Consider the following 144,179-nt stretch of genomic DNA (forward strand, 5'->3'; position numbering starts at 1 on the left):
AGTGTTGAGAGTTCAGGGAAAGTGTTGAGTGTGCAGGGACTGTGTTGAGTGTGCAGGGAATGTGTTGAGAGTGCAGGGAAAGTGTTGAGAGTGCAGGGAAAGTGTTGAGAGTGCAGGGAAAGTGTTTAGAGTGAGGGAAAGTGGTGAGAGTGCAGGGCAAGTGTTGAGAGTGCAGGGCAAGTGTTGAGAGTGAGGGAAAGTGTTGAGAGTGCAGGGAAAGTGTTGAGAGTGCAGGGAAAGTGTTGAGAGTGCAGGGAAAGTGTTGAGAGTGCAGGGAAAGTGTTGAGAGTGCAGGGAAAGTGTTGAGAGTGCAGGGAAAGTGTTGAGAGTGAGGGAAAGTGTTGAGTGTGCAGGGAAAGTGTTGAGTGTGCAGGGAAAGTGTTGAGAGTGCATGGAAAGTGTTGAGAGTGCAGGGAAAGTGTTGAGTGTGCAGGGAAAGTGTTGAGAGTGCAGGGAAAGTGTTGAGAGTGCAGGGAAAGTGTTGAGAGTGCAGGGAAAGTGTTGAGAGTGAGGGAAAGTGTTGAGTGTGCAGGGAAAGTGTTGAGTGTGCAGGGAAAGTGTTGAGAGTGCATGGAAAGTGTTGAGAGTGCATGGAAAGTGTTGAGAGTGCAGGGAAAGTGTTGAGAGTGCAGGGAAAGTGTTGAGAGTGAAGGAAAGTGTTTAGAGTTCAGGGAAAGTGTTGAGAGTGCAGGGAAAGTGTTGAGAGTTCAGGGAAAGTGTTGAGTGTGCAGGGACTGTGTTGAGTGTGCAGGGAATGTGTTGAGAGTGCAGGGAAAGTGTTGAGAGTGAGGGAAAGTGTTGAGTGTGCAGGGAAAGTGTTGAGTGCAGGGAAAGTGTTGAGAGTGCAGGGAAAGTGTTGAGAGTGCATGGAAAGTGTTGAGAGTGCAGGGAAAGTGTTGAGTGTGCAGGGAAAGTGTTGAGAGTGAGGGAAAGTGTTGAGAGTGCAGGGAAAGTGTTGAGAGTGCAGGGAAAGTGTTGAGAGTGAAGGAAAGTGTTTAGAGTGCAGGGAAAGTGTTGAGAGTGCAGGGAATGTGTTGAGAGTGCAGGGAAAGTGTTTAGAGTGCAGGGCAAGTGTTGAGAGTGCAGGGAAAGTGTTGAGAGTGAAGGAAAGTGTTTAGAGTTCAGGGAAAGTGTTGAGAGTGCAGGGCAAGTGTTGAGAGTGAGGGAAAGTGTTGAGAGTGCAGGGAAAGTGTTGAGAGTGCAGGGAAAGTGTTGAGAGTGCAGGGAAAGTGTTGAGAGTGCAGGGAAAGTGTTGAGAGTGCAGGGAAAGTGTTGAGAGTGCAGGGAAAGTGTTGAGAGTGAGGGAAAGTGTTGAGTGTGCAGGGAAAGTGTTGAGTGTGCAGGGAAAGTGTTGAGAGTGCATGGAAAGTGTTGAGAGTGCAGGGAAAGTGTTGAGTGTGCAGGGAAAGTGTTGAGAGTGCAGGGAAAGTGTTGAGAGTGCAGGGAAAGTGTTGAGAGTGCAGGGAAAGTGTTGAGAGTGAGGGAAAGTGTTGAGTGTGCAGGGAAAGTGTTGAGTGTGCAGGGAAAGTGTTGAGAGTGCATGGAAAGTGTTGAGAGTGCATGGAAAGTGTTGAGAGTGCAGGGAAAGTGTTGAGAGTGCAGGGAAAGTGTTGAGAGTGAAGGAAAGTGTTTAGAGTTCAGGGAAAGTGTTGAGAGTGCAGGGAAAGTGTTGAGAGTTCAGGGAAAGTGTTGAGTGTGCAGGGACTGTGTTGAGTGTGCAGGGAATGTGTTGAGAGTGCAGGGAAAGTGTTGAGAGTGAGGGAAAGTGTTGAGTGTGCAGGGAAAGTGTTGAGTGCAGGGAAAGTGTTGAGAGTGCAGGGAAAGTGTTGAGAGTGCATGGAAAGTGTTGAGAGTGCAGGGAAAGTGTTGAGTGTGCAGGGAAAGTGTTGAGAGTGAGGGAAAGTGTTGAGAGTGCAGGGAAAGTGTTGAGAGTGCAGGGAAAGTGTTGAGAGTGAAGGAAAGTGTTTAGAGTGCAGGGAAAGTGTTGAGAGTGCAGGGAATGTGTTGAGAGTGCAGGGAAAGTGTTTAGAGTGCAGGGCAAGTGTTGAGAGTGCAGGGAAAGTGTTGAGAGTGAAGGAAAGTGTTTAGAGTTCAGGGAAAGTGTTGAGAGTGCAGGGAAAGTGTTTAGAGTTCAGGGAAAGTGTTGAGTGTGCAGGGACTGTGTTGAGTGTGCAGGGAATGTGTTGAGAGTGCAGGGAAAGTGTTGAGAGTGCAGGGAAAGTGTTGAGAGTGCAGGGAAAGTGTTTAGAGTGAGGGAAAGTGTTGAGAGTGCAGGGCAAGTGTTGAGAGTGCAGGGCAAGTGTTGAGAGTGAGGGAAAGTGTTGAGAGTGCAGGGAAAGTGTTGAGAGTGCAGGGAAAGTGTTGAGAGTGCAGGGAAAGTGTTGAGAGTGCAGGGAAAGTGTTGAGAGTGCATGGAAAGTGTTGAGAGTGCAGGGAAAGTGTTGAGAGTGCAGGGAAAGTGTTGAGAGTGAGGGAAAGTGTTGAGTGTGCAGGGAAAGTGTTGAGTGTGCAGGGAAAGTGTTGAGAGTGCATGGAAAGTGTTGAGAGTGCAGGGAAAGTGTTGAGTGTGCAGGGAAAGTGTTGAGAGTGCAGGGAAAGTGTTGAGAGTGCAGGGAAAGTGTTGAGAGTGAGGGAAAGTGTTGAGTGTGCAGGGAAAGTGTTGAGTGTGCAGGGAAAGTGTTGAGAGTGCATGGAAAGTGTTGAGAGTGCATGGAAAGTGTTGAGAGTGCAGGGAAAGTGTTGAGTGTGCAGGGAAAGTGTTGAGAGTGAGGGAAAGTGTTGAGAGTGCAGGGAAAGTGTTGAGAGTGCAGGGAAAGTGTTGAGAGTTCAGGGAAAGTGTTGAGTGTGCAGGGACTGTGTTGAGAGTGCAGGGAAAGTGTTGAGAGTGCAGGGAAAGTGTTGAGAGTGCAGGGAAAGTGTTGAGAGTGCAGGGAAAGTGTTGAGAGTGCAGGGAAAGTGTTGAGAGTGCAGGGAAAGTGTTGAGAGTTCAGGGAAAGTGTTGAGTGTGCAGGGACTGTGTTGAGAGTGCAGGGAAAGTGTTTAGAGTTCAGGGAAAGTGTTGAGAGTGCAGGGAAAGTGTTGAGAGTTCAGGGAAAGTGTTGAGTGTGCAGGGACTGTGTTGAGAGTGCAGGGAAAGTGTTGAGAGTGCAGGGAAAGTGTTGAGAGTGCAGGGAAAGTGTTGAGAGTGCAGGGAAAGTGTTGAGAGTGCAGGGAAAGTGTTGAGAGTGCAGGGAAAGTGTTGCGAGTGCAGGGAAAGTGTTGAGACTGCAGGGAAAGTGTTGAGACTGCAGGGAAAGTGTTGAGAGTGAGGGAAAGTGTTGAGAGTGAGGGAAAGTGTTGTTTGTGCAGGGAAAGTGTTGTTTGTGCAGGGAAAGTGTTTAGAGTGTAGGGAAAGTGTTTAGAGTGTAGGGAAAGTGTTTAGAGTGTAGGGAAAGTGTTTAGAGTGCAGGGAAAGTGTTGTGAGTGCAGGGAAAGTGTTGTGAGTGTAGGGAAAGTGTTTAGAGTGCAGGGAGTGTTGAGAGTGCAGGGAAAGTGTTTAGCGTGCAGGGAAAGTGTTGAGAGTGAAGGAAAGTGTTGAGAGTGCAGGGCAAGTGTTGAGAGTGCAGGGCAAGTGTTGTTTGTGCAGGGCAAGTGTTGTTTGTGCAGGGAAAGTGTTGTTTGTGCAGGGAAAGTGTTGTTTGTGCAGGGAAAGTGTTTAGAGTGTAGGGAAAGTGTTTAGAGTGCAGGGAAAGTGTTGTGAGTGCAGGGAAAGTGTTTAGAGTGCAGGGAGTGTTGAGAGTGCAGGGAGTGTTGAGAGTGCAGGGAAAGTGTTGAGAGTGCAGCGAAAGTGTTGAGAGTGCAGCGAAAGTGTTTAGAGTGTAGGGAAAGGCCTAGCTGCACTTCGTCATGACTATTGTTTGTGCATCTGACTCATTCAAAATATTCGCTTCAAACATATTGTCATTTTCATTCTTCATCTGTATAATCTTTGTCTAGTATCAAAAAGTAAAATAATTCACACTAGCTTTTAAAAACTTAATTTATTGGTTAAAATTTTTGTTATTACAACTCCGGTAGCAATTCACTCACCGGCATTCAAAATGCTCTTCCGGGTCTCGCTTGGGGAAACAGATGGACTGTTCCACTGGGGGGGCAGATGGACTTTTCCACTGGGGGGGCAGATGGACTGTTCCACTGGGGGGGGAAACAGATGGACTGTTCCACTGGGGGGGGAAACAGATGGACTGTTCCACTGGGGGGGCAGATGGACTTTTCCACTGGGGGGGGCAGATGGACTGTTCCACTGGGGGGGGAAACAGATGGAGTGTTCCACTGGGGGGAAACAGATGGACTGTTCCACTGGGGGGGAAACAGATGGACTGTTCCACTGGGGGGAAACAGATGGACTGTTCCACTGGGGGGGGCAGATGGACTGTTCCACTGGGGGGGAAACAGATGGACTGTTCCACTGGGGGGAAACAGATGGACTGTTCCACTGGGGGGGAAACAGATGGACTGTTCCACTGGGGGGAAACAGATGGACTGTTCCACTGGGGGGGGCAGATGGACTGTTCCACTGGGGGGGAAACAGATGGACTGTTCCACGGGGGGGAAACAGATGGACTGTTCCACTGGGGGGGAAACAGATGGACTGTTCCACTGGGGGGGGAATAGAGGGGTTTCCCGGGTTCTTTGTGGGGCAGCCCATTGTGATGGGGTGTTTTAGGGATAATGGGAGTAAGGCTTTACAAAAGTAACAAATTACTGTAATGCATTGCTTTTTGCGGTAATGCGGTAATGTAAGGCATTACAGAAAAAAAATTGGTAATATTTTACTCGGTACAAATGTCAGTAACGCGCGTTACAATGCATTTTTACCCTGGAATGAAGTGGTGGGGTTTTTTTCCTTCATACAAATTCGCCAAAATCACCGCGAGATCAGCAGAGGTGAAACGACCGCGCAATATGTTTCACTTCCTTTTCCTTTAGGCTAGTCAGACAGGAGAGAGAGAGAGATGAGTGAACCTGCAGCTGATCTAACGTCGGATAGCACATTCTCCAGATGGGCACACGCCCATTACTTTAAGTTTGTGAAAAATAAGGATGTGAAGAACATCGTAGTCAAATGCACTTTGTGTACTAAACCTAAAGAACTGTCCACTTCCCTAAATAGCACCAGTAATTTAACTAAGCATTTCCAGAGGTCCCATAGTAACATGAAGTTAGCAAGGAAGCAAGCGGAGGATGAGAGTGGCGATAAAATCACAAAGCAGCCAAAATTAACGTTCTGCCGCTCTGAGATGCTCCTTCAGCCTCAGGAGGTTAGGAGACTTGTGGCGGGTATGTTGTTCAAGATATACTGACAGTTTGTTTACATTTCTGTCCTGTATAACTGAGTTTTTTTTCTGGTCGGAAGTCAGACTAAAGTGATTGAGCTGCCTTTCCTTCAAGGGCTAATATGCCTAAGCACTTCAATATCATTAAAAGCACTTGGATTTTGTTATTTCTAATTCTGTTTTTCGAAATGTGACTGGGTAGCCTCATATAGCTAATAGTCATTGTCTAGCTGTGATTTAAAAGGCTTGTGGGTTTTTTTTCAGGCCAGTTTTATTGTAGGCTACGATTTGCCATAATATGTTCATTTTTGTTAAATTTCTGAAATGGAGTCATATCCCTTAGGGCTAATCTTTTTTTTTCATCTCATCTCATTATCTCTAGCCGCTTTATCCTTCTACAGGGTCGCAGGCAAGCTGGAGCCTATCCCAGCTGACTATGGGCGAAAGGCGGGGTACACCCTGGACAAGTCGCCAGGTCATCACAGGGCTGACACATAGACACAGACAACCATTCACACTCACATTCACACCTACGGTCAATTTAGAGTCACCAGTTAACCTAACCTGCATGTCTTTGGACTGTGGGGGAAACCGGAGCACCCGGAGGAAACCCACGCGGACACGGGGAGAACATGCAAACTCTGCACAGAAAGGCCCTCGCCGGCCCCGGGGCTCGAACCCAGGACCTTCTTGCTGTGAGGCGACAGCGCTAACCACTACACCACCGTGCCGCCCCATCTTTTTTTTTTTATGAATCATAAACTATGCTTAATGCTGTAAACTTGAAAACAATAAAGGCATAGAAATGCTAATTTTGTATTGTGTCATATGTTTAGACATTACAATGCAATACAGTTCAATTAATGTTAATATGAATAGGCCTGGTGCGGCACAGTGGTGTAGTGGTTAGCACTGTCGCCTCACAGCAAGAAGGTCCAGGTTCGAGCCCCGGGGCCGGCGAGGGCCTTTCTGTGTGGAGTTTGCATGTTCTCCCCGTGTCCGCGTGGGTTTCCTCCGGGTGCTCCGGTTTCCCCCACAGTCCAAAGACATGCAGGTTAGGTTAACTGGTGACTCTAAATTGACCGTAGGTGTGAATGTGAGTGTGAATAGTTGTCTGTGTCTATGTGTCAGCCCTGTGATGACCTGGCGACTTGTCCAGGGTGTACCCCGCCTTTCGCCCGTAGTCAGCTGGGATAGGCTCCAGCTTGCCTGCGACCCTGTAGAAGGATAAAGCGGCTAGAGATAATGAGATGAATGATGAGATGAATAGGCCTAAAGTTACAGTATTTCTATCACAATTTGCCAGACTTTCACCTTTTGTCTGTTCTTGTGATGATTGTTCCTTGTATTGTGCCATGAGCCGTCACTGTGGCTATTATATTCTAGTGTTTTTAACCATAAGCCGAGCTCAGTCAGATATCACGTCACCTTCCACTGGATGCGTGATGAGCTAACTGAGCGTCTTGAGCCACATTTAGATTGCCAAATCCATACTTCCAGTTATTTTGGTGAGAGTAACTTAAAAGTAATGCAATAGTAGTGTAATGCCTTACATTTTAAATACAGTAATATTGTAATGTAACCAATTACTTTAAAATGACAGTAACAAGTAATAAATAAAGCAAAACAGTTTTGAAGTAACTTGCCCAACACTGATGACTTAGGGCCCGTCCACACGAGTACGCGGCATCACCCAATACGCTGTCGTTTTGAAAAAAATCTCTGTAAACACGGTGTCGTTTCCAGAAATATCTGCATCCACACGGATTCACTGGAAACGACCTAAAACGCTGTAGTACATATGCCAGGCCTGTATGTGGCGCTGTGATGCCGCCACACCAATACACTAAAACCGGAAGAGAAGCCATGGAGCATGCGTATAAAGGTCACGCGCTGTTTATAAACAAGCTCATAACACGAGAAGTGGACGATCATGGCCAGTGCAAGGCCCAATCCCAATTCTAATTTCTACCCCTACCCCTCCGCCTTCCCCTCCGCCTTCCCCTTGGCCCTTCCCCTTGAAACTGAGCTACAAGGGATAGGGCTTGAAATTCAACCCTTACGTATTGGGATAGCCCTTCAACGATCACATACGTCATCGCGTACCTCCGTCAGCGTTTACGTTAGCAAAACGCGACCAAATGCGTCATTGGCTGCGACCAGCCGCTACAGTCAGAGCCAGAACAGAAATCTCTGCTGGCAGGGTGTGATTTGTTAACTAACACCACTGAATGGGATATCTTTGGCGCTTCGTGCACCACATCCGACAGAATGAGGTGTCAGAACACTCATGTAAACAATAAAAGCGAGAATAACAGAACAAAACGTACGCAGTAAAGCAACCGAAAACAATACTCACTCCCAAAGCTTTTTAGCAGCAGCTTGGATTTCAGAAATCGCTGCTCATTCTCAGCTCGAAAGCGAATCAAGCGGCATGTTTCCTCTGGATAACAACTTAAAACACGTAAATAATGGAGAAAATACATTTATGACAATCTTTTGCCGCGGGAACCGCCATCTTTCTGAAATCCGCATGAAATCTCGCTGAAATCCGCATGGCATTGTGGGAAATCACTCAAACCCCTTCGTTCGGAGTCAGCTCCAGGAAAATCTCCGTTTGGAGGGGTACAGAAGCCCTCCCCCTACCCCTCCGCGTTAACTGGGATTGGGATACCCCTACCCCTTCACGTGAACGCGCAAAATGGAGGGGAAGGGCCAAGGGGTTGGTCCAAGGGGTGAAATGGGAAAAAGGGGTGAAATTCGGCCCAACTCTGAGAGGAAGAGGAGAGTCTTTTGTGTGGACCGACAATGAAGTGGAACTTCTACTTCGTGTCACATTGGACGTTTCTGCAGTACGAGCACAAGCCTGTAGTCCGCTGTTGTTGTTATGACGCGTCTAGCGGCGGTGGCTGAGGTTAAAGGTTAGAGAGGCGGGGCTTATACATCATCGTTTCTGAAAAAATCCGCATTCGCCGTCCAGATGACTCCGGGCTATCCGGCGTTTTAGGATTTTCCCACTCTGGGACCTGTTTTCAAAAAATACCGGTTTCACACCTCGAAAAAGCCAGATCCGTCTGGACGCGAGGCCGAAATGATAAAGTATTTATGCAGATTCAACAAAACCGTACTCGTGTGGACGGGTCCTTAAAAGCCATTTGGATGGTTCAATGAGGTATTTTTGTGCATGTCAGTTATTGTATGTATTTTTGTTATATTTTCTTATTTGATTTATTATTTGGTAATAATTATGTTGTTTAGTTAATTGATTATTTTTGACAGTGGGGCTATCCAGTGGGTGGGGCTACAGTTAGCAATGCTCCATATTAGGCCCAAGAGCCTCAGTAGGTGAGGGTTGGCGGTGAAGTGAACGTGTCTTGTTAATTGAAGTTGCTCTTGATAGTAGTTCAGGGTCTGAGGACTTAGCCTGGCTACTTCTCATCTCTCATCTCATTATCTCTAGCCGCTTTATCCTGTGCAGGGTCGCAGGCAAGCTGGAGCCTATCCCAGCTGACTACGGGCAAAAGGCGGGGTACACCCTGGACAAGTCGCCAGGTCATCACAGGGCTGACACATAGACACAGACAACCATTCACACTCACATTCACACCTACGCTCAATTTAGAGTCACCAGTTAACCTAACCTGCATGTCTTTGGACTGTGGGGGAAACCGGAGCACCCGGAGGAAACCCACGCGGACATGGGGAGAACATGCAAATTCCACACAGAAAGGCCCTCGCCGGCCATGGGGCTCGAACCCAGACTTTCTTGCTGTGAGGTGACAGCGCTAACCACTACACCACCGTGCCACCCCAGCCTGGCTATTTATGCTTGTTTATTTTCGTTTTGTACAGCTTTCGTTTTTGTATATTTTTTCATGCACGCTTGTCATTGTAAATATTTGCACATTGGTTAAAAAAAGAGAAAAAGAAAGAAAAAATAAACGAAGGCTTTTCATTGAAAACTATTTGGTCTCCTCCGTCTTCTCCGCTGCTGGGGCTATCCTGCCACAATCGCGGTAATCACGTTATCAAATTCAATAGCTGTGGCCACATTATCGCCCATTTAAACACGTGTTTTTGTTGTAGTTTACATCTACATCTGCCAAAGCTACGTTGCGATGTGGAATTTTCTGAAAGGTGTACAGAAACCGCCAGAGATGGGGACAAAGCGGCCTCGGTCTGAAGAGGAGAAACGACAAAGGACTTATAAGCAAACGTGGGAGCAGGGTAGGCCTCGGCTGCGATACGATTTTTATGGAATGATGAATTTTTTTCAAGTTGATTCCTAGTCAATATGAAGCTCCTAATGCTTTCTCTCTCATAAATGGTTAAATACAGAAAGCATGTTGGACATATTTTGGGTGCTATAGTCATGATAGTAAGTATATTTGTTTTCAATACTCATACACCAAGTTGCCAAGTTTTCCAATATATTATTATTTGTTGATATTATATTATGGTGCTCTGTGTTGTTCTCATTTATGTATTTAACAACAGTATCAAAATACTCGGGTCTTGAAATAAATGCACATTAGTCATGAACAATGGTAACTACTCTCTTTTGTGTTATTTTTGACAGAAGTAAAATTCATACATGAGCAAATTTTGGCGAGTTGATTTTCTGTTTGGCGAGTTACTTTGGAAGGGAACTAGTCCGGCTGGCTGGTGAAAAAAGATATGAAGTTCTAGGCCTGCCAGGGGTTCTCAACCTTTTCTGCTTTAAGGCCCACCTATTCATACTTGTAACGAGTCGGGGCCCATTCAAAAAGATCACCAATTATTTTGGCTCATCTATTTTATTAGAATTTAATAATCTATTCTAAAGTGTATTAATTGAATGCAACATCACTCCCTGTTACAGATGGGAGCCCAGGAATTAAATAAATGCAATAAAAACAAGCTGTTTTTAATTGTAGGTATTGTATTTAAAACTGTATGGATGGGCCAGAAGCCGACATAAAACCATGCATGCAGGTCATTCTCAGTCAAAAGGGATTAATGATCCAAAAGTGGAGTCTGGTCCATTAACACAAGAACTTATTGCCATGTTTGTGTTCAGAAAACAAGCAAGTTATTAAAACCAAGAAGTTGATATAGAAACCACTCAATGGGATTAGATCCTTACACGGTAACAAAGAAGGATTTTTCCTATGAAAGAGAAATTTACAAGCTAAATCTGACATTAGTAGAATAAATTTTGAGCCTGTTGTAGCCGTAACTTTGTAAATACAAAGATAATAGTTATGCATACTATTAATTAATGTGAAGATAATTAACAGATGATCAACAGATTTAAAGGTTTTTTTTAAAAAGATTGTTAATTTTTAGTCTTTTGTATTTGTAATTATTTGTATCTGTACATGCATGAGCCCCACCAGCTCTGCTGATCAACTTATCGTGTTTAAATAAAGTTATTCATTCATTCATTCATTCATTCATTATGAGCTGGAAAATTATCCATCCGTTGAGTTCCCCGACATCTCAAACTACCTGGTGCTGTAGACATCTTTCTATATGGATACACAGATGAAAACCTGGAAGAGCATGGAGGAGAACAACTTTTTATATGTGGCTGGTTAAAGATCTGGGGATCCGGACACTACAAGATAAATCCTGTATCGTTTTTGCCCGGGTAAGGAGGAGTTTCTAGGCTTTTTGTACGTGTCTTTGCGATGATTGCTAGGACACTAGAAGTTTTAGTATCGGGTGTAAACAAATCACAGCTGTTCGATTCTCAATCCTCCCTGCTCTTCTCTTCCAGCAGTTATCACAGATCTATATAATTTACCCACAAACATGTTTATTTATTCAGCCCGCTGTGCTCTCTCTCTCTCTCTCTCTCTCTCTCTGCACACACAGGTTAAATGTAGAGGAGGAAAGTGACAACATGAAGGCTTGTTCTTCTTAATTTACCCACAAATGTATTTGTTCCACTTGAAAACTGTACAGCAAACCCACTACTGGATTTGGGACACTATGACATCCTGAATTATTTCCTATATGGCTTCAAACTTGAAGAAAATTTGTGGCCCACTAGATGGCCCTTTGTGGCTCACTAATGGGCCGCGGCCCAGTGGTTGAGAAACAATGTACTACATTACACTACACTGCATTATTCTACCCTGCACTATACTATATTATACACTACACTTCACGGCAATACATTACTCTATGGTACTGAGTATAGGACAAAGAAAAACAAACAAACATAGTTACATAAAAGAGACAAAATATTTCCTTTTGGTTACTGAAGATAAGGTTAAATTTCGAGTTAGGTGTAGCATTAATTAGCTGCATTAATAGGCTAGTTATGTCAACACAAGGTCCTCACAAGGATAGTAAGACAAATGCTAAAAAAATGCTAAATAATCTTGACAGAAAACTTCACTTTATATAGACTTTTTTTTTTGGAAAATATATTTATATGGAGTACTGGGTTAAGTAAATATGAATAAAAACAGATAATGTATCCTAAATAAGAATGAATATAGAGCCAAACTGGAAGATGGAGAAGCATCTTTGGGACCAAAAGGTCCCTGGACCAGCAGGAATATGTGTGGGTGGAGGGGAATGAATGAACGTTATCCCCTCCCTCTACATCCAGGACTGAAGTGCCCTTGATCAAGTTGCCCTACATCCAACTGCTCTATGGTCACTGCAGCGCACCTGCCCACTGCTGTGTGTGTGTGCACAGATAGGCAGTAAGTAGTGCATCTCTAATAAGCTGAAATAGGCCAAAAATAATTGCCATTTTATTGCTGAAGGCTAAAAGCACTCACCATTCAATAAAAATACTTTAAAATACCTTAAACCCATTTTATTAACATTAAAATGGCCTATGATTGTTGACAAGTGATAAAAACAATCTCATCTCTCATTATCTGTAGCTGCTTTATCCTGTTCTACAGGGTCGCAGGCAAGCTGGAGCCTATCCCAGCTGACTACGGGCGAGAGGCGGGGTCATCACAGGGCTGACACATAGACACAGACAACCATTCACACTCACATTCACACCTACGGTCAATTTAGAGTCACCAGTTAACCTAACCTGCATGTCTTTGGACTGTGGGGGAAACCGGAGCACCCGGAGGAAATCCACGCGGACATGGGGAGAACATGCAAACTCCGCACAGAAAGGCCCTCGCCGGCCACGGGGCTCAAACCCGGACCTTCTTGCTGTGAGGCGACAGCGCTAGCCACTACACTACCGTGCCACCCCCTAATATGTATCTATAGTAAAGAATCACAGACAGACAGATACGTAGGCAGATGTATGTCAAGGAGGATTAAATGAGAGACATAGGCCCCAGTCCTACACCACTTCACTTCAAGTGTCACTCAAGTTTCCACACTTGTATCATTAAGCACTGAGAGGCTTGGGCTCAACAAGTCCCTGAAGAATTATTTGGCCAGAATGTCACTCAGTCCAGATTGAAATTTTATTCCTGCTCTTTCTTTTCCCCTATTATCCAACTCTTCATCACCAGCATGACTTTATCGATTGGTTCGTCTCTTGTATATTATTTCTAGCATGGTGGTCGTGTTCTCTCGAGGGATGCAATAATGTGCTATTCATCGTTTTACTCACATGGGAACTGGGGTGTTAATAATGTGTATATCATGAGAGGCTACTAAGATTGCTCATTCGGCAGAGTGAATAATAAGGCCGTTAGAATAAAATACAATATAATAAGACTGGAAAATATGTGTGGTGACCTGGGAAACCCCTTTAAATGATTCAGTTCAGAATGGATGAAAATGACAGGCTTTCCTGAACTGAAATGAGTTTCTCTGTTCTCAGTCTGAGTCAGGAGAAAAGTTAGTTGAAAATTGAAAATTATTAGTTTTTATTTATAGTAATATATGTTTTTCTTCTATCCACATTCACTGGATATGAGTAATCATGCACTCTGATTGGCTCCTCTACTACTAGGATACCGTGAGTAGAGAAAAACAAAATGGCGGCTTTGTTAGCAAGTATTTAAAAGAAACAGAAATAGCTAAAAGAATATAGATGTGTGTGTGTGTGTGTGTGTGTGTGTGTGTCCAATATCTCCTGTTCCACACTCCAGCCCAGTTTGCCAACCACCAAAAAACCCTAAAGAAGAAGAACAAAATGGCGGAGCGTGTTGCTGAACCAACTGAGGACGAAATAAAAACTCTACACAAAAACAAAACCCCCAAAAATACAAAAAAAAGCAACAAAATATGGAATAAAAGTATCTGATGATAAGAACGTATCTTTTTTATTTTTCAAGAATTATTATTATTATTATTATTATTATAGCATTTTTCACAAATTGCTCCTGTCTTTTCGCCAGTTTGTTTAGATTCTAAGCAGAAATGATTTTGTCAGACGTTTTGTATTAAGTTTTTATTTATCAAATTTGCAAAAAATAAAAATGCTCTGTTTCTCAAAATCCACTGAATCTGGATAGAATAAATCAGTTATTCCACTCAATCTCATCGTACATGGCTTATAGACAACTTGGTGCTACGCGCCTCGTCGGCTATCAGCTCATGTACAATGAGATTTCGTAAAATAACTGTTAAATACATAGTAATATATACATGTTATTTACCAGCTGGGAGGTCCGTATCATGAAATACCGAGACTGAGGTCTTGAAAGTACTGAGCGAGGCCCTCTGGGCGGAGGTCAGTATTCAAGGCCGAGGTCACGGTATTTCACCATATGGACCGACCTTAAGCTGATAAATAATATATTTATTTTTTTCTTGACCAAATTCTAACAGAAAACGAGAGCGCCCGAAAGGGAAAACCGAGCCGAGCCGCCATTTTGAATCCTCATTCACGGCTGTAATGCAAATGGGTTCCTCCTCGGTATACAAGTGCACTTCCATGGCAGGAAAAAAAATACATTTTGCCGCCTATGTAGTCCCCTATTTATACAAAATTGAGTCATTCAGGATTCAGCCATGTTTTTGCTCGGCGTTAGCAACAGCTACAGGTTTTTAGCTTTCTCCTGAAATGTTTTCTTTTATTTCTTCTTCCTCAGGGTAGTAAAACTCGCTTTCGCTGTGAACACTGTCGTTATCACTATCCATGCTGTAAAATTAATGCTATTCTCCGGAGAAATGCTGGCAAAAATTTATAAGATTTTTGATAATCGTATAAATAAATCTTATAAATAAAAAGATAAATGTTGACAAAAATGCTACTATGTTTGTTGTTGTGAACGAGCGAGTCGCCAGAGGTCCGTAACCGGGGTCCATAACTGGGGTCTGTACCTTAGGATATGGACCTGCTCGCCAGCCAATCAGAGTGCAGGATTTGATGGAAACCGCACCACGAAAAAAATAAATTTCCATAATATACAGTGGAGTCCAAAATTCTGAAACCACATCGGATTTTTTTTTTCATTTAAAACTGGAAAGAAATGAGAAAGTTTTAGAATTTTTTTATTTTTTTAAATTAAGAAAATAGATGATCAAAATCTTGAATATTTAATATTCAAGATTCTGCGCTATTTCTCGGTCCCTATTTAAATTTAAGCAAATTTGTGATATTGAGCATGTTAACACCTTCGTACCAAACGTCATAGTTCCCTCATGTCCAATCTCTTCAGCTGAAGCATGTGTTCACATAACGCTCCAAAGGATTTGCTCTAAAATGGATCATAAGGTTTTGCATAAATTGCTGGGAATCTCCTGGAATTTTCACACACAGCATTTTAGGGAATGGGACATATTACAATTCGTAGCTTCAGTTTCTTCTTCATCATGGACTGCACTGAAAGCCGATCTAGACCTTTGTCGGTCCTGGGATCGAGATGCTGGTCTCTTCTGCTCCTTGGACCTGCCTGGTCCATCCTGGTGCCCTGTGTCTGGTTGGAGTCTCATCGCATTGCTCCTGTGGAGGGCGGCCCCATGTGGACAGTTGGGGGTTGCGCCTGGAGGACGCTCTGGACTCTTGCAGTGGTGTTTTTGTGGCTGGGGACTGCAGTTGACTTGCTGACTTTGGGACTGCGGTTGTCGTGAACGGTTTTGCACTCGGGTTTCCGTTGGTGGGGGGTTTATAGCATCAATGAAGCTGACTTTGTTAGGACTGTTAATGTTATAGTCATGTTGTCTGTTGTTGCCCGGATGGGGATGGGTTCCCTTTTGAGTCTGGTTCCTCTCGAGGTTTCTTCCTCGTGTCATCTGAGGGAGTTTTTCCTTGCCACCGTCGCCACAGGCTTGCTCATTGGGGATAGATTAGGGATAAAATTAGCTCACGTTTTAAGTCGTTCAAATTCCGTAAAGCTGCTTTGCATTAATGTTTATTGTTAAAAGCGCGATACAAATAAACTTGACTTGACTTTGCTGTTGTAGCCTATCTGCCTCATGGTTTGACATTCTGAGATGCTTTTCTGCTCACCACGGTTGTACAGAGTGGTTATTTGGTTATTTCACCTTCTTGTCAGCTTGAACCACTTTGCCCTCTCTCATCAAATAGGCATTTTCACAGTTGATCAGTTCAATGAGTTCTGTTATGTTGGCTACATTTCCTGTATATTATTAAAACGTTTTACATACAATTGTGTCCTCTGCCATCAGCACAGAGTGTGTAAGTGCTCTTCTCAGTGTTAATGACAATGACTATACAAGATTTCCATGCCATTTGGTCAAATATAATATACATTAATAATGGTTTCTTAAAGCAGAATTCTCGAAGGGTATTAAACTCAATTTTGGTTGTTTTCCTCATCATGTTTTCTAGAATTCAGCCATAATGACCTCCGAGAGATTTTCCCAGACCACCACACATATCATGAGTTTAGATTTTAAGCTTCTATCTGGGTTCATAATGAATGCGAAAGAACCTTATAATACTAACATCACAATATCTCCATAGTGTCTGTTCAGATGTGTTGAGATTGTATGTCTATCACTATATATTCTTTCCCCCTTTACATGTTAATGTGCTAAAATATTGGCGATTGTCACACCTTGTACAGTTCCTGGTGGTGACCACTAGGTGGAGACAGTCTTCTGGAACACTCTTAGCTGAGCTTTAACGAGTGGATTCAACTGGTGGTCACATGACTTGTTTGCTGGGGAGTTAAACTGAGCTGAGACAGGCCTCAGTGCTCAGTCACGATCTTCCTGTGCATCTGTGAGTCTCTCCTCAGGCTATCATCCAGAGTCCAATGATCAGACAGAGAGAATCAATCAAGAATTGGAGAAGTACCTGAGGTGCATCGCTGCCGACGATCCATGTACGTGGAGCCAGAACTTAATGTGGGCAGAGATGGCACATAATCAGTTGGTGTCTTCTTCTACAGGGATGTCTCTATTTGAAGTCCAGTATGGGTTTCAGCCTCCCCTCTTTCTTGAACAACAGAAGGCAGTGGCAGTGCCATCGGCAGAAGCAGCAATCACACGTTGCAGACAGGCATGGAAAAAGGCTTGTCAGACCCTGTTAAAGATGTTGACCCATCATCAAAAGCAGGCCAATAGCAAGCGATAGCCGGGACCATCTTTCCGAGTGGGTCAGAAGGTCTGGCTATTCACTAAGGATCTGCCGTTATGGACAGAGTCCAAGAAGTTCACTCCACGGTACATTGGTCCATTTCGCATCATGTGAAGAATTAACGCAGTGGCTTACCAACTGGCCATTCCCAGGGCCCTTCAGGTGAGTCCTGTTTTTCATGTCTCTTTGCTGAAGAGAGTGCATACTTCTCCCTTGTGTCCTCCGGTGTCTCGTCCCCCTCCCCCTTGTATGGTTGCAGGTGGTCCCGTATACACAGTCCATAAGGTATTGGACTCCCACCGGGTTGGATGTGGTTGGCAGTACCTGGTAAATTGGAAGCGCTATGGACCAGAGGAGCGCTCCTGGGTTCCCTCTAGACACATCTTGGACCCTGGCCTCACACGGGACTTCCACATCGCTCACCCTGATTGTCCTGGGCCAATGGGTGCCAGCCATCGGAGGGGGATACTGTCAGACCTCACACAGTTCCTGGTGGTCACCACTAGGTCTTCTGGAACACTCTTAGCTGAGCTTCAATGAGTGGATTCAACTGGTGGTCACATGATTTGTTTGCTGGGGAGTTAAACTGAGCTAAGACAGGCCTCAGTGCTCAGTCACGATCTTCCTGTGCATTGTCAAGCTCCTGCGGTGGAGTCTACTCAGCCAACCTTCCTTATGGATTACTTTGGTTTGATTACTCTTTGTAAGTGTACTTACTTCTCTCTTTGTGGATATTTCTCTCATGGACTGTATTCTCTGAACCCTCTCTGTTTATGGATTAACTGGAAACCCCTGGATCTTTTCTGTTTATGGACTGAACTCTCTTGTTTGGCAACTGTCTCAACTTTTGGATTCTCTCGAGTCATTTCTTCCCTGTGCTGGATGAACTTTGTAAACGCTGAATCTTAATCCTAGCCTCTTATGAACTGCCTACTTATTGGATTAAAAGACTATATTATCTGACTATTCTCTGTCTCTGTGTCTGTGCTCCAAACCAGGGGTTCTCAACCTTTTCTGCTTTTAGGCCCAGCTGTTCATACTTGTAACAAGTCGGGGCCCATTAAAAAAGATCCCCAATTATTTTGGCTCATCTATTCTATGAGAATCTAATAATCTATTGTAACGTGTATTCATGGGATACAATATCACTCCCTGCTATAGATGGGAGCCCAGGAATTAAATAAACTCAATAAAAACAAACTGGTTTTATTGCGTTTATTTAGGGATTAATGATCCAAAAGTGGAGTCTGGTCCATTATAGTCAGGGTTAGTTTTACAAAAAAGTGAACCCTGGAGGCAAATCATGTTAATTTTTGGTATACAACTGTTTTAGGGGTATTCAAGGGTGCTGAATCCAAATCCGCTGTATACCAGGCTCAAAAATGTCCCATAATGCCTCAAACCTGAAAAATCCAAGATGGCCGCCACAACCAGGTCAAAACCTCATAATCACTTATCTTTTTGACTAAACAAGGTATAAAATTGAATCTGACATCATTTTTTATGTTTTCATACATGAGGAACCCAATGCTGTCATCAGATTTAAGATTAAATTAGAGGAAAATGCTTATCTCATTGGCTAGTAGCCATTTTCAAACTAGAAAGCTTCATATCGTCAGCTTTTTCTAGCATTTTGACTGTCTTTTTAAGATGTACAGAAAATAAGGTTCTATGCCTATGTCAACACTAATATTACCAAAATTAACCTTGCACAGTCTTCATTTACCCAAAAAAGAAGTTTGTTTATACCTTTTTCCATTCTTGAGTTATCAGCTGTAGAACATAGGTTGGCGTCACAGGTTTTTGACCAAATAACTGGCTTTATGTGAAAGGCTACATTTCTCTTTGTTGATATTTTTGTTGTAATGTCAAGTGACATTTGGGTGTGGTGATTATTGGTATACACCACTTTTAAAGGTATTGAAGGGTGCTGAATTTAATTTCACTGTATGCCAGGGTCACTAATTTCCCATTAGGCCTCAAAAGGAAGAAATCCAAGATGGCCGCCGTCACCAGACAAAAAGCCATTTATGTGCATGCCTCTTTGATTAAACATGGTGAACTCAGAGATATATGATGTATTTATGTGTTTTCATACATAGAGAATTAATTGCTATGATTACATTTAAGATTAGAAACCATGTAAACCTTCTGTGCATTAATAAATAGAGTAAAAAGGGGCAAGAGACAGATTAATATTATGGTGAAGAATTTACTCAATATACTATATGTTATCTTAAGCCTATTTCTAGTCATCCTCCTCCTCCTCTCCAGTGTTTTGGCAGGAGCTTAGCTTGTGGCAGCTGCATGATTCCATGCACTGCATGCCACTTCTCCTGCAGCTACATCTTTGGCTCAGGCACCCCTTGAGGCAAGCACAAGTTGTTATGTTTTTGCATGCTTTAGGAATAGGTGGGAGAGATAGAAGACGTGGAACTAAAGTCCCATTCAATTCCACCCATCCCATTTCAGTCACTGGTGGGAGAACAGGATGGGGCCTGTGGGCCTGACTCCATATGCTGGCTTGATAATGTGCACGCATAATGTGGAATCGCGCTGCATCTGAAGTAGGTGGCAAAGACTCCTGAGACCGACCACTGCAAAACAATTTCACCCTTGCTTTGTCAAGGGTATGAACTTCAGGAACCCCATATATCCTACAGATGAATGTCTCAGTCAATCTGATTATATTGTCTGTTAAAGGTCCTTTTCCAAGGCCAAGAAGATCCTTATGATGATCAAGGAACACTTTCCAGGCTGTTTTCTTGCTGTGACCACTAAACTGATGATAAAAGATAAGTGATTATGAGGTTTTGACCTGGTTGCGGTGGCCATCTTGGATTTTTCAGGTTTGAGGCATTATGGGACATTTTTGAGCCTGGAATACAGCGGATTTGGATTCAGCACCCTTGAATACCCCCAAAACAGTTGTATACCAAAAATTAACACGATTTGCCTCCAGGACCTTAAATAAGCACTTTTTTAGAAATCCTAACTTATTGCCATGTTTGTGTTCAGCAAACAAGCAAGTTATTAAAACCAAGAAGTGGATATAGAACCCACTCAATGGGATTAGATCCTTACACGCTAACAAAGAAGGATTTTTCCAATGAGTTGGGAAATTATCCATACGTTGAGTTCCCCGACATCTCAAACTACCTGGTGCTGCAGACATCGTTCTACACGGACACACAGATGAAAACCTGGAAGAGCATGGAGGAGAACAACTTTTTATATGTGGCTGGGTTAAAGAACTGGGGATCAGGACACTACAAGATAGACGGCTCTAAGTGCAGGAAGAGTGTTTATTAGCAGGCGTGATATTTACAGTGGTGCTTGAAAGTTTGTGAACCCTTTAGAATTTTCTATATTTCTGCATAAATATGACCTACAACATCATCAGATTTTCACACAAGTCCTAAAAGTAGATAAAGAGAACCCAGTTAAACAAGTGAGATAAAAATATTATACTTGGTCATTTATTTATTGAGGAAAATGATCCAACATTACATATCTGTGAGTGGCAAAAGTATGTGAACCTCTAGGATTAGCAGTTAATTTAAAGGGGAAATTAGCGTCAGGTGTTTTCAATCAATGGGATGACAATCAGGTGTGAGTGGGCACCCTGTTTTATTTAAAGAACAGGGATCTATCAAAGTCTGATCTTCACAACACATGTTTGTGGAAGTGTATCATGGCATGAACAAAGGAGATTTCTGAGGACCTCAGAAAAAGCGTTGTTGATGCTCATCAGGCTGGAAAAGGTTACAAAACCATCTCTAAAGAGTTTGGACTCCACCAATCCACAGTCAGACAGATTGTGTACAAATGGAGGAAGTTCAAGACCATTGTTACCCTCCCCAGGAGTGGTTGACCAACAAAGATCACTCCAAGAGCAAGTTGTGTAATAGTCGGCGAGGTCACAAAGGACACCAGGGTAACTTCTAAACAACTGAAGGCCTCTCTCACATTGGCTAATGTTAATGTTCATGAGTCCACCATCAGGAGAACACTGAACAACAATGGTGTGCATGGCAGGGTTGCAAGGAGAAAGCCACTGCTCTCCAAAAAGAACATTGCTGCTCATCTGCAGTTTGCTAAAGATCATGTGGACAAGCCAGAAGGCTATTGGAAAAATGTTTTGTGGACGGATGAGACCAAAATAGAACTTTTTGGTTTAAATGAGAAGCATTATGTTTGGAGAAAGGAAAATACTGCATTCCAGCATAAGAACCCTATCCCATCTGTGAAACATGGTGGTGGTAGTATCATGGTTTGGGCCTGTTTTGCTGCATCTGGGCCAGGACGGCTTGCCATCATTGATGGAACAATGAATTCTGAATTATACCCGTGAATTCTAAAGGAAAATGTCAGGACATCTGTCTATGAACTGAATCTCAAGAGAAGGTGGGTCATGCAGCAAGACAACGACCCTAAGCACACAAGTCGTTCTACCAAAGAATGGTTAAAGAAGAATAAAGTTAATGTTTTGGAATGGCCAAGTCAAAGTCCTGACCTTAATCCAATGGAAATGTTGTGGAAGGACCTGAAGCGAGCAGGTCATGTGAGGAAACCCACCAACATCCCAGAGTTGAAGCTGTTCTGTACGGAGGAACGGGCTAAAATTCCTCCAAGCCGGTGTGCAGGACTGATCAACATTTTCCGGAAGCGTTTAGTTGCAGTTATTGCTGCACAAGGAGGTCACACCAGATACTGAAAGCAAAGGTTCACATACTTTTGCCACTCACAGATATGTAATATTGGATCATTTTCCTCAATAAATAAATGACCAAGTATAATATTTTTTGTCTCATTTGTTTAACTGGGTTCTCTTTATCTACTTTTAGGACTTGTGTGAAAATCTGATGATGTTTTAGGTCATATTTATGCAGAAATATAGAAAATTCTAAAGGGTTCACAAACTTTCAAGCACCACTGTAAGTGAAGTTTATTTGTATAGCACTTTTAACAATAGACATTGTCACAAAGCAGCTTTACAGAGAATTAAAGACTTTAAACATGAGCTAATTTTATCCCTAATCTATCCCCAATGTGCAAGCCTGTGGCGACGGTGGCAAGGAAAAATTCCCTCAGACGACATGAGGAAGCAACCTCAAGAGGAACCAGACTCCAAAAGGAACCCATCCTCATTTGGGTGATAACAGATAGCATGATTATAAATAACTCTCTTCTATAACAGTGTCCTATAGAGTCACAAAGTATAACTACGTATGTAACCAGAAAATTCATTACAGTTTTAACATGAAGTCTGTTTTGCTGAAGTTATAAACTGTTCATTGATGGAAACCTAAGTGCAAAACTGTTCATGACAACTGCAGTCCTAAAATTAGCAAGTCGACTGTAGTCCTCAGACATAAATGCATTACTGTAAGTGTCCAGAGCGTCTTCTAAGTTTTTTTTTAACAAAAGCAAAACAGAAAGCAGAGTATTTCAACAGCGTTATAAACATGGCTAGAAACAAATGTGACAGTGATAAGTATAACGCTTCGCAAAGCCTCTGTGAAAACAGTGTCCGTATCTGTGCGTGGTGATTGCGCTCAAATCAGTATCAGGTGTTTCCCATAATGACTGGGTCCCAAGCACGTGCACAACGTGCTCAGTGAGTGCGTGTGGCTGCTCATGCTGCGCCAGACTCAAGCGTGCAAAGGTGCGACAGACAAGTGTTGACCTGCTGTGCGACCACAACTTTTAGCTCACATGTACTGTATATCACCACCAAAATGCCTCATTTTCATCAATAACCCATCACAAAGCATCGGGAGCTGTAGTGTGACCGTAGCTTAATGAGGCGGATGAGACGTCAGATGCAACCCAGCAATTGTAATTGCTAATCTATCCCCAATGAGCAAGCCTATGGTGATGGTGGCAAGGAAAAATTCCCTCAGACGACATGAGGAAGAAACCTCGAGAGAAACCAGACTCAAAAGGGAACCCATCCTCATTTGGGTGATAACAGACAACATGATTATAAATAATTACTGATCCAAAAGTGGAGTCTGGTCCATTAACACAAGAACTTATAGCCATGTTTGTGTTCAGCAAACAAGCAAGTTATTAAAACCAAGAAGTGGATATAGAACCCATTCAATGGGATTAGACCCTTCCACACTAACAAAGAAGGATTTTTCCTATGAAAGAAAAATTTACGAGCTAAATTTGACATTAGTAGAATAAATTTTGATCCTATTGTAGCTGTAACTTTGTAAATACAAAGACAATAGTTATGCATACCATTAATTAACTTAATGTGAACATAATTAACAGATAATCAACAGATTTAAGGGTTTTTTTAACGATTGTGTTTATTTTTAGTCTTTTGTATTCGTAATTATTTGTATCTGTACATGCACGACCCCACCAGCTCTGCTGATCAACTTATCGTGTTTAAATAAAGTTATTCATTCATTCTTTCATTATGAGCTGGATAATTATCCATCCATTGAGTTCCCCGACATCTCAAACTACCTGGTGGTGCAGACATTGTTCTACACGGATACACAGACGAAAACCTGGAAGAGCATGGAGGAGAACAACTTTTTATATGTGGCTGCTTAAAGATCTGGGGATCCGGACACTACAAGATAAATCCTATATCGTTTTTGCCAGGGTAAGGAGGAGTTTCTGGGCTTTTTGTCTGTGTCTTTGAGAAGGTTGCTAGGACACTACAAGTTTTAGTATCGGGTGTAAACACACCACAGCCACTCAATTCCCAATCTTCCCTGCTCTTCTCTTCCAGCAGGCATCACAGATCTATAGAATTTACCCACAAACGTATTTATTTATTCAGCCCACTGCTCTGTGTGTGTGTGTGTGTGTGTGTGTGTGTGTGTGTGTGTGTGTGTGTGTGTGTGTGTGTGCACGCGCATGGGTTAAATGTGACAAAATAAAGGCTTGTTCTTAATTTACTCACAAATGTATTTGTTCCACTTGAAAAGTATACGGCAAAGCAGCTACTGGATTTGGAGCACTACGACATCCTGAACTATTTAGTATTTGGCTTCAAACTTGAAAAAATTTTACGGCCCACTAGATGGCCCAGTGGTTGAGAAACACTGCTCTAAACCAGTGTTTCTCAACCACTGGGCCACAGCCCATTAGTGGGCTGCGAACTTTTTTCAAGTGGAAATTAAGTTTTACTCATAGTCAGGTACAATTGTTGGGTTGCATCCGACGTCACATCCGCCTCATTAAGCTACGGTCACACTACAGCTCCCGATGCTTTGTGATGGGTTATTGATGAAAATGAGGCATTTTGGTGGTGATATACAGTACATGTGAGCTAAAAGTTGTGGTCACACAGCAGGTCAACACTTGACTGTCGCGCCTTTGCACGCTTGAGTCTGGCGCAGCATGAGCAGCCACACGCACTCACTGAGCACGTTGTGCACGTGCTTGGGACCCAGTCATTATGGGAAACACCTGATACTGATTTGAGCGCAATCACCACGCACAGATACGGACACTGTTTTCACAGAGGCTTTGCGAAGCGTTATCCTTATCACTGTCACATTTGTTTCTAGCCATGTTTATAACGCTGTTGAAATACTCTGCTTTCTGTTTTGCTTTTGTTAAAAAAAAATCTTAGAAGACGCTCTGGACACTTACAGTAATGCATTTATGTCTGAGGACTACAGTCAACTTGCTAATTTTAGGACTGCAGTTGTCATGAACAGTTTTGCACTCAGGTTTCCATCAATGAACAGTTTATAACTTCAGCAAAACAGACTTCATGTTAAAACTGTAATGAATTTTCTGGTTACATACGTAGTTATACTTTGTGACTCTATAGGACACTGTTATAGAAGAGAGTTATTTATAATCATGCTATCTGTTATCACCCAAATGAGGATGGGTTCCTTTTGGAGTCTGGTTCCTCTTGAGGTTGCTTCCTCATGTCGTCTGAAGGAATTTTTCCTTGCCACCATGCCACAGGCTTGCACATTGGGGATAGATTAGGGATAAAATTAGCTCATGTTTAAAGTCTTTAATTCTCTGTAAAGCTGCTTTGCGACAATGTCTATTGTTAAAAGTGCTATACAAATAAACTTCACTTAAATATCACGCCTGCTAATAAACACTCTTCCTGCACTTAGAGCCGTCTATCTTGTAGTGTCCTCATCACCAGATCTTTAACCCAGCCACATATAAAAAGTTGTTCTCCTCCATGCTCTTCCAGGTTTTCATCTGTGTGTCCATGTAGAACGATGTCTGCAGCACCAGGGAGTTTGAGATGTCGGGGAACTCAACGGATGGATCATTTTCCAACTCATCCTTCTTTGTTAGTGTGTAAGGATCTAATCCCATTGAGTGGTTTCTATACCCACTTCTTGGTTTTAATAACTTGCTTGTTTTCTGGATACAAACATGGCAATATGTTCTTGTGTTAATGGACCAGACTTCACTTTTGGATCATTAATCCCTTTTGACTGAGAATGACCTACATGCATGGTTTAGCTTCTGGGACATGCATACAGTTTCAAATACAATACCTACAATTAAAAACAGTTTGTTTTTATTGCCTTTATTTACAACCCTGATTCCAAAAAAGTTGGGACAAAGTACAAATTGTAAATAAAAACGGAATGCAATAATTTACAAATCTCAAAAACTGATATTGTATTCACAATAGAACATAGACAACATATCAAATGTCAAAAGTGAGACATTTTGAAATTCCATGCCAAATATTGGCTCATTTGAAATTTCATGACAGCAACACATCTCAAAAAAAGTTGGGACAGGGCAATAAGAGGCTGGAAAAGTTAAAGGTACAAAAAAGGAACAGCTGGAGGACCAAATTGCAACTCATTAGGTCAATTGGCAATAGGTCATTAACATGACTGGGTATTAAAAGAGCATCTTGGAGTGGCAGTGGCTCTCAGAAGTAAAGATGGGAAGAGGATCACCAATCCCCCTAATTCTGCGCCGACAAATAGTGGAGCAATATCAGAAAGGAGTTCGACAGTGTAAAATTGCAAAGAGTTTGAACATATCATCATCTACAGTGCATAATATCATCAAAAGATTCAGAGAATCTGGAAGAATCTCTGTGCGTAAGGGTCAAGGCCGGAAAACCATACCGGGTGCCCGTGATCTTCGGACCCTTAGATGGCACTGCATCACATACAGGCATGCTTCTGTATTGGAAATCACAAAATGGGCTCAGGAATATTTCCAGAGAACATTATCTGTGAACACAATTCACCGTGCCATCCGCCGTTGCCAGCTAAAACTCTATAGTTCAAAGAAGAAGCCGTATCTAAACATGATCCAGAAGCGCAGATGTCTTCTCTGGGCCAAGGCTCATTTAAAATGGACTGTGGCAAAGTGGAAAACTGTTCTGTGGTCAGATAAATCAAAATGTGAAGTTCTTTATGGAAATCAGGGACGCCGCGTCATTCGGACTAAAGAGGAGAAGGATGACCCAAGTTGTTGTCAGCGCTCAGTTCAGAAGCCTGCATCTCTGATGGTATGGGGTTGCATTAGTGCGTGTGGCATGGGCAGCTTACACATCTGGAAAGACACCATCAATGCTGAAAGGTATATCCAGGTTCTAGAGCAACATATGCTCCCATCCAGACGACGTCTCTTTCAGGGAAGACCTTGCATTTTCCAACATGACAATGCCAAACCACATACTGCATCAATTACAGCATCATGGCTGCGTAGAAGAAGGGTCCGGGTACTGAACTGGCCAGCCTGCAGTCCAGATCTTTCATCCATAGAAAACATTTGGCGCATTATAAAACGGAAGATACGACAAAAAAGACCAAAGACAGTTGAGCAACTAGAATCCTACATTAGACAAGAATGGGTTAACATTCCTATCCCTAAACTTGAGCAATTTGTTTCCTCAGTCCCCAGACGTTTACAGACTGTTGTAAAGAGAAAAGAGGATGTCTCTACCCTTTTCCACCAAATCAGTTCCAGGGCTGGTTCGGAGCCACTGCTGGTGCTGGTTCACAACTCGTTCAACTTGCGAGCCAGCTGAGAACCAGTTTGCTTTTCCATTGCTCGCGGTGCTAAGTGGAGACATGTCATTACGTCGCTGTATACGTCAGTTACGTCGCTGTATACGTCATTACGTCGCTGATACGTCAGTTACGTCGCTAGGTTTGCATAAACCTTGGCGCGAATATCGAAGCAAAAACAACACGGAAGAAGCAGCAGCAGCAACAACAATAATAATAATAATAATAATAATAATGGATGACTTTGCGTTTGTACAGCTGCTGCTTCTCGTCACTTAAAAATGGCGATCTTTCGCGGTCTTGTTATTGTTGTTGGTCTTAACAACTCCGCCCCCCCGCTGACGTAAGCGGTTCTTTCCTCTGGCCCAGCAGAGAGTTGGTGCGAGCCTGGAACCGGTTTTTCTGGCCCCAGAGCCAGTTCTTTGTCAGTGGAAACAGAAAACCCGGTTCCAAACTAAGCACTGGCCCCGAACCAGCCCTGGAACTGCTTTGGTGGAAAAGGGGCAACAGTGGTAAACATGGCCTTGTCCCAACTTTTTTGAGATGTGTTGTTGTCATGAAATTTAAAATCACCTCATTTTTCTCTTTAAATGGTACATTTTCTCAGTTTAAACATTTGATATGTCATCTATGTTCTATTCTGAATAAAATATGGAATTTTGAAACTTCCACATCATTGCATTCTGTTTTTATTTACAATTTGTACTTTGTCCCAACTTTTTTGGAATCGGGGTTGTAATTCTTGGGTTCCCGTCTGTAACAGGGAGTGATGTCGCATCCCATTAATTCACTTTACAATAGATTATTAGATTCTAATAGAATAGATGAGGCAAAATAATTGGAGATCTTTTTTAATGGGCTCCGACTCATTGCAAGTATGAATAGGTGGGCCTCAAAGTAGAAAAGGTTGAGAACCCCTGCTCTAAACCACATCCTGACAGGTGATATGATACTGACCACAAGATGTAACAGTAAAATACTGTAGTAAGATGAAACAAACCACTTGTCACACTTGCTGATGCTGTATCCAGTTTCCTAAATGCCTTGAGTTTGACTCATCTCATTTCTCATCTCATTATCTCTAGCCGCTTTATCCTGTCCTACAGGGTTGCAGGCAAGCTGGAGCCTATCCCAGCTGACTACGGGTGAAAGGCGGGGTACACCCTGGACAAGTCGCCAGGTCATCACAGGGCTGACACTTAGGCCCAATCCCAATTCTAATTTCTACCCCTACCCCTCCGCCTTCCCCTCCGCCTTCCCCTTGGCCCTTCCCCTTGAAACTGAGCTACAAGGGATAGGGCTTGAAATTCAACCCTTACGTATTGGGATAGCCCTTCAACGATCGCATACGTCATCGCGTACCTCCGTCAGCGTTTACGTTAGCAAAACGCGACGCGTCATTGGCTGCGACCAGCCGCTACAGTCAGAGCCAGAGGCAGAAATCTCTGCTGGCAGGGTGTAATTTGTTAACTAACACCACTGAATGGGATATCTTTGGCGCTTCGTGCACCACATCCGACAGAATGAGGTGTCAGAACACTCATGTAAACAATAAAAGCGAGAATAACAGAACAAAACGTACGCAGTAAAGCAACCGAAAACAATACTCACTCCCAAAGCTTTTTAGCAGCAGCTTGGATTTCAGAAATCGCTGCTCATTCTCAGCTCGAAAGCGAATCAAGCGGCGTGTTTCCTCTGGATAACAACTTAAAACACGTAAATAATGGAGAAAATACATTTATGACAATCTTTCGCCGCGGGAACCGCCATCTTTCTGAAATCCGCATGAAATCTCGCTGAAATCCGCATGGCATTGTGGGAAATCACTCAAACCCCTTCGTTCGGAGTCTGCTCCAGGAAAATCTCCGTTTGGAGGGGTACAGAAGCCCTACGCCTTCCCCTCCCCCTCCGCGTTAACTGGGATTGGGATACCCCTACCCCTTCACGTGAACGCGCAAAATGGAGGGGAAGGGCTAGGTCCAAGGGGTGAAATGGGATTCGGCCATAGACACAGACAACCATTCACACCTACGGTCAATTTAGAGTCACCAGTTAACCTAACCTGCTTGTCTTTGGACTGTGGGGGAAACCGGAGCACCCGGAGGAAACCCACGCGGACACGGGAAGAACATGCAAACTCCGCACAGAAAGACCCTCGCCAGCCACGGGGCTCGAACCCAGACCTTCTTGCTGTGAGGCAACAGCGCTAACCACTACACCACCGTGCCACCCTGAGTTTGACTCACCTGATGAAACTTTTCATTATTAAACTAAATATAATCTCCAGGCTGGTATTGTTACTTTTTTCCCCCCAAAAAAAGGACTCTGTTACATTACAGGCATTTAGCAGACTCTCTTACCCAGAGTGACGTACAATGAACACACACACATACGCAGAACCTGGGGAGCAGTTAGGGGTTAAGTGCCTTGCTCAAGGGCACTTCAGCCATGGACTTTTCTGCCAGTCCAGGGAATCAAGCCAGTGACCTGTTGGGCCCAAGGCTGCTTCGCTTTCGGCCATGACTTCCCCTGAGTTTGTAATGTTGTTTCTATGTGTTTTTTCTCTCTATTAATCTTTTATTGTCTATACATCGTTGAAATGTTGCCTCATTTTTCTATTTTGAGAAATATTTTATGTTACAGACAAGCAAATAACGGCTGAGAAAATGATTATATCACGAGACTGACTAATTCTAATGAAAATGTGAATTTGCAAATCAAGAGCTGAGGATAAACGTCTCCTATTACAAAATAGGTTTTCAAGCCAGACATATTTAAAAATCCTCATTTCAGTTCTGACAAATTTAAAAATTTCACTCGTTAATTCTAAAAGATTTAATAGCTCAAAGAGAATATAATCATAGTCATTTCTGTAAGCAAGTGCAGAGACAGGAACTCACAATTCCTCCCTGTAACTAACTGAATGAATTTTACTTAAATTAATGGAGGAAATTTTTAATTTTCAATAAAAATGTGAGGAAGCAGGATCAGCCAAGAACTAGAACTAATCATGGAAGCTATACTGTATAATCAAGTACATACGTAGCCTACTTAATGTTAAAATAATCTTAAAATCTCTATCTTTTGGGTTATTCTATACAGAAACGTGATTCCACTTAGAGAATGGTCTAAGTAGAACCCTGTTAGGGCAAAGAACGCTTAAAGACACGAGTACACTATATGGTCAAAAGTTTGTGGACACCTGATCATCACACCTGTATATGCATGTTGAACATCCCATTCCAGACTGATTCCCCCTTTGCTGTTATAATAAGCTATTCACTTCTGGGAAGGCTTTCCTTTAGACTTTGCAGTGTGACTGTGGAGATTTGTGTTCATTCAGCCACACAGCATTCGTGAAGTCAGGTACAGATGTTAGGTGAAGAGATGTTAGGCCTGGGGTGTGGTCGGTGTTTAGTGGGGTTGAGTGCAGGACACTCAAGTTCTTCCACTCCAGCGTTTACAAGCCATGTCTTCATGGAGTTAGCTTTCTGCACAGTGGCATTGTCATGCTGGAACAAGGTTTGGGCCTTTTAGTTCTGGACTGTGGTTTCCCCCACAGTCCAAAGACATGCAGGTTAGGCTAATTGGTGACTCTAAATTGACCGTAGGTGTGAACGTGAGTCTGAATGGTTGTGTGTCAGCCCTGTGATGATCTGGCGACTTGTCCAGGGTGTACCCCGCCTTTCGCCCGTAGTCAGCTGGGATAGGCTCCAGCTTGCCTGCGACCCTGCACAGGATAAGCGGTTACAGATAATGGATGAATGGATGGATGGATTTCCCATCTTCCTTATTACTTGACTAGATTAATCAACATAATGAGCAACTGAATCAAAATTCCTTTCAACCAGCTTGACCAACTCGGCCTGTGTTTTGGCAGCTGGTACTGTTTTATAACGGGCTGGCACAGTGGTGTAGTGGTTAGCACTGTTACCTCACAGCAAGAAGGTTCTGGGTTCGAGCCCAGTGGCCAATGGGGACCTTTCTGTGTGGAGTTTGCACATTCTCCCTGTGTCTCCGTGGGTTTTTTCCAGGTGCTCTGGTTTCCCCGACAGTCCAAAGACATGCAGGTTAGGCTAACTGGTGGCTCTAAATTGACCGTAGGTGTGAGTGTGAATGGTTGTCTGTGTCTATGTGTCAGCCCTGTGATGACCTGGCGACTTGTCCAGGGTGTACCCCGCCTTTCGCCCGTAGTCAGCTGGGATAGGCTCCTGCTTGCCTGCGACCCTGTAGAACAGGATAAAGCGGCTAGAGATAATGAGATGAGATGAGCAACTGAATCAAAATTCCTTCCAAGCAGCTTGACCAACTTGGCCTGAGTTTTGGCAGCTGGTACTGTTTTATAACAGAGTGGTGCAGCGGTTAGCACTGTTGCCTCACAGCAAGAAGGTTCTGGGTTCGAGCCCAGTGGCCAACGGGGACCTTCCCGTGTCTGCGTAAGTCTCTAAATTACTCATAGGTGTGTGTGTGTAGAAAGGAACTGGTCACTGTACTTGAGGTGAACCAAACATGGTTCGCCTCAAGCCCAGATCAGGTTCGACGATGACTGTTTTATAGCACAGAATTTTCAGTGTTGTTATTCATATCTGACCGATTGTTTTACAAAATAACAAGAGAAAAAGTTTAACTGACATATATGTCCTTATAAATACATTTCTATCTCAAATATCTTGTCACGTACAGATTTAAGATTAACCCGGAACGTTATTGCTGGTCTTTTTTCCCCACCCGGTTTAAATTGGACGCGGGACCAACTTCCTGAGTCGTTGCACGCGCGTATTAAGCTAGCTAAACAAGACGGCTAGTTAACGGAACGGGTCAGTATTATCTGATCAAGTCCGTTTTATTGTTATTAAGTAAATATTGCTTATTATCACCATGGAGCCTATTTTGGAGCAGCAGCGTCGGTATCATGAGGAGATGGAGAGATTAATGGACGCCAAAACAAAGGAGATGTTGCACAAGAAAACGACGGTATTTATATCTGAGCTAACTGGCTAATGTAGCTGACAGGAATGGAGTCCTTTTGTTGCTATGAGTGACAAATAGTTGGGCGAATATTAATTAGTAGCAGAAGCTTTTTTGGTATGAAGTAGTAGTGATGATAATACTTGGTCATTTATTTATTGAGGAAAATGATCCAATATTACATATCTGCGAGTGGCAAAAGTATGTGAACCTCTAGGATTAGTCAATCAATGGGATGACAATCAGGTGTGAGTGGGCACCCTGTTTTATTTAAAGAACAGGGATCTATCAAAGTCTGATCTTCACAACACGTTTGTGGAAGTGTATCATGGCACGAACAAAGGAGATTTCTGAGGATCTCAGAAAAAGCGTTGTTGATGCTCATCAGGCTGGAAAAGGTTACAAAACCATCTCTAAAGAGTTTGGACTCCACCAATCCACAGTCAGACAGATTGTGTACAAATGGAGGAAATTCAAGACCATTGTTACCCTCCCCAGGAGTGGTCAACCAACAAAGATCACTCCAAGAGCAAGGCGTGTAATAGTCGGCGAGGTCACAAAGGACCCCTGGGTAACTTCTAAGCAACTGAAGGCCTCTCTCACATTGGTTAATGTTCATGAGTCCACCATCAGGAGAACACTGAACAACAATGGTGTGCATGGCAGGGTTGCAAGGAGAAAGCCACTGCTCTCCAAAAAGAACATTGCTGCTCGTTTGCAGTTTGCTAAATATCACGTGGACAAGCTAGAAGGCTATTGGAAAAATGTTTTGTGGACCGATGTAGAGACTCAGATTGTTTTGCAGGTCAAGGGGCCCACAGGGCTCCTCCTGGGAAAAAACAGGGGCCCATTTCTACAATGGGGGGCCCAGTGATTATCCTTCAGTTGAAGCGAACCTAGTGAGCGAAGCGAGCCCAATGAACAGCTGGGGCAGCTCGGGGGCTGTTTTTTTTTCTCTCAATTGTTTTTTTTGTATTAGAAGCCATATGAAGCAATGTAGATGACAAAAATCAATGCTTCAACCAAATATATTGCGATATTGTTTAATCAGTGGCAATATTTTGGAATTCAACCACAGGCCACTATATATCACATCTATATTATCTCCTCCTTGTAAATTATAGCACAAGAATGGGTTTGTTTTTTTGCATGCTGTGACGGTCTAATTCTGCTTGTCTCTAATCATCTCTACTTCTAATTTCATTAATTTATTTTATTAACTTGTTTTCAGTTTGGTGTAGGTCTGTAGTAGTAGTAATCACCAGTGGTGGTGGTAGTAGTAGTGGTTGCTGTTGTAGTAGTTGATGTTGTAAATCTAGTATGACTAATGACCTTGGGTATCAGGGGTATCGTTTTTTTCAGGTGAATGTACTCTCTTTCTGCCGAAGAATGACAAAATGGATGTTTTTTTTTCTTATCCATGTTTTCTTGTCTCTTTTTAATATTCGTACATAGACCTTAAGATTCCCCCTAGCGAAAGACTTGGATCAGGTTTTACTCGCTTGGGACGCTACAAACGGGGCGGCGTAAATACACGAACGGGTCTGACGTATATTTAATATGGCGGCGGTCAAAACAAATTAATCCGATGCTGAAATCTGTTGAATATCCAGATAATTATGTTGGAAGTTGCATATTTGTGCAAGATTTTCGATATTGAGACCATGAAGTCAAGTAATACGCCACGAAATGTTCCAAATAGGGTATAAAATGCTCGCGTCCATATTGGCCCCTGCCCCTCTCAACAATGCATTCATTATTCGAAATAGTGTGTCTTAGACACGGGCGCGCCAACAATCTGAGTCTCTGCGGATGAGACTAAAATAGAACTTTTTGGTTTAAATGAGAAGCGTTATGTTTGGAGAAAGGAAAACACTGCATTCCAGCACAAGAACCTTATCCCATCTGTGAAACATGGTGGTGGTAGTATCATGGTTTGGGCCTGTTTTGCTGCATCTGGGCCAGGACGGCTTGCCATCATTGATGGAACAATGAATTCTGAATTATACCAGCGAATTCTAAAGGAAAATGTCAGGACATCTGTCCATGAACTGAATCTCAAGAGAAGGTGGGTCATGCAGTAAGACAACGACCCTAAGCACACAAGTCGCTCTACCAAAGAATGGTTAAAGAAGAATAAAGTTAATGTTTTGGAACGGCCAAGTCAAAGTCCTGACCTTAATCCAATCAAAATGTTGTGGAAGGACCTGAAGCGAGCAGTTCATGTGAGGAAACCCACCAACATCCCAGAGTTGAAGCTGTTCTGTACGGAGGAACGGGCTAAAATTCCTCCAAGCCGGTGTGCAGGACTGATCAACAGTTACCGCAAACGTTTAGTTGCAGTTATTGCTGCACAAGGGGGTCACACCAGATACTGAAAGCAAAGGTTCATATACTTTTGCCACTCACGGATATGTCATATTGGATCATTTTCCTCAATAAATAAATAACCAAGTATAATATTTTTGTCTCATTTGTTTAACTGGGTTCTCTTTATCTACTTTTAGGACTTGTGTGAAAATCTGATGATGTTTTCGGTCATATTTATGCAGAAATATAGAAAATTCTAAAGGGTTCACAAACTTTCAAGCACCACTGTATATATTTCCACAAAGTTAGAAGCACACAATTTGTCTATAATGTCCTTTCATTTGCTGGAGCGTTACAGTCCCTCTTCCCTGGAACTAAGAGCCCCAAACATGTATCCGGCATGACCGTGCTCCTGTGCATAAAGCTGAGCTCCATGAAGATGTGGTGTCTGAAGGTTGGAGTGGAAGAACTTGGGCACCCTGAACCTCAACCCTACTCAACACCTTTGGGATGAATGAGAGTAAATTGGATATAATAAGAGTAAATCAGGACTAAACAGGGATCGACATTAATGCTAGTCCAACTGTCCAGGACAATCAAATGTTTGGTCCGGACAAATCCAAATCTGCGCCTCTGACGGGACGAGTTGAATTATTCCTAACTCTCGGGAGTTCCCAGAGTGTCTCTCATAGCAGCTCCCTGACACCCGCTACAGTATTCTGGAATCTAGAACGAGTAAGCATGAGCATGCAAGAGTGCGCATCCTGATTGCTCTGTCTTGTTAAGTAAACGAATCGGGGTTCTGTGCTTTGCGTCTTCTCTCCCGGACCAAGAGTCCATCAGGGGTGGGTTTCCCAAAAGCGTCGTAGCGCAACAATCATCGTTAAATGGTAGAGCGAGCATCACAATGAACACTCTCTCTCTCTCTCTCTCTCCTAGTTAAGATGCTCTTAGCATTGAGGCTTTTGGGAAACCCACCTCAGTTCAGTATATTCAGGGGAGTCATGACAAAGTGCCCCAAAAATACAAAACCCACTTCACTTCAGACTACGTGAAAGTTTTCCCGTGCCTAACGTGTAAAATAATGCCGGCGTTGCGCGCTGTACTGTTTGTAACAGTGACTTTAGCATTGTCCATAGCAGGTTAAATGATCATAAAAGACCTGCTGAGGTGAGTTTAACAGTGTCGTGTTCATGTGTAGATTATTTATGCTCGCTGCCAAGGCTACATGATAAGGCCAAATCCTTAAAGACTTGCTTAAAGTTGCAATAAAATATTTAGTTAAATAATTAGTAAGATGCAGTTTACATAAATAGTGTAAGTGGTCGACATATTTTACTGTCATGTTTTGTGTGTGTGTATATATAGGTTAATCTAATTTGGTTTACAGACTAGAGAAGCTTACTCAACGAAGTATTGCATATAGCTGCCCCGGACAATAGAGTAATGATACCTGACGCTTTTATATCTTTTTAGGGATTGTTGAAAATCACCATTTTTTAAAAATAGTAATTATTCCAGCATGACATCAATAAAGTTCCAACAAAACCAGTTCAATCCCCTCAGCGATCCGACCATGTTCTTGTTTACGAAATTCCAGGGAAGCCGAGTGCAGCAGGTGTGTGTGCAAAAATAACCCCGTCGTAATGATCTGTAATTAGATATGAGACTTCATCGGAATCAGAGAAATGGCGATCAAACACCTCAATAAAATAAATATCTGTGGTGAATCTTCATCTCATTCGGACATTCATTGCATTTTTCTTTTGTATGGTTCACTTTAGCCATAGCAATAATTGTAAAATATTCTGCGGGAATTTTATGACTGTGCCAAACTCACCTTCGTTTTGTTTTTTTTTTTCATTCACGACGTGATTCTGTCACCCTGATCATGTCCAACTCATTTTCTTTCAGTTGCATTTCTTTAAAGCTTGACTGCCTTTCAGATTTTTCAAGTGTAGGTCATACAAAGAAGAATTTTCCCCGACGCCCAGTTATTTTTGTTTAGTGGACGGAAAGCTACTGAATTCAAATCAGACTTTTTTTTTTTTTTTTTAAACGGAACAATTTAATTAATTTATCTCCACGTGGCCTTAAATTCTCTGCTGTTTTTTCCTGCTTCACCATGACGCAATACAAGATGCTACATCATGCATGACGTGGTGGGCTTTCCCCGTTCGCACAAAGCATTGTGGGATACAAATTTGAAACAGGAGAGAAAAATGGAGGACGTGAGCGTGCGAATGAAACGTGAAAGACCGACTACAATAATGGAAAGAAAGTGAGAAGAAAAGAAGTTATGTTCTATACGAAGGAAAGGAAACGCAGGAAATATCAAACTAATAAATATCAGCTCTCAGCGAGCACCTCGGTGTGATCAGCTGTTCGTTTAGCGACAGAATGATGGAACTGTCAGTGCACGCTCAAAGGTAAACCTGCGCATGCGCGCACACACACACGGACTTCCTCTGTCTGTTTGACTGCGCGAAGACGCAAGTGATTTCATGTACATTATTTACTTTAATCCCGTCAAATTAAATCACTTCCCAGCCACAGAACAGAATGGCCTGATATTACAGAAAAAAACATGCATCACAATGACCACATTTCAGACGGAACTAAATTTCACTGGTTTTATGAAATCAAAAGGCCGTCTAGCTTTAAATTAGTTTTACTAATTTAAAATTTTACTGGATTAATCAAGATGCAACTTTATTTCCTCCAGAAGCTTTGAATGTGGCTGAGTCTGACTCTTAAAACTGCAGATCAGGTCCTGGGTTCTCACAAACGCACACACCATAATGGGGCACTGGATAGTTTTTCTTTATTGTTAAAGTTTGAGTTTTATTGAAAAATTATAATTCATTCAGGTGTAATGATTATCATCACTATGGCCCACTTTACACGGGGACGGTCTGAAACAAAAACGCAAAAGTCCGTTTTCGTTCTCACTTTTTTCCGCGTCTGCACGACCGTTTTCAAGGAGGAAATCTGCGTCTATACGGTGACGCATAAATGTGTGGAATTCAATTGGATGTGCATGCCAGGCGGCTAGGTGGTGCTGTGAAAGACCTCCGCTATGTCTGCACGCATGCGCAACGTCTTCCGTCTTGTCTGATCTGCACATCTGCGCCGCGAAAACTTTGACTACTCTGGCTATGGTAAGGAAGTAAAAAAGTAAGAGCATGCTATACCCGCCTCTGTTCATTAACGGTATATGTGCAGATTCGGTATAGATGTTCGAAGGACTCCTGGACGTTTATTAAAGCTGCCAGAGCAGCTTGAAGGTCCGTTGGATCGATGTAATCAGACATGCTCTTACTTTTTTACTTACTTTCTTACTTCCCGGGCTGGCACGTACAGTATATGACACATGTATGACGTAAGCGCGTACCCGACGTGAGCAGATCCGAGCAGAGTTTCGCGTATTGGGTAGTTTAGACGGATATGCAACGGGGGCTGTTTTTAACTTATCCACTCTGGAAGGCGTTTTCAATTTTTTTCCGTTTTTCAGCCTCGGAAACGCCGTCCCCGTGTAGACGAAAGGCACTTCCGATAAAATATTTAGTCGTTTTTACCCGACAGCGTCCTCGTGTAAACAGGCCCTATACCTGCTTTTTGATACACTTTTGGCCCTTTTCCACTACCCTTTTTCAGCTCACTTCAGCTCGCTTCAGCTCACTTCAGCCCGACACGGCTCGCGGTTCGACTACCAAAAACCAGCACGACTCGGCTCGCTTCAGCCCTGCTTAGCCCCTAAAACTCGCACGGTTTTGGAGTGGGGCTGAAGCGAGCCAAACCGTGCCGAGTGAGGCTGGGGGCGTGAGCAGACACTCCCCTGTGCACTGATTGGTGAGGAGGAGTGTCCTCACATGCTCACACACGCCCCGCGAGCGCGCTGGGATCTGTAAACACCGCAAACCCGGAAGAAGAAGAATTACGAATTACGAGAATTTCTGAAGCCTTATGCGCCTCGCCTCATCTATACGCTCTTGCCAGTATCTGTCCGCGTTGTCGGTGACAACAAGCCACAGCACCAAGACCAGCAACACTAACGACTCCATGTCCTCCATGTTTATTGTTTACTATTCGGGTCGTGAGACTACCGCTTAAAAGATCACTGATGTCACTGTTTGCGCTGCTTAACGACACGTGACGTCCACCCACTTTCGCTAACTCCACCCAATGTGTCCACCCACTTCCAGCCAGCACGGTTCAGCGCGGTTGTAGTCGAAATGCAACTCCAACAGCCCCACTCAGCACGGCACGGCTCAGCCCGACTCAGCCGCGTTTGTAGTGGAAAAGCGGCATTTGTTAACCGTGTTCCTTTCACTGAACTAGTAAACACATGGTAATAAAAAGGTTATGGTCAGGACGAGTGGGTTACAGTGTTGACGTTGAGCCCTGCTGAATCGTGTATATGATGTTCAACAAACGCCTACGAGTGTGAAGAGGTGTCTACAAACTCTTGGTTGTATCCTATCCAACGGATATAAAATGAGTGGAAGTAAAACAAGTCTGTTAAATATTGGCTTCTACTTGCACTATAGCGCAGAAGACGAAAGGCGGTTTGTCAAAACAAATCATTCCTCATGTGTCTGTTTCATTCCAGTTGCGCGACCAGATTAATTCTGATCATCGTACACGAGCCATGCTGGACGTAAGTATCTCGCTCGTTTTGATGAGATAAATATCTCGTGCTTGGTACTGCATTAAGATAACGGATTTAATTTTTTTTGTTTAATTCTTTCTTGTTGTAGAGGTACATGGAAGTGAGCGCAAACCTGAGAGATGCGTATGAGGACAAGGATGGGTAAGAGTCGATTATTTCTCCTTTCCGCCTCTCAGAAATGTGCAGGTTAAATGGATAAACTGACCCGTGATGTTTGTGTCTGACCGAACCCGAAGGATTAAATGATGTCTAATGTATCTTGGCTAGCGCTGCATTAACTTTTTTTGTTTGTTTGTTTTGCTACAAATTCTCCACACCAGTTTGAGAAAGGAAGAGCTGAGCGCGATATCCGGACCAAACGAGTTTGCTGAATTCTATAACCGGCTGAAACAGATTAAGGAATTCCACAGGAAACATCCGAATGAGGTGAAAGCACCTTCACTCGCTGTTGTGTCCACATCGATTTGATTTTTAAATCGGGCGATTTTGGTCTTCAACACTTGGTGTCGTATGCAGATCTGTGTGCCGATGTCGGTGGAGTTCGAGGAGCTGATGAAGGCGAGAGATAACCTCAGCGAGGAAGCACAGAGTAAGTCACAGCTGCTTTTATATCGACGTACCTGACACTAACTGGATTTAAACGTCTGACTGGAGCACTGGCTGTAACTCAAATCACAAGTTTACTGTACATAAACCGTGCTTTATCGTTTCGATAGTAACGGCTTCACTGCAAAAAATAAAAATCTTAGGAAGTTTATTTGTCTATTTTCGAGTCAAAACATCTAGCCACCCTTATTATAAGACATAATTGCCCAACAAGCAAAACCTCATTTAGCTAGAAAGGCTAGTTTTTAGACAGTCCATCTTGAAAATCTTGTACAGACAAAATGTCTTAAAGTCTTATTTGGAGCACCTTTGAAAATAAAACAAGTGTTTTTTAAAACAAGTAAGTACATTTTGGACATTTGTCAAATGCGGTTCATCTTGTTTCAAGAAAAAAAGTATGCTTGTTTTGGGAATAAATGAACTTTACTGAAATCTTTGAATCTTTCATTACAATTCAACTCCACCTTACAGATCCTAAGTTTACTGCGACTGTTTTCTCAGTCATTCAGAGTGAGCTCCTTCTAGATGCTGTACAGACTCTAGACCAGACAAGTGCCTTCAAAAAGGCTATGAGTGAGTGGAGGGCGTTTTAGTGAGGGCTTTTTGGAACGCTGTGAGTTAAGTTCAGTGGTTTTTTTTTTTTTTTTTTTGTGCCTGGTCTTGTAAACCCCTCGTACACATGAATAGTCAGTGCCCCCAAAATGCACCGTTGCTTTGGCGTGTAGGTATCATGCCGCCATCTTGTGTCAGAACTACAATTCCCAGTCCACTTCCGTGTGACCTACGTCACGCGTGGGCGGGATCATCTACGTCATCATACAAGGAAACATAAAACAATGGGACAACGCTTCCATCTTTGTCTCTCACGTCTGGCTTCCGATGGATCTGGATGTATAAAGAGGCGCGCTCTCCACCCCAAAAAGACGTCTTCTTTCTTGCAAGATCCATCACTCAGCGCGATTTTCCTTCTTACCCTTGGCAAAGGTAAACTCTAGAGTCGCGCGATCTTTAAACTCAACCTGAGTTACAACCGGTTTACTTGCATTAGAAGTGACGTCACGACTGCAGCCCAGGCAGTTAAAAGTTAAGAAGCGATTGAATCCTTTTTAACTCAAAGCGCTGTGCATCTGATTCTGATCAGAGACTTTTCCTCACGAACGCTGAGATTCGGACCAAGAACCCTCTGCTTTTCACGGGAACCACCCAAGTGCTCCGCTGGACCCGGAAGTTTTCTCCGCCTCCATCACGAGCGGCTCACGTGCTCCCACGGCGAGGCCCGAGACTACACCGGCGAATAGTTCTTCATATCTTGCTAAAGGCAGGATTAAGTAAGATTTTGGCATTTGGGCATAATTAGGATAGTCTTAGGAATTTGCTTTTATTTGAAATAGTGTGAATTTAAACCCAGGTTTATTGTTACACTGTTGAACACGCAGCGTGTTGATTTATTTTGGTTCTATGTTCTCTCAATTGTTTAATAGATAGGCTGCGCATGCTTCTCTCTTTTATTCTTTACTACTAACATATAGTTCTCATTATTATACATCTTGATGTCATTAAGATTTCAGTGGATTCAGTATGGTTATGAGCTAGTGGGTTAGCTACAGCTTCGCTTTTGTCTGCTTAGCAACACAAAGCTAATCAAGGCCTACCATGTGCTCAGCAAGCCATCAGGCCTAACAAACACACTTTAGCTAGGCTATAGGGCCTTTCACAAACACATACTAGCAACACAAGGCTAATCTAGGCCTCCACCACGTGTAGTTAGCTACACGAGGCTAAACACAGAGCTAATCCTTTGTTCTGTTTAGATAACATTCTTTTGTTTAGCTACCAACAAGCTAGGCCTCCACCACGTGTAGTTAGCTACACGAGGCTAAACACATGGTCAAGTCCTTCACACTCTCTCTCTCTCTCTCTCACACACACACACACACACACACACACACACACTTCACTGCTTGTATATATTGATTTATCTTTTTATCTTTGTATAATAAATTCATTTATTAAACAAACTGTGTTTATTTGTGTGAACAACATCTGAAGTCCCCAATTTTCTCAAAGAATTCAAAAAGGGTGCAAATGTTATATAATATGGTAAGTGATCTTAATAATTTGGAAATGTACCATAATTTAGCTGTTTGGTAATTTATTATTAAGCACCAGGATTAATGGTATGATTCACTAAATGATTCCCTAAATGATTCATTGAACAATTCCCTAAATGATTCACTAAATGATTCATTGAACGATTCACTGAACGATTCACTTCAAATGAGAGTGATTCTATGGTATGATTCAATTCAAACGAGTCAAATTAAATGATTCAATGGGATTGATTCATTTTAATTATTGACCTTCAAAATTTAATGAGACTGATTTAACGAGATTGATCACTTAATATCAATAATTAACTGATTGCACCCACAGTTAAAATGGTGCCCCGTGTGAGGCGATTGGTTTGTTGACTTCTGGATTGTTGTTCAACAACAAATAAACTATCAGTTTAATTCAGCAACTGCTAAGGTATATCCCCAGGTGTGTTAAAACGGATAACAGTAGTGTGATAACCATATCACCAATACTCATAACCTATTCAACTTAGGATAAGAGAGCATTTCCAAATAAACCTTCATAATTAATTACATAGTTAATTAATAATGATTAAATTAATAATTAACTTGATTAATTATCTAACATCCAGCCTAAGTAAAATGGCATCCCCTCATGTCTCAAAAATGGAAGACAACGCTCAAGACGTGTCTCTCCTTGAGGTCATTGCAGACCTCATTCACTGCTCTGCCTCCGAAAAGGCAAACATTAAGTACATGAGTGAGAGTGAATGCCAAAACAACCTAGACAATTCAAACAAACATATGAGAGATCCAAAAAGAACAACTATTAGTGTCCAAGTGGCACTAGGTAAGCTATTCCTATCATACTTCCAAAATGCTGATTCAGAAATCAGATGCCTTCGCGGAGAGGTTGAAAGGCTGACCACCAGCAACGCCAAGCTGACAGCCGATAATAATGATTTACATAGGGAGTGTGAGCTCTTGAAGACCTCCCTTGATAATTGCACCAAACGGCTAGAGAAAGCCGAAATGGTTGCTAAGAGGGCTGCCCAGGAGCAGACCCCCCATGAGCAGTGCGAGGGGCGTGAAAGACCCCCAACAATGCGCCAAAGCTCAGAGCGGGAAGAGGCGTCCGAACCGGACACCGTAAATGATCTGGTCGAGAACCAGACATCCCGCCAAACTCCATCAACTCGCTACACGACTCCGTCGTCGTCTAGCCAGGATGGAGCTGCCCTGCGCTCATCCCGAGCCCAGGCCCGTAGCACACCTAGGTCAGTGCGCTTCAGTCTCCCTGATCCATCTCCAGACGAATCAGACCACGCATCTCGTGCGAAGCGGGAGCGATTCCAGAGTAGCTCAGACAGTGAGTACTCAGAAGAGCCAAGAAGGTCGCACAAGGACGTGCACCAAACCCTTCGTTTACGGCAAATTGACCTACTTGCCAAAGATGTCGAACAATTCGATCCCGACAATCAAAGAACAAATGTAAATAACTATTTACGAGAAATTGATCGATGCCTGATGGACCTGCCGAACGCCACAACACGTGAAAAACTTAAACTAATCTGGAAGACCTCCAGTAGTAGCGTTCGTGCCTTTTTAGAGACACTACCCCCAAACATTCGCGATAGTTATTCGAAACTTCGCAATTACATGAGGGAAGAATATGCGCCATACACGGACGAAACCTCCGCGATATTGTGTGCATTACAAGTCAAACAAAAACGGTCTGAGGCGCCTCGTGAATATTACAGACGGCTACGTACTGCCTATTTCCAAGGTAGTAGTGCACCAGGGTTGGAAGAAGATAGAGGTTTCATATCTCTCTTCTTGCATAACCTCCACCCAAGCGTGCGGACCCATGTCACACTGACGTGTCGACAAGGTCGCTATTCGATGAGGGAAATTAGGCGACTAGCCCAAATGACCTGGGAGACCATTGTCAAAACCGCAAACGGAAATGATGATGAACCCAGAGTCCTTAGTCTCCAGGGTGAGGACAAGCCCCCGCTAACCTTAGGAGGTGAAGCACCGAAAGGGGGACCCACCTGGAAGAATTCCGGTCCAGCCCGATCCTTGCCGAACCATCACAATGGTGAGTGGAAAAATCGACAAGGTAAGGCCAGGAGGGACCGAGGGCGAGTCCACAGTGACGATGGCAATCGCCCATCAAATGAAAAGGGTCGTAGGGAACAAAACGGTTGGCAGCAAAACCGTCATCCCCGCTCTGACCAGAAACGGCAGAAGCGTTCCGACCGTAGCTCTAAAAGCAAGGGTAGAGACGACCAACACAGTGACTCAGACCAACCTGGTGAGTTCCACTCAGAGCTGGACTCTTTAAAAGCCCAGTTGGCTGAGATTAAAGAACTGTTACAGGAGACGTCAGACCCCTCAACAGATAAAACAAAGGAGCCCAAGAAAAATGACAAACCATTTGCTGGCATGACTAGGCCAGGAACCACGGGTATATCTCGTAAAAGGGGGAAGGAGATCTCTCTGAAACAGCAGGCGAGGGTCAGGATGTAGGGCCCCCCCTGGTGGCGAAGGCAAACACACAAGACGCACCTCTCATGTGCGCTAAAGTCTTCACCACCATTTCTCAGACACACGGCTCTCACAAGGCGACCCAATCCCAACCAAGCCCTGCGACATAAACTTAGTCAGCTTTACACAAAACAAAACCCCACAGTCGTTGGATCCCACAAAATATGCACAAAACTATTGCGACGAGATTAGTGCGAACACTGATCAACCAAGCGCCACGCGAGATCAAATTTCTGATTAACTTCAGTTCATGTCTTGGCACACCGAGTCCGGTGTCGAAACACCTGACATCGCGACTCCCCCTAGTGGCAAAAATCTCCCTCTATCCATCGACTCAGACACAGACACCCATTTCACCGCTGGTGTAATGGCTGCGCTGTGGAACATGTTAGGCGTCAAGGCGAAATTCCATATCGCGTACCACCCTCAATTCTCTGGTCAGGCTGAACGAGCCATTCAAACCATTGTGAGCATGCTGCGAAAGTATATCACAAACCATGGTAAAATTTGGGACGTGAAACTTCCCTTGGTGCTAAGGGCCATTCGGTCCACCCCTCATTGCGCCACTGAAGTCACACCCTATGGGATGATGACTGGGCGAGAGTCGGTTCTTCCCCCGCATCTCCTATACAAACCAGAGGCCATGAGCGTCGCGATTGCATACACTGCACATCAACATGTCGCCGACCTACAACGCCACCTACAGTCAATCTTTACAGGTGCCCAAAAGAATCTCGATTCGAGAGTAGAAGGACACAAAGCCTACTACGCCCGAATCTCAGAGAAGTTCCTACCACCCTGGTCGAGACCTTTCGATCGTGGGAAAACCGTTCCCCGTCGCGTATCACATTAGGACATCTAGGCCTAATCAAACGCTTTCATATCGATTTCCATGATAATCGAATCAAACCTTTTGAACAGTCCTCACTCCAAAAGGGGGTGGACGACAGCTAGGCCCATCATGTCCACCTAGCTTGTACGCATCACTCAACCATAAGCGTACACTAACATTCCCGGTCAGACTTCACCAACACAAAGAAGTAACCCTTCAGTATAACATGGTAGATAAAATACTAAAATCCGCTATTATTACTAGTGTGTAGTCATCGCAAATACACCTGGCGTATAGTCTTGGCAGTGCTATCCTCACTTTTGTGAATCCACAAAACTTAGAGATGTGCACCTTCACGAAAGACATCCACTGGGTCTGCCCAGGCAACCCATACATAACACTACACACCTAGCTAGATAAAGATGGTCTGTGTCCCCGACAGCTAGCCGCAGTAGCGCACGCTTTCTAGCCAGACCCCCCACTGCTATCACCTTCCCAGAAGATTAGGTTTGCCAACCCAAACACTAATACTTCTTTCCTTCCTTCATTTCTTCTCTTTTCTTGTTTTTTTTTTATGCATAAGAAATTGAATACTACATGTTTCATGTTCAATGTTTAATTTTTTTGATGTGGTTTTGATCTAGTTAGTTAGATAATGATTATATGCCCAAAATGCCCATAGTGATTATATTATGCCCAAAATGCCTCTGACTCCAACTGTCTTACTGGAACTCACAAGTTTACACAGTCTCCGCAGGACACCATGGACTGTGCAGAGCAAGTCTACCTCAAGGACTATGGACACGGCGATGATACGATACGGTGCTCTCAGTGCTACGACTCCGTCATACCCCTGAGACCAAAAGGGGGACTGTAGGTATCATGCCGCCATCTTGTGTCAGAACTACAATTCCCAGTCCACTTCCGTGTGACCTACGTCACGCGTGGGCGGGATCATCTACGTCATCATACAAGGAAACATAAAACAATGGGACAACGCTTCCATCTTTGTCTCTCACGTCTGGCTTCCGATGGATCTGGATGTATAAAGAGGCGCGCTCTCCACCCCAAAAAGACGTCTTCTTTCTTGCAAGATCCATCACTCAGCGCGATTTTCCTTCTTACCCTTGGCAAAGGTAAACTCTAGAGTCGCGCGATCTTTAAACTCAACCTGAGTTACAACCGGTTTACTTGCATTAGAAGTGACGTCACGACTGCAGCCCAGGCAGTTAAAAGTTAAGAAGCGATTGAATCCTTTTTAACTCAAAGCGCTGTGCATCTGATTCTGATCAGAGACTTTTCCTCACGAACGCTGAGATTCGGACCAAGAACCCTCTGCTTTTCACGGGAACCACCCAAGTGCTCCGCTGGACCCGGAAGTTTTCTCCGCCTCCATCACGAGCGGCTCACGTGCTCCCACGGCGAGGCCCGAGACTACACCGGCGAATAGTTCTTCATATCTTGCTAAAGGCAGGATTAAGTAAGATTTTGGCATTTGGGCATAATTAGGATAATCTTAGGAATTTGCTTTTATTTGAAATAGTGTGAATTTAAACCCAGGTTTATTGTTACACTGTTGAACACGCAGCGTGTTGATTTATTTTGGTTCTATGTTCTCTCAATTGTTTAATAGATAGGCTGCGCATGCTTCTCTCTTTTATTCTTTACTACTAACATATAGTTCTCATTATTATACATCTTGATGTCATTAAGATTTCAGTGGATTCAGTATGGTTATGAGCTAGTGGGTTAGCTACAGCTTCGCTTTTGTCTGCTTAGCAACACAAAGCTAATCAAGGCCTACCATGTGCTCAGCAAGCCATCAGGCCTAACAAACACACTTTAGCTAGGCTATAGGGCCTTTCACAAACACATACTAGCAACACAAGGCTAATCTAGGCCTCCACCACGTGTAGTTAGCTACACGAGGCTAAACACAGAGCTAATCCTTTGTTCTGTTTAGATAACATTCTTTTGTTTAGCTACCAACAAGCTAGGCCTCCACCACGTGTAGTTAGCTACACGAGGCTAAACACATGGTCAAGTCCTTCACACTCTCTCTCTCTCTCTCTCACACACACACACACACACACACACACACACTTCACTGCTTGTATATATTGATTTATCTTTTTATCTTTGTATAATAAATTCATTTATTAAACAAACTGTGTTTATTTGTGTGAACAACATCTGAAGTCCCCAATTTTCTCAAAGAATTCAAAAAGGGTGCAAATGTTATATAATATGGTAAGTGATCTTAATAATTTGGAAATGTACCATAATTTAGCTGTTTGGTAATTTATTATTAAGCACCAGGATTAATGGTATGATTCACTAAATGATTCCCTAAATGATTCATTGAACAATTCCCTAAATGATTCACTAAATGATTCATTGAACGATTCACTGAACGATTCACTTCAAATGAGAGTGATTCTATGGTATGATTCAATTCAAACGAGTCAAATTAAATGATTCAATGGGATTGATTCATTTTAATTATTGACCTTCAAAATTTAATGAGACTGATTTAACGAGATTGATCACTTAATATCAATAATTAACTGATTGCACCCACAGGCGTTGTGTAAGCACTGTAAGTCAAAATGCGTAGACTTTTTTTTTTGGTGCCTGAGGTCCTGGGGAAGTGGAATCTTAAGAGATGTTTTAATGTTTGAATGTTGAAATGGGGGGGAAAAAAAAAAAAAAAACTTGTTGCAATGCTACACGTGTCGTCAACTTGATTCGAGATAGTCTCTGGTCTCATATCTAGAGTATTTTACTAATTACAGGTCACAAAAGGAGAATCTTTTAAGCTAGCAATGCTTAGTTGTAGAATTTAACAATCCTAATATTAGTCTATTTATCTTAAATTCAGTTTTTACTGCTAAAGCCCTATTCGCACGGGATAAGTATTACCTATGGACCTCTGGTAATTCGCAATTACCCCCGCACCTCTTTGTTATTGTGTGGCGCATTCGGATGGGATGAGCAAAAGTCTGTAATTCACTGAATTTACAGACATTGTGACCGGTTTTCCAGGCCACCCAACGTCAAAATCCATGAATTTGTAGTTGTGGTCAACAAGGCCTTGAAGTACAACACTATACCACCCTTTCCTATTGTAGTAGTCGGTGGGATAGTTCTGCGGAGCAATGATCGGGATGTGTGTCCCATCCAAAGCACCAACACACATGGGGAATCCGGTCTTCCTCTCGAAACCATTGATGATTCCGTTGACCTCTGGAACAGATTTTGGCCCCCTCACAAACACCTTCCTGAGATCACTCAGTGCCTGACAGACCTCCCAGAAGATGTTGCATGCTGTGCTGGTCCCAATGGCAAACAAGTTGGCAACCTCGTGGAATTCCACATTACTTGCAAGCCTGTAGATTGTGAGTGCCACCCTCTTCTCAACAGGTATTGGTGCCAGCATGTTGCTGGTTTGGGGCTTAATGTGTGGGTGCAGGTGGTCACTCAGCTTCTCAAAGGCCTCTTTGGGCATTTGGAAGTTTTGGTACCAGTCTTTCTCCCGAAAGTTCTCCAGCACCTCCACTTCCCAGAAGGACAGGCCTCTCTCCCTGGGGTCTTCTATCAGGGTACCAGATATCAGCTATAAACAAGGTTGGGTAGGTGGTTAGAATAAAGGCGCGTTTCGCAACAATCAATACAGTTGTAGCATGTTGGAAGTGCCAACATATTACTGTAGTACATTAATGGTGCATTAATAAGGTAGGATGAAAACACAGTAGGCATAAGAATAGCACTGTATTCAAATTAAGAGAGGGGAAACGCATATGATAGGGATACAGTATGTTTGCTCCACGCTCTCAAAATGAGAAGGCGGGGTCACTGCAAATGAAAACAGTCTCGAGATGACAATTTAAGTGAACAGGCAGTTTATGGCGCTGTTTACACATAGCCGGGTATTTTGCTAAACGAACATTTGTCTTCCCTCCGTTAACCAAAATATCTTCGTATTGCTGTGTCATGGGGGTTAGTGTGGCTCCTTGCCATATGCTGCCACACAAGCCATCCAGTTGAAGATTCTTCGTATTTTCTTCTTGGAGTTCTTCTTGGAGCTGTTTCTGCTTATCTGGTTCAAATACGGGATAGGCCTACTACCACTTGCCCCTGAAATGCTGTTTATCAAAATTTCGCCCGTATCCTCCATTATTCACTCCAGAAAAGTACAAGAGACGCGCGTTTAATAATTACAAACACAGACATGCGCATTCACACGGGACTTGTATTACCACTGGAAGTCTGTTTTACCGAAACGCAGTAGGTAATTTGCGGCGGAATTATTACTTGGCAAATTACAGACATGGTGCATTCGCACGGGACTAAGAACTCAGACATTCTCTGTAATTATTCCGAATTACCAGAGGTCCACAGGTAATACTTATCCCGTGCAAATAGGGCTTAAGACTTTGTCATGAATTTAAGTGAAATACCCTTAAAATGAAATAAATAAAAATGACTTGAATGGCTAAATGTAAGAAGTACGATCTTGTTAGAAGAACTATTTGGATTATTTTGAGTTAATCAGATCTCGCATAATAAGTTCCCCAATCTTATTTTGGAATTATTTCATCTAAAAACAGGTTAGATTTTTCATCTTACTTTAAGAAATCTTACCAAGTCAAATTTGACTAGTTCCATTGGCAGATTTTTTTCACCTGATTCAAGCAAATATGCTTTATTTTAATCTTCTTATTTTTGAAAGGCCATTTTTTGCAGTGTTGTTCAGACACTTTGGCAGACGCCCCGTATAATTAAGCAGCACCTCCCTCGCGATTATACAGAATATAAACATGGCTGTGATTTGGTGTAGGTACGAAGCCACAGGCTGAGCGCTGTAGTTAATCACAGCTGGGCTGATGTTCAGTGTCGCAGCACGCTTGCGTTAATATCGAATAAATGACATTTCAGATACAGTAAGGACAATTATACACACAGGCCACTTTTCCCCTGGAATAAAAACGTGCTCTGTTCCCTTCTAGCGGGTTTATCGATGACACACAGTATTATCATATCGCTTATCCTCCATATATTACGCCCCTCTACCCGATGGAGAACGAGTGTGCAATATTGCTATAATGTTGCACGTTGTCAAGACAACACGACGTCACACATCGGAGTTCGTGCGAAGACCCAATGACTAAGCTTTTCTGTCGCGCATGCGCACGATCATTTTCTTTGTCAGCCAGGAAAGGGAGAAAATGAGGCTAATCCAGTACTACTGCTAGGATTATGCTATAATTAAGCGCTAAATAAATAAGCTAAAAACTGAAAAAGACGCGCTGACACCCAAAAGGCTACCAAAAGTTCATTATCTATTCATGCGTATAAGAGAAAAACATACTAACGGACATCGAAAAACTGGAAGAGAGACACATTGGAGATGTAAAACTTTCGCACTAGCGAGTGCCTGTAACAGTTTGTAAAGAGAATTTTGAAAGAGGAAGATGTGTTGAACACCCGAAAGGAGTGTGTGTGTGTGTGTGTGTGTGTGTGTGTGTGTGTGTGTGTGTGTGTGTGTGTAATAAATAATAATAATATTGGCTGTCGTTGAGTGGTATATCAGATGTATTCCATTCAGCTAGCATGATATTGAATGAGTCGCTGAATGGAATATATGATAGACCGTGGAAAAAAAAAAGACAAGTGTAGAGAAGCGGTATCGGGGTATTTTTGTTTATCGAGTCTTTGTTGTTCTGTGTTGTTTAGACCTGGTAGAGTTCACTGATGAGGAAGGATATGGCCGCTATCTGGACCTCCACGACTGCTACCTGAAGTACATCAATCTAAAAGGATCGGAGGTACGGCTTCGATAAGTTTCCTCAATCATGTGTTTTCTGTTGTAGTAAACAAGGTGGATTTTTTTTTTTTTTTCCCTTTTTGATGATGTCATGGTGTCTGTTTTTAGAAACTGGAATACGTCTCCTATTTGTCGTCCTTCGATCAGCTTTTTGATATCTCCAAAGACAGGAAGAACGCAGAGTATAAACGGTGAGTCGCTTTCATCCAGTGCTGTAGTCGAGTCACTAAACCTCGAGTCCAAATCCAGTCTCGAGTCCCCTGTGTTCAAGTCTGAGTCATTTAAAAAAAAAAAAAAACCCGAGTCGAGAACAAAACTCCATCCGCACCATGTGACGGTGGCTGTTTCAGTGCCATTAACATTAGTTTGTTCCTGAACAGGTGAATGTGCTTCTCTTTATCAGGGAGTGTGAAGTATTTGGTCAGAGATGGCTGGGAGACGGATGTAAGTGCAGAAGGTGTGTTTATTAATACATAGCCCGTTTGTGCCTCACTCGACCTATCATAGACGAGAAACAGGAAATCAGCATTCAGGAAACCAAACAAGGAAATAAGGCTCGGTAATGTATCAGCAATGCAACTCAATACTTTGCAAAGTAAATGTGTTTTCACAGTTTTTATATCGGCGTGCTGATTGCGCCTTAATCCTGTGCAGGTGCGAGTCGTTTACGGCGCAGCGAGAGTCTGCTTGGCACACGTAGTGTCTGGAGCGCGCCCGAAAGTCTATCTGATGCACATGCCAAGGTGTACAAATGTGACACACTTGCACGAAATTGGTACAAAAATTAATGTCGATATAAATATCTTGTGCCAAATTATTATGGCATGTTACAAAAATAAAGGGAAAAAAATCAGATTCCTCGTCTCCAATTTACAAGTCCAAGTCCGAGTCATCAGTGCTCAAGTCACGAGTCCTTAAAATTAGGGCACGAGTACTATCTCATTATTTTTTTATTTATTTTTCCCTCTGTAACGGCGTATTGGGATCTATGACTAATACGTGCTCTATTGAAACTCGTAAATCTCCACTGAACGGCCCCCCTCCCCCCCCCAAAAGGTGGATTTCCAACTCGGAAAGTCACAAGAGCCTCACCCACTCCGACCTCCAAATCCAGTTCCTCCTCGGTGTATCAACAGTAGTGAAAGCTGTAGTAATACACACTGTTTTTTTCGCGGTCCCAATCCTGTGCTCTGATTGGCTGGCGAGCGGGTCTTTATCCTACGTTACGGACCTCTGGTGACTCGCTCGTTCACAACAACAAACATAGTAGCATTTTTTGTCAACATTTATCCTTTTTTTTTTTTTTTAATAAGATTTATTTATAAGATTATCAAAAATCTTATAAATTTTTGCCAGCATTTCTCTGGAGAATAGCATTAATTTTACAGCATGGATAGCGATAACGACAGTGTTCACAGCGAAAGCGAGTTTTACTACCCTGAGGAAGAAGAAATAAAAGAAAACATTTCAGGAGAAAGCTAAAAACCTCTAACTGTTGCTAACGCCGAGCAAAAACATGGCTGAATCCTGAATGACTCCTATTTGTATAAATAGGGGACTACATAGGCGGCAAAATGTAGTTTTGTTCCTGCCATGGAAGTGCACTTGTATACCGAGGAGGAAGCCATTTGCATTACAGCCGTGAATGAGGATTCAAAATGGCGGCTCGGCTCGGTTTTCCCTTTCGGGCGCTCTCGTTTTCTGTTAGAATTTGGTAAAGAAAAAAATAAATATATTATTTACCAGCTTAAGGTCGGTCCGTATGGTGAAATACCGTGACCTTGGCCTTGAATACTGACCTCGGCCCAGAGGGCCTCGCTCAGTACTTTCAAGACCTCGGTCACGGTATTTCACCATACGGACCCCGCAGCTGGTAAATAACACATTCCTTCTTTCTTTCTTTCTGTTACTGTAGTCACTTTTTCATGTTTCATTCGCACACTCACGTCCTCCATTTTTCTCTCCTGTTTCAAATTTGTATCCCACAATGCCTTGCATGAACGGGGAAAGCCCACCACGTCATGCATGACGTAGTATCATGTATTGCGTCATGGTGAAGCAGGAAAAAATAGCGGAGACTTTATCTCCACGTGGCTCTAAATTCATCAATTGTTCTGTTTTTAAAAAAAAAACTACTAAAATTGGAAGTCTGCGATTCAAATTCAGTAGCTTTCGGTCGACTAAACAAAAATAATTAGATGTCGGGGAAAATTTATTTTAGCTTGTGACTCCGAATCGAATCGGGGTATCTGTGCCCATCCCCAGCTCTGTGTCTGACACTGGACACGCCTTCCTTCAGTGTAACACGAACCTCTCCTTTCAGAAACTTTCACTGTGTTCTACTTTATTAAACTCCTCCTGTCGATCAGTTGATTATTTGCCTCCGATTACAGAAGTCCGTCTGAATCAGTCGTTACTATAGAAAGACTAAGTTTGTAATGAATCATTACTTATTAATGAATATAAACTTGAGATTTGTGTTCAGTTCAGCAGCACCGTTTCAGTTGCTCTTGGAGAAAATGAATCGACGCTTTCTGAGATTTGAGAATTCAGCGTTGTTGCGCTGTAAAATATATTTTATTTGATTAATTTCGGGCAATACTTCGAAGCCCGATTGTACCAGAATCACTGGATTATTGAGTTTGTAATCCGGTGTTGTGCTGTTGTGTGCAGGTACCTGGAGATGCTGCTGGATTACCTGCAGGGTTACACAGACCGAGTGAAGCCTCTGCTGGATCAGAACGAGCTGTACGGGAAAGTGCTGATGGACTTTGAGAAGAAGTGGGAGAACGGCACTTTTCCTGGCTGGCCGGTGGGTTTGCTTTCAACACCACGACACTCTGCCCTGCAGATCTGAACCCTTTCATAGATGGTGTGCACACAGGTTCAGTTTAAGGCTCTTTTTATATATTTTAGGAAAATTATAAGATGTAAAATCACCTCCCGATCACTTGAGCATGACTGTAAATATACTTCTGTAGCGATTAGTCATTCTTAATCTTCAATAACTTTCTGTATAAATTATTTAAATGAAAAACAAAAAAAACATTAATGAATTTTTATTTTATTTATTTTCCCCACCGAAACCACTGAATGCCTTTGATTTTTAAAAATAATTTTTTGCATCATGCAGCAGTCTAGTGCTGCTGTAAATATTATAGTTTGTAAAGTCAGAAATATTATTTTCTTTTTTTTTCTTTTTAAAAAAATGTAGGCATTTACAATAATTTCAGACATACCGTTTTTTAGCTTCATGGACAATACTTTTTGATATTTCAACAATGAAAATTCATTTATAGCGCCTTCCATAATTTTTGGCACCCCTTGTAAAGATTAGGAAAAAAGCCACCTCTCGGTGACGTCGCTTCATCTCACACTGAACAAATGAGAAAAATCCAACCTTTTAATTGAAATGAAGTTTTTCAGAGGAGAAAAAAGTCAAGTCAACTTTATTGTCAAATATGCTATACATGCTCGACATACAGCACAGATGAAATATCGGTCCTCTCTGACCCACGGTTCAAACTGGCAATGCAATAAATAAAAATAGAATAATTGAAAAAACAAACAATATAAACAGTATAAACACTCTAGATAGGAACTAGACAGACTAAACACTCAAACAAATATAAACAGTATAAACACTAGATAACAAGACAGACTAAACACTCAGACAGTAAACACTCTAGATATTAACTAGACTAAACACTCATATACACGCACGCACGCGCGCGCACACAAATTGGTACAAATAACCAAACAGTCAAGGGCACTTGAGGTATAGACCCCTTTCACATGACGTCACCGCGCCGCGAGATTTTGTTAGGCGCCATATTGGAAGACCAAGTACATGCACTCACAATATAAAACAAAGTACGAGCGAGAGTAAAGTGACACGATGGATGATAATTCTGGTTATGTGAGTACATTACCAGCTGCAGAAAGGGCACGGTATGTGGAGAAACTGGCTGTGATTGATGGGTTTGACCCATACGATAAGACTCGGGGCAAGGGAGAATGGAAACATAAGGAGGACCTGACACCAATTCTGCCATCTGTTTGCTACCCAGACATTGTAAACTATTTGTTGTTTACACCCAGTGTTCGAACTATGCTGATATTTTCGGGGGGTCCCTTTTTTTCCCTTGGGGGTGTGTGTGCTTGCGCTTGTCTCGGAGCGCGGATCTCCAAACACATGAGAAGCCTATCTTACGCACATATCACGCGGACTCCACACACGCATCGCGTCTGAAGTCATAACTCATCAGGGGAAATCGTGTCCGCATTGGCATGTTCAAAAAACAGCCTCGCGTCAACAATGATACCACACGCAAGAAAAAAAAAAAACAGTCAGGCTACTCAACAACCAACCTGGCAGCAGCGAGCAAGCCCCAAACCATCCTAAATTATTATTATTATTATTATTATTATTATTATTAAATTGTAGAAGTCTGGGAGGCTTGCTCCTCATACAGTTATCAACTTGGGGCCAATTTAGCATGTTTTAAATCTGAATTTCTTGCGTTTGCTTACCTCAAAGTGTCCGCAGATCATGCACAGACTTATCCATTATATCCACAGTTTTTTGCCAAGTCTCACACAGGTTTCTTTCAAGTCTACTGTTGGGCCAATAAATCATAAATAAAACGGCTCAGATTTGTTTAAGTCGTTTGCCACTCCACTTTATTCTCGTGGGTTCACATACCGCTGCCGTTATTATCCCCTTATCACGAGTTTGTTGGTCTTCCAAAATGGTGCAGGGTCTGTTTACTTCCGGTTTCGGTTGACATCAGTGAAAGGGGTCTATAGCAGGTAAACATGAAACAAGCAGAATAAACAAACTAGCAAATCCCTGATCAAGAAATAGATCTCCTCTCATCTCTAGCCGCTTTATCCTGTTCTACAGGGTCGCGGGCAAGCTGGAGCCTATCCCAGCTGACTACGGGCGAAAGGCGGGGTACACCCTGGACAAGTCGCCAGGTCATCACAGGGCTGACACATAGACACAGACAACCATTCACACTCACTTTAGAGTCACCAGTTAACCTAACCTGCATGTCTTTGGACTGTGGGGGAAACCGGAGCACCTGGAGGAAACCCACACGGACACGGGGAGAACATACAAACTCCACACAGAAAGGCCCTCGCCGGCCACGGGGCTCGAACCCGGACCTTCTTGCTGTGAGGCGACAGCGCTAACCACCACACCACCGTGCCACCCAAGAAATATATTTTCAACAAAAACCACAAGTGCCACTATTATTGGCACTCCTGCATTTAATACTTTGTGCACCCTCCCTTTGTTAGTAAAACAGCCCCGAGTCTCTCCTATAAGGTTGGAGATTGAGCGTGTAAAGAGGAACACTCTCTCCACATCATCCAGAGTCCTCGGCCCTCTCTTGTGCGCGCTGTTCTTCCACTCACCACACAGGGTTTCACCGGGGTTCGGGTCAGGGGACTGAGATGGCCACGGAGGAAACTTTTTCAGTATGAGGTGAAGCAGTTTTCTAACCCTTTTTACTAAACTTTACAAGGGGTACCAATAATTGTCGAGGGCGGAGAATTGTGAAGTATGTATCGGGCAATTTTAAGTTTAAAAAAAAAAATACGGGCTGTTCATAGAAATAATTTATGCGTGAAAGGCTGAAGTGATTTATACACCAGGATAAGAAGTTTTTGTTTTTTTTTTCTTTCTCTCTCGCTCGCTCGTCCTCTTGTTAATGTTGATCCTGATGGGCCTCTCGTTCATATCGTTGTGTGTAGAAGAAGAGAATTTGTGAACTCGTGATTTGATTTTATATTGCACGTTTCCTGTCCAGTCAAGTTTCTTTGCAGTAAAGGATCAAATTAAAACCAGCAAAGATTTTATCGTAAAGATGTAAATAAATAGCTTTATACATATTAGGGCTGGGTAATCAGTGATGTCACAATTTAAATTTTTTTTTTTTTAAAGCACTACTTTCGCTTCCACTTTGTTGGCTATTTGTTCACAAACCTGTATATTACATTTCTTATCTCTTGATAGCAATATGATCTTTTTGTCATATTGCACACTGTTCGAGTTTATTGCACACTTTTTTTTTTTTTTTTCTGGGGAGGTATTTCTATGATTTTGGTGCTGTGTAGAACAGAAAACCTCCCATTGCCATCCCATCCAGTGATCATCTTTAAAACAAGGTCAGATTGAACTGTTTTGTTCTTGTGTGTAACCAGGGATGAGAATTTTCTGCGGATCTGCGGAATTCCGAGTTTTTCCCGCCGAAAATGTCATTTTTGTGAAACGCGTAAATCCGTTGAGAAAATTTTTGGGGGGGGTGCGAGGCAAGGCTTGAGGTAGCACAAGCAGGCAGGACCGCCTGCCAGCATCTTTCAGCAACGCTCATCGCAAAATTAGTTGCAGCTGTGATGACGGAAATCGTCATTGCTTTCTTCAATATTTATGCTAACGACAACTCACGACGATTTTTGGCGCTAGTTTCATCTCGCTTCTACAATTCACGGAGAAACAAGCTATACGTACACGGTTTTGATCACTTCTTAAGTTCTAGTTCCTGGGTGCCCACTACGTCAATCGCGATCGACCGGTCGATCTCGAAGGCAGGGATGGTAGATCTCATGATTGATATGTAAATATTAATATATTTGTTATGAAATTAAAAAAAAAAAAATGTCGTGGTCATTTTTACATGTAAACAAATTCGCTTTTTCCCTGAAGCGAAATGTCAGCCAAGCGCTGCGTCAAAAAAAAAGTTACATTAGGTTACCATGACAACCAGTAAAATGAAACTGCTGGTTTCAAAGATGCAGCGCCGTGATTTAGGAAACTTCCGAAACCTCGTCTCGGAGCTGGAGATGCAAGGGAGGGCGTTTGCGCAGCTTAACAGTGTGCGCTACACTGAGCAGATTGAAATTCTCCAGTCAGAGTTTGAGAAGCGATTTCAAGACTTTGCTTTGCTCGAGCCACTAGCTACATTCATGTGCCACCCATTCGGGGAAGATACTGAGGTGGATTCCCTCGCCTCTAAAGTTGCGGCACTGTTTCAGCTGAACACGTCTGCCGTGCAAGACGAGATGCTGATGCTGCAGTCTGACATCGAGTTGAAGTCAAGGGCGCATGGGCCGTTTTGGAATTTACTCACGGAGGCGAAGTACCCGAACATGCGGCAATGTGCCACCTCCTTAACCGCATTGTTCGGCTCCACTTATTTGTGCGAGTCGGCCTTTTCGCATATGAAGATCATTAAGTCCAAATACCGCTCCAGTATATCCGACGATCATCTCGAGGCCTGCTTGAGGCTCGCTACCAGCAGCTACTGTCCGGACTATGCAGCCCTCTCTGACTCCCTCCAGTGCCGATCATCATCGGATTAAGATCTGATTTAGGGCCTACATCAGTATGCTATGTATTAATGTTGTGCTGTTGCTAAGTTCCACGGTTAAAAAAAAAAAATTTAAAAAAATATAAAAGAAGGAAAAATGTTTTTATATAAAATTGTTGTAAATGTCAAATCTCTGTCTAGCAGGCTATACAAAAGTCAATTGATGTGAACAAAAATGTTTTGGGGTTTACAATGCCTGTCTGGATGCATTTAACTTTTTTTTCTAAACGTAGCCCTTTTTTTTTTTTTTTTTTTACAGTGGGCTTGTTTCATGTTTACTTATTAGTAGTTTGCGGTTTATAAAAGTTAACAGTGATTTGAACAAAAATACGTTTAGGAGTACAAAGCTTATGCATTTAACATAATTTGAATGTAAATTTCAGTCACCTTTTTGTATGCATGTTTGCATATTATTAAACAAATTGCATATGAATGTTTATAAATCAAAACAAGTGTTTATTATTATTATTATTAGTAGTAGTAGTAGTAGTAGTAGTAGTAGCAGTACTAGTAGTCATAGTAGGCCTAGTAGTGGTAACAACCTAGTCCGAGTAGATCATATTAACATGGTCATTTTAAAAGTAGCTCACGAATCAAAATATTGTGGGCACCCCTGTTCTAGTTATTTTGGTTAGTTTTCAAAGTTACTTCGCCAATATGGCAAAAGTTTTGGACCGCAAAAATGAGGATCGTGCCAGGGAAATCGATAAATCGAACGGGATAAAGAACTGTTTCCGATGGGCATGGCTCGATAGTAGCGTTACCGTGCAGATAGGGACACAAACTGTGGCGACGTGCCTGACGGACCATATCCGAAAAGTGGCCGTGCCGGGAAAGGTTCTGTGTATTCTGTGCTCAGATATGATCAATTATGGAAACAGAGGAGCTAGAAACATCCAGGAGCACATCAAAACAAAAAAGCACAAAGGTACGTTTTACTTAAATTGTCAAAGATAGAGTCAGGAGGAATCTAATATATCGTTACGGTATCTCCATTATCGCTCAAGATCTATATAAAATTATATCTGTAGGGATTTGTTAGCTTAAATTTTATAAACGCTTTAAACCATCATTGAATTTGAAAACATTCATATATATTCAGGGTTCTCCACGGATTGAAAATATAGGGGGGTGGGGGTCAATCGGATGACCTTGTAACCAATTTGCATAAATTTACATATGTCATTTGCATAAAATATTCTTAAATAGTAATCATTTAGAATAGAGGAATCAATTGGACTGGTACAAAACACATCAAACATTACACACTTACACATCATATTCAGACACATTGTTTGAAATGGAACTGGAAAAAATAATTTTTTATTTAGCAAACTACAAAAAGAGTACAGAAAAGTTTTTGTATTAACTATATTCACACTGCTCCACAAAAGCTGACATTGTTTGAAATAGAAATGTAATTGCAGGCACCACTGGAAAAAATAATTTTTTTTTAGAGAGTAAAGTACATTGAAAAGATGTTTTAACTATATTTACGCTGCTCCGTGGCTATATTTACGCTGCTCCGTGGCTATATTTACGCTGCTCCATCCATGTTCACCAGTTAAAGGGATAGTTCGGGATTTTTGACATGAATCTGTATGGCATCCCCATCAATAGTGTCGTGCAAACACACTGACTTACCCTTGACAGCATCCTGTGAGTCCAGTTCTTGTCCAGTTTTGGTCCAGACGAAAGTAGTCCGGCAAGTTTGTTGGGGTCACGAAAGTAAAACGTTTTTCGTCTCAAAACAGTATGTGTTCAAAAGAGTGATATATTTGCATCACAAAACCGCTGCCAAATAAAAAGTCAGACCTCGAAATCGCTTGGCACTATTTTCTCTCCCTTCTTATCACTGCGCGCTGCCGGCTTCATCCAGCTGCGGCTCCAGCTTCAAGGATAAGCTGGAGCCGCATAAGTAGGAGTCCCGGCGGGTGGTTTGTATTCGATTCGTTTATTTCCCGACCTTGTCAGCTGTCACATTTATGTTCATGGACCCGGTAAGCTGGTAAATAATATTTATTTTTTTCTTTACCAAATTCTAACAGAAAACGAGAGCGCCCGAAAGGGAAAACCGAGCCGAGCCGCCTCACGGCTGTAATGCAAATTGCTTTCCTCCTCAGTATACAAGTGTGCTTCCATGGCAGGGAAAAAGAAACTACCACTGCTGCCTATGTAGTGCCCTATTTATACAAATAGGAGTCATTCAGGATTCAGCCATGACACGGAGCAAAAACATGGCTGAATCCTGAATGACTCCTATTTGGATTTGTCCTACCAAGCCTACTGCGCATGCACGAAGCGGCTCGGTTTTCCCTTTCAGGCGCTCTCGTTTTCTGTTAGAATTTGGTAAAGAAAAAAATAAATATTTACCAGCTTACCGGGTCCATGAACATAAATGTGACAGCTGACAAGGTCGGGATATAAACGAATCGAATACAAACCACCCGCCGGGACTCCTACTTATGCGGCTCCAGCTTATCCTTGAAGCTGGAGCCGCAGCTGGATGAAGCCGGCAGCGCGCAGTGATAAGAAGGGAGAGAAAACAGTGCCAAGCGATTTCGAGGTCTGACTTTTTATTTGGCAGCGGTTTTGTGATGCAAATATATCACTCTTTTGAACACGTACTGTTTTGAGACGAAAAACGTTTTACTTTCGTGACCCCAACAAACTTGCCGGACTACTTTCGTCTGGACCAAAACTGGACAAGAACTGGACTCACAGGATGCTGTCAGGGGTAAGTCAGTGTGTTTGCACGACACTATTGATGGGGATGCCATACAGATTCATGTCAAAAATCCCGAACTATCCCTTTAACAGTCTAAGAAGATAAAAAATAAAAATGACATTGTAATTTAAACTCACCAACTTTGAACTTTTTGTTTTTATTCTTTATTTCTCTGCCAACAATAACAGTTATCTCGAACTTGGTGTCGATTCACACACATTATTATAAAGGCGTGTTATCTCCCGGCGCAAGAACAATGTGTCAAAAACTCCGAAGTGTGAAACGCTTTTCTTAGACTATAATCGTCAGACTGACTAAACTAATTGCTGGTCAATGAGTTTCACACTCTGGTGTTGTCGGTACTCCAACAGAGAGAGGCTATCTGTCATAAAGAAAACAAAAGGACGTCTCTTCCTTTTGTAAAGGGGTGGCAAAAATTAAACGGGGGCGGGAATCACAGAAAGGGGGGTGGCCCGCACCTCTAAAACCCCTCGTGGAGAACCCTGATATTATATTATGTGGGAAAGTTGGCAGACATTTCAGAGGGTTTTTTTTTTTTTTTTTTTTTTTAATGTCCCATTCTCATCCCTGTGTAACAGAAAGAGGCGAGCAGCGCTCTGACCCACGCTGGAGCTCATCTAGATTTGTCTGCCTTCTCTTCATGGGAGGTAAAGCTTGCACTCACTTCTCACACAGCCATTTCTGTCGCCTCCTTTTATTTGATTTATTTTATCTCAGGACGATTGCAAATAGATCAGGATCCAGATGTGCAAAGCTGAGCGAGACGTGTATATTTCAGAAGACGTGCAGCTGTAATTAGTGGTTGCTTTGGTGTACGAAGTGTTCAGTTTGTTTGAATCAAGTACCCCATTCACACTGTCACCGGAAACCGTATATTTACCACTGTAATGATGTCCTGTGGGAATGGGAGTAAAACCGGAAAGTCGAAACACTAATCTACACTACCGTTCAAAAGTTTGGGGTCACCCAGACAATTTTGTGTTTTCCATGAAAAGTCACACTTTTATTTACCACCACAAGTATGAATAGGTGGGCCTCGAAGTAGAAAAAGTTGAGAACCCCTGCTCTAAACCACATCCTGACAGGTGATATGATACTGACCACAAGATGTAACAGTAACATACTGTAGTAAGATGAAACAAACCACTTGTCACACTTGCTGATGCTGTATCCAGTTTCCTAAATGCCTTGAGTTTGACTCATCTCATTTCTCATCTCATTATCTGTAGCCGCTTTATCCTGTTCTACAGGGTCGCAGGCAAGCTGGAGCCTATCCCAGCTGACTACGGGCGAAAGGCGGGGTACACCCTGAACAAGTCGCCAGGTCATCACAGGGCTGACACATAGACACAGACAACCATTCACACTCACATTCACACCTACGCTCAATTTAGAGTCACCAGTTAACAGTTATTTTGTCCCAACTTTTTTGGAATCGGGGTTGTAAATAAGCCGTTACAGTCCATGAAACGTAGGAAGTATGAGAAGAAAACAGTAAATCAAAGCTGTGCACATTTGCGCAGCTTCCGCGCAAACGTGCGCAGCTTTCTGATTTACTGTTTTCTTCTCATACTTCCTATGTTTCATGGACTGTAACGGCTTGAGGAATTTTAATACAGAATTTACTTTGATGAAATTATTCAGACACTCCAACGGCCCCCCCTAAAAAAAAAAAAAAAATCGGATCTGCACGATTCAGCCGTGAAAAAGGCGGCATCCGCCAAAAGGCGCGCCGTTTGCATCCCTGCTTTAAACTCATAGGTTAACCCACTTTTTTTAAAGATTTTTTGGGGGGCTTTTTTTTTCACCTTTATTATTGGATAGGACAGTGTAGAGACAGGAAATGAGCGGGAGAGAGAGACGGGGAGGGATCGGGAAATGACCTCGAGCCAGAATCGAACCCGGGTCCCCGGATTTATGGTATGGCCCCTTATCCACCAGAGCCACGATGCCCCCCAGGTTACAAAACTACACACTTCTATCTTCTCTTTGTATCGAATCTTCACTTGAGCGTTCAAGTCGTGGTAATGGTGAGTAAATTCAGCATTGTTTACAGACACGCTTTCAGCGGCTGCTATCCGAGTCGCTTTGTAAATCCGCCATCATGGCGGACGGTTGCACGTCATCTATAATTATGCGAGGCTTGTTGCAAATTATTTAATCAACCAGCAGGTGGAGACGTGGACTGTTTTATTAACAGACCGTATGATTGATTTCAGGAGTTGGCGTCGCTTGGTCTGGACAGGTTAAAGTCTGCTCTCATGGCTCTGGGCTTAAAGTGTGGTGGGTGAGTGTCCGTATGTGTGTGTGTGCGCGCTGTCTTTCTTACCAGCCTCTGTTCTGGATCCAGTGATTTTCTCCAAATTGTGTGTGTGTGTGTATCGTGTGCCTTCTTTAGGACGCTCGAGGAAAGAGCACAGAGACTGTTCAGCACTAAAGGGAAATCCCTGGAGTCACTGGATCCTTCTCTGTTCGCCAAAAACCCAAAAGCCAAGGGACCAAAGAAGTAAGCGTTTCAGCTTTTTTTTTTTTTCCCCTTCCAAAATCTACCTCTTTTAGCTTGATTTGTATGAAAACAGCATTTCATAAGTCATCTATTCACAGGGACACGGAACGTAACAAGGAGATCGGTTTCCTGGAGGCGCAAATTTACGAATACGTCGAGGTTTTAGGGGTACGCTGAAAGGACGGTTGAGAAACCGTATCTCTCTCTCTCTCGTCGTTTTATATGCTATTGTTTGGACAACATTTTATTATCAGAGCACTCTCTGAAGTAGTCTAATATCGATCATGACTCGGTCCTGCAGGAGCAGAGGCAGCTGACGCACGAGAACGTTCAGAGGAAGCAGGCGAGGACGGGCGAGGAGCGCGAAGAGGACGACGAAGAGCAACCCAGCGAGAGCGAGAGTGAAGACGAGGACAACGAGATCATCTACAATCCCAAAAACCTGCCGCTGGGCTGGGACGGCAAGGTGAGTTCAGATCTGAGGAAGAACGCTGAAGAGCTTCCGCTGGAAAATTCAGTCGACTGAGCGGAGTCTTGGGACAGCCACGTTCTATCTTTTTAAACGCATAGTTCCTCAGTAGATGAGTAAAAGAAACCTGTTGCTAGGCAACCAAAGCATGGTACTGGGACAAGTATACCGGAGCTTTTTCTTACCTACTAGGCTAGCTAACAGATTTGTTACGTATTTGTCCGTCCTAAACGTAGTCTGACGCATCAAGACGGTCTGGTTTGCAGGGATGAGAATTTTCTGCGGATCCGCGGAATTCCGAGTTTTTCCTGCTGAAAATGTCATTTTTGTGAAATGTGTAAATCCGTTGAGAGAACTTCGGGGGGGTAGGGGTCGGCGCGAGGTGAGGCCAGGGTTCCCGCGGGTCCTTAAAAAGTCTTAAATACAACTTTTGGTTTTCAAGGCCTAAAAACGTCTTAAATTGTTTGGAATGACTGGAATTTTCGAAAGGGCGATATTAAATTTAATATTGGACCGAACAAGTGAAATGTCTCCATCTGGTTTGGGGTATTTTTTTAACCGTAATTTTAGAAGTGACCAGCGCACCTTTTGGGGGCAGCATTGGTTCTGTGCGTTCTGTAGCTCTAGAGCTAACGTTAGGAGGCTACTGGAGGCAGTGTGGTGTGGTGCGGTGGTTGTGAAGAGTGAGAGATGCGCAGGTAGCTTACGTGGGCGCTAGAAAGCGTTGATAATTATGGGAAGATGTCTGTTTAACGACAAGTGGTTGGGGGATGACAAATACCCCCAAAATAAGGAGGAGAATCGTTTGCGATAAAAAGCGCTGGATCGCACAAATGTGTTTAAAGCCGGTAACGCAGCGCGGGGGACACGCCCACTGGGAAACTGGTTTTTCACGGACACGAGGCGCGCGCGTGCGTGTTAGAGGTCAAGCGCTCTGGAGTGAAACGCAGGGGGGTTCGCGCATGCGCACAAGAGTCAGGTGGAAAATGGGGCTTATAGGAAATAATAATAATGATTAGCATTTTTTTACATAATTAACATTTGTTTATTGTACCAAGTTTAATATAAATATATAAACAACCTTTATTTCAAAACTCAATTAAAAAGAACTCCAGAAAATACAATAATTCTAAATAAAGTACAATATAAATAATTTGTACAAGTTTTTTAGTTTTATTACTTATCGTCTACAACAGTGTTGTTAATATAATAAGAATAATATTAACAGCCACTAATAATAATTAGTAGTAATAGTAATTATTATTGATTATTAATCATTACTACTTATGAATTAATCATTACTACTTATATATTCATATATATATATATATATATATATATATATATATACACACACACACACACATATATACACACACACACACACACACACACACGTATAGTGTGTGTATATATATTTTTTTATATATATATATATATATATATATATATATATATATATATATATATATATAAAAAAAAATGTGTGTATATATGTATGTGTATGCATGTGTGTGTGGGAAAGTTGGCAGACATTTCAGAGTTTTTTTTTTTTTTTTTTTTTTAAATGTCCCATTCTCATCCCTGGGTTTGAAATGAGCTGCTCGTGGATAAGAAAAGGAATAGAGCTTTAGGAAATGAATTGCGGTTATCATCAGGCTGCATAATGTCTTCGTTTTTCCTAACAGCCGAGGACGCAATAACACGTATACATTATTATACATACCAGGACACCTTTTATTTAAAAAAAATTTTTTTTCCCTTCCATGGAATAAAAACGTGTTCTATTCCCTTCTAACGGGTTTGGTTTGATGGCATGTAATATTGTTAGCGTATCGCTTATCCTACATGTATTACGTTACTCTACCGAGTGGAGAATGAGCATTGAATATGGTTTACGATATTGCATGGTTGTCAAGACAACATGACATTACACTTCGGAGATGTAAAACTTCCACGCTTGTGAGCGACTGGGACAATTTGTAAACAAACATGGCCGCCAGGTTTGCTTCATTAAATACAGAAGATTCTGAAAGAGACGCGTTGAACACCCGAAAGGAATGTGTGTATGTGCATAATAATAATATTGGCTTTATCAGATACATTTCATTCAGCTACTCGTCTTCAACTCGTTCAGTATCATGCATGGATGCAAACAGCGCGCCTTTTGGCGGATGCCGCCTTTTTCACGGCTGTCTGGGGGACTTGTGTGAATCGTGCAGATCCGATGAGTTGTTGTTTTTTTTTTTTTTTTTGGGGGGGGGGGCGTTGGAGTGTCTGATTATAATTTCATCAGAGTAAATTCTGTATTAAAATTACTAAATAAGCAAATGCCGTTACAGTCCATGAAACATAGGAAGTACAAGTATGAGAAGAAAACAGTAAATCAGAAAGCTGCGCATGTAAAGCCAATTACGTAACTTGCGTTGGACTGATGGAAATCCTTGCGCGTGCAGTGAAGTGCAGCCAGCAGCAGATAATGGTGCGCAGCCAATTGGCTTTACTTGCACAGCTTTCTGATTTACTGTTTTCTTCTCATACTTATACTTCCTATGTTTCATGGACTAACGGCATTTGCTTACTTAGTAATTTTAATACAGAATTTACTTTGATGAAATTATAATCAGACACTCCAACGCCCCCCCCCCCCAAAAAAAAAAAAACAACTCATCGGATCTGCACGACTCAAACAAGTACCCCAGACAGCCGTGAAAAAGGCGGCATCCGCCAAAAGGCGCACCGTTTGTATCCATGATCATGCTAGCTGAATGCAATATATCTGATAGACCACGAAAAAAAAACCAGCCAATGTTATTTAAATATCACTCAGATCCGTGATGTACTTCTTATGAAAAATGTGAGTTTTTCAACATAAGACAAACGTCATGTCTTCAAGCCTGTGTTTGTTTGTTTGTTTTGTTTTTTCTTTTTCTTTCTACAACCCCGATTCCAAAAAAGTTGGGACAAATTGTAAATAAAAACGGAATGCAATGATATGGAATTTTGAAACGTCCACATTTTATTCAGAATAGAACATAGATGACATATCAAATGTTTAAACTGAGAAAATGTATCATTTAAAGAGAAAAATTAGGTGATTTTAAATTTCATGACAACAACACATCTCAAAAAAGTTGGGACAAGGCCATGTTTCCCACTGTGAGACATCCCCTTTTCTCTTTACAACAGTCTGTAAACGTCTGGGGACCGAGGAGACAAGTTGCTCAAGTTTAGGGATAGGAATGTTAACCCATTCTTGTCTAATGTAGGATTCTAGTTGCTCAACTGTCTTGGGTCCTTTTTGTCGTATCTTCCGTTTTATGAACCGCCAAATGTTTTCTATGGGTGAAAGATCTGGACTGCAGGCTGGCCAGTTCAGTACCCGGACCCTTCTTCTACGCAGCCATGATGCTGTAATTGATGCAGTATGTGGTTTGGCATTGTCATGTTGGAAAATGCAAGGTCTTCCCTGAAAGAGACGTCGTCTGGATGGGAGCATATGTTGCTCTAGAACCTGGATATACCTTTCAGCATTGATGGTGTCTTTCCAGATGTGTAAGCTGCCCATGCCACACGCACTAATGCAACCCCATACCATCAGAGATGCAGGCTTCTGAACTGAGCGCTGATAACAACTTGGGTCGTCCTTCTCCTCTTTAGTCCGAATGACACGGCGTCCCTGATTTCCATAAAGAACTTCAAATTTTGATCGTCTGACCACAGAGCAGTTTTCCACTTTGCCACAGTCCATTTTAAATGAGCCTTGGCCCAGAGAAGACGTCTGCGCTTCTGGATCATGTTTAGATACGGCTTCTTCTTTGAACTATAGAGTTTTAGCTGGCAACGGTGGACAGCACGGTGAATTGTGTTCACAGATAATGTTCTCTGGAAATATTGCTGAGCCCATTTTGTGATTTCCAATACAGAAGCATGCCTGTATGTGATGCAGTGCCATCTAAGGGTCCGAAGATCACGGGCACCCAGTATGGTTTTCCGACCTTGACCCTTACGCACAGAGATTCTTCCAGATTCTCTGAATCTTTTGATGATATTATGCACTGTAGATGATGATATGTTCAAACTCTTTGCAATTTTACACTGTTGAACTCCTTCTGATATCGCTCCACTATTTGTCGGCGCAGAATTAGGGGGATTGGTGATCCTCTTCCCATCTTTACTTCTGAGAGCCGCTGCCACTCCAAGATGCTCTTTTTATACCCAGTCATGTTAATGACCTATTGCCAATTGACCTAATGAGTTGCAATTTGGTCCTCCAGCTGTTCCTTTTTTGTACCTTTAACTTTTCCAGCCTCTTATTGCCCCTGTCCCAACTTTCTTGAGATGTGTTGCTGTCATGAAATTTCAAATGAGCCAATATTTGACATGAAATTTCAAAATGTCTCACTTTCGACATTTGATATGTTGTCTATGTTCTATTGTGAATACAATATCAGTTTTTGAGATTTGTAAATTATTGCATTCCGTTTTTATTTACAATTTGTACTTTGTCCCAACTTTTTTGGAATCGGGGTTGTATTATCTAGACACATTCACAAACGAAAAGTACCCAAATTTATCAAAACAATTCATCGATAATTCAATTCATAAGTCTTGGGGGGAGGCATTCTTACCATAACACCCCCCCCCCCCCCCCCCCCCCCCCTTGTAAATTTTTTTTATGCGGTTTTGTTTTTTAGTTTTTATTTCGTCCTCGGTTAGTTCAGCAACACGCTCCGCCATTTTGTTTTTCTCTACTCACGGTATATGAGCTGATATCCAAGTACTAGAGTAGCCAATCAGAGCGCACGATTGCTCATATCCATTGAATGTGGATAGAATAAAAATAATATATTCATATATGAATAATAAGCACAATAAGTGGACTTCCTGTGACGCTAAACCACTCAAACAACTACCACCTCATTCCAGTAGCGATGAAGACTCGATCCATATTTCGGATTATTATACACACTGGCCCCCTTTTTTTTTTTTTTTTTTTTTTTCCTTTTCTTTAATGGAATAAAAGCATGTGTTCTATTCCCTTCTAGCGGGTTCCATTCATTTGGTTTGATAGCATGCGATATTGTTAGCATATCGCTTATCCTACATGTATTACACCACTCTACCCAGTGCAGAATGAGCGTTGAGTATGGTTTACGATATTACATGGTGTTGCATGTCAGAGATGTAAAAGTTCTGCACTCACGAGCGACTGACAAACATGGTCGCCAGGTTTGCTTCGTTAAATACGGAAGATTTTGAAAGAGAAAGACGCGTTGAACACCCGAAAGGAATGTATGTATAATAATAATGTGGTCTTTCAGATCTATTCCATTCAGCTCCTCGTCTTCGACTCCATATCATGCGAGCTGAATGGAATATATCTGATGGACCACGAAAAAAAGCCAGCCAATGTTATTTAAATTGGCGGGAATGCATGTGACTTCATTGTAGGCGGACAGTGTGATTATACAAATAGATTTTAATAAGAAATCAGAGCTTTCACTTGCACACAGCTGTAAACTAAAGAAAAGAGAAGCAAACGCAGGTTGTACAAATGTTCATGAAAGTTTATAAAATGCCTGTTTGTCATGATTATTTATTTAAAATACCCCTGCTCCGACGGGGAAATACTGGTTTGTTTTTGTCTGTCCGAAACCCCCTTTTTCTCAGCAACCACAAATCATAGCCACTTGGTAGCGAGCTTCAGCTTGGGGTTCTATACGGTGTGTACCGTTTTCAGGTCTGTCGCACATCGACTTCCTGTTTACTGACTGAATGTATTGACGAAACTTATAGTGTGGATTTATAAACATTTTCGTAACACTTTTCTCAGCAACTACAAATCACAACTGCTTGATATTTGGTAGCGAGCTTCAGCTTGGGGTTCTATACCGTGTATACCGTTTTCAGGTCTGTCACACATCCACTTCCTGTTTACCGACTGAATGTATTGACGAAACTTATAGCGTGGATTTATAAACATTTTCGTAACACTTTTCTCAGCAACTACAAATCACAACTGCTTGATATTTGGTACCGAGCTTCAGCTTGGGGTTCTATACCGTGTATACCGTTTTCAGGTCTGTCACATATCGACTTCCTGTTTACAGACTGAATGTATTTACAAAACATATAGCGTGGATTTCTAAATGTTTTCGTAATACTTTTCTCAGCAACTACAAATCATAACTGCTTGATATTTGGTACCGAGCTTCAGCTTGGGGTTCTATACGGTGTGTACCGTTTTCAGGATTGTCACACATCGACTTCCTGTTTAACGACTGAATGCATTTACGAAACTTATAGCGTGGATTTTGAAGCTATTTCAAGAAGCAAAATGCTATTTCAAAATGGCAGTTTACCAGGATGCTATTTGAAATCCCTGAGGAGAGACGCTGCTCTTTATTTACTCGTTTCAGGGTTAATTATTTGTTTAAGTCAGCATTCATAATAAGAAGTGCCCTATTCCTTTGATTGTTTGCGTTCTGATATATCGAGCGCGGGGGGGATACGTAAGTGAGCAGGAGCTCACAGTTGATCTTGTTTTAATTTGTAATAAAATGAGTATTTTAGTTAACAGGCTGTGTTTTACTCCAACCTTTTCAAATGTGAGTGAATACAGTGCTGTCCATAATTATTGGCACCCCTTGTTAAAAGGGCTGGGGGGGGGAACCACCTTTTGGTGTCGTCGTTATCATATCTTGGTATACAGATACATGTCTGTATTAAGGCATGAGGTTGGGTTTTTAGTGCATGCTCATACTGTACTGTGTGTTTGTTTTTAATTCTGTCTCTTTAGCCCATTCCGTACTGGCTATACAAGCTTCATGGCCTAAACATCAACTACAACTGCGAAATCTGTGGGAACTACACGTACAGAGGACCCAAAGCCTTCCAGAGACACTTTGCAGTAAGTGCTTCTTTCCTGTCTTACCTCACTGAAGCAGCAAGTTGAATTGCTTTTAATTTCACTTCAGGGATTCGTTTAAAATCAAATCAGAGATTAGCGTCTTTGTTTTATTTTAGCTGAGTAGATTACAGAGCTGCTTTCTGTTCAGCTTGATTTGGATTCCTTTTCGTCATGGTGATATAGTAGAGTTTGTTCAGCTTTCGTGCTGGAAAGCAGCATCGTACTTCAGCTGTAAGGACTTTGCATCGTTTCTATTAGTTTAACTTCATTAATAAATCTTAAAACGCCTACTGACCAATCAGAAGTAAGAACAGTGCTGCAGTGTACAGTACATACTGTATTAAATACTTATGACATTTTTAGACAATCGGGTTTTTTTTTTTTTTACTTGTTCCCGCACGAATGACTGACGACTATTTTACTAGAACATTCTTTATTTCTGTATTTATACTGGTGTAATTTAGCTGCAAATTACACTGAGTTAAATGCAGCTTGTGTGTGTGTAATCTGAGACATTACTGATCCAGTGCATTGTGTGTTGCAGTAATATTTCCTGCTTACCGTGAATAAAAAAAAATTAATTTCCGTCTCTCGCAGGAGTGGAGACATGCACATGGCATGCGCTGCTTGGGAATCCCTAACACCGCCCACTTTGCCAACGTCACCCAGATCGAGGATGCAGTGTCCCGTGAGTCCAGTTACTCACCATTTCTAACTGTCTAAGATAATAGATCCGAGTGTTTTAGCGTGCCTTTGGTGAAGTGTGCGTGTGGTGATCTGAGGAAACCCTTTACATGGTGAAAGTTTGCTATTGGTGACGACAGACCTCCTTAATGTAAATTTGTTCCTCAGCAAATGTCTGGTTACTCCCAGAAGTGAAAGGGAGGAAAATCCAGACTCTTATTTAACCTGTGGTACAGGAGCAACGTGGATATTTTAACACGATGCTCCTGTTTACTGATTGCATACTAAAATGATTAGACTCCACGTGGCCTTAAATTCTCCAGTATTTTTTCCTGCTTCACCATGACGCAGTACAAGATACTACAGGGCTCGAAATTCGCGGTGGTCCGGTCGCCCGAGACGACTTAATTTGTCATTTGGCGGGTAACTCCTGTCACTCGGCAGCCTGGCTGGCTAGTTGAAAATAAAAAATATATATGAAGCGAAGATTCAGACACACCGTCAACTAAAGCCGCCACGTATTAAGCGTGTGCCGCGTCTGTGTTAATCGATGTGTTTATTAGCAGGACGGAAAATACCGAAGAATTCCGAATCATATCGTGTACGAGTCAGGCTGTCGGTTTTTTCACTACTGCGCATGCGTATAACGCATCTCGTTGAATATCGCAGTAATCACGTGTAGTATTGGACCAGGTGGGTGGAGCACAGAAGCACGGCAGGCCAGAACGGAGTTCTCAATGAACTATTTATTGCTAGCTTTTCAGCCTTTTATCACTTCCCAGCTGTGCGCACTCGCATGTTCTGGTTGGGGAGAGAGAGAGAGCTCCCTTTCTCTGCTCTCCTCTCCTTTTAAAGGGCGCGGTCACTGGGGAAGACACACAAACACAGGTTAATCCCCAACAGGTGCAATGATTCCACCACTTACCTTCCTTGACTCCGCCCTCCATTCACAGACTGACGCTTGGCCACGCCCCCGCTGCTACATCACGTTATCAAATTCAATAGACGTGGCTGCATTATTGCCCATTTAAACACGTGTTTTTGTTGTTGTTTACATCTACATCTGCCAAAGCTACGTTGCGATGTGGAATTTTCTGAAAGGCGTACAGAAACCGCCAGAGACGGGGACAAAGCGACCTCGGTCTGAAGAGGAGAAACGACAAAGGACTTGTAAGCAAACGTGGGCGCAGGGTAGGCCTTGGCTGCGATATGATTTTTATGGAGTAATTTATTTTTTTCAAGTTGATTCCTAGTCAGTATGAAGCTCCTAATGCTTTCTCTCTCATAAATGGTTAAATACAGAAAGCATGTTGGACATATTTTGGGTGCTATAGTCATGATAGTAAGTATATTTGCTTTCAATACTCATACACCAAGTCGCCAAGTTTTCCAATATATTATTATTTGTTGATATTATATTATGGTGCTCTGTGTTGTTCTCATTTATGTATTTAACAACAGTATCAAAATACTCGGGTCTTGAAATAAATGCACATTAGTCATGAACAATGGTAACTACTCCTTTTTTTTTTTTTTTTTAAGTTATTTTTGACAGAAGTAAAATTCATACATGAACAAATTTTGGTGAGTTGATTTTCTGTTTGGCGAGTTACTTTGGAAGGGAACTAGTCCGGCTGGCTGGTGGAAAAAAAAAAAAAAATTTCGAGCCCTGTACTACATCATGCATGATCGTGGTGGGCTTTCCCCGTTCACGCAAGGCATTGTGGGATACAAACCTAAAACGGGAGAGAAAAATGGAGGACGCGAGTGTGCAAATGAAACGTGAAAGACCGACTACAGTAACGGAAAGAAAGCGAGAAGAAAAGACGTTATGTTATATACGAAGGAAAGGAAATGCAGGACCGAACTAATAAATATCGGTGCTCAGCGAGCACCTCGGTGTGATCAGCTGTTCGTTTAGTGACAATGATGTCAGTGCACGGTCAATGGACTTCCTCTGTCTTCTTGACTGCGCGAAGAAGCGAGCGATTTCATGCACATTTATTTATCCACTCAGATAACTTCCCAGTCACAGAATGGCCTGTTTGTTTTTGTGAGAGAGTACAGAAATAAACATGCATCACAATGACCAAATTTCAGAGGGAACTAAATTTTTATGAAATCGGAAGGCCGTCTTGCTTTAAGTTCATTTTTTAAACGCTGAATGTTCGTATTTAATTTGAAACTACCCAAAGCATGCATGATGAATGAAATGCCAGAAGAGGTGTGGAATGAATGTTCCTGTTTTCTCCTTGTGTCTTTTTTCCAATAGTTTGGTCAAAGCTGAAGTCACAGAAGGCATTAGAGAGGTGGCAGCCGGACACAGAGGCAAGTTCTTATTTTACATCCACTAATCACAAAAGGAACTGATTAGGCATGTAACAATATATCATATGATGATAAATCGTGATGATAAATTAACGATGATTGGAATCAAAGAAATAAAAATAAGTCATGATTATCAGGCTGTGTAATCTAATTTTTTTTCCTCTTAGCTTTAATGGCATTGTCGAGACAGCAGAGAGTACAATAATGTAAAATAGCAGGAATGCATGTGGCTTCACTCTGTGTGGAAGTAACACAGCTCGAATGCCACGAAAACGCATACAAACCGATCCAAAATGCGAAAGGGTGCTGTGTGATTGAGTGTCCAAACAGGTTGAACAGGAAATAGGAGCCCTCTCTTTACAGACTGCTGAAAGATAAAGAAAAAAGAAGCAAATGGAGGAAGTACAAATGTTGATAAAAGTTTATTAAGAAAAGGCCTGTTTGTTCTTAATGTTTTCATTTTTAATGCAAGGCATATTTTAGTTAATAGGCGATCATATTTTACTCCATTTACTGGACAAATGTGGGTTAAATACTGTTAGTTTTCAGAATATGTAACAGAAGGTTGTGGGCAGATGGGGCTTTTATTTATTTATTTATTTATTTATTTATTTTAAAGAAAGGAATATTTCAATTGATAAAGAACCAGAATATATGGTTTTTGTGCGTATTTATTTATTTATTTCAGGGTGTCCGCGGAGTCTAAAAAAGTCTAAAATTACACATTTTCAATTTTAGGCCTAAAAAAAGTCTAAAATACAGAGATATTTTGCACTGTTGGTCTAAAACGAGGGTTATGTATATAACCGCGGTTCTATGAGTTTCGGATGACCGCCAGAGGCGGTGCTTTCAGCACATGGATATCCATCACACGAACGTGCAGGTCGAGTAATAGTAACAACAAAGTCACGTGTGACCTGGGTGACGTCACCCCGTGACCCCGGCATAAAAGACCGGTAAACCCAGGAAGTGACCTCTTGGCAAATCTTCTCGTGTACACTCCGAGTGACTGCCAAGCTCTGGCGGTCATCCGAAACTCATAGAACCGCGGTTATATACATAACCCTCGTTCTATTTCGTTTCTACTGACCGCCAGAGGCGGTGCTTTCAGCACATGGATGACTAATACCAACCAGGTCATGAGGAGTGCCTACCCGTACCCAGTGCTGCTGCGACGGGCCTGGAATGACAGCCGTCACCACAGGATTATGTGGGACGACATTAAGACGGTAAAACCTGGTGAAGGTGCAGCTGGAAGCCCAGGAGGCTGCGCTGCATATGTCTGAAAGGGGCACGCCCTTCAGTGATGCCCATGAGGCCACCACGCCCCGTGCAGAGTGCGCCCTGACAGCCGGAGGAATCGGGAAGCCACTGTGCCTGTAGGCATGTAATATGGCCTCGACTATCCACTTGGATAGCCTCTGCTTAGAGAGCGCCAGACCCCTCGTTGGTCCTGTGTGGCACAGAAACAGGGCGTCACTCCTACGGAAGCCCTCTGTACGCGACACGTACACCCTGAGGGCGCGAACTGGGCACAAAAGTTCCGACCTCTCACCATGGCCCGCCTCGAACGCCGCAAGGCTAAGGGGCTGGTTGACGAAGGTAGCGGAGAGGGTCTTCGGGAGGAAAGAGGGGTTAGGCCACAGGGTGACCCCACTGTCGCCGGAGTGCCACTGCAGGCACTCCCCACTGACTGACAGCGCGTGTAGTTCCCCGACGCGCCTCGTCGATGTAATGGCCAGAAGAAAAGCAGTCTTCAGGGAGAGCCATGAAATGTCTGCCGTGAGCAGGGGCTCAGAACGGTGCGTCGCAGAGGGCCTGCAGCACCAATGAAGGTCCCATGTGGGTACCCGGCTCCGTCGGGGGGGGGTCTCAACCGGAGAGCACCCTTCAAGAAACGTGCCACCAAGGCGTGGGACCCCACGGTCCTTCCCCCAACTCTGGCATGCTGAGCAGAGATGGCAGCTGCATAGACCTTGATGGTGGCAGGGGTAAGACCCTTATCAAAGCAGAGACTGGCGGAACAGTCGAATGGTCGGCAGGGAGCAGCATGTAGGCTCCTCCCCCCGAGTTAAGCACCAGTTGGAGAAAAGCCTCCATCTGTTGGCATAGAGGGCATTGGTGGGGGGTGCCCGAGAGCTTGCAATGGTGTTGACCACTGCCGGCTCACAAGGACCTCGCAGGGGGTCCGGCCCTTCAGCGGCCATACCCAGAGCTGCAGACGGGCTGGATCCGGGTGCCAGATCTGCCCTCCCAGCTGTGATAGGTCAGTCCTCACGGGCAGGCACCAGGGGTCGCCGTTCAGAAGTTGCAGCAACTTGGGAACCACACTCGGCCCAGCCACCGGGGGGGCGACAAGCAGCAGCCCGTGGTGGTCCATCGCAACCCTGTGTAGGGTTGGCACGATCAGCAGCAGAGGGGGGGGGAGGCATACAGCAGTTGCCTCGGCCAAGCATGCGCCAGCGCATCCTGGCCCAGGGGACTGGGGCCGTGGAGGCTGAACCACAGAGGGCAGTGTGTCAACTCCTGGCAGGCAAAGAGGTCCACCTCTGCCCTGCCAAAACGTTTCCAGATGGCGAGAACCACCGCTGGGTTGAGTCTCCATTCCCCGGGATCGGGGTCCTGGCGGGACAGCAGATCTGCTGCCCTGTTGGCAGTGCCTGGCAAGTACATGGCACGCAGGCTCAAGAGATGTCGATGGGCCCACCGCAGAAGTTGGCTAGCCACTTTCAAGCACTGGAGGGACTTTGTGCCTCCCTGGTGGTTGATGTAGTACACTACCGTAGCGTTGTCCGTCCGCACCAGAACGTGTCTGCCGGTCAGGCCTGGGAGGAAGTGCTGTAGGCCGAGGAACACAGCCCGTAGCTCCAGCACGTTGATGTGCTGCGCCCGTGCAGCACCGGGTGGAGGTGGAGACCGTTGAACCACCTCTGAAGCGGCGTAAGTCCAGAAGTCCCAGCGGGACCAGAGAGGAGGCTGCCGTAAGCATGCCCAGCAGGCGCTGAAAGGTCTTCAGGGCGAGTGACCTACCCCGTCCGAAGCGGCCAAGCAGTAGGCGGATGTTGTGGATCCTGGTCTGGGAGGGGGTTACCATCAACGACCTTGAATCCAGGTGCATGCCCAAGAAAGTCGTCTCCTGGCTGGGCACCAGCGAGCTCTTCTTGTAATTCACCCTGAGCCCCAGCTCTACGACATGCGAGAGCACAGTCGCGATGTTGGTGCGGGCCTGAGCTGCTGACCGTGAACAGACGAGCCAGTCGTCCAGGTAAGGCAGGACACGCAAACCCCTTGCCTGAAGTAGTGCCGATGCCGCTGCCGCACACCCGGTGAACACACGGGGTGCCAGCGATATCCCAAAGGGCAGAACATTGAACTCGAAAGCCTGGCCCTCGAAGGCAAACCGCAGGAACTGCCTGTGGTGTGGCACAATGGGAGCATGGAAGTAGGCGTCTTTCAGGTCGAAGGTGACAAACCAGTCGCCCGCCTGGATGTGGTGTAAGACATCCACTGTACGCAGCATGCGGAATCTCATGGTCCTCAAGTGGGAATTGAGGGACCTCAGGTCGAGGATCGGGCGGATACCGCAGTCCTTCGGAACCAGAAAATACCTGGAGTAGAACCCACCTTGCTGTCTCTGCCTGTCGACGGGAGAGACTGCTCCTTTCTCCAGGAGGGTGGCGATTTCCTGCCGGGGGACGAGGGACTTCCCCGGATGGCTCACGGTGGTGTGTTTGACCCCGTGAAACGTGGTGGACGGCGGCAGAACTGGATGCGGTAACCCTCGGTGAGGGTCACCAGCACCCAGGGGTCAACGCTCTCCAGCTTTGGAGCTGTTCGCTGGAAAAGCGGCCGACCGCCGGCGCGCTGATGTCAGCGCCGTCCAGAGCGCCCCCGTCGGTCACCATGGGGGCGACGAGGAGTGGACTGGGTGTAGGGGGCGGCACCGCGGGTCCGGGAGGTGGTGGGGCGGCGAAAGTCATCAACCCGTCTGGTCTCCTGGCGGGTGCGTGGCCGAGACAGAGTCGGTGTGGGCCCCCTGAAGGACTGGGCAGCATTGCCATGGTGGTGGGCCTGGCGGGGGCCAGCGAACTGCTGTTACGCCTAGATGACCTGGGCACTCCGATCCAGGGCTTGCTGAGTGGCTTCGCCAAACAGCTCCCCGGGGACAACAGGGAGAGAGTGCAGCACACGCCGGTCGGGCTCGGCCAGAGGGGACTGTGCCCGCCATATCTGCTGGCGGCCGAGGGCGAGATACGACATCAGCCGGCCCAGTTCCCGCGACGAGTAGGCAAAGGCCTGGAGCCGCGTCACACAGCTCCCGTGATGCCGCGCCCGTCCCCTCCAGCGTCTGGGGGTCCATGACACCTGGCTGGCAGAAGGGAACTTAAATAGGGCGAGAACGCTCCAAGTAAGTAGCCCAAAATAAACTATCAGGCGGAAATAAAAAATAAACGACCGGGCGAACACACCCGTGGTCGGGAATATTAACAAGGATGGTGCCGTGCGCTACAGAACTGATAAACAGCGGCGAGAAACACCGCTTTAATTTAAATGAATGAAGACCGCTTACCTGAGCGACAACAAACCGGCCTCCAGCAGCGAGGACACGCCTCGGAGGGCTAGTCAGCTAACTCCACCGAGCGAGAGCGCTCAGTTTAACGGAGTAACAGCCAATACGAATATAACACACAAGACAGCCGGCCCGTGAGCAGGCCGGAGACAAGGCTACACAAAACAAGCGGTTGATAATATTAACAAGGATAGGCACTGTGCGCCACAGAACTGATAAACAGCGGTGAGAAACACCGCTTTAATTTAAATGAATGAAAGCCGCTTCTCAATGTTGGGCATCTGCAGGAGGCCATAGGTAGGGGTGTCCTGCATTGCCGCCAGGGCCCTGCAGTCACTAGGGAGGTGGGAAGGCATCTAGGGTCCGCCCAACACCTCTGTAACTCCTCGATGTATGAGGCCGAGGGCGGAACAGACAACGAGGAAGGCTATGTGGGACCTCTGAAGAAAGCGCTCTGATGCTGGGCCACCGGGGCGTGTCCAACCCCAGACGGGCCAATGCAGCCCTCAGCGTTGGCTGGATGGATGAGCATCCGCCTTCCGACGCTGCCACGGTGCCATGGCTGGTGGCCTGGGAACCGGCCGGAGAGGTGGAGCCGTGACCATCGGACCCACCGCAGTCAAAGCTCTCCGAAGCCCGGATCGACAGTTCATCCAGGCCGCGTGCATCAACGGCCGGTGACAGAAGCGGTGGTGATGGTGAACAGTCGGGCTGCCAGGCAGAAGGGGTGGCTGCGGGAACACTGCCCCCTGTGGCGGAGGCTGAAGATTCGCCAGCAGGGCCTTCATCTCCTCCAGCTCGGTGGACATCACCTCCACCTTCTGAGCCAAATCACCCGAGCGCTTCTTTTTCGCCTTAGAAGCGAAGACGTGTGGGGGAGCCCACGGCGCTTGCTGGGCCCCGCTGCTGCAGCCGACACCGTGTCCTGTCCCCCCGAGGCCCGGGGGATGTCAGATGGAGAATCCAGCCGAGCCAGCCTGGCGGTCCGCGCAGCCACGCTCAGGCACATGCAGTCTGCGCAGGCCATGTCCGTCAGCCCCTGCCGCAGGTGATCAATACCCAGGCATGAGGGGCACTCGCGGTGGCCGTCCTCCGGTTCGAGGGGGACCAGCAGTTGGCGCAGCGAGAGAAGAGGTCCATGACGCCTGGCTGGCAGAAGGGAACTTAAATAGGGCGAGAACACCCCAAGTAAGCAGCCCAACACCCCAAGTAAGCAGCCCAAAATAAACAATCAGGCGGTAATGAAAAACGACCGGGCGAACACACCCGTGGTCGGGAATATTAACAAGGATAGGCGCCGTGCGCCACAGCACTGATAAACAGCGGCGAGAAGCACCGCTTTAATTTAAATGAATGAAAACCGCTTACCTGAACGAAAGCAAGCCGGCCTTCAGCGGCGAGGACACGCCTCGGAGGGCTAGTCAGCTAGCTCCACCGAGCGAGAGCGCTCAGCTTAACGGAGTAACAGCAATACAAATACAACACACAAGACAGCCGGCCCGTGAGCAGGCCGGAGACAAGACTACACAAAGCAAAGCGGTTGATAATGTTAAGGATAGGCGCCGTGCGCCACGGAACTGATAACAGCGGCGAGAAACGCCGCTTTAGTTTAAATGAATGAAAACCGCTTACCTGGGCGACAACAAGCCAGCCTCCAGCGGCGAGGACACCGCCCCGGAGGGCTAGTCAGCTAACTCCACCGAGCGAGAGCGCTCAGCTTAACGGAGTAACAATACGAATACAACACACAAGACCGCCGGCCTGTGAGCAGGCCGGAGACAAGGCTACACGAAATAAGGCGGTTAATAATATTAACAGAGATAGGCGCAGTGCGCCACAGAACTGATAAACAGCGGCGAGAAACACTGCTTTAAATTAAATAAATAAAAAAACGCTTACCTGAATGAGGACAAGCCGGCCTCCAGCGGTGAGGACACCGCCCCGGAGGACTAATCAGCTAACTCCACCGAGCGAGGGCGCTCAGCTTAACGGAGTAACAAACAATACAACACACAAGACCGCCGGCCTGTGAGCAGGCCGGAGACAAGGCTACACAAAATAAGGCGGTTAATAATATTAACAAAGATAGGCGCAGTGCGCCACAGAACTGATAAACAGCGGCGAGAAACACCGCTTTAAATTAAATGAATGAAAACTGCTTACCTGAATGAAGACAAGCCGGCCTCCAGCGGTGAGGACACCGCCCCGGAGGACTAATCAGCTAACTCCACCGAGCGAGAGCGCTCAGCTTAACGGAGTAATAAATCAATACGAATACAACACACAAGACAGCCGGCCTGTGAACAGGCCGGCGGCGAGGCTACAGAAAACAAGGTGGTTAATAATATTAACAAGGATAGGCGCCGAGCGCCGCAGAACTGATAAACAGCGGCGAGAGGAACGCCGCTTTAATTTAAATAAATGAAACCCGCTTACCTGAAGCGAAAACAAGCCGGCCTCCAGCGGTGAGGACACCGCCCCGGAGGGCTAATCAGCTAACTCCACCGAGCGAGAGCGCTCAGCTTACGGAGGAATAAATCAATACGAATATAACGACAAGAAGAAAAGAGTTGGTGGACTTAGCGCAGTTTCTTGGAGGATGCATAAGCACAGCCCCAACCCTACGGGTAACGAAACTACCACAGCGCTTTGTCCAAATTTCAATCCAACTCGCAACCTGCAAACGCGAGAAGATGTAAGAGGTCACTTCCTGGGTTTACCGGTCTTTTATGCCGGGGTCACGGGGTGACGTCACCCAGGTCACACGTGACTTTGTTGTTACTATTACTCGACCTGCACGTTCGTGTGATGGATATCCATGTGCTGAAAGCACCGCCTCTGGCGGTCAGTAGAAACGAAATAGAACCTCATTTGGGTAATTTAAGACCTTGGTTACGTGCAGAATTATTCTGCATGTAGAAAATCTTCCCGGAAGTTCCTTTCAGCACCTAGATGTCACCCGGGATTGGTTAGCATCTCGGTGCTGAAAGGAACTTCCGGGAAGATTTTCTAGTTTCGGTTGTGTTGCCAGATTGGGCGGTTTTAAGTGCGTTTTGGCGGGTTTTGAACATATTTTGGGCTGGAAAACGTCAGCAGTATCTGGCAACACTGCCGGCGGGAAGATTTCCTGGTTCCGGTTTACAGTGCTGACTCAGTTCGTGCAATTGCTGGTGTTGCGTAGGCTACCGTGTAAGCTCTGTCAATTTCAGTGACAAATTAAAACTGGAAGCAGACGAATTGGTTCCTAAAAGAACTAGTAAGGGGTCAGTCATCTGGCATTTTTTGGATATCGCGAGGAGGACGTGGAACAGCAAATGCCAGTTTGTAAAGTGTGCAAAAAAACCTGTCATCACGAAAGGCAGCAGCACGACAAATATGTTTCGTTACTTGAAAACTCACCCGGTACAGTATGAAGAGTCTCCTAAACTCCGAACTGCTGAAACCCCCCACGAGCTGAAACCCCCCATGAGCTAAACAAATGACCATAGCGGCCTCGTTCTCCAAAGCCCCCCCATATGAGAAAACGAGTCAGAGATGGAGAGCTATAACGGATGCAATCACTAACATCATTGCCGAAGACATGATCCCAGTTAGTATAGTGGAAAAACCAGGCTTCCAAAATTACTAAACACACTCGATCCCAAATATGAGCTGCCTGGTCGCAGACATTTTACAGAGAAGGCAATACCGGAATTATACACATCTGAGAGGCAGAGCCAGAAAACATTCAGTTCAAATGTGTGCAAAGAGAAAAATGATGTTTTGCAGATCTCTCTCTTCTCTCCCTCAATCTCTCTCTCTCTCTATTGTGAATGTTCCAGTGGTTCTCAGTAGTCAGGTTAATAGCTTGGAGATCTATTTTTTTTTTTTTTTCAATAATTTAATGAATGAGCACTTCTCTTATTTAGGCTAAATGTCTTTCTCAGTGTTGAGCTTGCACTTTATTGGTTTGAGCTCTGAGCAGCTCTGTATTGTATTGCCCCTTTGTTGCAATTTTCAAGATTGTTTTTGCAGTTTGTGCCACATCTTTGTTGAATAAAAATAGTCTTATTTCAATTCAATTGTGATTAATCACCAACATGACAATTTAAAATGTGGTGTTGAAAACCACCTGTAAAGTTAACCAAGAATGTTATTTAATCTGCAGGGATTGTAGTGAAAACAGTAAAGAGTAAAAGTTAGATTTCATGGGGTCCTTTAGAGGAGATTTCAATGTATCGAGATATATATCGTATATCGTGAAATGGAGAAAATGTATCAGGATATTCATTTTTTCCCCATATCGCACAGCCCTATTGTCACGGTTTGTAGCAAAATGGGCAAATGTAAGTTTAACGACTGCTGGCTTGAACGCAATGATTTCGTAGACTGGTTAAAACGTGTACCAAACAATCCGTTTGAGGTGTACTGCACGTTGTGTAAAAGAACACTCAAACTCGGCACCCTGGGTGTAAAGGCACCGGAATTGCACGCGAAAACGGAGAAGCACCAGGCTGCCCATAAAAGTCTGCAACATTCGCATGCCATCACTCAGTTTTGTTCACCGTTGTCAGGTCCAAGCACGTCTCGAGACGGTGTATCAGCTAACTCCGTGCAAACTGTAACGTTACAACACACAAACCGTACGGAATCGAATGCCTCATCCTCAAGTGATTTGCGGGATGTCTTTGGCTCCACTGCAGCTTAGTTCCTCATTAATGCAAGAGCGCACCCTAGGGATGTAATGAGTTCATTGGCGAATGATAATAAATTTTGTTATTTCGAAAGTAATTCAGGCTCTCCCAATTTTCTTTATTTTTTTTGTGCGGCATAAGTCTTAAATTTTAACCTGTTATGGTCTTAAAAAGTCTTAAATTGAACTTGTTCAAGCCTGCAGAAACCCTGTTATTTATTGAGATATGTAAATTTTTTTTTAAAATTAAGTTTATTTTTTAAACAAAAGGAATATTTCAATTGATAAAGAACCAGAAAATAAATGGGTGCATTTTATGGTTTATTTATTTTAAAAACAAAAGGAATCTTTAAATTGATAAAGAACCAGAACATATGGTTTTTGTGCGTATTTATTTATTTATTTATTTATTTATTTAGATATGTGAATTTTTTTTAATTAAGTTTATTTTTTAAACAAAATGAATATTTCAATTGATGAACCAGAAAATAAATGGGTGCATTTTATGGTAATTTCTCCCACCACCCTTTTTACCCTTATCATGCTTTTTTTTTCTTCCCCCCCATTTCTCTCTCTCTCTCTCTCTCTCTCTCTCTCTCTCTCTCTCTCTCTCTCTCAGGAGGAGTATGAGGACTCCAGTGGAAACGTGGTCAATAAGAAGACCTATGAGGATCTGAAGAGGCAGGGGCTGCTTTAGATCATCAAATAAAGGCACCATTTCAGGAAGACCTGCACCGTAGAGAACAACCTTGAGGACCCTTTATGATTTACACTTTTTGGTTTTTCAGGTTTTGACTATTCGTATGTATTTTTTGAAAATACATTTGTATGTTTTTATTATTAGAATATTCTCCATTGTGCATTCTGTAAAAAAAAAATAGACTGCTATTCATTTCGTTATTGAATAAATCTGAGTACGTTTTCTCAACGTTTGCATTGGTTTTATACACGTACACTACTGTTCAAAAGTTTAGGATCACTTTGAAATGTCCTTATTTTTGAAAGAAAAGCACTGTTCTTTTCAATGAAGATCACTTTAAACTAATCAGAAATCCACTCTATACATTGCTAATGTGCTAAATGACTATTCTAGCTGCAAATGTCTGGTTTTTGGTGCAATATCTCCATAGGTGTATAGAGGCCCATTTCCAGCAACTCTCACTCCAGTGTTCTAATGGTACAATGTGTTTGCTCATTGCCTCAGAAGGCTAATGGATGATTAGAAAACCCTTGTACAATCATGTTAGCACAGCTGAAAACAGTTGAGCTCTTTAGAGAAGCTATAAAACTGACCTTCCTTTGAGCAGATTGAGTTTCTGGAGCATCACATTTGTGGGGTCGATTAAATGCTCAAAATGGCCAGAAAAATGTTGACTATATTTTTCTATTCATTTTACAACTTATCGTGGTAAATAAAAGTGTGACTTTTCATGGAAAATACAAAATTGTCTGGGTGACCCCAAACTTTTGAATGGTAGTGTATAATCAATAGGGGAATCTATTACAGACTTGGTTATAAACTGGTATTCTAAATTAGTGTTTTTGATTTGCTGCTTAATTTGCTTTAAACTCATTAATTAGCTAACTAGCAAAACGTACACTTCATTACATTGCCATAATTAACTAACATGCCTTATACGACATTAAGTAAGGAAGAAAACATGATGGGAAGTGCTTTATCCTAGAATTCATCAGATTGCTTTTTACCAGTTTATAGTGACATTTAATGTTGTGAAATGTCATTCCCTCACCAGAAAGCGCAAAGTTCTCCAGCCTGAAGTGTTGACAGGGGAGACTCCTTCCATAAATGTTAAACATCATCTTACAGACTGCTGTACAACTAGCACAGGTTTTATTCTTCTCAACTATGATGTCTTGAAACGGTCTAATATTACAGGGAATTGAATCCACTGGGTTCACGATGTAACTAATAGGCAGGAACCAAAATATAATCAAAACATCAGTAGCTGTCAAACGCCTTCACACCAAAACCATGTGTTCGTTACAGTAGCTACAGTAATGGAGCTCACAGTTGAAATAACATGGGTGTTAAGAAATGAAAAGCAAATAGTATGGTTCAGTGGTGCTTGCAAGTTTGTGAACCCTTTAGAATTTTCTATATTTCTGCATAAATATGACCAAAAACCTCAGATTCTCTCAAGTCCTAAAAGTAGATAAAGAGAACCCAGTTCAACAAATGAGACAAAAATATTATACTTGGCCATTTATTTATTGAGGAAAATGATCCAGTATTATATATCTGTGAGTGGCAAAAGTATGTGACCCTTTGCTTTCAGTATCTGGTGTGACCCCCTTGTGCAGCAATAACTGCAGCTAAAAGTTTGCGGTAACTGTTGATCAGTCCTGTACACCAGCTTGGAGGAACTTTAGCCCATTCCTCCGTGCAGAACAGCTTCAACTTTGGGATGTAGGTGGGTTTCATCACATGAACTGCTCGCTTCAGGTCCTTCCACAACATTTCGATTGGATTAAGGTCAGGACTTTGACTTGGCCATTCCAAAACATTAACTTTATTCTTCTTTAACCATCCTTTGGTGGAACAACTTGTGTGCTTAGGGTTGTTGTCTTGCTGCATGACCCACCTTCTCTTGAGATTCAGTTCATGGACCGATGTCCTGACATTTTCCTTTAGAATTTGCTGGCATAATTCAGAATTCATTGTTCCATCAATGATGGCAAGCCGTCCTGGCCCAGATGCAGCAAAACAGGCCCAAACCATGATACTACCACCACCATGTTTCACAGATGGGACAAGGTTCTTATGCTGGAATGCAGTGTTTTCCTTTCTCCAAATATAATGCTTCTAATTTAAACCAAAAAGTTTTATTTTGGTCTCATCCGTCCACGAAACATTTTTCCAACAGCCTTCTGGCTTGTCCACGTGATCTTTAGCAAACTGCAGACAAGCAGCAATGTTCTTTTTGGAGAGCAGTGGCTTTCTCCTTGCAACCCTGCCACGCACACCATTGTTGTTCAGTGTTCTCCTGATGGTGGACTCCTGAACATTAACATTAGCCAATGTGAGAGAGGCCTTCAGTTGCTTAAAAGTTCCCTTGGGGTCCTTTGTGACCTCGCCGACTATTACACGCCTTGCTCTTGGAGTGATCTTTGTTGGTCGACCACTCCTGGGGAGGGTAACAATGGCCTTGAATTTCCTCCATTTGTACACAATCTGTCTGACTGTGGATTGGTGGAGTCCAAACTCTTTAGAGATGGTTTTGTAACCTTTTCCAGCCTGATGAGCATCAACACTGCTTTTTCTGAGGTCCTCAGAAATCTCCTTTGTTCGTGCCATGATACACTTCCGCAAACGTGTTGTGAAGATCAGACTTTGATAGATCCCTGTTCTTTGAATAAAACAGGGTGCCCACTCACACCTGATTGTCATCCCATTGATTGACTCTAATTTCACCTTCAAATTAACTGCTAATCCTAGAGGTTCACATACTTTTGCCACTCACAGATATGTAATATTGGATCATTTTCCTCAATAAATAAATGACCAAGTATAATATTTTTGTCTCATTTGTTTAACTGGGTTCTCTTTATCTACTTTTAGGACTTGGGTGAGAATCTGATGATGTTTTAGGTCATATTTATGCAGAAATATAGAAAATTCTAAAGGGTTCACAAACTTTCAAGCACCACTGTATATTTCTCTTCAGATGATGTTTCAAAGAAAACAAACTGGGTAACAACATGGGGCTTAGATTTAGTGAAGTAACAAGATCAGGCTGAGCTAGAATAATCCATCATCTCTCAGGTTGGCCTTGAGGTGAGCTCAGATTTATTCAACACTGCAAACGTAATGCAGTTTGAATCTTGCAAATAGGGCAAGATTATTTTTGTATATCAATTCAAGCTCTACAAACCTGTTTACGGTTTGGATCTGGGCCTGAAGCAACGTATGTAGAATCAGGGCGCTTTTCATAAACGCTGATGACTTTTTCGCTCATCGTCGTCCGTCCATGATTTACAAAAATCACGACTCCTCCTCCAGGATTGATCAGATTTCAATCAAACTTGTATACAGTGTTCCCCAGGTGGGTGTGTATAAAAGTTGTCAAGATGGTGGTGCCACCTGTCATATTTACAATAACAGTAGCTAGTATGAGCTACAGTTTCATTGAAGCTATTTTTCTATCTTGGTCACATGTACACTACCGTTCAAAAGTTTGGGGTCACTTTGAAATGTCCTTATTTTTGAAAGAAAAGCACTGTTCTTTTCAATGAAGATCACTTTAAACTAATCAGAAATCCACTCTATACATTGCTAATGTGCTAAATGACTATTCTAGCTGCAAATGTCTGGTTTTTGGTGCAATATCTCCATAGGTGTATAGAGGCCCATTTCCAGCAACTCTCACTCCAGTGTTCTAATGGTACAATGTGTTTGCTCATTGCCTCAGAAGGCTAATGGATGATTAGAAAACCCTTGTACAATCATGTTAGCACAGCTGGAAACAGTTTAGCTCTTTAGAGAAGCTATAAAACTGACCTTCCTTTGAGCAGATTGAGTTTCTGGAGCATCACATTTGTGGGGTCGATTAAATGCTCAAAATGGCCAGAAAAATGTCTTGACTGTATTTTCTATTCATTTTACAACTTATGGTGGGAAATAAAAGTGTGACTTTTCATGGAAAACACAAAATTGTCTGGGCGACCCCAAACTTTTGAACGGTACTGTACAGTATTTATCACAACATACTTGCATTTCATTACTACATTTAAGTGTTATTTTGGGTGTATTTATGCTTTATTTGAGGGTTTTTGTTACTGAATAATTAATTACATTCAAGAAAAAAAATACTTGATGTAAATCTCAAAGTTGTCTTCTCTCATCGAGCCAGTGACTGTACATTAAGCACAGTCATGGCGAAGCCATGGCCGAAAGGTTAGAGAAACAGCTTTGGGATGAAAAGGTCACCAGTTTGATTCCCTGGACCAGTAGGAAGGGCTGAAATGCCCTTGAGCAAGGCACATAACCTCCAACTGCTCCCCAGGCTGCTCTGGGTATGTTGTATGTCACTCTGGATAAGACCGTCTGCTAAATGCCTGTAATGTTACACTATACTGTACATACAACGATCAGCCATGGCATTTAAACCAAGAATATCATTACAGTGGCACCTGTAAATGGGTGGGATATACAGCGCCCTCCACAATTATTGGCACCCCTGGTTAAGACGTGTTAAAAGCCTTAAAATAAATTCAATTTTTATTGCAGAAGCATAATCTCACACTGAAAATTGTAGAAAAATGTAACCCTTAACTCAAGTGAATTAAAAAATAAAAAAAATCCCTGACTAAGAAATAATTATTTTTCATAAAATCACCTGTTCCACAATTATTGGCACCCATAACAATTCCTCGAAAATAAATGTAATTGAAGCATTTCTGTCATTTCTACTGTAGTTTATAAAGTTGATCAGAGTATCTAGGAACCTTTAATTAGTAATTCATCACATCCTGTTTCCCTGGGGTATAAATATGATGTGACACAGAGGCCTATTTCTCTTATCCACTCTTCAACATGGGAAAGACAAGAGAAGAGAACACACCATTCAAGTAAGGCAGATGTGTGTCGACCTTCATAAGTCAGGCAATGGCTACAAGAAAATAGCCGCTCGCCTACACCGGCCCATATCTACAGTCAGAGGAATCATCAAGAAGTTTAAAACAACTGGAACAGTGGCAAACAAGCCTGGACGAGGATGCAAGTTTATCTTGCCACCACGCACAGTGAGGAGGATGGTAAGAGAAGTAAAAAGTTCTCCAAAGCTCACTGTTAGAGAATTGCATCAAAGAGTAGCATCTTGGGGTTACAGAGTCTCCATAACAACCATCAGGCACTATCTACATGCCAACAAGCTGTTTGGGAGGCATGCACAGAAAAAGCCTTTTCTCACTTACAAGCATAAACGTAAACATCTGGAGTTCGCTAAGCGGTACTGGGACTTCAACAGGGACCGTGTGCTTTGGTCAGATGAGACCAAGATAGAGCTTTTTGGCAACAAACACTCTAATACATCACAAAAGATGAGTATGTGGAAAAGCACCTCATGCCCACTGTGAAGTATGACAGAGGGTTGTTGATGCTGTGGGCCTGTTTCTCTTCCAAAGGCCCCGGGAACCTTGTTAGGGTGCATGGCATCATGAACTCTTTGAAATACCAGGACATTTTAAATCAAAATCTGGTGGCCTCTGCCCGAAAGCTGAAGATGGATCGTCACTGGGTCTTTCAGCAAGATAATGACCCTAAACATGTGGCCAAATCTACACAAAAATGGTTCACCAGACACAAAATCAAGTTCCTCCCATGGCCATCTCAGTCCCCAGACCTCAACCCAATTGAAAGCCTGTGGGGTGAGCTGAAGAGGAGAGTGCATAGGAGAGGACTCTGGATGATTTAGAGAGATTGTGCAAAGAGGAATGGTCAAAGATCCCTCTCTCTGTATTCTCCCATCTTGTGAAATGTTATAGGAGAAGATTAAGTGCTGTCTTGTTGGTAAAAGGGGGCTGTACAAAGTATTAACATCAGGGGTGCCAATAATTGTGGCACACATGATTTCATGGAAAAGAATTATTTCTTAATGTGGGATTTTTTCCCCACTGAATAAATGCACTTGAATTAAAGGTTGGATTTTTCTTTTTTTTTTTTTTTGCATTGTTGTCCGAAATTATTAAAAAAATAATAATTTATTAGAAGCCTAAGAACATATCTTAACGAGGGGTGCCAATAATTGTGGAGGGCGCTGTATTAGGCAGCAAGAGAACAATCAGTTCTTGAAGCTGGTGTGTTGGAAGCAGGAAAAATGGGCAAGTGTAAGGATCTGAGTGACTTTTTTTTTTTTACAAGGGCCAAATTGTAATGGCGAGATGACTGGGACTGAGCATCTCCAAAATGGTACATCTTGTGGGGTGTTCCTGGTATGCAGTGGTTAGCGCCTACCGAAAGAGGTCCAAGGATCCAAAGGACAACCGGTGAACCGGCGACAGGGTCATGGGTTTTGAAGGCTCATTGATTTGCATGGGGCATGAACGCTAGCCCATATGATCCAATCCCACAGAAGAGCTACTGTAGCACAAACTGCTGAAAAAGTTAATGCAGATACCTTTCTGTTTTAGCCAGCATGAACGATTTCATGCCATTTGGCTCTTGTCAGAGTCGTTCAGATCCTTACACTTTCCCATTTTTCTTGCTTCCAGCACATCAACTGCAAGAACTGACTATTCTCTTGCTGCCTAATATATCCCACCCACTGACAGGTGCCACTGTAATGAGATAATGTTACTCACTTCACCTCTCAGTAGACATAATGTTATGGCTGATAGGTGTTCATATCACTAAAATGGGCTCAGTTTGACATCCAATTTCAGTTCATCACTGTTGAAAAAATTGTCAGAAATCACCAGTTTGCCCTCTGCTGTGACCTGCTCATGGAACACAGCATACAGTGGTGCTTGAAAGTTTGTGAACCCTTTAGAATTTTCTATATTTCTGCATAAATATGACCTAAAACAACATCAGATTTTCACACAAGTCCTAAAAGTAGATAAAGAGAACCCAGTTAAACAAATGAGACAAAAATATTATACTTGGTCATTTATTTATTGAGGAAAATGATCCAATATTATATATCTGTGAGTGGCAAAAGTATGTGAACCTTTGCTTTCAGTATCTGGTGTGACCCACTTGTGCAGCAATAACTGCAACTAAACGTTTGCGGTAACTGTTGATCAGTCCTGCACACCGGCTTGGAGGAATTTTAGCCCATTGCTCCGTACAGAACAGCTGAGTTAGGGTTAGGTCGATGTCTTGCTGCATGACCCACCTTCTCTTGAGATTCAGTTCATGGACAGATGTCCTGACATTTTCCTTTAGAATTCGCTGGTATAATTCAGAATTCATTGTTCCATCAATGATGGCAAGCCGTCCTGGCCCAGATGCAGCAAAACAGGCCCGAACCATGATACTACCACCACCATGTTTCACAGATGAGATAAGGTTCTTATGCTGGAATGCAGTGTTTTCCTTTCTCCAAACATAATGCTTCTCATTTAAACCAAAAAGTTCTATTTTGGTCTCATCCGTCCACAAAACATTTTTCCAATAGCCTTCTGGCTCATCCACATGATCTTTAGTAAACTGCAGACGAGCAGCAATGTTCTTTTTGGAGAGCAGTGGCTTTCTCCTTGCAACCCTGCCACGCACACCATTGTTGTTCAGTGTTCTCCTGATGGTGGACTCCTGAACATTAACATTAGCCAATGTGAGAGAGGCCTTCAGTTGCTTAGAAGTTACCCTGGGGTCCTTTGTGACCTCGCTGACTATTACACGCCTTGCTCTTGGACTGATCTTTGTTGGTTGACCACTCCTGAGGAGGGTAACAATGGTCTTGAATTTCCTCCATTTGTACACAATCTGTCTGACTGTGGATTGGTGGAGTCCAAACTCTTTAGAGATGGTTTTGTAACCTTTTCCAGCCTGATGAGCATCAACAACGCTTTTTCTGAGGTCCTCAGAAATCTCCTTTGTTCATGCCATGATACACTTCCACAAACATGTGCTGTGAAGATCAGACTTTGATAGATCCCCATTCTTTAAATAAAACAGGGTGCCCACTCACACCTGATTGTCATCCCATTGATTGAAAACACCTGACTCGAATTTCACCTTCAAATTAACTGCTAATCCTAGAGGTTCACATACTTTTGCCACTCACAGATATGTAATATTGGATCATTTTCCTCAATAAATAAATGACCAAGTATAATATTTTTGTCTCATTTGTTTAACTGGGTTCTCTTTATCTACTTTTGGGACTTAGGTGAAAATCTGATGATGTTTTCAGTCATATTTATGCAGAAATATAGAAAATTCTAAAGGGTTCACAAACTTTCAAGCACCACTGTAAGACCTCAGAAGATATATTTCCGGTGTCAGTGACATTGTGGCTGTTACTCTGCCTGAGTAAACTGTGATAAATCAAAGAAGGAATTTAAATTTAAAAAAATAAATCCTCGCCTAAAGTGTTTTCTGGATTAGACAGGGATAACACCATGATAGCAATGATCCCACGCATCAAGATGCCACTTTTTCATTCCACAACTCCTTGATTAGAACTGGACAAAAACATAGAAATACCACAAAATACATAGGTACTACAAAAGTTTTAGTAAGTATAGAACAATTTTTTGAACAGCATTTTTTTTTTTTTTACTTTTTACCTGAAGTCAATTATAGTAGGGTTCTATTGGACCTGGTACCAGGTCTGTAGGGTTTAAGAAATTAATCAGCATACTTTCTGGTTGCTGTGATTTGTATACTATTTAAGTCAAGAGTGTCAAATGTACGGTTCACGACACGGCCTGATAAAGCTTCCAATCCAGCCCACCAGATGAATTTTCTATTCATGTCCTAAATTAAAAGTGACTTGTAGACCACAATTGAATAGTATGATTTTAAAAAAGAGCGAGTCTCTTTTCTTCCACTAGGGGGCAAAATAGAGCAATAAACTCAGGGCCATAAACTGGAACAAAATGTACTAATAATGTGTAATTTTTCAAAAGCATGCTAAACCTTTGACGCTGTAAAAGAGATAATCGTACAAGCAGGAGATAGCAGTCTTCGCAGTTTTCCCATTGGCTCATGGATGTCACTCTGAGCTGGTGGTATCAGTTCTCCAATGTCACATAACATTCTCCTAATGTTTACGACAGTTATTCTTGTGGTACAGCAGAGCAAATTTTTTTTAGCTAACTAGCTTAAGCTGTTAAAGATCATCACAGAGGTAGTTGAATTGTTACGAAGCTCAGCAACTTCTCCCATTCAAACAGAACAGCCTCTGGTCTCCCTTCAAACACGGGCGCAGATGGGGGGGGACGGGGGGGATTCGTCCCACCCAGATTTAAATTCACCTTGTTCGGTCCCCCCCACTTATAGGGAGGAAAAAAGGTCTATGCTGTCTTTCTTTGCATAAGGCAAACCTCACGGAAAAATCAAAAGACTAATTACCATTCGGTTTATTGAGGTGCACAGCAGTACATACATAGTTGCAACTGCGCAGACTGCACAGGTTGCGAGCTTGAGCTTGGTTGCTATGGTTACCCACAACAAGTTTGACAGGCATATCGGGGACAGCTCCTCCTAGTTCAGGACCCCAACACGGCATGATGAAGGGTGCCAAAAGGCAGAAAACGATTGCATCGTTTTAAAAAAAAAAAAAAAACGACTGTAAGTAAACTGTGCCTTACTTTATCATATCACCTTGCAATTTTTTGATAGTCTGTTCAAAGTAATGTCGTAGTGAAAGTAAAATCATACGGAGTAGAGATGCCTTTCTGGTAGCCTCCTTCTTTCGGTGGCAGCCTGTAGATACAGTGCTCAGAAGGCAGTTTTAATGTTTAATCTGGCGTTCCCTGCCATAATTTCAGCGAGCATATTGTTTCATAAGGAAACTTTGCGAAGAGTTGTTGACTGACTGCCGCTCACGCAACACACAGGCATAGTTAGAAAGTCAGGATGCACTGGTTTACACTTTACACACACACACGTAGCCCAGCCTCTCGCTATGTTTAACAGTTGGAACTTAGCGGTTTTAAAACTAGTTTTGCAGTTTTGCAATTTCTGTGCGTGATGATAATGTGTAAACTTTGGATTTCCATAGGCTATGTTAAAATGTTATCATTGTCCTGCCTGCAGGTAGTTCCTGGTGATGGCAGTGAGGGAGGTGAAATAACATGTATACACACTACCGTTCAAAAGTTTGGGGTCACCCAGACAATTTTGTGTTTTCCATGAAAAGTCACACTTTTATTTACCACCATAAGTTGTAAAATGAATAGAAAATATAGTCAAGACATTTTTCTGGCCATTTTGAGCATTTAATCGACCCCACAAATGTGATGCTCCAGAAACTCAATCTGCTCAAAGGAAGGTCAGTTTTATAGCTTCTCTAAAGAGCTCAACTGTTTTCAGCTGTGCTAACATGATTGTACAAGGGTTTTCTAATCATCCATTAGCCTTCTGAGGCAATGAGCAAACACATTGTACCATTAGAACACTGGAGTGAGAGTTGCTGGAAATGGGCCTCGATACACCTATGGAGATATTGCACCAAAAACCAGACATTTGCAGCTAGAATAGTCATTTACCACATTAGCAATGTATAGAGTGGATTTCTGATTAGTTTAAAGTGATCTTCATTGAAAAGAACAGTGCTTTTCTTTCAAAAATAAGGACATTTCAAAGTGACCCCAAACTTTTGAACGGTAGTATATATATATATATATATATATATATATATATATATATATATACACAAAATGGAATCATTTGCTGACAGCTCAGTCCCCCCCAGTTCAAAAATCCTATCTGCGCCCCTGCCTTCAAAGATCCCACAGCTGATAGTTTTCTTTTAAGAACATCTCTGGTTGTAATCACACTAACTTAAGGGTTTCACAGCAACTGGAGTGAATACTTACGCAATCACAACTTGTACAATGTCTTGCAAAAGTATTCATCCCCCTTGGTGTTTGTCCTGTTTTGTTGCATTACAATCTGGAATTAAAATGGATTTTTGGAGATTTAGCACCATTTGATTTACACAACATGCCTACCGCTTTTAAGGTGCAAATTGTTGTTTTATTGTGACACAAACAATAATTAAGACGAAAAAACATAAATCTGGAGTGTGCATAGGTATTCACCCCCCAAAATTCAATATTTTGCTGCAATTACAGCTGCAAGTCTCTTGGGGTATGTTTCTATTAGCTTAGCACATCTAGCCACTGGGATTTTTGCCCATTCCTCAAGGCAAAACTGCTCCAACTCCTTCAAGTTAGATGGGTTGTGTTGGTGTGCAGCAATCTTCAAGTTATGCCACAGATTCTCAATTGGATTAAGGGCTGGGCTTTGATTAGGCCATTCCAAGACATTTAAATATTTCCCTTTAAACCACTCCAGTGTAGCTTTAGCAGTATGTTTAGGGTCATTGTCCTGCTGGAATGTGAACCTTCGTCCCAGTCTCAAACCTCTGGCCGACTCAAACAGGTTTTCCTCCAGAATCGCCCTGTATTTAGTGCCATCCATCTTTCCTTCTGTCCTGACCAGCTTTCCTGTCCCTGCAAATGAAAAACATCCCCACAGCATGATGCTGCCACCACCAGGAATGGTGTTCTCAGGGTGTTGGGTTTGCGCCACACACAGCATTTCCCATGATGGCCAAAAAGTTACATTTTAGTCTCATTTGACCAGAGAATCTTCTTCCATGTATTTGGGGAGTCTGCCACATGCTGTTGGGCAAGCTCCAAACGTGTTTTCTTAAGCAATGGCTTTTTTCTGCCCACTCTTCTATAAAGCCCCACCCACTCTGTGGAGTGTACGGCTTAAAGTGGTCCTATGGACAGATACTCCCATCTCCGCTGTGGATCTTTGCAGCTCCGTCAGTGTTATCTTTGGTGTTTTTGTTGCATCTCTGATTAATGCCCTCCTTGCCCGGTCTGTGAGTTTTGGTGGGTGGCCTTTTCTTGTCAGGTTTGTAGTGGTGCCATATTCTTTCCATTTTGCTATAATGGATTTAATGGTGCTCTGTGGGATATTCAAAGTTTGGGATATTTGTTTATAACCCAACCCTGATCTATACTTCTCCACAACTTTGTCTCTGACCTGTTTGGAGGCTCCTTGGTTTCCATGTTGCTTGCTTAGCAGTGTTGCAGAGTCAGGGCCCTTCCAGAACAGGTTGATTTATACAGACATCATGTGACAGATCATGTGACACTTTGATTGCACACAGGTGGATCTTAATCAGCTAATTATGTGACTTATGAAGTGAATCAGTTGGACCAGCTCTTATTTAGGGGTTTCATATGAAAGGGCATGAATACCTATGCACACTCCAGAGTTCTGTTTTTTTATCTTCATTTTTGTTTATATCACAATAAAGAAAAAAAAAAACAATTTTCACCTTTAAAGTGGTCGGCATGTTGTGTAAATCAGATGGTGCTAACCCTCCAAAAATCCATTTTATTTCCAGCTTGTAATGCGACAAAACAGGACAAACACCAAGGGGGATGAATACTTTTGCAAGACACTGTACATTTTTCATTTTGATGTATTAATGGTCTACTGACTTGATGTTAGACTAAGTGTAATTTGCTAAAGTGAGTGTTGATGATCGAAACCTCTTAAGAATAGCCAATCCACCTCCTGACAAGTTTTAGAGGTGGGAGGAAACCCGAGAACCCTGCAGAAACCATGAAAAGCATGTACAACTCTACACAGAGAGTAACACGAGCTCAGGATTGAACCAGGGAGCCTGGAACTGAAACACTAAGTGCACTAAGTGTTTAATGATTTATGACTGTGTGTTCAGTTTCTGACTGAAACTGCCAACTCCTTAGCACACACACACACACACACACACAGAGGAGACAGCTTGGTTTATAGTGCTGCGTCTTGGTTATGCAATAAAGTGGATGAGCTTTCAGCACTCCTTTGTGCATTGCCTTGCTGTGCTGAAACTGCTGACAGCAGCTGCAATCTTTCACGCAGCCATGCCAACTCAGACAGAATATATTGGAACTCGGCGCTATGAATAACTTCGGCATAATGGATAAATTCAATCATATTCGCACTAGATCTAGGAAACGCACAATGTCTGTAAAACCAGTATATCATTGCTAGTTATAAAATAACATTAAGCTATGATTAGATTCTGGCAGTTAAGCTGGATGTCTGTTTTAATTCTTTATTTATGAAACTGTTGAGTCATGATAAGCACATTCAGGTTACAAGGAAAGATGAGCTCACACTCTACCAGCAGAGTAAAAGACGTTTTAAATCAGAGTTCCTAATAAAGAGCCTATAAAATAACAAGGGTGTCTAACGTTAGCCCTAGTAAATCTCATAAACATTCAGACAGAGGTCAGCGGGAACAATAAACCTTGTTCATCAAACCATGCTGAAACCATACAAAACTAAACGTTAGGTTTATATTATTAGGATTTGTGCTAAACATGACAAATTTGAATTCTTCATCATGGTTTGTTGCAATCACAATAGCCACTGCTCTTTCTCCTTACTAAATTGTTCGGCCCACTTCTTGGTGAGCTCCAGGTAAAGATCAGGCTCATGGGGTTTGTAGTCCAAATACAAACGAGTAGCAGTCTTTTTCGGTACGGCTCTCTCGATCTGCGTGCCTTCGTGCCACTCATTAAACGAAGTGATGGTAATGATATCTGGCCTCACTGACAGCGCTGCCTGCAACGAGGTCTCGTAATAGCGTCCGTTGACTCGGTTCCGTGTGTTGTGGTTGTTCCACGGCCGAACAGCTGTGTCTACGTAACCCGGCCCAGCACTGGGCATGAAAAGTAGGTTGTTTCCATCACAGAAGTCTTTGATGGTCTTCCAGTTCTGATGAGATGAGCCATAAGAAAAGCCATTGGACGCAAAGTAGGTGTACATGCCGTCGAAGCCGCCTGTCAGGATGTCTTGTTTGTGACGCTCTTCGACGACAAGACCGATGAAGATCCCGTCGTAAGGGGTTCCTCGCAGGGTGTGGGAGCCTCGCTTGGTAAGTAACTCAGCCCAGGATTCAGGTGGGGTCAGGTACGAGTCATACACATAGAACAAGGGGAGGATTCGCCCTGTGCTGGATTTGAATCTGTAGAAAGCATGATGATTTCCATACCTGTGTGAAAAAAAACAAACAAAAAAGATGTAGCTTTATTAATATTATTTCCAACTTTACTGTCACTGTAAACACATTTGTATGGTCTGTTTGTTTTTCCCTAAGACGTTGAGGGTCAAATTATGAATCAGTGACCCTGTAAACGGAACGACACGCATATTAATCTTTATAATAATCATGTGATCTTCAATAGTGTCCTTATTTTGCAACAAAATTCCAAACTGAATGTTTAGTTTAAACTTGTTTCACTTTGATTAACAGTTTCCTACAGCTGAAGCTTTGCACCGTCATGTGAACCCATAGCAATGGTAATTACGCCGCCATGACAGGGGGCACGCTTATAGTGCTTCATTCAGCCAAGTTAGTCGTTATTGCTTGGTACAGGAAGGTTTTGCTGCGTTTTTGGATGTGTGAATTGTTCTGAAAGAAACAAAGACATCAGATTTTTTAATTTACCAAAAGTAATTCATCATCGGGGGGAAAACTAGAGAGATTTCTAAATGTAGATGGGAAAAATGGGAAAAACCATTCAGCGGGACTCAGTGTCAAACGGAGAGGTCAAAAACCCTACGGTGCTCACTTCATTTCCATGAAGGTAAGAATTCCAAAAAGAAAAAAAAAATTTCAGAACTGGAACAAGGTGCTCATTCTTATACAGTGACGTGAACATGAGCAACACAGTGGCTCTGCAGAGCCTAAACTTCACCGAGACTTAAAAAATGCATTTACATTTGGGGATCCTTCGGAGGACATTGTGCGTGTGCTTGGGAGCCAGTCATTATGGAAAACACCTGATGCTGATTTGAGCGTAATCAGCACATGCATATAAGGACGCTGTTTTCACAGACACTTTGTAAATTATTCTGTCAGGTATGTGGCGGTAGACGGGTTGAGGTGCAGGAAGAGTGTTTATTAGCAGGCGTGATATTTACAAAAACGAAGCAAACGGAAAAAAAACCCAGAAAGCAGAATCATAAAACAGAGTATTTAACCAGAGTCATACATGTGACTAGAAACAAATGTGACAGTGATAATGCTTCGCAAAGCCTCTGTGAAAACAGTGTCCTTATACGCGTGCTGATTGTGCTCAAATCAGCATCAGGTGTTTCCCATAACAACTGGGTCACAAGAACGAGCGAGACTGCTCGAGCGTGCGAAGGTGTGACAGTCAAGTGTTCACCTGCTGTGTGACCACAACTTTTAGCTCGCCTGCATATCACCATGCAGCGTCACCAAAACACCTCATTTTCATCTATAATCCATTGCAAAGCATCGTGAGCTGGAGTGTGACCGTAGCTTAACTGCTGATATTGATTACCCTCGCTCTGTGTTCAGATTTCTTTTACGGCAGACAGATGATGTACACAGAGGGGTGCCCAGAGACTGGCTGGAATATCTGGTGTCTAGGAATTCAACACTCAGATTATATAAACGCAATTTCTTTTTGTAAAATGACGAGATGAATACTGTAATTTTCCATACCCTCTGTATGTGACCTTCATCAGAAAGCTGGACTCATCCTACAAAGGCAAGGTTGCTCAAGACACTAATATTTCATCACTTTAAACAAAATTTCTCAATGTAGGCTTATAGCAGTATTCTGTCTCCAAAGGCGTCTTCCTGTGATATGAATGATGTATCAAAGATACACGATCCCTCTCATTTTAAAGACAGACTGATGAGCTATAAAAATATCTTCTGCAGATTTGTTAGCTCGCTCAAGAGAGCTATGTCAAAGAAATAGAGCAGTTCCCACCTAACCATTCACACCTATGAGCAATATAGGGTAACCAGTTAACCTAACCACATGTCTTTGGGCAGTGGAGGAAACTAGAGCATGCAGAGGAAACCCATACAGAACAGAACATGGAAACTCCACACAGAAAGGCCCTCATCAGCCATGAAGTTAGAACCTGGAACCTTCTTGCTGTGAGGCGACAGTGCTAACCACCACGTCCCCCAATAAAAATATGATCAACTAGACGGGCACTTGGTGGTGTAGTGGTTAGCGCTGTCGCCTCACAGCAAGAAGGTTCTGGGTTCAAGCCCAGTGGCTGGCAGGGGCCTTTCTGTGTGGAGTTTGCATGTTCTCCCCATGGGTTTCATCCGGGTGCTCTGGTTTCCCCCACAGTCCAAAGACATGCAGGTTAGGATAATTGGTGGCTCTAAATTGACCGTAGGTGTGAAATGTGAGTGTGAATGGTTGTTTGTTTCTATGTGTCAGCCCTGCAATGATCTGGTGACTTGTCCAGGGTGTACCCCGCCTTTCGCCCATAGTCAGCTGGGATAGGCTCCAGTTTGCCTGTGACCCTGCACAGGATAAGCGGTCACGGGTAATGGATGGCTAGAAGGGCACTTGGAGAATGGACCAAGCCCTCCACCAAGGCTGTATCAAATGCTGCATCTTGCATCCTGTGACTTGGATCTGCTCCAAATTTTACTTTAATCTTCCTTGCCCCATGCTACAACCTTCCACCAAGTTTCATGGAAATCGGGGCAGTATGTTTTATACAATCCTGCTTAGATTCAGACAAAAAAAAAACAGACCAAAAACAAAGTCCTTGGCAGAGGTAATAAAAATACTGCTGCTCAGCTGAAAGGTTCTTCTTCTGGCTGCTCCCGATTAGGGGTCGCCACAGTGGATCTTTTGTCTCCATTGCTCCCTGTCTTCAGCATCCTTCTCTACCACACCTGCCACTTTCATGTCCTCTCTCACCACATCCATGTATCTCCTCTTTGGCCTTCCTCGTTTTTGTTTGCCTGGCAGCTCCGTCCTCAACATTCTCCTTCCAACATGCTCTGCATCTATTCTCAGGATGTGCCCATACCATCTCAGTCTCATCTCTCTTAGCTTAATTCCCAAGCTCTCCACATGTGCTGTCCCTCTGATGTGCTCGTTCCTTATCCTGTCCAACCTCGTCACTCCCATTGCAAACCTTAACATCCTCAGCTCCGCCACCTTCAACTTTGCCTCCTGTCTCTTCGTTAAGGGTACGGTCTCCAATCCATACATCACAGCTGGTCTCACTACTGTCTTATACATCTTATTTTTCACTTTTGCTGGGACTTTCCTATCACAAATGACTCCTGAAATCCTTCTCCAACTGCTCCACCCTGCCTGCACTCGCTTTCTCACCTCACTATCGCAGCCCCCATTTTCCTGCACAGTTGATGCCAGGTACTTGAATTCACCAACTTTCTTTACATCTACTTCTTGCATCTTCACTACACTCTCATCCCCATTCTCACTGATGCACATGTATTCTGTTTTGCTACTGCTCACCTTCATTCCTCTTCGTTCCAATGCATACCTCCATCTCTCCAAACCCAACTAATCCTCCTTTCTACTTTCACCACATATCACAATATCATCCGCAAACATCATGTTCCATGGTGACTCTTGCCTCACTTCGTCCGTCAAGCTATCCATCACTGTGGCAAACACAAAAGGACTCAAAGCAGATCCTAGATGGAGTCCCACCTTCACCTTGAACCATTCAGTTGTTCCAACTGCACACCTCACTGCTGTTTCACTGTTCTCATACATGTCTTGCACCACTCTAATATACTTCTCATTCACTCCACTCTTTCTCATACAATACCATAACTCATCTCTCGGCACTCTATCGTATGCCTTCTCCAGGTCTACAAACACACAATGTAGCTTTCTCTGGCCTTCTCTGTACTTCTCCATTAACATTCTTAAAGCAAAAATTGCATCCGACGTGCTCTTCCTTGGCATAAACCCGTACTGCTGTTCACAGATTGCTACCTCTCTTTTCAGTCTCGCCTCCAATACCCTTTCCCATAGCTTCATGGTGTGGCTCAACAATTTTATTCCTCTGTAATTACTGCAGCTCTGTACATCTCCCTTATTCTTGTATATTGGGACTAGCACACTCTTTCTCCATTCATTTGGCATTTTCTCATTCTCTAGGACCTTATTAAACAATCTTGTTAGGAACTCCACAGCCTTCTCACCCAAACATCTCCAAGCCTCAATCAGGATACCATCTGGTCCGACTGCTTTCCCAGTCTTCATTCTTTTCATGGCTGCCCTCACCTCATCCTTACTAACCAACTCTGCTTCCTGATTTGCTGTCTCTAATGAATCTGACCTTTTCTTTCTTGGATTCTCCTCATTTAATAAATCCTCAAAGTACTCTTTCCACCTTCTTAATACACTCTCTTTGTTTGTCAGCACATTTCCATTTACAGTACATCCTTCATCATTCTTACCTGCTGTACATCCCTCGCTTCCCTATTTCTCTGCCTAGCTAGTCTGTACAGGTCTTTCTCTCCTTCTTTGGTCTCCAGTCTTTCGTACAACTCCTGGTATGCATCTGCTTTCGCCTTCGCTACTGCTCTTTTTGCCTCCTGTCTCGTCTCTCTGTATAACCGCCTGCTTTCCTCGTCTCTCTGATCGTCCCAATTCTTCTTTGCTAGCCTCTTCTCTTTTATAATTTCCTGCACTTCTTTGTTCCCCCACCATGTCTCCTTGTCTTCCTTCCTCCTTCCCGATGACCACCCTAACACTTCCTTGCTGCCTCTCTTACTAGTACAGCAGTAGTATTCCAATCTTCTGGCAGACTTCCATGACCACTCAATGCTCGTCTCATTTCTTCCCTAAACTCCTTCTGATTTTCAACCTCTTTTAGTTTCCACCACTTAATCTTTGGCTCGGGGCGGCACGGTGGTGTAGTGGTTAGTGCTGTCGCCTCACAGCAAGAAGGTCCGGGTTTGAGCCCCGTGGCCAGCGAGGGCCTTTCTGTGCGGAGTTTGCATGTTCTCCCCATGTCCGCGTGGGTTTCCTCCGGGTGCTCCGGTTTCCCCCACAGTCCAAAGACATGCAGGTTAGGTTAACTGGTGACTCTAAATTGACTGTAGATGTGAGTGTGAATGGTTGTCTGTGTCTATGTGTCAGCCCTGTGATGACCTGGCGACTTGTCCAGGGTGTACCCCGCCTTTCGCCTGTAGTCAGCTGAGATAGGCTCCAGCTTGCCTGCGACCCTGTAGAAGGATAAAGCGGCTAGAGATAATGAGATGAATCTTTGGCTCCACTATTTCACGCTTCCTCTTTTTCACTTTCAAGCTCATCCTGCACACGACCACTTGATGTTGTCTAACTACACTCTCCCCTGCCATCACTTTACAGTCTCCAATCTCCTTCAGGTTACCCCTTCTGCAGAGTATGTAGTCCACCTGTGTAGATCTTCCTCCACTCTTAAACGTCATCCTGTGCTGCTCTTTCTTCTCGAGGTATGTATTGACTATTGCCAAATTCATCCTCTTTGAAAAATCAACCACCATTTGCCCTTCCACATTTCTCTCTCTTTCACCATATCTGCCCATCACGTCCTCATCTCCTCTGTTTCCCTCGCCAACATCTCATCTCATCTCATTATCTCTAGCCACTTTATCTTGTTCTACAAGGTCGCAGGCAAGCTGGAGCCTATCCCAGCTGACTACGGGCGAAAGGCGGGGTACACCCTGGGCAAGTTGCCAGGTCATCCAGGGCTGACACATAGACACAGACAACCATTCACACTCACATTCACACCTACGGTCAATTTACAGTCACCAGTTAACCTAACCTACATGTCTTTGGACTGTGGGGGAAACCGGAGCACCCGAAGGAAACCCACGCGGACATGGGGAAAACATGCAAACTCCGCACAAAAAGGCCCTCGCTGGCCACGGGGCTTTAACCCGGACCTTCTTGCTGTGAGGCGACAGCGCTAACCACTACACCAACGTGCCACCCCCTCGCCAACATGTCCATTGAAATCTGCTCCTATCAGCACGCGCTCCTCCCTCGGTATACTTTCTACCACTTCATCCATCTTTTCCCAGAAAGACTCTTTCTCTTCAGTCTCACATCCAACCTGTGGGGCGTATGCACACACAACATTGATTACCACTCCTTGAATCTCCAACTTCATGCCTATCACTCTATCTGACACCCTCTTCACATCAATCATACTGTTGACCAACTCTCCCCTCAAAACAATACCAACACCATTTCTCTTTCCATTGACTCCATAATAAAACAACTTGCATCCTTTCCACCTCGTCTCCTGCACACACAAAATGTCCAACTTCCTTCTTTCCATCATACCTACTAACTCTCTTGCTCTGCCAGTCAATTCAGTGTTCCTACCCTCAATTCTAAGCTCCTTCCCCTCCATCTTTCACGCTCTCTCCTAACACGCCTCCCCCCTCTCTTTGTCCTTCTCCGTTTTGACGCAACAGTAGCACACTTTCCACTGGCACCCTGTTGACCAACAGTACCAGAGGCGGTCGTTGTTAACCCGGGCCCCGACCGATCTGGTATGGTATTTCTCTTTTCATTCTGCATGTTAGATTTGGCACAGTTTTATGCCAGATGCCCTTCCTGACACAACCCTCTCCAATTTATCCGGGCTTGGGACCGGCACCAAGAGTATGCTTATGCACCCCCAGTGGCTGGAGAGTGGACCAAGCCCTCCACCAAGGCTCTATCAAATGCTGTATCTTGCATCCTGTGACTCGGATCTGCTCCAAATTTTACTTTAATCTTCCTTGCCCCATGCTACAACCTTCCACCAAGTTTCACGGAAATTGGGGCAGTATGTTTTATACAATCCTGCTTAGATTCAGACAAAAAGACCAGACCAAAAACAAACTCCTTGGCAGAGGTAATAAAAATACTGCTGCTCAGCTGAAAGGTTATGAGTCAGAATTATCTGACCTTCAAAAGCCTGTGCTGTGACTCAGATTTAACCTACTTGTCAATGATGTATTTGATGTTGTCATGCACGCTGAGGTCTGTCCGCTCTCGGTAAGGCTGGATGTGAAACGCCACCTACAAACAGAACACAGTTTGATGTGGAACCCTCAACATTGGCAAACATCATGCAACACAAAAATGGCTCCAAGCAGCAGATTGAGGTCAGGTTATGAGTTCCAATTACTGCTAGCTATATTCCTGGATTGAGGTCGAGCCAATCGTCCTTGCTAAAATGAATGTTAAATACTGGCATAGTTGGAGCTGAGACCCTGAAGATCTACACAAAAAGCGCTCTGACCAGCAGGGTGTGAAAGTAGTGCCACAGAGAAACGTACAGACAAGCATAGATTTTGATCAATAGAAATGTGAGATTTATGGAACTGAATTGATTTTTTGAAGATAAGAATACAGTCAATCTTTTCATGTCAGGAAATCCAGTAATGTGAAGAAGAAGAAGAAGAAGAAGAAGAAGAAGAAGAAGAAGAAAGCCTTTATTGTCATATACAGTAGTAGCTTGTGCTTTCTCCCTGTAAGGACTAGGAGTACGCCAACTTCTAGTCAGGTTGAGCAAGAACCAAGTCAGAAAGGACTTTACACTTTCCGATTTCTAAGTAACATGACAAGTCATGTTTTTTTTTTTAAATTATCTTCAAAAGTAAGAAAAAATTGGAATTAATATAGATATATTTAAGCATTGCTTAAAAGCAGAGCTCCTGACGAGTGCATGAGCAAAACATTTTCAAGGGCACAAAATCAACCTGAATAAAATATTACAGCACCATGAATAAACCATTGAGCTGTGTAGCATAGTGCAGTGCTTCTCAACCACTGGGCTGCAAAGCACCATCTAGTGGTCCGCAATTTTGAATTTTGAATTTAATTACCTCCACCAAGGAGGTTATGTTTTCGGTAGGGTTGGTTTGTTTGTTTATTGGTTGGTTGGTTTGTCTGTTAGCAACATTACGGGAAAAGTTATGAACGGATTGCTCTGAAATTTTTTCCAGAGGTGTGACTGGGCACAAGTAACAATCCATTAAATTTTGGCGGTGATCCGGACCACCTTCTGGATCCCGGAATTTTTTAAAGGATTCTTGGTGGAGGTCTGCGCTCTCCGAGTGCTTTTCTAGTTTTTTACTTGTAGTTAGGTACAATTGCTGGGTTGCATCTGACGTGACATCCACCTCATGAAGCTACGGTCACACTACAGCTTGCGATACTTTGTGATGAGTTATCGATGAAAATGAGGCATTTTGGTGGCAATATACATGTGAACTAAAAGTTGTGGTCATGTGGTAGGTGAACTGTCACACCTTTGCGTGCTTAAGCCTGGCGCAGCTTGAGCAGCTGTGCGCATTCACGGAGCATGTTGTGCATGCTCTTGGGACCTAGTCATTCTGGGAAACATCTGATACTGATTTGAGTGCAATCAGCATGCACAGATACGGACGCTGTTTTCACAGAGGCTTTGTGAAGTATTATCATTATCGCTGTCACATTTGTTTCTAGCCCTGTTTATAACGCTGTTTAAATACACTGCTTTGCTTTTGTAAATATCACACCTGCTAATAAACACTCTTCCTGCACTTAGAAACTAGAAGTCTATTTTGTAGTGTCCTGATCCCCAGATCTTTAACCCAGGCACATATAAAAAGTTGTTCTCCTCCATGCTCTTCCAGGTTTTCATCTGTGTGTCCGTGTAGAACGATGTCTGCAGCACCAGGTAGTTTGAGATGTCGGAGAACTCAACATATGGATAATTTTCCAACTCATAGGAAAAATCCTTCTTTGTTAGTGTGTAAGGATCTAATCCCACTGAGTGGTTTCTATATCCACTTCTTGGTTTTAATAACTTGCTTGTTTTCTGAACACAAACATGGCAATAAGTTCTTGTGTTAATGGACCAGACTCCACTTTTGGATCATTAATCCCTTTTGGCTGAGAATGACCTGCATGCATGGTTTGGCTTCTGGGACATCCGTACAGTTTTAAATACAATACCTACAATTAAAAACAGTTTGTTTTTACTGCATTTATTTAATTCCTGGACTTCTGTCTGTAACAGGGAGTGATGTTGCATCCCATTAATACACTTTACAATAGTTTATTAGATTCTAATAGAATAGATGAGCCAAAATAATTGGGGATCTTTTTCAATGGGCCCCAACTTGTTACAAGGATGAGTAGATGGGCCTTGAAGTTGAAAAGGTTGAGAACCCCTGGTGTACTGTATTTCACCTAAATAAATTGCTGTATTGTCTTGTGACCATAAGACCAATAATGAGATACGTATTTATATGTATTTATTCCTTTCTTTGACACTGCATGCCATGCGCCAGAAACAACACCATGATATTTATTATGGTGCGACTCTGCTGGGTTCCTGGTGGACAGCAGTGAACCAGCGCTTTCACTTTACAGCATTACAATAGAGTTACCATCCAGTATCAAACTTGATATGTCAAACAGTTATCTGGTTACATCTGTCACGTCAATTCAATTCATTTTTATTGTCAAGAATACATATATAATACCAAAAGATATGTACAAGATTCTTGACAACGAGGACTAGACACCTAATGGCGTATGTGTCCGATATTTATTAACATAAAGACCATTTTCAACACAACAGAGGCTGCAGGAGAAAATATAGCAAAACAGCAAAAAAAGAACAAGAAAATAAAAAAACAATGGAAAAATACAACATTACAACAACAAAATATTCACACACACACACACACACACACACACAAAAAAAAAAAAAAAAATCTCATCATCTCTAGCCACTTTATCCTTCTACAGGGTCACAGGCAAGCTGGAGCCTATCCCAGCTGACTACGGGCGAAAGGCGGGGTACACCCTGGACAAGTCGCCAGGTCATCACACATAGACACAGACAACCATTCACACTCACACCTACGGTCAATTTAGAGTCACCAGTTAACCTAACCTGCATGTCTTTGGACTGTGGGGGAAACCGGAGCACCCGGAGGAAACCCATGCGGACACGGGGAGAACATGCAAACTCCACACAGAAAGGCCCTCGCCGGCCCCGGGGCTCGAACCCAGGACCTTCTTGCTGTGAGGCGACAGCGCTAACCACTACACCACCGTGCTGCCCACAATTGCTATTTCGTTTAACGTATTAGTCGATTACTTCGTTAAATAACAAATATTTTTTAAGGTTACGTTTGTAGAGCAGTTGGTATCCATTTTGCCAATTAATATGTTCCACACTTTAACACCAAAAAATTTGACTGATTTTTTTACACTGGTTAACTTCCTAAATGGAACATGCAATTTATGGAATTGTCGTGTTACGTGGTGATGGATGTCACTATTTCTCACAAATAACTTCGCAACACAATCAGGCAAACTTTTGTTTGATATTTTAAACATAAATAAAGCTAATTTATTTATGCCTGTCAGACATCTCATGACGACAGGCATAAATAAATTATTATCGCTGTTTTCAAAGGCAATCCAAGGCTCAATGTTGTGTCATGCTATTCGCCTCATAACGTTTCCCCCGAGGAGGAAGTCACACAGTTCTACCGCTCTTTGCATGAGGCAGTTGCCTTTATACCGGCACATGCTTTCCTTGCGATTGGGGGCGACTTCAATGCCCATGTCGCGGCATGACATTCATATCACATGAGTGATAATCGGAAAGGGGAGCTATTGACCAAATTTGCTTGCGAGCACAGTCTTATCATTGCTAACACTTGTTTCCAAAAGCCCAGGCGTAAACTCTGGACTCATAGGTCCCCGAGAGGTGATCTCTCTCAAATCGACTTCATTCTATGTCGTATGTAAGCGCTGGTGAAACAGCCTTAGAGACTCTCAAGCACACTCATCATCCAATCCTGTTGGCAGTGATCACAGAATTGTTACTGTGTCTACCAAATTGAGTGTCCGTTCAACCAGGCGCCCGCGAATGAAACAGCTCAACTGGTCTTCCTTGATTTCCAACCCAAATCTCACCTCCTCTGTCGATGCTTTAATATCCGAAGAATTCCGAAGCCTTCCTGAAGAAGACCAATCTTATTCGTCCTTCGTGGGAGTCTGTAATAAAGTGGGGTCGTCCCTTCTACCCAAAGAACATCCCAAAAAGTCACCACTTTCCTACTGCCCTGCGGTGGCGGAGGCACGCCATGTCGCTATTAAAGCCAGCGTTCAGCTTACTCAAGCTGCCCAGGCTTCCCTTTGTTCTATGTACGTTATGCAGGAAGAATTAAGAATCCGAGCCATCCTTGACCGGTTCGACTCCAGTAACACCTTGACGGACACAAAAAGTGCGTGGAACCTAGTGAAGAAGTTATCCAACAAATCTCCAAACCCAGTATTCATCCAAGGCAAAGATCGTTTGAAGCTCTGGAAGGACCATTTTCAATGTGTGTTATCACCTGATAGCCCTACACCAGAAAGGCCAACTGAGCTCATCCAAACCTTTGAACTCAATGAGCAAATCTTCACTGGGCCGTTCGGCCGTAATGAAGTTAACTCTGCTGTTGACGAGATGAAATCTGGTCACGCTCCTGGGATGGATGGTCTCCCTGTTGAGCTATGGAAGCTCCCAAACATCCACAACTTCCTCTTCATGTTCTGCAATGAAACCCTTGCAGGCAACAGGCCCAAGGAATGGGGTCTAGCAGGCATCGTCCCTTTCCCTAAGAAAGGCAACCTGACGTTGCCTGACAACTACAGGGGAATTAGTCTAGCTCAGATCGCCTCTAAAGTGTATAACCGACTGTTACTCAATAGGTTGAGGCCGGTAATGGATAACTTCTTGCACCCAAACCAAAATGGCTTCCGTCAACTGCATTCTACTAGCACTCACATCTTAGCCCTCCGGCGCATTATCGAAGAGCTCATGAACCACCATAAAGAAGGTGTGATAGTCTTTTTGGACTTTAAGAAGGCTTTTGATTCCATCAGATGCGACACAATGTTTTCCATTCTACAAGCATATGGCGTCCCACTTAGCATGGTCGAGGCAATCAGGACAATGTATATCGATAACACTGCCGTGGTTATAACTCCTGATGGTGTAACTGAGGAGTTTTCTATCAACTCACGCGTCCTTCAAGGAGACCCCCTAGCTCCTCTGCTCTTCATCATTGTTCTTGATTATGCCTTGCATTTAGCCCTTCACATGGATAATGGGCTCACTCTTAAATGCCGTAGAAGTTCTCACCACCTTGCTGTCCATCTATCCGATCTCGACTTCGCTGATGACATTGCTCTTCTCGAGGACTCTGTGAATTCGGGCGAGGATCTTCTCCACCGAGTAGAACTGGCTGCTAAATCAGTTGGCCTTCAGTTGAATGCATGCAAAACCAAATGGATGCATATAAATTCCTCTACGGACCAATCTCTCCACGCGCTTGACAACTCTACTATCGAGAAGGTGGACGACTTCAAATACCTTGGCAGTTGCATGAACACTGCTCATGACATCAACTCCAGAAAGGCCAAAGCCTGGGGCACCCTAAATTCTCTAATCAAGGTGTGGGCTGCCCCGCTGTCTAGGGACACAAAGGTCAGAGTGTTCAAGGCCTCAGTCGAATCCATTCTTCTCTATGGATCCGAGTCTTGGTCTCTAATGAGAGCACAAGAGCAATCCTTGGATGGCATGTACACCCGCATGCTCCGCAGAGTGTTCAACGTCAGCTGGCAGGACCATTGGACAAACGACCGCCTGTACGGTTCCCTACCACGCCTCTCGACCATAATCGCCAAACGCCGTCTGGCATTGTGCAGCCATGTGTTTCGTCACGATCAACCTGCTGCACAAGTTCTCTTGTGGGAGCCTGAGGCAAAGAGCAAAGTCGGTCGACCACGTACCACCCCGAAAACGGTCCTCGAGCGAGAGACAGGGTTGAAGGAAGAACAACTCAGAGCAGCTATGCTCGACCAGCGGGTCTGGGATAGGATATCTTACCAAGTCACCGGCCCGCCGGATGACAGATGATGATGAAGCTAATTTATAAATGTATACCTTTTTCAAAGTCAGCATTTCTAAAGATAAATACAGTGGTGTAGTTGGTGTGTGAAAAGGGACAGATTTAATGAGGCGTACACAACATTTTTGTAATTTAAATAATGAGGACAAGTACTTATCACATGCATCTCCCCATACTTCGATACAATATGTGATATATGGATATATACAACAGTAATATAATGTAAGAAAGGCTGATTGCTGCAGCATCTTTTTAGCCTTTTATAATATCCCCAAACATTTCACAACTTTGTCTTTAATGAACTGTATATGATCATTCCATTTCATTCTAGAGTCCAGAATAACACCCCAAAATTTAAATGATTATTTTTTCACAATTTTTCTGTATTGCTTCTTCTGGCAGAAATGCCTTATTACAACTAAAAATCATGTACTGAGTTTTTTTTTTTTTTTGTATTGCGAGATAGCTCATTAACATGCATCCAATCAATTATTTTCTTTAATTCTTCATTCATAACCTTGACCATCTCAGAAAGGTTTCTACCTGTAATAAAATATTTGTATCATCTGCAAAATGGATGGGGAATAATATAGAGGAAACATAAATTATACATTTACATATAATAAAAATAATAATGGTCCCAAAATTGACCCCTGAAGGACCCCGCACAATATAACTTTTTGAAGTGAATCAAAATTCTTATAAGAAACATACTGTTTCCTGTTAAATAAATAACTTTTAAACCAATCACAAGCTATACCTCTAATTCCATATTTGTACATTTTCATCAATAATATTTAATGATCAACAGTGTCAAACGCCTTACTTAAATCTAAGAAGACACCTACTGTAAAACCATTTCACCTTCATTCATTGCTGACATAATTTTATTTACAAGTACAATTAATGCTATATTTGTTTCATGATTTTTACGAAAACCAAACTGATAGTCATATAACAACATGTGCTTATTTAAAAATGATAAGTGATTATACATTAAACATGCTGGCACCTTAGAAAACAATGGTAAAATAGATACAGGGCGATAATTATTTACAAGCATACTGTTATCACTTTTAAACAAAGGTGTTACTCGAGCTATTTTAAGTTCATCAAGAAAAACTCCTTGCAATAATGACAGATTAAATAAATGACATAAGACAGGAAGATGTACATTAACTGTAGACTTGACAACTTTAGCATGAACACCACTCCACCCTGGACTAGAAAATGTTAGAGATTTAATGATGCTTAATATTTCATCCGATGTAACTTGATCAACAAACACGGATGAATGATTTCATTCTATAATATAAGAAACAGGGGATTTAGAAACATCCTGGATTGTTTTTTTTTTGCAAGATTTGGTCCAATATTAATAAAAAAAAGTTGTTAAATTCATTACAAATTTGTTTCTTATCAGAAACTACAGTGGTGCTTGAAAGTTTGTGAACCCTTTAGAATTTTCGATATTTCTGCATAAATATGACCTAAAACATCATCAGATTTTCACACAAGTCCTAAAAGTAGATAAAGAGAACCCAGTTAAACAAATGAGACAAAAATATTATACTTGGTCATTTATTTATTGAGGAAAATGATCCAAAATGGCATATCTGTGAGTGGCAAAAGTATGTGAACCTTTGCTTTCAGTATCTGGTGTGACCCCCTTGTACAGCAATAACTGCAACTAAACGTTTGCAGTAACTGTTGATCAGTCCTGCACACCAGCTTGGAGGAATTTTAGCCCATTCCTCCATACAGAACAGCTTCAACTCTGGGATGTTGGTGGGTTTCCTCACATGAACTGCTCGCTTCAGGTCCTTCCACAACATTTCGATTGGATTAAGGTCAGGACTTTGACTTGGCCATTCCAAAACATTAACTTTATTCTTCTTTAACCATTCTTTGGTAGAACGACTTGTGTGCTTAGGGCTGTTGTCTTGCTGCATGACCCACCTTCTCTTGAGATTCAGTTTATGGACAGATGTCCTGACATTTTCCTTTAGAATTCGCTGGTATAATTCAGAATTCATTGTTCCATCAATGATGGCAAGCCGTCCTGGCCCAGATGCAGCAAAAATGGCCCAAACCATGATACTACCACCACCATGTTTCACAGATGGGATAAGGTTCTTATGCTGGAATGCAGTGTTTTCCTTTTTCCAAACATAACGCTTCTCATTTAAACCAAAAAGTTCTATTTTGGTCTCATCTGTTCACAAAACATTTTTCCAATAGCCTTCTGGCTTGTCCACATGATTTTTAGCAAACTGCAGATAAGCAGCAATGCTCTTTTTGGAGAGCACTGGCTTTCTCCTTGCAACCCTGCCATGCACACCATTGTTGTTCAGTGTTCTCCTGATGGTGGACTCATGAACATTAACATTAGCCAATGTGAGAAAGGCCTTCAGTTGCTTAGAAGTTACCCTGGGGTCCTTTGTGACCTCGCTGACTATTACACGCCTTGCTCTTGGACTGATCTTTGTTGGTTGACCACTCCTGAGGAGGGTAACAATGGTCTTGAATTTCCTCCATTTGTACACAATCTGTCTGACTGTGGATTGGTGGAGTCCAAACTCTTTAGAGATGGTTTTGTAACCTTTTCCAGCCTGATGAGCATCAACAACGCTTTTTCTGAGGTCCTCAGAAATCTTCTTTGTTCGTGTCATGATACACTTCTACAAACGTGTTGTGAAGATCAGACTTTGATAGATCCCTGTTCTTTAAATAAAACAGGGTGCTCACTCACACCTGATTGTCATCCCATTGATTGAAAACACCTGACTCTAATTTCACCTTCAAATTCACTGCTAATCCTCGAGGTTCACATACTTTTGCCACTCACAGATATGTAATATTGGATCATTTTCCTCAATAAATAAATGACCAAGTATAATATTTTTGTCTGATTTGTTTAACTGGGCTCTCGTTATTTACTTTTAGGACTTGGGTGAAAATCTGATGATGTTTTAGGTCATATTTATGCAGAAATATCGAAAATTCTAAAGGGTTCACAAACTTTCAAGCACCACTGTACCTCCCCATTTAAGGCAAATTTATCTGGTAGCAATTGAGATAGTTTCTTATGAATAAGTTCTTTAATAACAGCCCATGATTTTTTCAAGTTATTAACATTTTCATTAAATAATTCATCTAATGCTTATGTTCAGGTTTTTTAAAATAAATTATTCAGCATCCTTTTACATTCTTTATAGTTACTGTCATTATAAACAGTTGCATTTTTAATTGAGCGTACATATAATTTATTCTTAGTTTTAATAGAATTCTTAAGTGCAGCTGTAAGCCAAGGTTTCCTGTTTCTGTAATTCATCTTAACGGATTTCAAAGGGAAACATTCATTATACATATTCATATACAGATTATGAAATACTGTGAAAACACTCTGTGCATCACTGCAATTAAGTATTGCATCCATATTCAAATTGTTTATTTTATCTTTAAAAATCATGTTTTGCTCAGTATATTGTCTTACCATCACATAATTAGGTTTTTCACTGAACTTGATATCACCGACGATACAAAAAAATAGGAAAATGATCAGATATTTCTGTGAAGAAAATACCACTAATTATATTTCTTTTTAAGACATCACAATAAATGTTATCGATTAATGTCACTGACTATGCTCTCACTGTGGTAGTTCTATTTATTAAAGGAGCCTTCAAACAGGTCAGAGACAAAGTTGTGGAGAATCAAATGGTGCTAACCATCCAAAATTCCATTTTAATTCCAGCTTGTAATGCGACAAAACAGGACAAACACCAAGGGGGATGAATACTTTTGGAAGGCACTGTATTTACTTTCACTGTTAAGTGTATTAAGTTTCTTTAGTTTTACTTTTTTTTCTTTTGATGCAATTTTCCTCATTAATTTGTATTGGTCTGAAGTTGCTGAAGCGGAATGTCTTGGTTTTGGGTATAGAACTATTGGTCATTGTTTATGATGGCTAATCTATGTAACCAATGTCGTAAACGTATTTTATAACATGTATATCAGTTGGAATGTTCATACTGTAATCTGAGCTATCATTTTAATTGTTTACCAAATGTATCAAGACAGGATTTCATATGTAATCAGGATGTAAATGTGAATTAGCTTTGTATTCGTTGTACAGAATCATTGTTCCCCTTTAATCATTTTGATGATACTGATTTTTTTAGATGCAGTATCTGAAATGGGAACATCAGTTAGTGATGTAGGTGCAATAGGCTTATCGAATCAGTCTCATAAATTTATTAATCATTAATTCAAGTGTCTAATAGTTTATAGCTAAACTATTAAAATCAATGGGATAACTTAGTGGTGATGCTGCTATAGCGAGTATTGTAGCTCTAATGTACTACGTTTACTCTAGATCTGTTAGGGTTTTGCTGGGATTCGAACCCAGATCGCTGGTGTGATAATCCAGCAAACCCCCACTAGGCCACCAGGGGGATGACTCAAGTGCAGAGGCGTGAGGCGAAAGCAGAGTATCAAAAAAACAGTTTATTGACACTATATACAATATTTACAATCCGATGGGAAAAAACAAAAAGAAAATCCAAAAGCTCAGAAGATAACAAAAATAAAAATATCCAACGGTGCAAAGTCCAAAAACAAAAGGAAAGGCAAAAATGCTGAATGGTCAGAAGATCAAAAAGTACAAAGTCCAAAGAAAGCAAAAATATAAAAAACACAAGGGTAAAGGCAAGAAACATGGGACAGAGGAAACTAGCACTAGACAACATAGCATAAAGACTCCGTGATAAAGGAACAAACAGGGGTATTTATACACAAACTAATTAAGGAACAGGGCGGGGCAGGAAACAGGCAATCAAGACACACACAAAACACAGTGGCGGCCTCTAGAGGCCAAAACAAACATGACAAGATAAACATAACAGCGGCCTCTAGAGGCCAAAACAGTCCCAGTCCTAACAAGATCTATAACATTCATATCACAACCAAATGGGCGAAGGCAATTAGCATACTTGTTTGGCAGAGGTTGGCACTAAGTGAATGTTGTAGCAATAGACAGGACACGGATTACTCCAAAGGTACCATTTATTGAAATAGCTGACACGAATTAGCAAACTAATACTGATCAGATATAGCAACAATAGCAGCCAAGGAATAATTCAATATAAATGGTGATACAGTGTATACAAGTAATAATCACTAGTGTATAAAGCAATAGTCAGTAGTAAGTAGAATAATAACCAGCAGTAAACAGAGTAAGAAATCAGCAGTGAATATGATGATAACCAAGGCACTAATGGTGATCAGAAGTAATGGGCTATATGAAAGTGTTACAGTGTAGGGGCGAGTGAATGTTAAAATGTGAGCGGGAAATCACCTGTTTACACACCTGTCTGTGTGAGAGAGTGTGTGTGAGTATGTGGGTGTGTGAGTGTAGGCGTGTGCGCAGCTGCGCACTAACGAGATGAGGAGGAGCTAGGGAGAGAGAGAGCATGCGCAGGCACACGACAAGGAGGAGGGGAGTGAAGGAGCAAGGCGGCGCGCATGGTGTGTAGGCGAGAGATAGGCGTGGTATGTAAAATGTAGTGCGCGAGCCTTTGTGCTAGGCTCCGCCTAAAAGGGGATGGGCAACAAGGAGAGCGCACGAGGGAAAGAGACAAAGGATCTGTAGCTTAAAAACTAGTCCCAGCTAGGCCTTAAACCCAAACTTCTACTCAACCCTTAGCTACTCCTGAAATCCCAATGTTGAGGGGTGTAGTGCAACACTCCTGTCGAGGTGTTAACTTCTGTGGACGACCTGGACGTCTCTGTGAGATGGTTGCAGTTCCATCTTTCTTAAATTTTTGTACCACTTTTGCTACAGTATTCTGACTGATAAGTAAAGCTTTGCTGATCTTCTTGTAGCCTTCACCTTTGTGGTGGAAAGAAATTATTTTCTTTGGGGAATTCTGAAGAGACAAGTTGAGCATCACTCTCCATCCAGCATTCAGTCACTAAAAGAGGTCATTGTTGAAGAATGGAAAAAGATTGATGTTGCAAAATGTCGCCAACTTGTTCATTCCATGCCTAGAAGACTTGGTGCTGTCATTAAAAATCATGGAGGCCATACAAAGTACTAGATGCAGTAGTTTTTGTTGTGGGGTGTACTCATTTTTGCACCACCCTAATTTGAGTAAAACTGAAAAATGTGTAATCTAAGTTATATTATTAACCTTACTTTCACGTTATAAGTTAAACAGATGTTATATTAAACTTTGTCTTTTCAACATTTTGGAAATTGTTTGTGTTCATTGAGATATTGTTTAAAATGTTACTTTTCAAAGGGGGTGTACTCATTTACGCTGAGCACTGTGTGTATAATGAATGTTTCCCTTTGAAATCCGTTAAGATGAATTACAGAAACAGGAAACCTTTCGTATGAAACCCCTAAATAAGAGCTGGTCCCACCAATTCACGTCATAATTAGTTGATTAAGATCCACCTGTGTGCAATCAAAGTGTCACATGATCTGTCACATGATGTCTGTATAAATCAACCTGTTCTGGAAGGACCCTGACTCTGCAACACTACTAAGCAAGCAACATGAAAACCAAGGAGCCTCCAAACAGGTCAGAGACAAGGGCACTGTATATACAATGGATAAATGTTAAATTTACCATACTGTAACAGAATGCTGTGATTTGCAGTTTAGCTAGTGTTGGTCATATCATTATTAACATAAACATACAGTTGTGTTCAAAATTATTCAACCCCCAATGCTGTAAAGGGTTTTAGGGAATTCAGTGTACATTTGTAATTGTGTTCATAATGACATCTTACAAGGACTTGTTAAAGAACCAAATGCAACTAAAATGACATCAACTGCTTTTGTAATAAAGTATTAAATGGCCTTTTTGTGATTTCTTCATTGACACAATTATTCAACCCCTTTAAGACTACCACTCTTAAGAACAGAGGTTCATTCAAGTGTTTTCAATCAGGTATTGAAAACACCTGTGGATGTCAACGAGCATCAATCAAGCATAATAAGCACCAATTAGGCAGATTTAAAAGGACTGTGATACTCAGCTCCTTCTAGACATTTACTGGTGTGTTGACAAACATGGTGAAGGCAAGAGAATGGTCCCAGAAGACAAGAGAAGAGGTTATTTCTCTTCACAAGAATGGCAATGGATATAAGAAGATTTCCAAAATGTTAAACATTCCAAGAGATACTATCAGAAGCATCATCTGTAAATTCAAGGCAAAGGGCACAGTGGAAACGCTACCTGGTCGTGGCAGAAAGAAGATCCTGACGGCGACTGCTGTGCGCTATCTGAAGCGCCAGGTGGATAAAAATCCCCGTGTGACTGGTGAGGAACTGAAAAAAGATCTGTTAGATGTGGGCATTGAGGTTTCAGCACAGACAATAAGGCGCACACTGCGTAATGACGGCCTCTATGCCAGAACTCCCAGGCGCACCCCCTTGCTGACTCCAAAGAATAAGAAATGTCGACTACAGTATGCCAAAAGTCATGTGGACAAGCCACAAAAGTTTTGGGAAAGTGTTCTGTGGACTGACGAAACTAAATTAGAACTGTTTGGGCCCATGGACCAGCACTATGTTTGGACCAGGCCTATGAAGAAAAGAACACCTTGCCTACTGTGAAGCATGGCGGGGGGTCAATTATGCTTTGGGGTTGTTTTGCTTCTAATGGTACAGGGAAGCTTCATCGTGTGCAGGGTACCATGAATTCTCTTCAGTACCAGGAAATCTTGGAAGAAAATGTGATGGAGTCTGTCACAAACCTGTGGCTTGGGAGACGTTGGACCTTTCAACAGGACAATGATCCTAAGCACACATCCAAGTCCACTAGAGCATGGTTGAAGATGAAGGGCTGGAACATTCTGGAGTGGCCATCGCAGTCACCAGACTTAAATCCGATTGAGAACCTCTGGTGGGACCTAAAGAAGGCAGTTGCAGCACGCAAGCCTAAGAATGTGCCTGAACTGGAGGCTTTTGCCCATGAAGAATGGGCTAAGATACCCGTTGGTCGCTGCAAGACACTTGTGTCAAGCTATGCTTCACGCTTGAAAGATGTTATAACTGGAAAAGGATGTTGTACTAAGTACTAAGAATGAATGTCACTTGGGGGTTGAATAAAACTGATAATGATGTGAGCACAGAAAATACATTTGTGGCCATTTTATTATAAATGCTATGTTATATTTGTCTAATTTACAAGTGCCTCTTTGATTTAATTGTAAATAAGATGACTGAAATGATCAAAATCAATGTCAAACTGGCCAAAACACTTAATTTCAGTGGGGGTTGAATAATTGTGAACACAACTGTAACTGAAATAGATAATAACTCATACCTTGAACAATGTATTTCACAAACGTTTATGGGTCCGAGGAGAAATTATTTGTTCACGTTGTTCAGATCCTTCAGATTAGAAGCAGGCACAACCCTTCCATGTTGGTTCTCAACCATAATCCGGCCGTCCAAGGACCAGCATCATTTAATCAATTTGTCTTTCTTCATCAAGCATGCTTTCCAAAGTAGAGTAGCAGGAAACTTGGTGATCCTCGTTTATATAAACATTCATAGCTGAAAGTTCATAATATTCTTCTTGGGTAGGTTGGTCTGTAGCTATCTGTGGCTCTTCAGTGGCTAATTCCGTGTGTGGACCCATCTCATGACCTGCTAATGACCTCGTAGGTTGGGAGTGTAGCCTCTTCCAGTTACTAATCACTCTATCGAACTCCATATGTGGCAAATTTTACCAACACGGGGTGTGACGCACCCTCCTGGGGTCTTCCAACTTGGTGCATCCGATCAATGTGATTGGAAGTGACAGGATGCTCCAACTTCAAGCAATGATTAAACAAGTTTGGCATTTTTGTGGCAATGTCTTCATTCTCTGTCTCCAGAACTCCAGTTATCCTCAGGGTATTTCTACGATTATACTGCTCATGGTCATCTAATTTCTGCTCAACTTCCTTGCATTTTACCATCCTTCACAATCTCCTTGAGTTCCATCACTTCTTTTTGTAGTCTTTTATTCATCTCCGCAAAATTACTGAATTCTTTCCTAAGATCGTTGTTGACATCCTTGAGAGAACTGATCTCAAAATGAAGTTGACCCGTAATTGCCTCTTCTAACTTGCTAATGACACTTTCATCACTGAGGGTGAGTTTAAACACTTTGATGAAGTCTTTCTGATCAACTCTCATGGCTATTGAGAGCTTCCTAGGCCACATATAGTTACGTCCACGCATGTGTTGGAGCTCAGACTGCACAGCTACAGACTGCAAAGCATGCGCACACTATTAGGACTAATTACCATGTACCTGTTCCTGATTAGAGCGCAATCCCTGCACAGACATATAAGGACTCTCAGTAACACATCATTTGTGAAGTATACTCTCTGTACCCTGTGTCTAACATTACCAAGCCTTGTATTTTGTCTCGCTTTTCTGCTTTTGACCCAGTTTGTGTTTTTAGACTGAGTATTGTACTCCCTCTGATATCCTGTCTGTGGATATCAGACCATTCGACCACTGCCTGTTATTCGACTCGGCCTTTGTCTACATTTTGGATCTGTTTGCGAGCGTGCTTTCGTTAAAACTCTTCCTGTACTTACATTCGTCTACTGCCCTTAACATGACAGCAACTGTCAACTGCCCAACAAGCTTGTGGACTAATAAAACTGTTTTAACTGGTTTTATTTGAAACTGTTGTGAACATTTTCTGTAAAATGTATTAGTAAATAATCCCACGTTATTTTTAAAAAGCAAATTAAAAATAAGTGCTGGATAAAAACCCATCTACCTTCAGTGTTTAAGTCTAGGCTGAAAACATATCTGTTTAGTCAAGCCTTTTGTTAGTTTTATTTAGTAAAGGTGTAGATCTGGAGGGTCCTCAGGCATAGTGTTTTGGTAAACTGGGATGTATGGATGCTGTCAGCCCCCCACTCACTCGCTCACTTGGATTTGTTGACGGTGTAGTCACTGGCTTCATGTCCCGGGGTGCCCTCATGCCTGTGTTACCTTCTGGCTCTCCCCTTTTAGTTATGCTGTCATAGTTAGTTTTGCTGGAGTCCCTGCTTGTACTCAGCGCAAAATGTATACTGTTTCTACTCGTCAGGTGACATTGGGCATGCCTAACAACCTGTTTTCTCTCTCTTTCTCCCCCCCTCCTTCACTCTGTCTGTCCCTCTGAGTTACATGTCGATCTTGAGACCAAGATCCTGACCTCTTCTGCTCCTTGAACCTGCGTGATCCATCCTGATGCCCTATATCTGGCTGGAGTCTCATCACGTTGCTCCTGTAGAGGACTGCCTCATATGGACAGTCAAAAGTAGCACTTGGGAGATGCTCTGGACACTTGCAGTAATGCTTTTATGTCTAAGGATTACAGATGACTTGCTAACTTTACGACTGCAGTTGTCATGAACAGTTTTGTACTCAAGTTTCCATCAATAAACAGTTTATAACTTCAACAAAACAGACTTCACGTTAAATCTATAATTTTCCTGGTTTCACAGCTATACTTTGACTCTATAGGACACTGTTATAGACGTGAGTGAGTTATAATCATGTTGTCTGTTATCACCCAAATGAGGATTGGTTCCCTTTTGAGTCTGGTTCATCTCAAGGTTTCTTCCTGATGTCATCTGAGTTTTTCCTTGCCACCGTTGCCTCAGGCTTGCTCATCAGAGATAAATTACGGATAAAATTAGCTCATCTTTAATTTTCTGTAAAGCTGTTTTGCAACAATATCTGTTAAAAGCGCTATACAAATAAACTTGACTTGACCTATGAAAATAAAGATACAAATTTTGTTGCCCGGTAGGCAATACGTTGCCTTGCACTTACGATCGGGTTCCCTGTGGTGGTACACGTACATACGGACATCGTATGATCACAAAAGCCATCAAAAATCAGCTTGATGTTTTCTCTTAAGTATGAGGTTCCGTTCTATGATCATTTGCAAATAAAGATTTGGCGATATAATAACACACTTTGTGACATGGTGCTATTGGGAAAATAATCATTGTCAGCTGCTTCTCATTGATCTTTATTACACTGCACAGTCGCTGATTTATTTCCTATAACAGCAAACCCTGCACTGTTTTATTCCTTACTTCATTCTTGTTTTTTTTTTTTAAATAGTGGTTCTTCAGTTTTGCTGTTTCTTTCTATTTTGCCAAATAGATGTCTTCCAAGCCCTGTGATGACCTGGTGACTTGTCCAGGGTGTACCCCGCCTTTCGCCCGTAGTCAGCTGGGATAGGCTCCAGCTTGCCTGCGACCCTGTAGAACAGGATAAAGCGGCTAGAGATAATGAGAAAATGTCTTCCAAGTGTGACCTTTGTTGGAGACTCGTGTAGTTTTAAAGTTCATCTAAATCACTTTCCGAGGACCACAGAGCTCCTAGAGTCCATAACCCTCTCAAACAGTTTTGCAGAAATCCTGACAGATGCTACTGACACATGGATTTGAGGAGTGTAAGTGTAACAGAGCTCGTATTCTTTTAACAGGAGAGCTCTGTATCAAAGACAGGAAAATACAAACCAGGATTCCCTTAAAATATACAGTATATACGTATATGAAGGTGAGACACCTACTGATTTTCCACTGTGTCATTGCTTAACTGTTCTCGCAAACTGTTTCCATGGCAATAATGTTTGTTTTTTTTTCAGGGTCCTTGCTGTTGCTTGGAGTTGTCAAGGTTGAAATACAGTATAATCTGGCTTGCCTTCAGGTCCATGAAGGCCACAGAAAGAGATCTAAAGAAATGCCATGGATTGGAGCTCTGCAGTTAGAATCTGTCGCTCTCTTTGTCTTACTCTGGAGCTTTTTTCCCCTCTTTCCATCTTGATAAGTGCTTCATTTTTTATGGGTGTGAAGGCAGAAAGCTCATTTCATGCTACATGACAGATGGCCATGCTCTTCTGAAGCATTTTGCTTTGACACACATTTCCCAAATTAAAGGTTGCCGTTCTCCGTGTGTGTCCATTGAATCATCATCCGGCTCGGCAGGGATAAGCTCTTTCATCACTGCTCTTCCAACACCGTTTCTTATGACTGTATTGTCTTTACAATACACATTTCAATTTACAATCCATGCTAATGCAATGGCCATGGAGTACTGTGAAATAATCTGTGATTAATAAACTGTTTTGGAATGGAAATTGGGAATGGGAAGTTTTATGAAAGGTTCTTTGTAATTTTTAGAAAATCAGCATACATTCACATTCAGGATTATCCCCAACACATCTTTTAATAACTGAGTCATAATTTTTGTTCCTTTGTTTTATCACTGAGGAAAATATTGCAGTTTATTTATTTATTTATTTTTTATAATTGTCTTTTGATTTTTATAACAATTTTAAAGCATGCCATACATGGATTATTGGTAAAACACAGTGTCTTACAAAAGTATTCATCCCCCTTGGTGTTTGTCCTGTTTTGTCGCATGACAAGCTGGAATTAAAATGGATTTTTGGAGGGTTGGCACCATTTGATTTACACAACACGCCGACCACTTTAAAGGTGAAAATTGTTGTTTTATTGTGACACAAACAATAAATAAGATGAAAAAATAGAAATCTGGAGTGTGCATAAGTATTCACCCCCTTTTGTATGAAACCCCTAAATAAGAGCTGGTCCAACTGATTCACTTCATAAGTCACATAATTAGTTGATTAAGAGCCACCTGTGTGTAATCAAAGTGTCACATGATCTGTCACATGATATCTGTATAAATCAACCTGTTCTGGAAGGACCCTGACTTTGTAACACGACTAAGCAAGCGACATAGAAACCAAGGAGCCTCCAAACAGGTCAGAGACAAAGTTGTGGAGAAGTATAGATCAGGGTTGGGTTATAAACAAATATCCCAAACTTTGAATATCCCACAGAGCACCATTAAATCCATTACAAAAAAATGGAAAGAATATGGCACCACTACAAACCTGACAAGAGAAGGTTGCCCACCAAAACTCACAGAGCAGGCAAGGAGGGCATTAATCAGAGATGCAACAAAGACACCAAAGATAACACTGAAGGAGCTGCAAAGATCCACAGCAGAGATGGGAGTATCTGTCCATAGGACCACTTTAAGCTGTACACTCCACAGAGCGGGGCTTTATGGAAGAGTGGCCAGAAAAGAGTCATTGCTTAAGAAAACACATTTGGAGTTTTCCCAACAGCATGTGGCAGACTCCCCAAACACATGGAAGAAGATTCTCTGGTCAAATGAAACAAAAATTGATCTTTCTGGCCATCATGGGAAACGCCATGTGTGGTGCAAACCCAACACCCTGAGAACACCATTCCTGGTGGTGGCAGCATCATGCTGTGGGGATGTTTTCATCTGCAGGGACAGGAAAGCTGGTCAGGACTGAAGGAAAGATGGATGGCACTAAATACAGGGCAATTCTGGAGGAAAACCTGTTTGAGTCGGCCAGAGGTTTGAGACTGGGATGAAGGTTCATGTTCCAGCAGGACAATGACCCTAAACATACTGCTAAAGCTACCGAAGTGGTTAAATGGAAACATTTAAATGTCTTGGAATGGCCTAATCAAAGCCCAGCCCTTAATCCAATTGAGAATCTGTGGGATAACTTGAAGATTGCTGTACACCAACACAACCCATCTAACTTGAAGGAGTTGGAGTAGTTTTGCCTTGAGGAATGGGCAAAAATCCCAGTGGCTAGATGTGCTAAGCTAATGGAAACATACCCCAAGAGACTTGCAGCTGTAATTGCAGCAAAAGGTGGCTCTACAAAGTACTGACTTTTGGGTGGTGAATACCTACAGTGGTACTTGAAAGTTTGTGAACCCTTTAGAATTTTGTATATTTCTGCATAAATATGACCTAAAACATCATCAGATTTTTACACAAGTCCTAAAAGTAGATAAAGAGAACCCAGTTAAACAAATGAGACAAAAATATTATACTCGGTCATTTTTTTATTGAGGAAAATAATCCAATATTGCATATCTGTGAGTGGCAAAAGTATGTGAACCTCGAGGATTAGCAGTTAATTTGAAGGTGAAATTAGAGTCAGGTGTTTTCAATCAATGGGATGACAATCAGGTGTGAGTGGGCACCCTGTTTATTTAAAGAACAGGGATCTATCAAAGTCTGATCTTCACAACACATGTTTGTGGAAGTGTATCATGGCATAAACAAAGGAGATTTCTGAGGACCTCAGAAAAAGCGTTATTGATGCTCATCAGGCTGGAAAAGGTTACAAAACCATCTCTAAAGAGTTTGGACTCCACCAATCCACAGTCAGACAGATTGTGTACAAATGGAGGAAATTCAAGACCATTGTTATGCTCCCCAGGAGTGGTCAACCAACAAAGATCACTCCAAGAGCGAGGCGTGTAATAGTTGGCAAGGTCACAAAGGACCCCAGGGTAACTTCTAAGCAACTGAAGGCCTCTCTCACATTAGATAATGTTAATGTTCATGAGCCCACGATCAGGAGAACACTGAACAACAATGGTGTGCATGGCAGGGTTGCAAGGAGAAAGCCACTGCTCTCCAAAAAGAACATTGCTGCTCATCTGCAGTTTGTTCAAGATCACATGGACAAGCCAGAAGGCCACTGGAAAAATGTTTTGTTGAAGGATGAGACCAAAATAGAACTTTTTGGTTTAAATGAGAAGCGTTATGTTTGGAGAAAGGAAAACACTGCATTCCAGCAATATGAACCTTATCCCATCTATGAAACATGGTGGTGGTTGTATCATGGTTTGGGCCTGTTTTGCTGCATCTGGGCCAGGATGGCTTGCCATCATTGATGGAACAATGAATTCTGAATTATACCAGCGAATTCTAAAGGAAAATGTCAGGACACTTGTCCATGAACTGAATCTCAAGAGAAGGTGGGTCATGCAGCAAGACAATGACCCTAAGCACACAAGTCGTTCTACCAAAGAATGGTTAAAGAAGAATAAAGTTAAATGTTTTGGAATGGCCAAGTCAAAGTCCTGACCTTAATCCAGCCGAAATGTTGCGGAAGGGCCTGAAGCGAGCAGTTCATGTGAGGAAACCCACCAACATCCCAGAGTTGAAGCTGTTCTGTACGGAGGAACGGGCTAAAATTCCTCCAAGCCGGTGTGCAGGACCGATTAACAGTTACCGGAAACGTTTAGTTGCAGTTATTGCTGCACAAGGGGGTCACACCAGATACTGAAACCAAAGGTTCACATACTTTTGCCACTCACAAATATGCAATATTTGATCATTTTTCCTCAATAAATAAATGACCAAGTGTAATATTTTTGTCTCATTTGTTTAACTGGCTTCTCTTTATCTACTTGTAGGACTTGTGTGAAAATCTGATGATGTTTTAGGTCATATTTATGCAGAAATATAGAATAATCTAAAGGGTTCACAAACTTTCATGCACCACTGTAATGCACACTCCAGATTTCTGTTTTTTCATCTTAATTATTGTTTGTTTCTCAATGAAACAACAATTTTCACCTTTAAAGTGGTCAGCACGTTGTGTAAATCAAATGGTGCTAAATCTCCAAAAATCCATTTTAATTCTAGCTTGTAATGCGACAAAACAGGACAAACACCAAGGGGGATGAATAGTTTTGCAAGACACTGTAATATATCGCCAGAAAAAGATTTTCGGTATGGTTGAAATGAGACTTTTTTTGTTTTAAACCAGTTCATTTTAATATCGCTTTCACTCTCAAATCAAAATGAGCAAGCATGTTATTTTTCTACACTAGATAACAGCATGAACAGATTCAGATCACAGAAACCAGTCACTATTTGCTTGATGTCTTTTTGACCCCCATGTTGAATTAATTTTTTTTCTTTATCAGCCTAATTATTTGTTCGTTCTCAAATCCCAAACACAGAACCAGCTTGTCTTGTAAGCAATAATGTAGTCATCAAAAATACTATAAAATGTTATCATGAGTATCATATAAACTAATAATAACATCAGCTGCTTGCAACAGTATATATGAACATGCACGAATGTGAAATTTTGAAAGTGCCTTTTTAAAATGGTAAAAATAAAAAAGAAGTGTTGTCGCTCACCAGTTACCTTGAGACTGTGCCTATGGGCAGCGTCCATTACGGAAGGCACCAGATCCTCAGTGGGTTCTCCGTGTTCATCTGGCACACCAGGCGGGTACCAGGAGAGAACGACTACACCTAGCAAAATAGAGATGAATAGTTATGTCTTTGTCATTACCTTAACAGATTATGTACCATGCAAAAGCTTTGTAAGAAACATCATTGGCTGAAATTCATTCATTCATTCCTCGAGTAACAGCTTTATCCTAGTCATGGTCATTATGGATCTGGAGCCTATCACAGGAACACTGGGTGCGAACTGGAAATACACCTTGGATGGAATTCCAGTCCATTGGAGACACAAACACACAATCAGAGTAGAGGCAATTCTAGCATAGCCAATCCACTGACTGGTGTTGTTTTTGGGAGGAAACTGGAGAACCCAGAGGAAACGTACCCAGAAATGGGAAGAACATGCCAAAAAACTCAACACAGATATAATAAACTGTGATTAGGATTGGACCAGGGATCCTGAAGCTATGAGGCGGCACTACCATACCACCCATCACTGGCTGACGAAAAAAACAACACCCCCCCCCAACATACTGTATGAAACCTGCTTACCTGCAGCAGCAGCTTCGATTTGTGCCATGTGTGACTCCAGTACATTAGGATCCTTCGAACTGTAGGGTCCGAGCTCAGGGTAGAAACTTGAGGCGATGTCCTCTGGTGGATTGTGCCTTCCTTTGGGGTGACTGGCCGCTATTTTGGGGTCCCAGTGAGGAACGAGGACATGGTCCCAATGGATGTATCCCCAGTCCACAGGTGGTGCGCCATACCACAAATAGTAGAAGATGTGAACGTCGTAGAAAATGCTATGCTCATGGCCAGCTTTGGACAAGACCACCTTGGTGTCGCTTACGTCTGCATGGTTAGGCGCAGGTCTCCGGTCCAGTTTCCCACCCATGAAGGGTGCCAGCTCCATCCCTGGTGCCAGATCCGAGAATCCATCAGTGGGCTTGAGGGTTCGTAAACCCATCATGGTGCCGAAGATGAAAAGAGCGAAGAGGAAGATGGCCACGCAGAACTTCCTACGCAAACGAGTCATTGCTGCTGTCTATGGTGCTGAAATACTCAGACTTGTAGCAATAATAACAATAATGGCTTTACTGGGTTCTATCTGCAGTGGTGATACAAAACTTGGTTTCGTAAACAAACAAAATTCGTACACAGGGCACGAATGATCTCGTACCCTATGCAGTCTGTTTATAAAGAGTCTGGATCCACGGACATGTTTGCTGCGTAAATGGAGCAGAATCTGCAACAGAGCTTTATCTTATTTCAGTTAAATCCATCTCAGTTCACAATACCAGCTCGCCTTTTTCACCCTCCAGAAGAAGAAAGGCAGGATTTTCCTCACTCCCTGCAGACTGTTCTTCATCTCCATCCCTCGACTGATCATTCCTTTGATGCTCCATCATTCCCTCCCCATCAGATTAAAAGCTGCTCCAAATGTTTTTCTTGTCTCTCTTCCTCCCCGAGTCCTGGCCTTTCATCTGTTTTGATGTCAAATGTATAGAATCGATCAACTCCATAATAAAGACTTCCAGTCCACTGGTTGATGAAGAGGATGGCAGGATTTGCTGCAGGTTTATTTATTTATTTATTATTATTATTATTATTATTATTATTAAAATTTTTTTTTGCATGTCCGTGTACCAGAAGCTGAATTCCAAATGGCTCCATTTCCTCTATGTAAGTGCACTTTTTAGGGTACAAAATAAAGAATGTTCCACTCCATGTAGTGCACTTCATGTCCAATAGGGGGCCATTTGTGATCCTGAAACGAGGAGACGCGTCACTGGTCCCTCATTGGATGATTCTCTTGAAGGGGCGGGGCTTGGGAATTATTTATTTGAAGAGAAATAAACTGCTTCTTATTATTCTTTAACATATACTTATTTCTGTCAACAGCTCATCAGTGCTGTAGATATAACAGTGTTCTGGAATGAAAGCATGATGCACTATATAAGACATCTCCAGTACACTGCAAAAGTCTTCAACACATGCAAAGAAACGCTGTAGACCAGGGGTTTTCAAAGTGTGGGAGAGTCAGCCCCCCCTCAGAGAGCAAATAAACAACAGCGCCCCCCCCCCCCCCCCTTACAATTTTTGTTGTTGCTCTAATGTTCCATTCGTATTTAAAAAAATGGTTGTTGTACACTTTTTTTCTTTTACACATTTTAAACATCTGTGCTTCTTTAAAACATCTTTTTTTTTACACATTTTAAACATCTGTGCTTTTTGAATTTTTTTTACACATTTTAAACATCTGTGCTTTTTAAAACATATTTTTTACACGTTTTAAACATCTGTGCTTTTTTAAAACATTTTTTACACATTTTAAACATCTGTGCTTTTTTAAAACATTTTTTTACACATTTTAAACATCTGTGCTTTTTTAAAACATCTTTTTTTACACATCTTAAACATCTGTGCTTTTTAATTTTTTTTACACATTTTAAACATCTGTGCTTTTTTAAAACATCTTTTTTACACATTTTAAACATCTGTGCTTTTTAAAACATTTTTACACATTTTAAACATCTGTGCTTTTTTAAAACATATTTTTTACACATTTTAAACATCTGTGCTTTTTGAAAACATCTTTTTTTACACATTTTAAACATCTGTGCTTTTTGAAAACATCTTTTTTACACATTTTAAACATCTGTGCTTTTTTAAATTTTTTTTACACATTTTAAACATCTGTGCTTTTTGAAAACATCTTTTTTTTACACATTTTAAACATCTGTGCTTTTTTATATTTTTTTACACATTTTAAACATCTGTGCTTTTTTAAAACATCTTTTTTACACATTTTAAACATCTGTGCTTTTTTGAAACATCTTTTTTACACATTTTAAACATCTGTGCTTTTTAAAAGATCTTTTTTACACATTTTAAACATCTGTGCTTTTTTAAAACATTTTTTACACATTTTAAACATCTGTGCTTTTTTAAAACATCTTTTTTTACACATTTTAAACATCTGTGCTTTTTGAAAACATCTTTTTTTACACATCTTAAACATCTGTGCTTTTTAATTTTTTTTACACATTTTAAACATCTGTGCTTTTTTAAAAATATTTTTTTACACATTTTAAACATCTGTGCTTTTTAAAACATCTTTTTTACACATTTTAAACATCTGTGCTTTTTAAAACATTTTTTACACATTTTAAACATCTGTGCTTTTTTAAAACATATTTTTTTTTACACATTTTAAACATCTGTGCTTTTTGAAAACATCTTTTTTTTACACATTTTAAACATCTGTGCTTTTTGAAAACATATTTTTTTTACACATTTTAAACATCTGTGCTTTTCGAAAACATCTTTTTTTTACACATTTTAAACATCTGTGCTTTTTTAAATTTTTTTTACACATTTTAAACATCTGTGCTTTTTTAAAACATCTTTTTTACACATTTTAAACATCTGTGCTTTTTGAAACATCTTTTTTACACATTTTAAACATCTGTGCTTTTTAAAACATCTTTTTTTACACATTTTAAACATCTGTGCTTTTTTAAAACATTTTTTACACATTTTAAACAGCTGTGCTTTTTTAAAACATCTTTTTTTTACACATTTTAAACATCTGTGCTTTTTGAAAACATCTTTTTTTACACATTTTAAACATCTGTGCTTTTTGAAAACATCTTTTTTTACACATTTTAAACATCTGTGCTTTTTTAAAACATCTTTTTTTACACATTTTAAACATCTGTGCTTTTTGAAAACATCTTTTTTCACACATTTTAAACATCTGTGCTTTTTTAATTTTTTTTACACATTTTAAACATCTGTGCTTTTTTAAAACATCTTTTTTTTACACATTTTAAACATCTGTGCTTTTTTAAAACATCTTTTTTACACATTTTAAACATCAGTGCTTTTTGAAAACATCTTTTTTTACACATTTTAAACATCTGTGCTTTTTTTAAAAACATCTTGTTTTACACATTTTAAACATCCCATAGCATCGTTAGCTAGCACCTCTTGGCAGACAACACACTGTGGCAGTGGAGCATCTTCAGATCCAGTCCATGAAAATCCAAACTTTAAATAATCGTGGTCATACTTCCTTCTTTTTTTGCTTGGCCCAGACTCTGTCTCCTCACTCACTGTAGCTTTAGGTACTAAAAATCAATCCATTTTGTCTCTGGCAAAGGCTAGCTGAAGTTTGCTAAATGTCCGCAATAGTAACTTATTCTGGTTTATTTTTCCTCACGTTGCGTCCCCCCAAAGAACTCTGGCGCCCCCTAGGGGAGGCGCGCCCCACACTTTGAAAAGCCCTGCTGTAGAGCAAAGACACCTTCAAAAAAAACAATCATGAAATTAAATGTTTCTGGATTTTAAAATACTATACGTTTACAGGAGTTGAAACTCCATTACAGAAATTACAGAACCCTAGTGAAAACCTGTGGGGTGAGCTGAAGAACAGAGTGCACAAGAGAGGGCCTCGAACCCTGGATGATGTGGAGAGAGTGAGTGTGTAAAGAGGAATGGTCTCAGATGCCCTGCTCTGTATCTCCAACCTTATAAAATGTTATCGGAGAGACTCAGGGCTGTTTTACTGACAAAGTACTAAATGCAGGGGTGCCAATAATAGTGGAACAGGTGTTTTTGTTGAAAATATATTTCGTGAGGTTAGGTTAACTGGCGACTCTAAATTGACCGTAGGTGTGAATGTGAGTGTGAATGGTTGTCTGTGTCTGTGTGTCAGCCCTGTGATGACCTGGCGACTTGTCCAGGGTGTACCCCGCCTTTCGCCCGTAGTCAGCTGGGATAGGCTCCAGCTTGCCTGCGACCCTGTAGAACAGGATAAAGCAGCTACAGATAATGAGATGAGATGAAAATCCATTTCTATTAAAGAAAGGTTGGATGTTTCTCATTTTTTCAGTGTGAGACGAAGCGACTTCACCAAAAGGTGGATTTTTTTCGAACCCTTTTTTCTAATCCTTACAAAGGATGCCAATAATTGTGGAGGGTGGTGTGTATATTAAAATAAAAATGACACACTATGAAGAACATAAATTACAAGAAATAAATTGAGCATTTTGTTATTGTGAGTCTCTAAACATGGCATGAGAGGATGCTTTGGGTATGAAACATAGCATTTTAAGGTTTCTTCGAATAAGGATCCGTCTTCAGCGTGGTGTCGAACATGAGGAACCGTTTTACATTCACACCCGAGCACCATCACACCGACTTATTAAATACCGTTTTTTTTAACTTTTTTTTAAGAGTTCATGGGATACCAGGGGTGTGTGGAACCCATACCTCTGATTATAAATGTAGATATTTGTATTTAAAAGATTAATCATGAATGTCTTCATCCTGGTCCAAGTCATCATATCAAATAAGGACTGATTGGATTATTTTCGAACACAGTGATGAGTAAAGTGAGTAAAGGCCAGTTGATATGACGCTGATATTAAGCACTGATTCAGATCCATTCCTGAATGATGGAAAAAAATCAGAATGCATTAAGATTTTGAAAACTATCAGGTGGTAAGTCTCATCTCATTATCTCTAGCCGCTTCATCCTGTTCCACAGGGTCGCAGGCAAGCTGGAGCCTATCCCAGCTGACTACGGACGAAAGGTGGGGTACACCCTGGACAAGTCGCCAGGTCATCACAGGGCTGACACATAGACACAGACAACCATTCACACTCACATTCACACCTACGGTCAATTTAGAGTCACCAGTTAACCTAACCTGCATGTCTTTGGACTGTGGGGGAAACCGGAGCACCCGGAGGAAACCCACGCGGACACGGGGAGAACATGCAAACTCCGCACAGAAAGGCCCTCGCCGGCCACGGGGCTCAAACCCGGACCTTCTTGCTGTGAGGCGACAGCGCTAACCACTACACCACCGTGCCGCCCAGGAGGTAAGTGATGTGACCTAAATGTCACAAGATTAAAATATATGTATATTATTATGATTATTAGGCATTCATATTATTGTATCTGTATTTAAGCTTAAGGACAGTTTATTCATTAAAGCTCGAAGGCCTTTCGATTTCATAAAATCAGTGAAATTTAGTTCCCTTTGAAATGTGGTCATTGTGATATATGTTTATTTCTGTAATATCTAAAAATATCAGGCCATTCTGTGGCTGGGAAGTTATTTAATTTGAGGGGATTAAAGCAAATAATGTGCATGAAAATCGCTCGCTTCTTCACGCAGTCAAGCAGATAGAGGAAGTCCGTGGGCTGCACATCTACAGGTTTACCTTTGACCGTGTACTGACAGTTCCATCATTCTGTCACTAAACGAACAGCTGATCACACCGAGGTGCTCGCTGAGCGCCGGTCTGATATTTCCTGCGTTTCTATTCCTTTGTATATAACATAACGTCTTTTCTTCTCGCTTTCTTTCCGTTACTGTAGTCGGTCTTTCACATTTCATTCGCACACTCACGTCCTCCATTTTTCTCTCCTGTTTCAGACTTGTATCCCACAATGCCTTGCGCAAATGGGGAAAGTCCACCACATCATGCATGACGTAGTATCTTGTATTGCGTCATGGTGAAGCAGGAAAAAATAGCTGAGAATTTAAGGCCACGTGGAGATAAATTCATGAATTGTTCTGTTTAAAAAACAAATAAAATTGGAAGTCTGTGATTTGAAGTCAGTAGCTTTCAGTCCACTAAACAAAAATAAGTAGGTGTTGGAGGAAATTCTTTTTATGACCTACGCTTGAAAAATCTGAAAGGCAGTCTAGCTTTAATCTACTAATTATAATTATAACTTTACAATGCATTTCATATGTATGAAAATATACATGTCCCTTCAGCCTATTTATGAGCTGTTTATACTCACAAAGAAAACCAATGTGATTTCCTTCACACAGAGAAGCAGTTAATAATACAACCCCGATTCCAAAAAAGTTGGGACAAAGTACAAATTGTAAATAAAAACGGAATGCAATGATGTGGAAGTTTCAAAATTCCATATTTTATTCAGAATAGAACATAGATGACATATCAAATGTTTAAACTGAGAAAATGTATCATTTAAAGAGAAAAATTAGGTGATTTTAAATTTCATGACAACAACACATCTCAAAAAAGTTGGGACAAGGCCATGTTTCCCACTGTGAGACATCCCCTTTTCTCTTTACAACAGTCTGTAAACGTCTGGGGACTGAGGAGACAAGTTGCTCAAGTTTAGGGATAGGAATGTTAACCCATTCTTGTCTAATGTAGGATTCTAGTTGCTCAACTGTCTTAGGTCTTTTTTGTCGTATCTTCCGTTTTATGATGCACCAAATGTTTTCTATGGGTGAAAGATCTGGACTGCAGGCTGGCCAGTTCAGTACCCGGACCCTTCTTCTACGCAGCCATGATGCTGTAATTGATGCAGTATGTGGTTTGGCATTGTCATGTTGGAAAATGCAAGGTCTTCCCTGAAAGAGACGTCGTCTGGATGGGAGCATATGTTGCTCTAGAACCTGGATATACCTTTCAGCATTGATGGTGTCTTTCCAGATGTGTAAGCTGCCCATGCCACACGCACTAATGCAACCCCATACCATCAGAGATGCAGGCTTCTGAACTGAGCGCTGATAATAACTTGGGTCGTCCTTCTCCTCTTTAGTCCGAATGACGCGGCGTCCCTGATTTCCATAAAGAACTTCACATTTTGATTCGTCTGACCACAGAACAGTTTTCCACTTTGCCACAGTCCATTTTAAATGAGCCTTGGCCCAGAGAAGACGTCTGCGCTTCTGGATCATTTTTAGATACGGCTTCTTCTTTGAACTATAGAGTTTTAGCTGGCAACGGCGGATGGCACGGTGAATTGTGTTCACAGATAATGTTCTCTGGAAATATTCCTGAGCCCATTTTGTGATTTCCAATACAGAAGCATGCCTGTATGTGATGCAGTGCCGTCTAAGGGCCTGAAGATCACGGGCACCCAGTATAGTTTTCTGGCCTTGACCCTTACGCACAGAGATTCTTCCAGATTCTCTGAATCTTTTGATGATATTATGCACTGTAGATGATATGTTCAAATTCTTTGCAGTTTTACACTGTCGAACTCCTTTCTGATATTGCTCCACTATTTGTCGGCGCAGAATTAGGGGGATTGGTGATCCTCTTCCCATCTTTACTTCTGAGAGCCGCTGCCACTCCAAGATGCTCTTTTTATACCCAGTCATGTTAATGACCTATTGCCAATTGACCTAATGAGTTGCAATTTGGTCCTCCAGCTGTTCCTTTTTTGTACCTTTAACTTTTCCAGCCTCTTATTGCCCCTGTCCCAACTTTTTTGAGATGTGTTGCTGTCATGAAATTTCAAATGAGCCAATATTTGGCATGAAATTTCAAAATGTCTCACTTTCGATATTTGATATGTTGTCTATGTTCTATTGTGAATACAATATCAGTTTTTGAGATTTGTAAATTATTGCATTCCATTTTTATTTACAATTTGTACTTTGTCCCAACTTTTTTGGAATTGGGGTTGTAATAATAATAATAATAATAATAATAATAATAATAATAATAACTCATTTGTAGCAGTAAAAAGTCAAAAGAAATCTTACCATATCATACATTTCTGTCAAAAATTAATAATACACATACACTCACCAGCCACTTTAATAGGAACTTGTTCTTGATTGTAAGATTCCTGTTCTTGGCTGCAGGACTGGAACCCAGTGTGCTCTTCTGTTTGCTGTTGCATGCTGAGATGTTTTTCTGCTCACCACGGTTGTAAAGAGTTGCTATGAGTTACTATATCCTTCCTGGCAGCTCGAACCAATCTGGCCGTTTTCCTCTGAGCTCTTCCTCTTATCCACAAGGCGTTTCTTTCCACCCACAGAACTGTCGCTCACTCAGTCACTGTTTTTTGTTTTTCGTACCGTTCTGTCTGTGTAAACTCTAGAGACTGTTGTGTGTGAAAACCCCAGGAGAAGATCAGCACTTTCTGAAATACTCAAACCCAGGATATCAAATCTGGCTCAAACCAGCACCCACGCCACAGTGAAAGAAAGTCACACTTTGAGATCACAATTTTTCCCGTTCTGATGTTTGAACATTGTGAACATTAATAAACTGAAGGCCTTGATTTGGATCTGCGTGATTTGATCCATTGCGCTGCTGCCAAGGGATTGGCTGATTACAGAACTGCATCAAACAGCAGGTGGATGGGTGTTCCTAATAAAGTGGCCATAATTAAAGGAATATCTGGTCAAGTGACCAGCTTTGGAAGTTGTAAATATCTGAGACGTCAGATATTTCATTCGTTTCAAGGTCATTCAAGGCAATTATTGGGAACAGAATCCAGTGCTTTATGATTTGTGATTTATTTCTCTACTTTGATGCAGTCACCGTCCCTTAGACTGATTCCCATTTCATAACTTGCAAATCACACTCTCGGGTTTACTCCTTGAATATGCATGTCTGATCTTCTTGATAGCCTTGTAACCTTTTTCACCAGTCCCATTTATGAACTATTCGGTCATTAGATACAGTAAATCTGGTTTTATCTGGTAGTTAAAATGGCACAGGCTTTACCATTGTATAACACTTGGCACCTCTTGCTAGACCCAGTGCATAAAATAGAAATGACTGAAAATGAATTGTTAGCAATGAATGCCAAATCAATGAATAATTTAAATAAATAAAGGTATAAATGATGTGATGATGTGTTTGTACTACCACCAGGAGGCAGTAAGGTTCAATAAAGAAATCCTGTCTTATTTGTTAGAAAATATTTGTTTGAGGTGGTTCTATACCAGAAAAAATTAATAAGTGGACATATTAAAAAAGATCTTAAAAAGATAATACTATTTAAAAAAATATTGTAGAAAATTACCATTTCTTATTTCCTTCTGGGCGGCACGGTGGTGTAGTGGTTAGCGCTGTCGCCTCACAGCAAGAAGGTCTGGGTTCGAGCCCCGTGGCCGGCGAGAGCCTTTCTGTGCGGAGTTTGCATGTTCTCCCCGTGTCCGTGTGGGTTTCCTCCGGGTGCTCCGGTTTCCCCCACAGTCCAAAGACATGCAGGTTAGGTTAACTGGTGACTCTAAATTGACCGTAGGTGTGAACGTGAGTGTGAATGGTTGTCTGTGTCTATGTGTCGGCCCTGTGATGACCTGGCGACTTGTCCAGGGTGTACCCCGCCTTTCGCCCGTAGTCAGCTGGGATAGGCTCCAGCTTGCCTGCGACCCTGTAGAACAGGATAAAGCGGCTAGAGATAATGAGATGAGATGATTTCCTTCTGATTCTGGGATCTGTAGTGACACGAGTGTTTGTTGCTCCGAAGCATTTGATCTTTGCTTGTGATGAGATGATGTACCGGACCAGTGTTATAAAGAGATAAGGAAATCTTTATAGAGTTAATATACTGCTAATATAAGAATATAAATGGCGGCACGGTGGTGTAGTGGTTAGCGCTGTCGCCTCACAGCAAGAAGGTTCTGGGTTCGAGCCCAGTGGCCGGCGAGGGCCTTTCTGTGTGGAGTTTGCATGTTCTCCCCGTGTCCGCGTGGGTTTCCTCCGGGTGCTCCGGTTTCCCCCACAGTCCAAAGACATGCAGGTTAGGCTAATTGGTGACTCTAAATTGACTGTAGGTGTGAATGAGAGTGTGAATGGTTGTTTTTCTCTATGTGTCAGCCCTGTGATGATCTGGTGACTTGTCCAGGGTGTACCCCGCCTCTCACTCATAGTCAGCTGGGATAGGCTCCAGCTTGCCCTGCACAGGATAAGCCATTACAGATAATGGATGGATGGATAAGAATATACTGGTATTTCTTGATGCAGTGCCTCGATGTTGAAACAGCTATTGTAGCTGTCCTTTAAAAAAAAAAAAACAAGCACACTTGTAGAAAAACAAAATCAGATAATACATTGTTTTGTTCAGTGGTATTCTCTTCGCAAGTCTGTTTCTAGGTGCTTCTTGAAATAAATCATTTACATTTACAGGATTTGTTGGACGCCGTCTGACTTACAGAAGTCCCTTGTAGTCTTGATCAGGGACTCATTCTAACATCGAGGTGAAACCCTGCTTCGGAGGTTAATAGAGCATGAAAAGTAAACCACACAGGATAAGTTCTTTTTCAAAAATCGATGAAATAAAGGTTTGGTGGAGAGCTAGGTTGTTTGGTTTGAAGACACTCAGTGATGCAGATCTTCAGAAAGCCAGCAGTTCACCTGCCACTATTGGGTCCTTGAGGAAGGCCCATAACCCTTGACTGCTCAGTCATATCCTGTCTCACTTGGGATAAAAGTATCAGCCAAATGAAATAAGTAGAAAGTTCATTCTGCCAGTACAGAGAAAAGTCGTGACTTTGAGTCATGTAATCGGGGTATTTCGTCTTCTTGGATATTGTGAGCCGAGATACCATTATATACTGAAAATCCATAATAGATATTGGACTTTCTGGTTTTAAAGGAAATAATTACATAGACAGAGGCAGCACGGTGGTGTAGTGGCCACCACCAATGAGCACTGTCGCCTCACAGCAAGAAGGTTCTGGGTTTGAGCCCAGTGGCCGACGGGGGCCTTTCTGTGTGGAGTTTGCACGTTCTCCCCGTGTCTGCATGGGTTTCTCCAGGTGCTCCAGTTACCCCCACAGTTAGCAGGTTAGGCTAATTAGTAGCTCTAAATTGGCCGTGAGTGTGAATGGTTGTTTTATGCGATGATCTGGTGACTTGTCCAGGGTGTACCCCGCCTCTCGCCCATAGTTAGCTGGGATAGGCGCCAGCTTGCCTGCGACCCTGCACAGGATAAGTGGTTACAGATAATGGATGGAATGGATGGGTAATTACATAAATAGGGCTCTCCAAGGTGCTGAACATGTACATTATTTTCCTCTCAGTTATTGTCTTCTTGATCTTTCTTTCTCATTGTCTCTCTTCCACTGAATTTCGTGTCCCATTCCTCTCTCAGTCCATCGTCACAGAAAGGAATAATTCAGACCAGATTTATTGGCCAAGAAAGAATAATTTACAAGGGATTTAACTCAGCAGCTGCTTACACTGTAACAAATAAGAATTAAGTGGTAAAGAAGAAAAGTTAAATACATTTTACAGAATGTGATTAGAATAGAATATCCTTCGATCACTGACAGTGTCATAGTATTTGCATTTTAGATAGGATATGCCTTTAGACAGTTGTGTCATCAAGCTTGTGGTGTTTAAGGATGCTGAAGGGCAAAGAGTGAGCCCTGATGGACAGGAAATTGAAGTCAGATTATGACTAAGCTTGAGCGTTTCACACCAGCATTTAAATTATTGATTATGTACCGGTTCCATGGGAATATGGAGAGCGCTGAGCTGACATTTTTCCTTTTGGGATGTTTGCCTGATGTTCAGTCTGTTGTCATTGTTGTACGCACACACACACTTCCACGTGCCCTATCATTGTTCTCAGGCACCTCTAACTGACTCCGGTCACATCAAGACCTCATCTCTGTTTGGAAAACAATTCATCTCCATGGAGATCTCCATAGTGATTCTACAATTGACTCATTTGAATGAAGCTTACCAAATGCAACCAGCTGCTTGGTATAATCACTGAACAGAATATAGAAATGAAGCTGAAAATACTGAAGGAATCCACGACTGAACCTAACCTTCTGAACCTCACCAGTTGTGAAGGCAGTAGGTCTTCACTCCTTATTCTTTAAGTTTTGGACCATTGCATTTTGCTAGATTACAATCGTCACCTGCATACAGTTTAAAATACTTCTCTCACAATGCAGAAGCAGTAGCTTAACAGATACAGTGTCTTGCAAAAGTATTCACCCCCCTTGGTGTTTGTCCTGTTTTGTCGCATTACAAGCTGGAATTCAAATGGAACTTTGGCTGGTTAGCACCATTTGATTTACACAACATGCTGACCACTTTAAAGGTGAAAATTGTTGTTTTATTGTGACTCAAACAATAATTAAGATGAAAAAAAACAGAACTCTGGAGTGTGCATAGGTATTCACCCACTTTTGTATGAAACCCCTAAATAAGAGCTGGTCCAAACAATTCACTTCACAAGTCACATAATTAGCTGATTAAGATCCACTTGTGTGCAATCAAAGTGTCACATGATCTGTCACATGATTCCTGTATAAATCAACCTGTTCTGGAAGGACCCTGACTCTGCAACATGACTAAACAAGCAACATGAAAACCAAGGAGCCTCCAAACAGGTCAGAAACAAAGTTGTGGAGAAGTATAGATCAGGGTTGGGTTATAAACAAATATCCCAAACTTTGAATATCCTACAGAGCACCATTAAATCCATCCATCTATCCATTATCCATAAATGCTTATCCTGTGCAGGGTCACAGGCAAGCTGGAGCCTATCCCAGCTGACTGTGGGTGAGAGGCGGGGTACACCCTGGACAAATCTCCAGATCATCGCAGGGCTGACACACTCACATTCACACCTACGGTCAATTTAGAGCCATTAGCCTAACCTGCATGTCTTTGGACTGTGGGGGAAACTGGAGCACTTGGAGGAAACCCACGCAGACACGGGGAGAACATGCAAACTCCACACAGAAAGGCCCTTGTCGGCTGCTGGGCTCAAACTCAGAACCTTCTTACTGTGAGGCAACAGTGCTAACCACTACACCACCGTGCCATGCCACCATTAAATCCATTATAGCAAAATATTGAATAGAAAAGAATATGGCACCACTAAAAACCTGACAAGAGAAGGCCGCCCACCAAAACTCACAGACTGGGCAAGGAGGGCATTAATCAAAGATGCAACAAAGACACCAAAGATAACACTGAAGTGAAGGAGCTGCAAAGATCCACAAAGGAGATGGGACTATCTGTCCATAGGACCGTTTAAGCCATACACTCCACAGAGCAGGGCTTTATGGAAGAGTGCCCAGAAAATAGAAAACATATTTGGAGTTTATCCAACAGCACATGCAAACTCCCCAAACACATGGAAGAAGATTCTCTGGTCAAATGAGACTAAAACTGATCTCATGGGAAACGCCATGTGTGGCCCAAACCCAACATCCTGAGAACACCATTCCTACAGTGAAGCATGGTGGTGGCAGCATCATGCTGTGGGGATGTTTTTCATCTGCAGGGACAGGAAAGCTGGTCAGGACTGAAGGAAATAGGGATGGCACTAAATACAGGGCAATTCTGGAGGAAAACCTGCTTGAGTTTTGAGACTGGGATGAAGGTTCACGTTCCAGCAGGACAATGACCCTAAACATACTGCTAAAGCTACTGGAGTGGTTTAAAGGGAAACATTTAAATGTCTTGGAATGGCCTAGTCAAAGCCTAGACCTCAATCCAATTGAGAATCTGTGGCATAACTTGAAGATTGCTGTACACCAACGCAACCCATCTAACTTGAAGGAGTTGGAGCAGTTTTGCCTTGAGGAATGGGCAAAAATCCCAGTGGCTAGATGTGCTAAGCTAATACAGACATACCCCAAGAGACTTGCAGCTGTAATTGTAGCAAAAGGTGGCTCTATAAAGTATTGACCTTGAGGGTGGTGAATACCTATGCACACTCCAGATTTAATTTTTTTTCATCTTAATTATTGTTTGTGTCACAATAAAAAAAAATCACCTTTAAAGTGGTCGGCATGTTGTGTAATTAAATGGTGCTAAATCTCCAAAAATCCATTTTAATTCCAGCTTGTAATGCGACAAAACAGGACAAACACCAAATGGGATGAATACTTTTGCAAGACACTGTAGTTGGGCTACAACACACAGAAGAGTACATCGGGTTCTGCTTATGCCAGCCAAAAACAGGATTCTGTGTCGACAGTCAGAATTATTGGAACTCCAAATCTTTACCGGTTACACTGGATTATCACCTTCTTCTACATACAATTTCAAATACTTCTGGAATTTACACCTAATGCCATGGTGCACTTTGTGAACATTGTACTACCTACTTATATTTCATTTTAGTATAAATACGAAGGTGAGTATAGAAAATCGTGCGATCTGATTGATCGAGAAATTCAGACTACTTCTCGATAATCACCTCAAGCGACTCGGCAAAATGGCAGCCGATCGGTTTGTCACCGTGAGTGAGGAAGAATTACAAATGATGAAAGAAAATGCTGTTCCTAAATGCACTAAAGATGTTACAAAGTTTGGTTTAAAACTATTCAAAGGTAAGGTGGAGTTAAGATTTATCTATCTATTATCTATTTCAAAACAAAGTATTTTATGTGAGTCGGCGTAGGTAAATGACACAAGTCTGAGTCGCAATGTTATTACATTTGCATGCTGCTTTTGAAGATTGAAATAAATGATTTTTTCATACATTTTACAACCCCAATTCCAAAAAAGTTGGGACAAAGTACAAATTGTAAATAAAAACGGAATGCAATAATTTACAAATCTCAAAAACTGATATTGTATTCACAATAGAACATAGACAACATATCAAATGTTGAAAGTGAGACATTTTGAAATTTCATGCCAAATATTGGCTCATTTGAAATTTCATGACAGCAACACATCTCAAAAAAGTTGGGACAGGGGCAATAAGAGGCTGGAAAAGTTAAAGGTACAAAAAAGGAACAGCTGGAGGACCAAATTGCAACTCATTAGGTCAATTGGCAATAGGTCATTAACATGACTGGGTATAAAAAGAGCATCTTGGAGTGGCAGCGGCTCTCAGAAGTAAAGATGGGAAGAGGATCACCAATCCCCCTAATTCTGCGCCGACAAATAGTGGAGCAATATCAGAAAGGAGTTCGACAGTGTAAAATTGCAAAGAGTTTGAACATATCATCATCTACAGTGCATAATATCATCAAAAGATTCAGAGAATTTGGAAGAATCTCTGTGCGTAAGGGTCAAGGCCGGAAAACCATACTGGGTGCCCGTGATCTTCGGGCCCTTAGACGGCACTGCATCACATACAGGCATGCTTCTGTATTGGAAATCACAAAATGGGCTCAGGAATATTTCCAGAGAACATTATCTGTGAACACAATTCACCGTGCCATCCGCCGTTGCCAGCTAAAACTCTATAGTTCAAAGAAGAAGCCGTATCTAAACATGATCCAGAAGCGCAGACGTCTTCTCTGGGCCAAGGCTCATTTAAAATGGACTGTGGCAAAGTGGAAAACTGTTCTGTGGTCAGACGAATCAAAATTTGAAGTTCTTTATGGAAATCAGGGACGCCGTGTCATTCGGACTAAAGAGGAGAAGGACGACCCAAGTTGTTATCAGCGCTCAGTTCAGAAGCCTGCATCTCTGATGGTATGGGGTTGCATTAGTGCATGTGGCATGGGCAGCTTACACATCTGGAAAGACACCATCAATGCTGAAAGGTATATCCAGGTTCTAGAGCAACATAGGCTCCCATCCAGACGACGTCTCTTTCAGGGAAGACCTTGCGTTTTCCAACATGACAATGCCAAACCACATACTGCATCAATTACAGCATCATGGCTGCGTAGAAGAAGGGTCCGGGTACTGAACTGGCCAGCCTGCAGTCCAGATCTTTCACCCATAGAAAACATTTGGCGCATCATAAAACGGAAGATACAACAAAAAAGACCTAAGACAGTTGAGCAACTACTGTAGAATCCTACATTAGACAAGAATGGGTTAACATTCCTATCCCTAAACTTGAGCAACTTGTCTCCTCAGTCCCCAGACGTTTACAGACTGTTGTAAAGAGAAAAGGGGATGTCTCACAGTGGTAAACATGGCCTTGTCCCAACTTTTTTGAGATGTGTTGTTGTCATGAAATTTAAAATCACCTCATTTTTCTCTTTAAATGATACATTTTCTCAGTTTAAACATTTGATATGTCATCTATGTTCTATTCTGAATAAAATATGGAATTTTGAAACTTCCACATCATTGCATTCAGTTTTAATTTACAATTTGTACTTTGTCCGAACTTTTTTGGAATCGGGGTTGTACAAAATAATCACTTGTATTTCTACTAAAACAATGATCTGCCTCAGGCCCAGTAAATATCGTTGAATAATAACCTCGAATTCATCTTGGTTCTTATTCACCGATATTCACTTCACCTTCTGTGAATAATTGTTTATTGTTCATTTTGAAGACACGAGCCTTTCATCAGCTGCTTCTTCCCCACATCTCTGTGATACTGACTCTTGCTTTCCGTTAAACGACCGTATCTGTGACACATGAGTCATTCCAATTGTCCATCTGTCTCCTAATCCGTCTTCATGAAAAGCCCCCTTATTAATTAGAAAGGGGTTTATGAGTAATACCTTACACAACACATGAGTTTGAAACTCTCCACTACAACAGGTGCTCGAATGAAAGACTCTGCAACCTGAATCCTTTTAAAGTTGAGAGTTTTGGGATGATGATTAATAACAACCGGGAAGTAGGGATAAATGATTCATTAGACAGTAGACCATTGCATGTCTTGGGAGCCTGATAAAGTAGACTGAATGTGATAGCAACAGAAGCTACACGTCCTCTGAGTCATCCATGTTCATTTATTCACACTTCAGTATAAAATGTATCCGAAAGTCATTGGTAGGCTCACACTTCTATCCTGACCATCTGGATTATCAAAAGGCTGAAACTGGAACATGTAGCATAGTCAAGGTAAGCTGCTCGTTATATTTTCTTGGTCATTTGATCCAGATGCTGAAATGTGTTCTTCGATTAATGTGTTATTAAACCACGATCTAAGGAAATACAGTACTAATATTGAGTAGGATAAAAAAACAGTGTATAGGTCCTGTCCATAATTCATGTTAGAGTTAAACAAAAAAACAACAAACCAAAAAGAGTTAACA

At 42.3% G+C, this 144,179-nt stretch overlaps 2 protein-coding genes across 2 annotated transcripts; one reads left to right on the forward strand and one right to left on the reverse strand.

Moving 5' to 3' along the window:
- The first annotated feature begins 31,531 nt into the window (after positions 1–31,531).
- On the forward strand, positions 31,532–83,818 carry sf3a3 (splicing factor 3a, subunit 3). Its single transcript, XM_060904773.1, has 17 exons — positions 31,532–31,754; positions 38,671–38,718; positions 38,819–38,871; positions 39,051–39,156; positions 39,247–39,319; positions 50,530–50,621; positions 50,729–50,811; positions 53,294–53,432; positions 61,327–61,395; positions 62,968–63,035; positions 63,147–63,254; positions 63,353–63,422; positions 63,556–63,720; positions 70,526–70,636; positions 71,234–71,324; positions 73,593–73,648; positions 83,510–83,818. The coding sequence occupies exons 1-17, from the start codon at positions 31,659–31,661 to the stop codon at positions 83,585–83,587; spliced, it is 1,506 nt and encodes a 501-aa protein (XP_060760756.1). The 5' UTR covers positions 31,532–31,658; the 3' UTR covers positions 83,588–83,818.
- A 13,149-nt stretch (positions 83,819–96,967) lies between these two features.
- maneal (mannosidase endo-alpha like) lies at positions 96,968–127,471 on the reverse strand. The gene is made up of 4 exons (XM_060904059.1): positions 126,988–127,471; positions 126,392–126,501; positions 104,372–104,448; positions 96,968–97,604 (listed from the first exon to the last, which is right to left on the reverse strand). Exons 1-4 carry the CDS (start codon positions 127,469–127,471, stop codon positions 96,968–96,970), a joined length of 1,308 nt encoding a protein of 435 aa, XP_060760042.1.
- Positions 127,472–144,179: the final 16,708 nt, after the last annotated feature.

This window comes from Neoarius graeffei, chromosome 22 (assembly GCF_027579695.1).
Source record: "Neoarius graeffei isolate fNeoGra1 chromosome 22, fNeoGra1.pri, whole genome shotgun sequence".
Lineage (NCBI taxonomy): Eukaryota > Metazoa > Chordata > Actinopteri > Siluriformes > Ariidae > Neoarius > Neoarius graeffei.

Excerpts from the sequence above, each read along its gene's own strand:
- sf3a3 (XM_060904773.1), top strand. The coding sequence starts at position 31,659 with ATGGAGCCTATTTTGGAGCAGCAGCGTCGGTATCATGAGGAGATGGAG. Across the intron at positions 50,812-53,293 it reads AAGAACGCAGAGTATAAACG|GTACCTGGAGATGCTGCTGG; the intron begins GTGAGTCGCTTT and ends TGTTGTGTGCAG. Across the intron at positions 63,423-63,555 it reads AATACGTCGAGGTTTTAGGG|GAGCAGAGGCAGCTGACGCA; the intron begins GTACGCTGAAAG and ends TCGGTCCTGCAG.
- maneal (XM_060904059.1), bottom strand. The coding sequence starts at position 127,471 with ATGACTCGTTTGCGTAGGAAGTTCTGCGTGGCCATCTTCCTCTTCGCT. Across the intron at positions 126,502-126,987 it reads AATCGAAGCTGCTGCTGCAG|GTGTAGTCGTTCTCTCCTGG; the intron begins GTAAGCAGGTTT and ends CTATTTTGCTAG. Across the intron at positions 97,605-104,371 it reads ATCAAATACATCATTGACAA|GTATGGAAATCATCATGCTT; the intron begins GTAGGTTAAATC and ends TTTTTCACACAG.